Here is a 112184-nt window from a genome sequence, read left to right as displayed (position 1 = left end):
GGCTGTGCCGCGTGGCTTGAGGGATCTTAGTTCCCAGGCCAGGGATCGAACCCATGCTCCCTGCATTGGGAGCGTGGGGTCTTAACCACTGGACCACCAGGGAAGTCCCTATGTGTACTTTAACAGAATTAAAAAAAAAATTTTTGTAAAAAAAAAATTCAGTAGAAGACATAGCTATTTAACAAAATCCTGCTATCAGACATTCCATCAATCTAGTAGAATACATCATCAAATTTAAGATGTTGTCAACTGTAGAATGCACCATTATTTCATTTAATACCAAGAAAGAAAAACTGGTACCAGTTAAACTCTGATATCAACCGATTAAAAGACATCCCATTCCAAAGATGGTAATTTTTAAAGTGCATCTTAGATTCAGTAGAATATAGTAAGCAGTTTATACACTAAATGCTCACCTTTTAAAATCCACCTGCAAAGTTCAGATTGGTTTTTAACTGTAGCACACCTGTCCTTTGTTTTTTGAACAGGCTGTGTTTGCAAACCATCTCAGAAAAATAAATGGTTACTTGCCTACCTAAAAAAAAAAAAAAAAAAGGCAGGGAAGGGGTTCAGGAGTGACTGTGTGACCCATCAAATCCCTCAGCTCAAGAGCCTGCGATCCTGTGATTCTAGTCATCATCCTTAAAGTCCTCGCCCTACCCTGAAGGGCTTTCAAGGGCCCTGGCGCTCCAGCCTCCACCCACTCCGCAGTCTTGGGTGCAGTCTCACTAGTTGAAGCCGGAGGGCTCCAGCCAGGGCAGACCACTTGCAGTTCACAACTGTGCTAGGCTCACTCTCTCTTCTGGGCACTTATTTGTGCTCTTTCCTCTTCCTGGCACCACGTTCCCTTCCTCTCAGCCTGCAGACTTCCTTCAGGTCTCCCTAGCTCAGCTGCCCCTATCCCTAGCAGGCCTTCCCTGCTGTCCCTCCCCTGCCTAGGTTAGCCGCTGCTCCCTGTACCCTCTCAGTACTCTGAGCTGATTGCCATTTACTGTGAACTCTTGGGACCAGGGACTTGCCTTCCTCATTACTGTACTCCCAGGGCCTAGCGCAGGGCTGCCATCTCAGAGTTCCTTAGTGACTATCTGGTAGATGAATGTCCAATTAGGATCAAAAGCAGCAAACTCTTCTCAGGCTGTTTCCTGGTATTCATTCTAGAGACTCTGAAACTCTGGGGGTTCCACTTGCATAAGGTAAAGGGCAGAACCAGGATTTGAACCCAGACTATGGCCCCAGAGCCCACACTCTTAACCACTATGCTTTAAGCCCCTAATGCCTCAATTTGTTCATGAACAAAATGTGTACAGAGAGCCTACTATGTGCCAGGCACTGTCCTGTAGTAATAACGAAAACGGACACAGCCCCGATTCTCACAGATCTCACATTCAAGTTGGTGGTGGAGGAGAGACAGAAATAAATAAGTGTATAATTTGCCTATTTGTGATAAGAGGGAGGGAATATACAGGACAATGGGAGGAACAGGTTGGAGGGTGGGGGAAGATCAGGAGTTCAGTTCTGGACACACTTAGTTTGAAACACCTAAGAGACAACCAAGTGAAGATACAGAGTAGGAGTTGGATAAATGTCTAGAGCCCAGGGTGTAAGCCTAGGCTAGATAATACAAATTTGGACATCAGCAGCATAGATGGTATTTAAAACCATAGGACTGGGACTTCCCTGGTGGTCCAGCGGCTAAGACTCTGCATTGCCAATGCAGGGGGCCCAGGTTCAATCCCTGGTCGGGGAACTAGATTCCACATGCCACAACTTATTATCCCATGTGCTGCAACTAAGGCCCGCCACAGCCATATAAGTAAATAAATAAACAATTAAAAAAGTAAATAAATGAAAATAAAACCATAGGACTGGCTGAGATTGCTAGGGATGTGATTGTGTATAGAGAAGAGGTCCAAGTACTCGGTCCTACCATACTTAGAGGTGAAAGAAATGAAGAGAATTAGCAAAGGAGACTAACAGGGAGCAGCCAGGGAGGTAAGAGGAAAACTAAAAGAGTGTAGTACCCTGCAAGCCAGGTAATAAAGTGACTCAAGATCAACAGCGGCAAGGATGACGGAGACGTGGAGTCGGCCATTGGGTGTGTAATGTAGATGTCATTGGTGATCTCGGCAAGCAGTGTCTGTAGACAGAGGTGGAGCACGCACCTGCATGAGGAGGGTTTAAAGAGAAAAGGCAGAGAGGAGTCGGAGACAGCAATGAAGACGGCCCTTTTGGAGCTTGTCGTTATAAAGGCTGAGCAGGGAAATGGGGGACTCTGGAAGGAATTATCGGTAGGTTTAAGGCGGAATGAATAGCAGCCTGGAAATACGCTGATGCAGGGAAGACGGATGCAGGAGAGGGATGTGAGACAAGTATGGGTCCTAGGTCCTCCTCTTCATACTTCTACCCCTCCTCTTTCTCCAGCTTTGTTTCCCTGGGCTTTCTCCTGCTTTCTTCTCCTTGCCCCACTCTCTCTTCTTGTCATGAGCCACCACAGTCGACTTTATCTCTGCGAGCATGCAGTGCAGCAATTCACTCTTTCTGGAAAGTTAGCCAGGTTTTATCTTGACCTTTCTTCCTACAAAGCAGCACTCCATCAGGCCACTAAAACAGGATCTTTTCTGTCCCACATGAGGATGACCACCAGAGGCCCCAGGAGCCTCTCCTTCTGCCTGTTGTCATATACCACCGGTATGGTTTGCCTTTTCTTTGGTGTGTATCTTGTGAACCCAGCTGAACTGTAAGGACCTTAAGAACAGGGACTCCACATGATGCTTCTTTGGGTCCCTCATGATACCTAATTGGGTGTTGTGCAGAGTATTCATTTACTCAACATTTATTGAGTACCTGCCGTGTGCTGGGATCTGTGCTAGGTGATCCAGATCAACAGTCCCTATCCTCAAAGAGCTTGTGGTCCAGACAGGAGGCAGACGTGTCATCAAATAATAGCAAATAAAATGTTGAGTGCTGTACTAGGGAAATGTAGGGTGCAGTGGAGGCTTAGAGAAGGAAGAGGTTAACTACATGGGGGATGGACAGGGAAGACTTCAGGGGGTCTTCCCTGGGGGTGGCAATGAGAAAGCACTTGAAAGATGGCCAGGAGTTTCCTGATCAACTGGAGGAGAGAGGGTATCAGGCAGAGGGAGAGTGCAAAGTCACGGAGGTGTAGAACAGCACGGCATGTTTGGAAAAGGACAGGTCTTTTGATGTGATGGTACAGTGGGGAGGGGCACTGCAGGAACAGTGGTGGGAAAGGATCCTGGAGAGACAGAAAAGAATTGGATTGTGGAGGGCTGTGTGTGCCAGGCTAAGGAACTTGGCCTTAATCCCATAAAAGGGAAGGATGGGATCAGACTTTTAGAGAGAACCCCGTGGTGACTGTGGAGTAGAGGTTGACTTACTTTTGGCAGTCATGGTATTAGAAACAGTTTACTTATATTTAATTAGATGCCGATATTTAAAAATCAGGCGGTTTCACAAGAAATCCTAAATTCCAGCTTCTCTAGCCACACATTGTTCTATGATAGCCGTCAGCCAAAGCTAGGTGGGAACCTTCTGTTACGGATTGAACTGTGCCCCCCCGAAGATGTTGAAGTCCTACCTGTAACCTTGAAAGTGACCTTATTTGTAAATTGGGTCTGTGCAGATAGATGATCAAGTGAAGATGAGGTCACCAGGACAGGCCTTAATCCAGTATAACTGGTGTCCTTATATAAAGGGGAAATTTGGACACAGACAGATGCACGTAGAGGGAGACAATGTGAGGACGTGGGGAGAATGCCATCTATAAGTCAAGGAACAGCTGGGACTACTAGAAGCTAGAGGAGAGCACAGCGCATTCTCCCTCCCAGCCCTCAGGAGGAACCTGCTGTCATCTTGATTTTGGACTTCTGGCCCCCAGAAGCGTGAGATGATAAATTTCTGTTGTTTAAGCCACCCAGTTTTTGGCACTTTGTTAAGGCAGCCCCAGAAAAGCAATGCTCTCGCTTAGATGGGGCCCGCACTCTCCAGTGATTTGAGTTGGTAAATACCTATGCTGGGAATGGATTCGAGGAAGGGGACGGACTGAAGACCATTTAGTAGGTGGTCTGTGGTGATCCAGTAAAGTGGTGGGGAAGGGGGAGCGGTCGGTGAGAGCTCCGCAGCACTAGTGCTTACTGATGGATGTAGGGCTTAGCAGTAATCCCAGAAGGTCTGTAAACCAGCTCTGAGTTCCAGAGCCGCATCATCTGCTTTTCTTTCCCTCGTGTATTTTCTCTTCCACAGCATCCCACCCTTCTCCACCTGACGCCTCAGCCACCTCCACCTTCCGGGCTTGAATTCTACTCAGTGTATAACTTTCACCCTGCCTCGGAATGGGTGTGATTTCAGCAGCCTTCGTTTCAACTTCCTGTGACAGCTGTAACCTCAGTTCTCACTGAATTACTAAGACTGCTGATAAATGCCAACTGCTTGGAAGTTTTTATAAGTAACTAGGAACGTGTTTTGTGCCAGGCCATGGGAAAATGGGCTATGGAATGGCCCAGAAATTTAATGAATTAAAAGTAACGAGTCAGGAATTCCTTGACAGTCCAGTGGTTAGGACTCGGGGCTTCCACTGTGGGAGGCCCAGATTCCATCCCTGGTCAGAGAACCAAGATCCCGCACAAGCTGCGCAGAGCGGCCAAAAAAAAAAAAGTAACTCCCTGATGTTTTTAGGCCCATATGTGTCCGTTTAAGAAAAAGACTAGATCTAAGATGAAAATCGTCCTCCCAGCCCCATGTGGGAAGAACGGTTCATTTCCCTGTTCAAAGTCCCAACAGCCCAGCAGAGGGTGAGTGCTTCTACCTCACCATCCCCATGCCATCGCCACCTTTCGTGTCATATTTTGATTATTTGGAAAAGGTTGATTGGAAGGAACAATAGAAAGCGACCTGCCCACCACTCCACCCCCCCCACCCCCCGCCAAGCCTCCCCACTAAAAGAAATGTCACTGGCTAAGGAAACAGGATGCTACCTGCGAGGCGGTATCCTGAATAGGATCCTGGAACACAGAAAGGACCCCAGTGGAAAAATGGGGAATCCAGTTAAGGCTGGCCATTTGGTTAATAGTGTTGTACCAGTGTTAATGTTTTAGTTTGGATAAATGGACCATGATTATGTAAGATGTTAACGTAGCGGGGAGCTGGCTGAAGGGTCTATGGGAACTCTGTGTACTACCTTTGCAACTCTCTGGAAATCTAAAATGATTTCAAAATTAAAAGTTTAAAAACAAGTTAAATATATATATATTTAAATGTCTCTGCGATAATACTGGTCCAGAATATACCCTTAGTTATGCTGTCTGACCCTCAGCCCTAAGTGTTGTTTAATGGCCAAAAAGACATCAGCCAGATGATTTGGCATTTGCCGACAGTCTATTCATGGCACTGTAAGGATACCAAGGCAAAACCATATAGAACCCTGCCCTGAAGGAGTTTACTCTCTAGTGAGGGGGACAAACATATGTATAAATAGCTACAATACCTGGAGAGAGTGTGGGGATCAGAGAGATTGATCAAGACCTTGAAGGTGGAGAGAATTTCAATAGAGACAAAGGCCAAGGACTCAAGGCTGGGGGTTGGTGTCAGCAAAACGTATAGGTGTGTGACTTTCCAGGGAGATGGGAAGAGTCCAATAAAGCTGAAACTCGGAGGGGTGGGGGGAAGTGGGGACAGAGGTCTTAGAGACGTAGAAGGACCCAAGCTCAGTGAGGAGGACAAAACTCCTTTCTATTTTTAATATATAATTGTTTTATCATTAATAAAAGGAATATATGTTGGAAAATCCAGACTATTTTGCCCCCAGAACAAATATTTTGGTGCATTTCCTTCATTATATTTTGTTCCTTGTAGTTGAGCTCATACTATACACACAGTTGGGTAGCCTTTGTTCATTTGTTTCATTTAGCTTAATATCACGAGCCTTTCCCCATCTCATTTAAAAAGAATCTTAAAGCACGAAGGGAGGTCACTTTCCTCTTAATGCAAGAATCCTTCTTCACCATCTTGGTGGCTGGCTGACAGATCTTTGTCTGGACATCTCTCCTAGCCAGGATCTCATTCATTCTTTGAGACATCCATTCTATTGTTAGCTAAGTCCAGTGACCACAGAGTTCTTCCATGCATCTTAATTGTGCTTCCCTCCAACTATCCCTTTTTGAAGATGACAGATCTTCAAATACATCAAGAATCAAAGAATTTCAGGGTTTAACTCATCTTGAGGTAGGTTGCAGTTACCTCAAATGCCATGCCAAGGACCCTTGGACTATAATCCAAGGGAGTCATCACTTTTTTTTTTAGGTTTCAGGAATTTTTATTTTTCTCATGTAATGTGCCCCAAAGTTTAATTCATCAAATGTTTTCAAGCAGAAAAGTCGTGTGATCAGAGCTTTGCTTGATGATAGCTGTCACTTATTGAAGGTTTATTAGGCATGAGACATAATGCTAGATACTTTACACATGTTATTTTATTTAGTCCTGACAACAACCCTATGAAGTAGGGGAATTCTCCCCATTTCACAGATGAAGAAACGCAGGCCCCCAAAGAGGAAGTCACGTGCCCAAGCTCACACAGTAGTAACTGAACAGTACCTACAGCATCATTTAAAGCACAGATTCAAATTCCTGCTTGTGTAACCTTGGACAAATGTCTAAAGTTCTCCAGGCTTTCCTCCCCCCATTCGTAAAATAATAGGGTTAGGCTGATAAAACAGTTTACAGTGAGAGCTAAAAACACAGACTTGGAACCTGACTGCAAAATGTCTGTGCTTCTCTGTGTGTGGACTAGTTGGTTAAGTGACAACCTCTTTGCAGGCCTGCTGCTAACATTTGCCAGACCCAAGTCAGGAGTATAAAAGGGAAGCCCATATACCTTACGTCTAAGCATTTAAGAGTTATAAATCAAGCTAACAAACCATTTTCTAAAAATATATGCTTTATCCTTGTACTTTGACAAGTATACCTCCAAAGTAACTTAGAAAGCCAGGTTTTGAGTTGAGAATTCTTGGGTTCCTGCGAGTTCCAGGTCAGACTGTGGCCGAGCTAGATCCCTTCTCTTCCTATTTCTGGCTCCTGTGTGCACTCCCTACCCCCCAGCCCCCATGTGCAGGATTTATCCGCACCCCTTACAAGCAGCCAGCCTACAGGGGTGTACTCATTGGCAGGGAAGTTTTGCCCTTGGGAGGATAGACCCAGGGAAGGGGCTGGTGCAGTTGCTGAAAGTGGACTCTGGCCATTTGGACAGGGAATTCTGGAGTCCCGGTTCCCAGAGTATGGTCTAGAAGGGTGCCCAGGCTCAGGGTGGGCATGGCTCCTTGGCCCCAGGGGACTCCTCGCCTATGAAAATGGGCACAGCTGGAGGAGGGTCAGAGTGAAGCCCTTTAAAGTGCAGGGCCTAGGACAAGGACCCTGTTGACAAGTCTAGGAAGATACTGTCTCTTTGTGCCTTAGTTTCCTTTAGAGTGACCAACTCATCAGGGTTTGCCTCGGGCTTTCACGGTTGTAGCACTGAAAGTCCTGAATCCCAGGAAAAACCCTTAGTCCCAGGCAAACCGGGACAGTTGGCCACCCTCACTTCCCCATCTTTACAATTGGGTTAATAAATCTCATAAGGTTGTTCTGGGGATTAACATGAGTTAACAAACATGGAGTGTTTAGACCAGTGCCTGCCATGTGGTAAGCAGTCTATAAGTATGTTGGCTATTATCATTTTTTTCAAATTTCTTTATTGTAGTAAAATATATATAACATAAAATGTACCATCATAACCATTTTAAAGTATACAGTTCAGTGATATTAAGTACATTCATAATGTTATGCAACCAACACCACCATCTATCTCCATAACTCCTTTCATCTTATAAAACTGAAACTCTATCCCCACTAAACAATAGCTCCCTATTCCCCCTCCCCCCACCAGCCCCTGGCAACCACACTTCTACTTTCTAGCTCTAAGATTTTGCCTACTCTAAGTATTTCATAAAAGTGGAATTAGGGACTTCCCTGGCACACCAGTGGTTAAGCCTCCGCACTTCCACTGCAGGGGTCACGGGTTCGATCCCTGGTCGGGGAACTAAGATCTCGCCGCCACAAAATGTGGCCAAAAAAAAAAAAAAGAATAAAAAGAAAGTGGAATCAAACAGTATTTATCTTTTTTTGACTGTCTTATTTCACTTAGCATAATATCCTCAAGGATCATCCGTGTTGTAGCATATGTTAAAATTTCCTTCCTTTTAAGGCTGAATTCATGTTCCATTGTATGTCTACACCACATTTTGTTTATCTATTCATCTGTCAATGGTTATTTGAATTGCTTCCATGTTTTAGCTACTGTGAATAATGCTTCTATGAACATGTATGTACAAATATCTCTTCAAGACCCTGCTTTCAATTATTTGGTGTGTATACCCAGAACTGTACTTGCTGGATCATATGACAGTTCTATTTTCAATATTATGATGAACCTCCATACTGTTTTCCACAGTGACTGTACCATCTTACATTCTCACCAACAGTGCACAGGTTTCCAATTTCTCCACATCCTCATCAACGTTTATTATTTTCTGTTTTTTTGATAGTAGCCATCCTAATGGGTATGAGGTGATGTCTCATTGTGGTTTTGACTTGCATTTACCTCATGATTAGCGATGTTGCTTATTTGCCATTTGTACAGCTTTTTTGGAGGAATGTCTATTCAAGTACTTTGCCCATTTTCTTTCTTTTTTAAAAAAACTTTTCATTGAGGTATAATTGACATATGACATTATGTTAATTTCAGGTATACAACATCATGATTTGATATTTGTAGCAGCAAAATTGTTACCATAATAACATCTAATTAACATCTGTCACCATACATGTTACAAAAATTTTTCTTCTTGTGATGAGGACTTTTTAAGATATACTTTCTTAGCAACTTTCAAATATGCGATGCAGTATTATTAACTATAGGCACCATGTTGTACATTACATCCCCATGACTTATTTATTTTATAACTGGAAGTTTATACCTTTTGACCTCCTTCACCCATTTCACCCTCCACTCTGGCAATCACCAAGCTTTTCTCTGTATCTGTGAGCTTGTTTTTTGGTTTTGTTTTGTTTTGTTTTAGATTCTACAGATAAGTGAGATCATACAGAATTTGTCTGACTCATTTCATTTAGCATAATGCCCTCAAGGTCCATCCCTTGGCCCATTTCAAATCAGGTTGTTTTGTTTTGAGTTACAGGATATTAATCCCTTGTAAGATATATAATTTGCAAATATTTTCTCACTTTCTGTGGGTTGCCTTTTTACTCTGTTGATATTGTCTTTTGAGGCACAAAATTTTTAATTTTCCTGAAGTCCAATTTTTCTTTTGTTGCCTGGTGTCACACTAAGAAATCATTGCCAAATCCAACATCATGAAGCTTTTGCCCTATGTTTTCTTCTAAGGGTTTTATAGTTTTAGGTCTTATAATTAGATCTTTGATTCATTTTGAGTTAATTTTTGTATATGGTGTGAGGTAAGAGTCCAACTTCATTTCTTTGCATGTGGCTATCCAGTTGTCCCAGCACTACTTATTGAAAAGACTATCCTTTCCCCCATTGAATGGGTCTTAGCACCCTTGTCAAAAATCATTTAACCGTATATGCAAGAGTTTATTTCTAGGCTCTTTATTCTATTCCATTAGTCTATATATCTGCCTTTATGCCAGTACCACACTGTTTTGACTCCTGTAACTTTGTAGCAAGTTTCTAAATCAAGAAGTGTGAGTCCTCCAGGTTTGTTCTTGTAGCTACTATCATTTTAAAGGTTCCATTCTATTAGAAAATGTTAAGTTTCTATAAGTGGAAGCTTGAGTGAGAAAGAGGGAAGAGTTGAGTTTGACTGAGGTTTTAGATCTGGAGGGCAAGAGTCTAGCAAAGCCTCTAGCAGAATGGGGAAGTGAGGTATGGTTGGTGGGAAGATGTTACTTCAATGTGGGTCTTATAGAATTTGAGGACCTTATGGGGCATCCATGAGGAGATGTCCTTTAGGCAGCTGCAAATGTTTTTTAAAGTTCAGGGGAGAGATGGAAGCTCAAGAAGGCAAATAGGGAGTCATCCCCATAAAAGGAATTGTTGGAGGAAAGCATGGAGGTAGATAAGAGGGATGAAGGTTAGAACATAGAGTGAGAAGATGGCAGGGGCAGTGACATCTAGGCCCCGTTCCACCTACACATTTAATGTGTGTGCATTTTACCATATTTTGTTGACTCACATATGCCATTTATTTTTAAGATAGCATTATTTTATATGCCACTAAGAAAATATGCTGTCAGCAATTATGACCTGGTACTTATGGACTATGAGCACACTGATTTCAAAGATACACAAATGTGGGGGAAAATACATCTTAGAATGGATTAAATAAAATATAAGCCAGCCACTGTGTCAGGCATCATGGAGAGGGGAGTGGGATACAGCTATGAAGAAGACCCTGCCTTCAATAATCTTCCAATCTCATGGTGACACCTGCAGATACTTCTACCACAAGACTGATTGAGACAGTGATACAGTGCAGGCACCAGAGCTGTTCTGAGATCAGCTGCTGCTTTTCAAGTATTGAGAGGAGTTATTAATATAGACAGAACTGACAGCCATGTCTTTCCTGGGATTTCTAGTCCTCCCCCTCCTTTTCCCTAATGCCTGAAATTTCTAGGAACAAAGCCTTTCCATCCTTTTTTTTTTTTTTGCGGTACGCGGGCCTCTCACTGTTGTAGCCTCTCTCGTTGCGGAGCACAGGCTCCGGACGCGCAGGCTCAGCGGCCATGGCTCACGGGCCCAGCCGCCCCGCGGCATGTGGGATCTTCCCGGACCGGGGCACAAACCCGTGTCCCCTGCATCGGCAGGCGGACTCTCAACCACTGCGCCACCAGGGAAGCCCCATCCATTTTTTAATGAACTGAGATAATGAATTAAAACACCATTGTTTTGTGGTGGGTGTTGAATTGGTACAACTCCTATAAAAGGCAATTTGGAACTATCCAAATTACAAATGTGTTTGCCCTTTGACCTAGCAATACCACACTTTCAGATATACTTACCCACATGGAGAATGCCATATATACTAGCTTGTTTATTACAGCATTGTTTGAAATAGCAAATAGTTGGGAATAACCTAAGAGCCATGGATGGGGCACTGGTTAACTAGATTATGGAACATTCATACATTGGATCCCAGATCCAGGAAATGCTTGATGTATGAACAGGGAAAAGATCACTGATATGTACTGTTAACTGAAAGAATGCTAAGTGCAGAACAGTTACAGCAGACTACCATTTTATTACGAAGTGGGGAATAAGTATACATAGCTAAAATTTGCTTATGTACGCATGGAGAAACCCTAGGATACATAGGAGACTGATAACAAGGGTTAAAGTTGGGGAGGTGTAAGTAGAGAATCTGGCAGATGGGGATAGAGAAGGGAGGAGGACTTCCTATACTTTATTTCTAAACTATGTGACTGTGTTGATCTATTCAAAATGTTGCATTAATTGAATTTTTAAAAATACCCCATAGGAAGAGTTAAGCCAGTGACAATGATTCCCACCAAAAGGAGAAAGTCTACTAGTCATCATTCATTCAGTTATTCAGTAACCTATAGTAATCAAGAAACTTCTCTAGCAATAATGGTTAACAAGTCTCAGCACTGAGATGTGCCAGGCATTGTGCTAAGCACTTTCACATACATTATCTCATTTAATCCTCACCACCTCTATCTGGTGGAGGTGTCCAGCACCAGAAGAGGAAACTGAGGATGAGAGAAGTAGTTCTTGCCTAAAGTCAACTGCAAACATCCAGGCCCCACCATCTGGGGCCAGGCTCAGTTCTGGGCAGGCACTAAGGATACTGAGACAAGGACACAACCCCTGCCCTCGTGGACTTAGTTGTCTAGTGAGGGAGACAGACAAGTAAAATAGCTGATTCACAGACAGGTTTTGAACAGGAAAAGGAGTGTTAGAGCACGATGCCTAAGGATTAGGGGACAAAGGAAACAGTGAGGCTGGGGACAAGGAGAAAACCTCTCCCACGACACCCTTTTGCCGAGGACAGGCCCTGTAAGCAGCAGTGGAACCTGGAGGCGCCTCTGTGGCAGACAACCCTGCAGCCTCAGAACCAACAATGAACAAAGGCTGCCGGTGCTCTGTAAGAACAGAGCAGATCTGACAACAGCCCAGCTTGTTTGATCAGTGTAGACATCCCTTCTGCACTTTGAAGCCTGAAGCGCTCTCCTTTAGCTGTCTACACAGATCAAATAAGCTGGATGGCTGCCATATCTCTACTTCACTTTGTGTTAAGCCATAGTCGCAGCCAGCTCCACAGCAATTCGACCAAACCATCTGAGCAGAGGCAAAAATAATTCTCATGGGCAAAGACAGACAAGTCCAAGATGTGAACATTAACTCCTTGCTGCCACTTCAGGAGGGAGTGGATTTTGAAGTTAGTTTTAGGAAATGGCAAAGCTGTTTCCTCTCCTTACAGTCTGAAGTCCTTCCTATTCCAAGGCTCATACATGAACACTCATAAGAGTTGACAATTGGGACTTCCCTGGTGGTCCAGTGGTTAAGACTCCGAGCTTCCACTGCAGGGGGCATGGGTTTGATCCCTGGTGGGGGAACTGAGATCCCGCCTGCAATGCGATGTGGCCAAAAAAAAAAAAAAAAAAAAGAGTTGACAATAGATAGCTGTGGTCTAGTTCTTAGAAAAGCAGCCCCATCCTAAAGAATAGGATCATCCCACCGGACACATTTTTATTCACAGGATCATTCTGGGGGAAACCTTACTCCAGCCCCCTCAAGTCATCAAGCAGCAGTGGGGATCTCAGGAAATCCTTGTCATAGAGGCTGGCAGGGCCAGGCTTCTATCAACAAACCCAGGAGCCAAGTGGCATCGTTAAAAAAAGATTAAAAATCTACATGAGTTCTAACATCTTCATTCCTAGCTGTGGTTTCCATGGAAATAGACATCTGCTCCAGGGAGAAAGAAAAGGTGGGGGGAAGCGGTATAAGTGCTTTAAAATAATCAGTGTTTTGAAAGATTTATTTTTTTTTCTGTCATAACATTAATAGTCAGAAATGTGAGATTTTTGTGGCAATTTCTTGTATTAAAAAAAAGTGTATCAAATGGGTGGGACCTTCCTCTGCAAACCTACAGATCAAGTACAAAGACTTCAAGATAAAGGCTGGTTCAGGGGATAGCAGACCTCTTGGCCTTGGGTTTCTTGCTTGTGTGTGTTGCCTGCCAATCTGTCACTTTTCAGTGAGCTCTTCTCCCCACTCCTCTTCCTAACGATTTCTGAGATTTTGCTCAGAAAATCTGAAAGATGGAAACACCTGGCTGTTTGGTGGCTAAGTTTGGTCTGAGAGGGAGAAGGCTCTCAGGGTTCAGAATCTGAATTATTCCTGGTCCTGCTCACATGCTAAGGGAAAACCACTTAGACTGGGGGCGGGGGAGAGGCCGACCCCACACAAGGACGATTGTTGGAGAAATGCTGCAACAAGCATATTTCAGGCATCAGTGCATTGCTAATTGTTTGCTTTGTGTGGTGTGTCTGCTGCCTGTAGGATCCAGTTTTCCTTGTCTCAGGCACTCTGAATTGTATTTAACTCCAGCATATCCCTAGTGACTAGCTGGACATGGGGAGTCTTTAAATTAGGACTCCTGTTTCAGCAAACTGGGTCGTGTTTGTTTCTTGGTTTGGGGAGGCGGAGCAATAAAATGAAGGTGTCCTTATGCCTAGTCAGGACCTCAAAGCAGGTGCTTTGGTGGAATGACCACTACCGAGGACAGAGCCTTGGTCGGGGGAATGGGAGAAGGGGCTTGGGAACCATGTTCATTTTATTTATTTTTCCTCTGGCTTTTCTGTGGTAAGAATGAGGCTAGTCGTTCTAAGATAGCCAGGGTCAGACCAATTTCCTTTGTGTATCTGCTGTGCTTCTGATCTATCCAGGGCAGGGGGAACCGTGACCTTGTGGCTTCTTTTGTTTTGATTCTTTAAAAGGGACCCCACCGATCAGGGAGCACGTGCTTCAAGAACAAAAGCAACACTTAACTGCAGTCTGTGTAGTAGTCTAGAACTGCTATTGCGCTTCCTTCCCTATCATCCGGCAAAAGGCTTGGCAGAACAGATGGGAGCCTGCATTTAAGCCGAGTGACTTTGTTAGACCAAAGGAGATCAAATTCCAGAGCCTCTTGCTTTCCCCCCACAGGTCTCTGGTCACCAGCTCAGGGACCCTAATATGGTAGCGAGAACTCACACAGTGAGTTAAGGGCCACGCCCGTGCCCTGTTAGGGCTGAGTGGGTTAGAAATTATGATGATGTCACAATACAGGTGACAGATGGGGGCGTCGAGTGGCATTGTCCTGTCACAAGGGCTTGGGCGTCTTAGGTGGCGTTACAGGGTGGGGCACCGAAGGGGCAATGCGCTGTCCGAGTGCTGCCCTTGGGGCGACGTGGGGCAAGTAGCTCAACAGACACGGAGTCCAGGCGGCCACCGTCTGAGAGGTAGAAAGGGACCCTGCCCCGCCCTTTTCCTAAGGATGGGAGAACTGGTTCAGACCCAGGCAGGGTCACCGCATCACCCTCTTCCGCGGCCAGACGACCGTCCAAGCCCCCGGCTCACACCTGGAGACACCGCCAAGAAGCCCTCACCCCTCGCATTGTCCTTCTGTCCCGCCAGCCTGAACTACACTTCCCGAGGTGCTCCGGGGTCCCCAGGGGCGGGGCTCACTTGGGCTGTGGGGGGTGGGGAGGGGCCGGCACGTGCCGCCTCTCTCAGCCAATGAGGAGCCCTGCGGGGAGGTCACGTGCCGCTGTTTGGCGCTTTTGTGCGCGCCCGGGTCTGTGGGTGCTCAGAGTGTGGCCAGGCGGCTCGGACCGAGCAGGTGGGTGCGGGGTTCCAGGAGGAGGTGGCGGCGGCGGCTGCAGGCTGGGGGCAGCGAGAGGGACGCGGCCGGAGGGAGGGGCAGGGTCTTGGCAGCGACCCCTTGCTGGAGGGCGGCGGGCGGGGCCGCGGCCCCAGAGGGGCTGGCGGGCGGGGATCGCTCCGCTTTGTGTGTGGCTCGGGCGGAGCCTCGGCTTTGTCCCTGCTCCCCGGGGGCGCGGCCGTGGTGGGGAGGGGGCGCGGCCTGCTGGGCGAGCTCGGTGCGTTAGCCCCGGGAGGTCGTCGAGGAGACAATAGGGGGCGTAGGCCCTCGTTTGGCCCCCACCTTCCTCCTGCAGGCGCGGCCCCGCTGGGGTCCCCATTGTCTGAAGGGGCGGGGCGGCGCCCCCAGGGAGCAGCGCCCGAGAGCTTGACACCCCATGAGAGCGCTCCAGTCCTCATGGCGTGGGGCGCGGACCGCTTGGGTGGCGGCAGATTGGGAGTGAAGGAAAGAGGTGGTGAGCCGATGGTGGGGTACCCCACGTTTTTTTTTCCGGGGACTGCCCCACCCGCCCAGCTGCGGCGAGGGTGGGGGCCGCCGCAAGGTGTTTTTGGCGGGAGTTGGTGGGGGCGTCCGCACGGGGCGAGCCCGGGAAGGGCGGAGTTACCCGGATAGGACCGTTGGCCCCGCCTATCCCGCCCCTTCCCACGCGCGCGGGCTCCGGGGTGTTATGAGTTCGGGGAGATTCGAAAAGGCGCGGGGAGGAAGGGGGCGGGGCCAGGGGCCGGAGTGTAGGGCATGCTCTGATTGGTCGGGGGCGGCCTGCCGCTCTTCCTCGCTTGGGCCGGGGCCACGCCCACCCTGGATCTGGTGCTGAGTCTAATGCTCCGCCGGGGTTAGACCGTGTTGTTGACTCGGATTTTAAGTTCCAGGTGTTGAGACCCTGTATTCCTACGGTTTTGGTACTAGTCTGGGGTCTACAGGAATCATGACCTTTAAAAAAAATCAAGGGGTGTAGAATTTTTCATGAAAAATTCTACACAAGGCAGCAACTATTGTAACCTAAAACCTAGAGGTTCATAAAAACTAATTAATGTTACCAGCTGTTGGACAAGGAGCTTAAACCGCAGGAACAATGGGAGTTCGACATTATTGGTTAATATTAGCTTGGGCGTTTTGTTTTCCACATGGCAGACACAGACAAAGCAGGGTTGGGTATTTCATTTGCACAATGAGTTGTAGGCAGTGTTAAGATGGCTCCGGTCTCGCTAGGCGTTGAACCTGGAATATCTTCTCACCAGGGGGAAAATATAGGGGAGGAAAAAATCTTGTGACTTAAACTCCGTCTAATTTAAAAAATATAAGTATTTTTTGAACAGGCAAGCTCAGTTAACTTCATCTTCTGCAACCAGCGTTCTATTCAATTCACATTTTCCAGTGTTGGAGTATTTTATGGATTTTTATAATTTTCTAGTTAATGATGTCTTATTTAATTCCACAGTAGTGATTTTTCTGACATTGATTTATATGGATGTGATTTGAGGTCCCTTTGAATCGATGGCATGGAAATGCAAAGAAATTGATCGCATGCTTTTGAAAATCGTTTCCAGGGTTTTCCTTGCTAGTGGATTGTGTAGAATACACTGCCAGTCTCTTGTCTTCTGTTCACCATGGCTTCTTCTGGTAGGTAATCTATTTGGAAAATCCGAAATTGTGATGGGCTTCTAATTTTAGGAGATGGCTCAAGTCTTAAGCTTATAATTTGGCACTTGTGTTTTGGTCTTACCAAAAAAAAAATCTATTTTATAAATCAGAGAATAATTAAAAAAGAAAAAAATATTATTACTTGAATGTACTGAGAGCTCATAATTATTGTTTCATTATTAGATGATTTGGCTTGGTGTAAAGCAAAATGTGGAGTTTTGCATAAGTCTTTGTTTTGTTCAGGGAAATGATTGTCAAATACTGATATCTTAGAATGGTATTTATTAATCCAAAAATGTTGAGCTTTGTTTTTCTGGGAGGTGGTATTTAGATAATAATTTCTTGCCTGTAAACACAGCTGCTTCATCAGCCCTAATTCTATTCATTAAATTGATGTGGTTTTTAGAAAACGGTAGAACAGTTTATTAGAATAGGAAAACTCCATTTTTCTGAATATATTATAAATATGATCAAATCCAGATATCCAGGTGAAGGAACTGGAGAAGCGTGCCTCAGGCCAGGCTTTTGAGCTGATTCTCAGCCCTCGATCAAAAGAATCTGTCCCAGAATTCCCCCTTTCCCCTCCAAAGAAGAAGGATCTTTCCCTGGAGGAAATTCAGAAGAAACTAGAAGCTGCAGAAGAAAGACGCAAGGTAAACATCAATTCACAGAAAACAGGATATTTATTAATGTAATATGGCAAATCTGTGTTATTTTTATAAGAGGAGGAAAACAGAATTGTAGCCAGATGGTGATTATAACTGTGAAAATTACATATGCCAGTGGTGGGAACAAAATACCAGCCATCACTTATTGAGCTCCTATTGTGTACCATCTCCTTTACTTACATTCTCCTTTTCTACAGTGACCCTAGAGGGTAGGTGTGGTCTGAGATACTAGGTTAGAAAATGGTCTCAGGAATGTTGTCATTTTTCTGAGTCACATAGCTAGTGAGTATTGGAGCCAGAATTCAAGCCCAGGTCTGCCTGAAACCAAAGTTCATGCTTCTCATGCTTTCTTTTTGAAAAATAGATTTGTTGGTAGATGATTCTTTTTTTGTCTCTTAAGGTTTGGGGTTTTTTTGTTTTGTTTTTTGGGTTTCTGTGTATGTCTGTGGTTTTTTTGTTTTGTTTTGTTTTTTGAGAGCTGTACAATAAAAACATTTTAAATTGCTAGTTATGTGATTGTGTTGCTCAGCTGGCATACTGGTATTGTGGCAGCTATTATCTAAGTACTTCTGTTATAAAGTAGCTATCTTTAAAAAGAACTAGTCAGAAAAGTCAACAAATATTAATATGCTTGTTATAGAAAAATTGAGAACCGCAGAAGTTTATAAGTAGGAAATTAAAAGTATCCGTTATCTTACTTCGCAGAAATAACTATTGTTAACATTTTGGTGTATTTCCCTCTATTAAACGTTTCATTAAGAATTTTACAGAAATTCTCATTTAGTCCCCCTTTCCAACAACCTTGTTTGGGGTAAGTGGGTTTCATTTTAAAATTAGAGGAATGAAGGCACAAAAAGGTGAAGTAGTAACCTGCCTACGACCAACACAGTTAGTGTTTTGAAGTCTGGTACATGTAACCACACACATACACTTTGGGCCCCTTTTTAAGCTGCTGTAGCATGTGCTGTGCACCTTTTGGTGCCGCATGTTTTATGTATGTGTGCTGACCCACTGTCAACATGGAATTATTTCCCCAGGAAGAGTGGCTGTGTTTGCAATGGTGTTTCATCTCCCACCTGCTCTTCTTTTTGGTCTGAGTTGATGGAGTTCACTTAGTTTGAGTTCATGGAAGAGATGTAGCCAAAGGCTGGACAGAGACTTTTTTTAGGAATCAGTGCTGGCCCTGTAGTCATTAGTCTGCGCTTTACATAGTAACTGGCTAAATATAGTGAAACTCTTATCACGACTGGGATTTTGAAGAAGAGAATTAACAGAACTAGTGGCAGATGCTCTGAAGTTTTCATGCAAGTTGATGCTTCCAAACACATTGGAATCTGTTTGGCAATAAGCTATTCTGAGTCTGTTGAAGGAGGCACACCGTGGTAACAGAGCTCCAGTGGTCTGGAATTTAATGCAGCTCCCACAGAAAAAAGCTAATAAGCCTTTCCTTGAAACAAATCCTCTGACTTAAATAGTAATCTGGAGGCTTAGTCTTAAATTTTCTATCATTGCCATGTATTTTCTTTTTATCAATATGGTTACATTTTTTATAATGACCTAATTTTCTTTAGGTAGCCTTTGAAGTTAAAAAACCAAAATTCTTTACAATAAAGTGTCATTCCTAAGTGCATGTCACTCAAGTCATCTTGATACCATTAAGCAGTAAATCTTACGAATATTTCCTTAAGGAATAATTGGGCAAGAATCTCTGAACAAATACGGGCAGTCTTCCAAAGTAAATACAAACACTAGAAAAAGAATATAATTTTCACGGTATTTTGATATGGATAATTCAGGTCCTGACTTCAGTATTATTTAGAGATCTAATTTTCTATCTTCAATCCTCAATTAATAATTTCTTTTGTGATTTTTAACTACGCTAAGTAACATTTCAGAGCGCCTAGCCTGTTAAATCTTTTCCAGTCCCATGAAGCTGAGGTCTTGAAGCAGCTTGCTGAGAAACGAGAGCATGAGAAGGAAGTGCTTCAAAAAGCGATAGAGGAGAACAACAACTTCAGTAAAATGGCAGAGGAGAAGCTGACCCACAAAATGGAAGCCAACAAAGAGAACCGAGAGGCGCAAATGGCTGCCAAACTGGAGCGTTTGCGAGAGAAGGTTGGTGTCTCTTCCTGGCTTTGAGGGGCTTAAGAGCTTGAGGTTTGATACACCAACGAAGTGACTTGGACTCTCTGCCTTGATCACATGTGCTTGGTGTCTTTGTCATCAATTTTGGGGTTAACATGTTAAATCAGAGGCATCTTATATTAAATAAGAAGGAATATTCACCAATTCCCAGCATAATTGCACATTCTTTGGAAGAGCAGTAGAAGGCTGAATCATTAGGTTCCATGAGTGACCCAGGAAGTTCAAAGATGATGTCTTAGAACTCTAGTTATGTGATTCCCATAATATATAATTATATAATAATAGTATATTATTATATATGTTATATAACATACTTACTGATGCTGATTTGGGCCTCTTGGGGGTGTGACCTGGCAGGCTTTTTTTACTTGACTGATGGTATATACTGTTTCTTTACAGGACAAGCACATTGAAGAAGTGCGGAAGAACAAAGAATCCAAAGATCCTGCTGATGAGACTGAAGCTGACTAATTTGTTCTGAGAACTGACTTTCTCCCCCTCCCCTTCCTAAATATCCAAAGACTGTACTGGCCAGTGTCATTTTATTTTTGCCCTCCTGACAAATATTCTAGAAGCTGATGTAGGACTGTATAGGTAGATCCAGATTGTATGATGTTGTTTTAGGGGCTAAAGGGGAGAAACTAAAAGTGTTTTACTCTTTTTCTAAAGTGTTGAAGTCTTTCTAATGTAGCTATTTTTCTTGTTGCATCTTTTCTACTTCAGTACACTTGGTGTGCTGGGTTAATGGCTAGTACTGTATTGGCTCTGTGAAAACATGTTTGTGAAAAGAGTATGTAGTGGCTTCTTTCAAACCGTTAGATGCTGAATATCTGTTCACTTTTAAATCCCAATTCTGTCCCGATCTTAACAGATGCTACTGTACTTGAATGGTTAATAAAACTGCACAGTGCTGTTGGTGGCAGTGACTTCTTTCTGTCCAGGTAATAAATTGTCCAGTGATAGAGACCCTCCTAGTTTATATTTGTTCCAGATGGGGCCTTTAGGCTGGCGGAAATACCCAGCACACACATCACTGCGAGGTCCCTGCCCTGGAGTTTCTCGCTCCAGAGTCGTATGCATTGTCTTCTTCCACAATCGTCACTTTGTTGTGATGCCTCGGCTCCGATCAGCTGTTACGATAGTGTTTCAGATGTTTATTGGCAAACAAGCATTTTTTGTTTCTGTGCCCCCATTAAAAAGGCAAATGGTGTTTCTAGAGAATAGTTCAGAGAAATCTTAAGATCCTAGTTAGATATATTTGATGGTTTATTTGCTTTGTGTTACAGCTGGGGGTGGCGTGAATCCTAATGCTTTCCTGCCATAGGAGCCATTTCTCAAGAATCAAAAGAGTAGTAAAACCTTGTGGACCACTATAGCAGCCCTTATGCACTAAGAAAGGGAACCTTATTTTCTGGAGCAGCATTGACTTGGGTGGTGAAGGTTGGCAGTTGCTTCATCTTGTATCCAGAGGTTACAGTGTTCACAGTTGTCAAGGATTGCCTCTCAATTCCGGGAAAGCCTTTGGCAGCTTTCCTAGGCTATTTGGGAAATAGCCTTAATTACATATGATTATTTGCTTCTCAGACATCTGTGGAAAAGCTCTTGGAAGCCACGCTCCTTGAAAGTTTCCAGGATGACTGCTAATACTGCAGTGGGGTCTGCATGTTGCCATGCTTATGCCTCTGCAGCTCTTGATTTGGGTTTCACCAAACTTAGAATAATAGCCTACCAACCTTTCTTCTATGTTGTTAGGATTAAGTGAGTGTGTGTGTGTGTGTGTGTGTGTGTAGAGCACACTTAGAACTGTATTTAGTATATATTTAGCACTATATATAAATAACTTTTTAACCAGAGGCTACTGAGTGAGCTAAGTATATACTCTTGAGGTAGAAATGACTATGAAGCTTTTGTATGCCTTGAATTGACTTATAAATTCACAAGGTGATCAATTGTAGGGGTTCTGAAAGAAGGCTGAATTTAAAGAGTCATGACCACGTAGGGCAAACAGGAAAAGGGTCAAGTGTAGTTCGGTTAATGATGGCAGTACCTGAACACATAGGCGACGGTGAGGCTTGTGTGCATATAGTAGGTATTAGAGGTTTGCATGGGTGAGGTGGTGCCTCTGGGAGTCTTGAAAGCACCAGTTCTGAGTAGCTGGGATATAAAGATGGCGTGAAGATAGAAATTTGGAGTAATGATCCTAGGTGTCCTACGGTTAGCAGTAAGTTTTTGTTTATATGGGACATGTAGGCTAGGTAACAGAGATCAGGAAAAAGCAAGAAGAGGGTCAAGATGGGCTTGAGAGATCCCCCAGTTAGTTACAGCCAACCCCACAGTGGCCCTGACTTAGTATCAAAAAGTGGTCCTGAGCTCCCACCGTATGACAACAATTGTCACAGGGAACTGAAGGGGATGCATCTTACCAACAAAATCAGAAGCCCTGGTTTTTCTATTTTACCTCTGACCTTTGGAGACGTACTAGTCCTGGGCCTCAGTTTTCTCCAGGATAAAATGAGAGGGTTGAACTAGGTTAAGTAATTTCCACGCAAAGTCTTTGCCTATAATTTGGAGAGAAGGAGGAGTGGGTGTTCAGGAGCTTCTGGGGAATGTCTGTCTGTGCTTTCCTGGGCCCGGGGACTCTCTGTCCTGTACTTAGAGTGAGCAGGGCCAGCCTCTCCTGGCAGGACTTATGTCATAGTTTGGGCTTGTAAGGCCAGAGTGGTTTGACTGTCACCACGGAGCACACTCTGTTTCCTTTGACTTGAGTGGAAAATGAGGTGCGTCCCTTCTTCCTGAGGCTTTTGTGCTTGGACATGGTGATTGAGTGCCCTCAGCAGAAGAGAGAGGTTTGAGGGATGAAGAAAGGCCTTAAATCCACGTTTAACAAGCTGCTAGAGTGTGCCCCACATTGAGCTATGTGCTAGCGATGAAAAGATGAGATGGGGTCCCAGCGCACCTTGTGCTTATGGATGAAGCGGGCAGGAGGGTTGTGGAACACTTTGCTGAGAATACGGTCTCGACCACATGCTTGTACTTGGCCAAGTGTGTTTTGGTGGTTTGGTGGAGAGTGTAACCACAGGCGTCGGTGGTCTGGAAAGCTTAATAGAGGAGGGAAGACTTGAGCCAGTCCTTTGAGAAGTCAGGTGTTGACCCAAGCATGCACTGATGAGCACGCACTTTTTGAGAACCTGCCATGATTACTGACTCATGGCAGGCTCTCACTCCCTTTATCCTAAGCAGTGGGGCTTTAGAACACAGGAATGGTAGTGTTCAGTGAACAGAGCCATTTTGAGGGAGAGAAAATGGAGGCAGGGACAGGATGAATGGGAGAGAAGGCGATGGAGACCACAGCAGGAGGCTGTCTCAGCAGCACGGGGATGAAGTGATGAGCGTCTGAGCTGGAGGGGGCCACCCCATATAACTCTGTCCTCCCAGGTAATGGTTTGACCACCTTACTGTTAGTTTGACTTCTGAATCACTGTTGAAAGTGATTTGTTTGGGAACAACAAGAAGATAAGGCCAGGCTCCTTACAGAGGAGATTCCCCCTCTGGACGGGAGGCTGGAGGCCTGTGGCCTTCCACTCCCCTCTCTGGGGAGAAGCTCCAGTATCGCTGGGATTGGGGGGGCCTTGGTGGGGTTCTCTGCGAAGCCTAGGCTCCCTCTTACGTGGTCTCACAGCTCTCTGTACTTCATGGCAGTGGCTAATAATTATTTGCATGATCTCAATGGATTCCCAGAACAACCCTATGACATTATCATGCCCATTTCACAGGCAAGAAACGAGGCAAGTGAGACAGGTTAAGGTATTTGCCCAAAGTGACATAAATGGCTAGGTGTGGAGTCAGGAATCTAACCCAAACTTTTTTTTTGCGGTACGCGGGCCTCTCACTGCCGCGGCCTCCCCCGCTGCGGAGCACAGGCTTTGGAGGCGCAGGCCCAGCAGCCATGGCTCACGGGCCCAGCCGCTCTGCGGCACGCGGGATCCTCCCGGACCGGGACACGAACCCGCGCTCCCTGCATCTGCAGGCGGACCCCCAACCACTGCGCCACCAGGGAAGCCCTAACCCGAACTTTTAACCCCCATGTTATGCTGCAGCTCCTCATGTTTCATAAATGAATTCATTATCATGCAATTATTTATTTCAAGTGTGTCTCTCTAGTTAAAAGGAAGCGTCCCCCAGAGCAGGAGTTGTGCCTGTCACATCACTGGATCTCCAGCACTGAGCCTGGCACGTGGTGGGAGGTTAATATGGGCTGAATTATGAGTGGTTGGTGACTCCTCTGGGCACCTGCTTTGTTCTTGTCCTGTGTAGACCCCGTGGGGAGTCAATCCGATTTTCTAGAAGCAAAGACTGGCTGTGTCCTGGCTTTGCAGACTGGCCTTGGAGGTGTCCAATCCTAAACAGCATCTTCCTAGATCCAAAGGCGCCAACTGGTGGCCTGCAGCCAGAGTCGGTCAGCAGGCGTGTTGTCTTCACTCCATGCTGTGCTTTAAATTTTTGAATTAGTTGACAATTAATTACACTTGGAAATATGATTTCAGGCTTATCTTGAAAAACCAGATCTGGCTGCCCTGGGCTCACAGTCCCACGGAGCAAGCTCTGGGCAGCTGCTGCCCCCTTGAGGTGGGATGTGTGCTCTCTAGCTCTCCATTCCTCTGATCCACCCACTTCTGTCCATAAGGACCGCAGCCCCAGGTATAAATACAGGCCTAGAGTTTGCAGTTCCTGACATGGATGACAGCCACTTCATCAGTCAGCCACACGTCTTTTTTAGGTCAAAGTCCAATCAGTACAAAAGGATATGTAAAAGTGTCACTCCTTCCCAACGTCCCCCAGCTCCCCTCCTGGAGGTCCCCGAGTCTCCTTCCACAGACATGCTGCACCACTATGACCACAGTCACCGATCACTCGAGGGCACCTCTTATGGGCCAGACACCAGCTGGGCATCAGAGTCACATGGCACTTTTTCAGAATACAGAGATTCAGGACCCTCATCAGATCTTTGGAGGTAGACTTTCTAAAATTGGAGCCCAGGTGTCTAGATCTCTCAAAAGCCCACAGTATTTTCTGTTGCTCAGCCAAGCAGAGACCACTGTACTCAGATGCAACATCCCAAACATGGGCGCCTCTCTGGAGTACCCCACAGTCTGGTGGAGATGGGCCCGGAACCCCAATCATCAGCGCAGCTGCTCAGAGTTGTGCAGATAATACCCTGCGCAAGAGCGCCTAGCCAACGCCTGAAATCTGGCCAGACCCGCAAACCAAGGCCTGCCATACCCCAGAAGAGTAGGCACCACTTTCAAATTTTCCACGTCAGCCATTCAATGAGAATACAGGGAGAAGTGTGCAGTGGGGGCTGGGGGCTCCTCAGTTCCACTGTGGGCCTAGGATGACTTCCTGTAGGAGGTGATGCTTGGACCAAGTTTGCTATAGGGGTTAGATCACAAAGAAGATCACAGTTCTACCCTGTACTTCTCTGTCTCCCAGTTCACCCCACTCCATCCTCTACCTCACAATTCCCTATACTTATCAGGGGCCACAAACGGGGACACATTATTAATAATGCACATCAAGAAGACCCTGCGAGAGAGACTAGGGTGGAAGAAGGGGTCCAGACATAATTCAGATCAGTGTGCCTGGCCTGGGGCTGCTTGGGGTGACTGGCTTGGTATCCAGAAGTACCTGCTTGGGGAGCAGAAACCTTGTTCCTTCTGGAAGGTCTCCTGAGAGGCTCTGCAAAGCCAGAGTCCACCTCTCAGCAGCCTGAATCAGTACTATCAAAGAGCAGACCTGGGGCTTCCCTGGTGGCGCGGTGGTTGAGAGTCCGCCTGCCGATGCAGGGGACGCGGGTTCGTGCCCCGGTCCGGGAGGATCCCGCATGCCGTGGAGCAGCTGGGCCCGTGAGCCATGGCCACTGAGCCGCAACGGGAGAGGCCGCAGCAGTGGGAGGCCCACAAAAAAAAAAAAAAAGAGCAGTCCTGGGACTGCTGTCAGTCCACAAAATGTTACTGGTCTGCAATGAGATAAGTACAGAAATGGAAAGTAAGCATATAGAAACTCTCATAACAATCTTACAAGGTCTGTTGAAGACTATTAAAGTTGAGGCTAGCATTTTGAATCTTTTTTTTCCATCAAAATTCTTTTTATTGTAAAATATACATAGCATAAAATGTACTGTATTAATCATTTCTAAGTGTACGATGCAGTGGCATTAAGAACATTCATAATGTGTAACCGTTACCACTATCTAGTGTATTTAATTTTACAAAAGTCTAAGTTCTTAGCAGATTAAAAACCAATTTTTTTTTTTTAGTTTGAGAAGCACTGACCTAAATCTTGACCTGTGGGCTCCCCAAAGCCTTGAAGATTTGGGGGGAAACATGCTCCTGATTGATTCATTGTTTTAGTTTCATTTCCCCAAACTGCTGAGCTGAGATTTGCCCCAGAGAGTGGGGGGTGCTGAGGCCCAGGCTCCCTGGGCTAGAGGCATGGAAGGATGGGCACCACCCTGGAAGGGAGGGGAGGAGGCATCGTGCTGCCCGGGGCTGGGGCAGGACGAGGGGCTCTCCCTGGGCAGGGCTGCCCTGTGCTCCCTGTGCCCGCATGATAGGCTGTGGGGGTATCTGGCAGGCCTTCCTCCTGACTCAGCTGGGGGAGGCTTTTGTTTAGAATTCTAAGAATGTCAGCTCCAGCTGGAAGGGCCCTCAGTGACCAGTGTCTACCCTCCTTGTTTAGAGGAAGAGCTTGAGGCCAGAGAGAAAGGATGGCCCAAGGTTACAGCCAGTTAGCGTTGGTCCCAAATCCAGGCCTTTCAATTCCCAGGCAGAAGGGGTCAGGGCTTTTTGGAGCCACACAGACTGAGGTTGAAGTTCTAGCTCTGTTAGCTCTTCAGGGGCGTTGGGCATCTGTGCCCTCACCTGTGAAATGGGCATAATCCCTCTCAGGCTGGATGAGTATTGGGTCTGTGCTGGGTTCAAGGAAGTACCTCCTAGCACAGGGCCTGGGCAGGACAAGTCGGTCCCCTGCCCCTCCCTGCCCCTCCCTGTCCCTTCCTGCCCAGTGATCCTCTTCTCAGTCTGCTGTGCTCTGAGGGATCACTGTGGCTGAGGGGACAGGAAGGCAGACCCTCTCCCTCTGGACTGTGGAGAACAGGAAACGTAAGCCAGGGCACCGGCCCGTCTTTGCGGCTCCCTCCCCAGCTGGCCATCATGCCTCCACACTTGGCTCCTCTGCCAGCCCTCTGAGCATCTCAGAGACATTTTTGTTCTTTCTGGGACTCAGAACCTTTGTAAAATGAGGGTGTTGAACCAGAAGAACTCAAGTCCATTTTGGGGAGTGGGTGCTAAAGTTTGGATGCTTTACCTTTCTGTATCCTTTGTGGGAGAGTCAGACTTCCAGCGGGTCAGACTGGGCTGCCCCTGGGTTACCAGCCACGTGCCTCTCTCTGTCGTTGCCTCTTTGCACTTTCTGACTCTCTGCTGTCTCCCTTTCCTCCTCCTTTTATGGCTAAGGTGTTTTGAGCACTTACTATTTGCCACACACCATATAAGTGTTTTACATATTCCATCTTAATGAATCCTTAAAACTTTCTTGTGAATTAAATATTATTCTTATTCCATGAGAGGAAACTGAGGTTCAGAGAGGTTACAGTACTGACCCCATAGCTTGTCAGTGGCCAAGCCAGCAGGGGGCGCTCTCAACATTATTCCCCAGATGGTCGGAGTAGAGCGGACTCCATGTGGTGCCTGCCTGTGCTCACCTCCTCCCTCCCGGTTTCCCCAAATGGGCTCTCACTTCCACCCCAGGGGCACTCTGCCTGGCAGGATCACTTGGGCAGTGAGGGAGGAGGGTTTGGATGTCGGTGGAAAGTTGGTCACTTGTTGGTTTCAGTTTCTGACTTATATCTCAGGTATCACGTTCCCTACCCCCAATCTCCTTCCTCTCCTTTCTATTTAGATGTCCAAGAGCTGGAAATTTCCTTAAGGGAACACCCAAAACAACCCTCTCCACTCATTCATTTATTCACTGAATAAATACTGAATCCTCCTACATGTCCGGCGCAGTTTTAGACCCTGGGGATACCGCTGTGCACAAGGCAGACATGGTCTCTGCCCTCATGAGCTTACATCCTGGTGGAGGAGAAAGACAGTAGAAAAGCTTATGAGGAGTGCATGGAGAACACGAAAGGGGTGATGTGTTGCAATAATAGGCAGTGACCATGGCAGGGAGTGAGGGGTCTCCACAGATAGATGGGCAGGGGGCAGTGTGTTCCCAGCAGAGGAAAGAGCTAGTGCAAGACCCAAAGGCAGGAGCCAGCAGGTGTGAGGAAGGGGTACATACAAAGCCTGCTTAGCTGGATGAGGTGAGCAAGGAGGTCTGGGGCAAGGGAGGCTGTTAGGGCCCAGCCATGCAGGCCTGTGGGCCGGGCGGGGTTGCATTATATTCTGTGTGATATGAAGCCTCTAGGGGCTCTAGGGAGTGACGTGATGGGGTTACGTTTGTAAGGGATCCTTCAGCCACTGTGAGGAGGATGGATGTAAAGTGAGCAGGAGTGCAGGAGGGAGAGATGAGGGTAGTTTGGACTAAGGTGGGGTCAACAGGATGGAGAGACAGGGTCGGATTCAGGATCTATGTCACAGTGGAGCCAACAGGATGCTGATGGGCCGGCTGTGGGCTGTGGGGTGAGGGCTGACCCCTGGGTTTTTCACGTGGGCGACTGAGTGGAGGGGTCATCTACTCCTATGAAGAAGTCTGGGGACGGAACAGATGTGGCGGCTGCAGGCTGGGGAGAAGCAATGACTCCATTTAGCCATCATGGCAGACGTTGCTGGCTGCCCTCCCCATATCAACTCTCTCCTTCCTTGTAACAGAAGCCTGACAGGCTTTTCTTTAAGTATTGACCTTTTGCCCTTTTCCCATCCTCCTCCTTCCTTCCTGGAATGGAGCCATGATACTAGAGGTACAGCATCCACCTTGTGACCATGAGGATAAAAGCCACATGATAAGATGGCTGGAGCAGGAAGGTAGATGGAGCCTGAGTCCTTGGTTATACCAGTGAGCTGACATACCTGGACTGCCTGCCCCCAAGTTCCTGTTATGGGGAGCAAGTTTTTCCTTTTACTTCTTTAAGCCACCGTTTTGTGGCTTTTCATTGTATGCTGCTGAATGCAATTATAGCTAATGGAATCATGCTGAGTTTGAGATTTGGGTGGGGGGAAGCCAGAATTCAGTCATTCATTCAAGAAATGTTTATTGAGGACCTATTATGTACCAGACACCCTTCTAGGTGCTGAGAATTCAGCAGTGAATAAAACAGGCAAAAATACGTGCCCTCAAGGAGTTTACACTCTGGTGTAATCTGGAAGCCAGACCTGAGTTCTGGGCTGTACATTCTCACTTGATCCAAAGGTAGTAAGGTTTGAAGTACAGACAGGTGACGGGGCTAGAGTGTGGCACATCTGTTCTCACAACCTTCCTCACCCCCCCACTATGTTTGTAAATCAAAATGGTCAATGTATTTCTCTAGTGTTTTCTATGAGCCGAACACGGGGCTGCATTCTCTATGAGGCAGGTGTTTTATTATCACCCCCATCTTGCAGGAAGTTCAAGAAATCAGCCCCCTGGGACTTCCCTGGTGGCGCAGTGGTTAAGAATCCGCCTGCCAACGCAGGGCACATGGGTTCTATCCCTGGCCCGGGAAGATCCCACATGTCGTGGAGCATCTAAGCCCGTGCGCCACAACTACTGAAGCCCGCAAGCACGAGAGAAGCCTGCGCAACGAGAAGCCACCTCAGTGAGAAGCCCGTGTACCGCACTGAAGAGTAGCCCCCGCTCCCGGCAACTCGAGAAAGCCCGCGTGCAGCAACAAAGACCCAACGCAGCCAAAAATAAATAAAAAAAAAAAGAAATCAGCCCCAGTCACACAGCTGATAAGTGGCTGTGCTGGGATTTGAACCCAGGACTTTCTGACTTCAGAAACTCCGCTGTACTCACTGCCCCCCTGGGCAACCTCATGGCCCCTTTTCCCTACACCCCTTTTGGTCATTGTTTGGCAAACCATTTCCTGATTTCCCCTTTCTCCTTGCTTTGGGCGGGGACTGTGTCTCTTTTTCGTCTGTCTAGTCCGGGCACCCTTCATTCATTCGTCCCATTTTTCAAGAGGATTTCTTTGCAGTGAGTGCTAGGAATGCAGGACAAGTCACAGAACAACACACTCAGCCCAGGAGGAGGACAGGCAATTAATAGGAGTCAGTGTACTGGGTGTTGGTATCAGAAGAGTCAACAGAAGCACAGAAAAGGACAACCAACTCAGATCGAAATAGTGGCGACCAGTCGGGGAGGACTTCTTGGAGGAGTTCACACCTGAGCTGAGTCCCAGAGGAGAAGCAGGAGTTGAGCAGGTGAAAAAAAACAGTGGTGGGTGTTTCAGACAAAGGGAGCATTACGTGGAGGGCTGAGAGAGGCGAGGTGGCAACACGTGGGGGTGACTGGACTGTGGATGGAGGGGCAGTAGGGAGGCACGAGGCTGGGAGACCACGCAAGGCGTTGTCAGCCAGGACAAGGAGTTTGGACTTGATTTGGACTTGATTTGGTAGCCACTGGGCAGCCACCGATGGGTGGTGAGCAGGGTGGGTCCAGGTCAGATTTGTCTGGGCAACCCATAAACAAACACTTGTTGCTGGAATGAACCCGTGGAAGAAGGAATGAAAACTATGGGGCTCTGTGCAGGGAGGGGACGGTTGAATGAGCTAACAGTGGAAGGACACGTCAGGCAGCCACCTGGATGCTGGACACCACTTCTGTCACCTCCTCCTCCATGACTCCCATGACTGGACCAGCACCATCACTGTCTGGAATCTTTACGGGAGCCTCCACACTAGCCCCCCCCCCCAAATGCTGCCCCGGCCCCTCTACAGTGTGTTCTCGAAGGCAGCCCCATGACCCTCTAGAGTCAAGTTCTCCACCCCAGCGCTCTGCTCGAGGCCTTTGCTACCTCGGCTACATCAACATGGAAGCAGCAACTGCCACGTTCATGCAGCCCTTCACCCTCAACGACTCGGGCACGTGCAAAGCTGGCTTTAGCGGGAATGATGCCCCCAGAGCGTTCCATGGGACAGGACAGATATGTGAGTGATGAACTCAGAACAAGAATGGCGTCCTGACCCTGAAGGGCCCCCCCTTGACCTGGGCTGACATGGAGGAAGACCCGGCATCACGCCCTGTTCCACGGCTTCACGTTGCCCCGAGGAATACCCTGTTCCCTTCACCAAAGCTTCACCAAACTCTAAGACCAAGAGAGAGGATGACCCAGGTGGGGTGTGAGACGTCCAGTCCCCCCTGCCCCCCGCCCCACGTGTGCTGCTGCCCAGCCTCTGTTCATGCCACCGGGATGGTTGTGGACTCGGGAGCAGTGCCACCTACACGGTGCCCAACAGTGAGGGCTAGCCCTGCCCCCCACCAGCATCTGGGCTTGGCCAACAGTGACTTGAGAGATGACCTCATAGAGATCCTGACAGAAAGAGGTTATGGCTTCACTACCGCAGCTGGGAGGGAACTGGTGCTTGACGTTGGGGGGACGCAGTGCTACGTCACCCTGGACCTGGGGCAGGAGACGGCCCTGCCGTGTCCTCCTCCTCCTTCCCCTAGAAGGGCCATGAGTTTCTGATGGCCAGGAGGTCGCCCCTGGCAAAGAGAGGACCTGATGCCTGGCAGGAAGCTCTCTGATCCCATCACCTTCTTCTCTTCCCCTGCTGTCCTCAGCAGGCCAGCCAAGGCCCTGCTTCAGGGCTTTTGTACAGCAGTCCCCCCTTATCCGTGGGGGATATGTTTCAAAACCCCCAGTGGATGCCTGAAGCCGCAAATAGTACCGAACCCTATCTACATATGTGATGTTTTCCCCTTTATCCTATGTATACATACATACCTATGATAAAGTTTAATTTATAAGTTAGGCGCAGTAAGAGATTAACAACAATAATAAAATAGAACAATTATAACAATATACTGTAATAAGTTATGTGAACGTGGTCTCTCTGTGGCTCTCTCGCAAAATTTCTTATTGTACAAATTTAATGCCTTTTCCATCTAAGCATTCGCTGTGCACAGTGGCCATAACTTTTGTAATTTGAAGCGTGACGGCAAAACTAGCTCGAATTTCTTTACCTTCTTGACAATTTCATGGATAGACGATTCAGTCAACCTCAGCATAGAATTGTTTTTCTTTCCTTGTTAAGTCCACAACTTTCACCCTTTCACTTAAAGAAAAACTTTTCTCTTTGGCGCATCCGAATTGCCAGCATCACTGCTCTTGTGCTTTGAGGCCATTATTTAGTAAAATAACGGTTGCTTGAACACAAACACTGCGACTCCTGACAGGCGTCCTGATAACCCAGCTGGTTACTGAGTGAGTAGCAGGTGGGATGCACTGGACAAAGGGATGATTCTCGGCCTGGGCAGGACGGGGCTGGACCACACGAGATTTCATCATGTGACTCAGAATTGTTTACTTCTGTAAATTTCCCATTAATATTTTCTGGCTGTGGTTGTGGTGGGTAACTGAAACTGAGGTAAGGGAAACCGCGGATAACCGGAAACTATAGTACTTGCTGTTCCCCTGATAATCACACAAATGTCGCCTTATTCACAGCAAGGCCTTCTTTGGTCACCCTCCCGACCCTGCCCCCAGCATCACAGCCTTTTCCTTACCCTGCCTTGTTGTATTCACAGTATCTATGTATATTCTCTTTCCCCCATTAGGAGACAGGTGTCTGTCCAGTCCTGAGTCTGTCCTGTCCTGAGTCCCTGGCACCTGGAATAGGGCCCAGCACAGAGTAGGCGAGGTGCTTCATAACTACTTGTTGAAGGAAGATGGCTGGGCCACTGACAAAGCCTGTGTGGCCTATAACCAGGTGTTTGTCCCCCACCACCACTGCTGTGACCTCTCTCCAGCTCCAAGGCACTGTGTCTCCCACCAGCTGTCAGAGGGATAGTGGAAATTTCCATTAGAAACTGGAACAATAGCCACATTCCCTGAGCTTGGCTAGAGGGGCTGAGAGGAAATTTCCATGAGCCATGTCTGGCAGCCTGACAGAGTGGCCCAGGAGCCCAAGGAGGGGCCAGGGGAGGACCAATCTCATGGACCTCTAAACCTGCCCCAGCCCAGACTGGTGTGCAGCATCCTTTGCAGATCTGCAGATCTGGAACTCCATCTGGGCTTATCTCACACTAGGCCCAGCCTGCTGGGGCCTTGGGCAGTCTCCAACCCTGGAGCCAGAGGGACCTTTAGCCATCATCAAGTTCAATCCCCTCCTTTTCAAGATGGAGAAACTGAGGCCCAGAGAAGGGAAGCAATTTGTCCCAGGTCACACAGAAAGTTAGTGACAGACAATGGACTCAAACTCACTGCTCTGCCTGGGTTTTTGCTTCTCTTCTCTTCCATTCCTTCCCTCCCATGGTCCTCCAGCTAATCTTTCCAAGGGCCACTTCCGGCCAGCCCAGTGCCCTGGGCCCTGAGCTGCCCACCCTGGAACCTCAGGCCTTGAGGTTATGTCATTGCCACTTCCTCCTATGAGACCTCCAGTGCTCCCTGCCCCTCCACTCTATACCCTGTCCCTGCCACCAACTTTGCCACACATTTAAAAATCCTGATGCCCTGATTGTTCCCCATATCAATTAGATTAGAACGTCTGGGGGTGGGGTCCAGTCTTCAGTATTTTTTTAAAGATCCCTGGGTGATTCCATTGCAGCAAAGTTTGGAAGCCACGGTTTTGGCCTTGATTAATCTCACCTCCACCTCCTGTCCCTTTGCCCCGAGGTTGAAGATTAGCTGGTGATACAGTATATATATTTTTTCTTCCAGATCTACTTTCTGCTGCATGGGCCTGGGCCTCAAGCCAGACCTCAACTGAGCAAACCTCTCTCCCGCCTGCTCCTGCCCTTTGCCCAGCTCTGGGCTTCCAGTCTGACTAGATCGTGTGGTCTGACCGCCTCACCAGCACCAGGTGATCATTAAATATTTGCTATTAGTGATAGCGATGACCTCAGTCCGGCCAAGAGGATCTTTGATATGGAAGAAAGAAAATGGCTTTGGTGTCAGGCAAACCTGAATTCTAATTCTAGCCAGTTCTATTTGCTGTTTCTGGGTCTTAGTTTACTCAGCTATGAAGGGAGGTTGAGTGAGGGATGAAAATGCCTACCTTATAGTTTGCTGTAAAGCTCAGATATACTACCTAATGTCGTGGTCCGAGCGTGGGTTGGAAAAGAATTTCCAGACACAAGGCAGAATGTAAGGAAGATAGAGTTTATTAAAGTGAAAGTGTCGTTGCAAGAACAGAGGGCTGAATTCCTGGTAGCCAGGGAAAGTCGATAATGAGCATGGGTTGCTTATCTGTTTTTATAGCCAGGGAACCTGTTAAGTCATCTGCTGACTGGGCAGAGTATGTATACTTTCAGTGTGCTGAGCGGGAGAAAAACAGGGCAAATGTCTTTCCTTATATGGATGGGAAAGGGACAGGGCACGCTGCTTGGGAGGGCTCTGGGACATTGCAATGGTCACATTGTGACAGAGTGATAGGAGTCCTGTAGGTCTTTGTCCTGGCAGTATCGGCCCTTTGAGTTTACCTTGTTTTCTGTCCTTGGAGCACACCACGCCTAATACATGTAGTGGGCCCAGCAGCTCCCCATCCAGTTCCTGTGGGAACAGGTTGCTCTTGCCCAGATGGTGGGCAACTGTGACTGTTTCTGTGGGTGGGAGAAGTGGAGCCTTAGGAAGGAAGGTGGCTGTGACCCTGCCCAAGGGGGCTTCCTCCCAGGGCAAGGCACCTGCAGTGGAGAGGTGCATGGGGAAGGCAGAAGTGGAGGGGTGGGGGTCATAAGGGGTCAGCGGGAGAGTGCCACCACCCTGCCTGGGATGCAGCATGAAGTCCTCGGTGGGACTTTCTCTTAGGAACCCACAAAAGCGTCCCATGAGGACAGAATCTGCATGTGGGGACCTGCCATGCCTGGAAGCACCAAAGTGCAACTGCAGCCACTCCAGACAAAGAATAGCTCTCCTGCTTCTATCTGTGCCTCCGAGGGGTCAGAGAGGGGAAGCTTTAGACCGAATAGAACCTGAAAATTTTAATGGAAAACAGGACTGGACTTTCTGTAACTCAGAAAATGAGACTGCGCTTGTACACCCAAGAGGGAAGGGGTACAGGAGCATCTTGAGCAGGAACAAGGGTCTTCAGAGAAATTAAGGGGGCGCCGGCAGGAACGAACCATGGGACTGCCGGTGCCAGGCCGAGTCCAGCCTGATCAGCGACCGGCTGCCCTTGTGTTTGTATTATGAAGCCAGTCTGTGCTGGGCACGGATGGAGCTGTTGCAAATTCCTGTGCCACCTTGGCAAGGCCCTTTGTTTCTCTGAGCCTCAGTTTCTCTAGCTGTGAAATGCCTCTGTGTTTAAATGGCCCTGCCAGACTTTGCCAGTCTGTAAAAACACCTGAGGTCTCGTAGTTTTAAGCAGGAAAATTAAGTGTGTCCTAAGCCCAAAGTCTGAAACAAACTCAGGTGGGCCTCAGGAAGCCAGGCAGCAAGCTGAAAAATGATCTCCTCCGATAGTGAGGAAATAAAACAGTTTTTTAATGTGTTGTTTAGAGGTTAATTACAATGTTAAACAGTTTTATTGAGACAAAATTTACATACCATAAAATTTACCTCTGTGAAGGGTATAATTCAATGACCTTTAGTGAGTTTATAGAGGGGTACAACCCTCACCACAATCTAATTTTAGGACATTCGATCATCCTAAAGAGATCTCTCATGCCTGTTCCCACCCCCGGCCCTGGAAACCACTCATCTGTTTTCTGTCTTACAGATTTGCCTTTTCTTGCCATTTCATATAAATGGAATCGTGCAGTATGTGTTTTTTGCATCTGGCTTCTTTCACTGAGCACAGTGTTTCTGAGTCCATCCATGTTGTACCGTGTGTCAGTACTTCATTCTTTTTTATGGCCAAGCAGTATTCAATTGTATGGATAGACCACATTTTATTTATCTTTTCATCATCGATAGATGTTTGGGTTGTTTCCACTTTTGGAAAATGCTTCCTTGAACATTTTTGTATAAGTTTTTTTTTTTCTCCTTCTTCTTTTGGCCATGCCATGCAGCTTGCAGGATCTTAGTTCCCCAACCAGGGATTGAACCCACGCTCTCAGCAGTGAAGGTGTCAAGTCCTAACCACTGGACTGCCAGGGAATTCCCCTTTGTCTTTGGAAATTCCCATTTCCACATAAGTCTTCGTGTAGACATATGTTTTCAATTGTCTTGGATAGACTCCTAGGAATGAAATTGCTGGGTCATATGATAGATAACTCTTTGAGGAACTGCACATTGTTTTCCAAAGCGGCTGTATCATTTTTATATTCCCATCAGCAGTGTATGAACAGTGTTCCAGTTTCTTCACATCCTGACACTTGTTGTTTCCTTTCTTTTAAATTATAGCCATTCCAGTAGGTGTGAAGTGGTAACTCCTTGTGGTTTGGATTTGCATTCCTACAGTGACTAAAGACCCTAAGCATCTTCTCATGTGCTTATTCGCCATTCATAAATCCTCTATGGTGAAATATCTATTCAAATACTTTGCCCATTTAAAAATTGAATTAGTTATCTTTTTTATTTAGTTGTAAGCGTTCTTTGTATATCCTAGATACAAGTTCATTAGCAGATATGTGATGTTTAGGAATATTTTTCTCCCAGTCTGACTTATCTTTTTTTTTAGTTAATTTATCATAAATGTAAAGGTTTATTTCTGGACTCTCAATGTTATACCATTGATCTCTATATCTATTCTTATGTACTACAGTGTTTTGTTTATGTGGTTTGATAGTATATTTGAAATCTATTCTTATGCCAGTACCACAGTGTTTTGGTTAAGTGGTTTGATAGTATATTTTGAAATCATGAAGTATAAATCCTCCACTTTATTCTTCTTTTTCAGAACTGTTTTGCTTATTTTGTGTCCAATGCATTTTCCTATTTTAGGATCAGCTTTGGAGGCTGGATCAGGACCAGCTTGCCAATTTCTGCAAAAAAAAATGTCTGCTGGGAGTTTGATAGGGATTGAAGTGAATTGAAGATCAATTTGGGGAGAACTGCTATCTTAACAATACTGAATCTTCCATTCCATGAATGTAGTTTGTCTCTCCATATATTTATATATTTTAAAATTTCTTTCAGCAATATTTTGTAGATTTCATTGTACAAGTCTTACACTATTTTTATTTGTACAAGTCTTGCACTATTTTTATTCCTCAGTGTTTACTTCCTTTTGATGTGATTATGTGCAATGTTATTTTATTTAATTTATATTTATTTATATATTATATTGAGGTATAATTGACATCTAACATTATATTAGTTGCAGGCATACAACATAATGATTCAATATTTGCATATATTTCAAACTTATTACCATAAGTCTACTTAACATCTGTCACCATACATACATAGGTACAAAATTTTTTTCTTATGATGAGAACTTTTTAAGATTTATTCTCTTGGCAACTTCCAAATAAGCAATACATTATTATTAACTATAGTCACCATACTATACATTATATCCCCATGACTTATTTATTTTATACCTGAACATTTGTACCTTTTGACCCGCTTCACCCATTTCATCCATCCTCTACCCTCCACCTCTGGCAACCACCAATCTGTACTCTGTATCAATGAGCTCGGTTTTTTTGGTTGTTGTTGTTGTTTTAGATTCCACATAAGTGAGGTCATACAGTATGTGTCTTTCTCTGTCTGACTTATTTTACTTAGCATAACACCCTCGAGGTCCATCCATGTTGTTGCAAATGGCAAGATTTCATTCTTTTTTATGGTTAAATAATATTCCATTGTATATATGTGTGTGTGTGTATGTGTGTGTGTGTGTGTGTGTGTGTGTATATATGCCACATTTTCTTTATCTATTCATCCACTGATAAATACTTAAGTTGTTTCCATGTGCAATGTTATTTTAATGCTGAAAGAAAAAGAGAAAGCAAGGAAAATAAAAATATCCTGAGTAGGCTTTTGATAAATGATTGAGCAAATGATTGTCTGTTCTACTGATGGGATATTCTGGGATTATTAAAAGTGGTTGTTATGTGTTTCCCCCAGAAGGATCATTCTGACCATGGAGAATGTAGAGGGTAGGGACAACACTGAATTCATCTCCCTTTTCCTGGGACTGAGCAGACAGCCAGACACAGACTAGACACTCCGTGTGGTAGTCACTCATGCCGGCCACCAAATATTTGTTTCTTCTCCTGTTGCACTTCCCCACCCCTTGAAGTTAATTGTGACCCTGTGACTTGCTTTAACCAATGAAATGGGAAAAGATGTGCTATACGTCACTCCTGAGCGAAACTTTAAGAGCCAGTGTGCAACTTACTATACTTTAACCTCTGCAGAGGTGGCCGATGCACCTCAAGCCTGCTCCATCAGCCTGGCCCTGGAATGAGGATAAGGAGTAGAGACTCTGCCAATGGACATGTAGAGTAAACAAGCAATACAACCTGCTTTACACTGCTGAGATATTGTTGTTGTTACTGTGGCATAGCCTAGCTCATCCTGACTAGTATATGGATAAATGTTTGTTGAAAAAGATGAATGAAACTCAAGGGCAGAACATTAAATTCTGTCTTCTCTAAAACTATGAAAAACAATGTCTGAAAATGGGCTGTAAACTTAAGGAAATTAAAGTCAGCTAGAGTGTTAGAGGAGGGGATTTGGGGTGAACTGTTTCTCTTTTAAATGTGTTTTTTGGATTCCTGGACCTGATTCCAATGTCTGAGTTGGGGGAGGGGGGAACTTCTCACACAACACTGAGCAACTCTCATACCCATCAGGGCTTCTGAGAATTCAACTCAATTTTGACACTTTCTACCCAGAGACAATGTCAGATTCCACAGGTTTAAGAGCTCAGTCCCACAAGACTAACCCCTTCCCCCACTTCAGATGCCAGTTGCCAGCTCAGGTTATCACCTGTGCTTCTGACCAACCAGCTATAGATCGGAGGTTCCAACGACCCCCTCCTTGGATCTGATTAATTTGCTAGGGTGGATCACAGAACTCAGGGAAATACTTACTGACATTTACCAGTTTATTAAAGGATATGATAAAGGATACAGATGAACAGCTAGGTGAAGAGATACACAGAGTGAAAATTGAGAATTCTAAGCTTCTAATCATGGTTTGGTTTTTCTGGCTACAAGCCCCCATCCAGGAGCCATCCAGGAGCCCACCCAGAGTCACCTTAATCGAACAAAAGATGCTCCTGGTGCTCTCATCACTTAGGAATTTATGAGGGTTTTAGGGGCCCTGTGTCAAGAACAGGGTCAAAGACAAATATTAGAACAAGAGATGCTCTTAGTGTTCTTATAACATAGGAAATTACAAGGGTTTCAGGAGCTCGGTGCCAGAAACGGGGCCAAAGACCAGACATATATTTCTTATAATAAATCACAATATCACAGTGTGTTTTAATGGATATTCAGCCTCACTCGTAATTGGAGAAACGTGAAGTAAAAGAAAACCAAGTTTCCATGTTTCACGTAGCAGGATGGCAAAGAGGAAAAGGTTTGATAGCACACTCTGTTGGCAGGAGTGTAAATTAATACAATGTGAAGAAGCGCACTCCAGTGATATCTATCAGAATCCCCTTTGACCTGATAATTCTGCTTCTAGAACTTCATCCTTCGAACATCCTTGCACACAGGCAAATGATGTACCAAAGAAAACAGCTTTGGGGGACTTCCCTGGCGGTCCAGTGGTTAAGACTCTGTGCTGCTTCCACCGCAGGGCCCATGGGTTTGATCCCTGGTGGGGGAACTAAGATCCCACATGCCGTGCGGTGTGGCCAAAAAAAAAAAAAAGAAAACAGCTTTGTCTTTTACCCCCACTTCCTGTTTAGACACTTTCTGCAGCTGTCCCTTGGTTGAAACTGAGAGCAGATTCCATGACTTCACTGGACGCTCTCAGATTTCAAAAGTTTCCAATCACTGTAAGTCACGAAACAGTTTCAGTAGTTTGAAAGAGTGAAGAGTCGCAACTTCAGACCATTCAAAGATTTCCTCTCCCCCAGCCCAGGCTTGCTCCATGGGTGAAGACATCTTCTTTCCTTCTCCCCTTCCTCCCTCTTTTCCTCCCTCCCTCCATTCCCTTCATCTCTGTTGAGCACGTACTGTGTGTCAGGAACTGCTCCAGTCCTGGGGAAAGAGCGGTGTCCAGGAAGGACTGATGACCTCTGGGATCATCGGTATGGCAGGGGTGCTGAGTGCCCAGAAGGAAAATGAGGCTGGAAAGGGCTATCAGAGGTACCTGGTAGGATGCGGGTGCCAGTGGGTGCCGGATACCAGTTTATATAGGTGGTCAGGGAAAGCCTCTCTGCTAAGGTGACATTTAAACAGAGATGTGAAGGAAGGGGTGGCCAGAAGTTCAGCTGTTTGGAGCCAGGCCCAGTTTCGTGGCCTTGGGACCTATGCAGTTCCACAGGGCCCTGCGCTCAGAAGGGTCCCACGCTTGGTTTAACGCTCTACTGTTGCTATCTTGACATTCTTATTTTTTGAACAAAGCCCTGCATTTTCATTTTGTACAGGACCCCAGAAATTATGTAGTAGGTCCTGTCTGGGGCAAACTGAGCTCCAGGCAGAAGGAACATCAAGTGCAAAGGTGAAGAGGTGGGAATGAGTTGGCAGCTAGAGTTTGGAGTAGGAAAGGAGCCATGGTGGGGCCAGGCCTGGCTTCTTTATTTCTGCCTTTTGAGCCTGCACCCCTCCCCCCACTGCCCACAGTGGTTCTGACGCCCCTCCCCCACAGGAGGGAGGGAGCAGGGAAGGTTATAGGGTCAGGAAGGGTGTGACTTAACTGCCCTGTCTTGAGCTAGTTTTCTCGCTCTCCAGGTTTGGCAGGGGTTTAAAGCTGACCCTTTCTTCTTGAGGGTGGGGCCTCTTTCCTGGAAGTCTTGGTCTAGTGCTCTCCAAAATCAGAACCTGAGACAGAGACTTAGGTACACACAGTTTATTTGGGAGGTGATCCCAGGAAGCAGAAGGGAGGGAGTAGGCACAGTGAGACAAGGAAGGAAGTAGAGTACAAAGGCGGAGGTGTCTGCCAGCCTGCCCTGCAGACAGAATGCCTCCAGAGTTGTCCTCGCTTGGACAGGAGGCTGGGGCTTTCTCCAGCAGCTTTGACACACCAGTGGGTGAGGACTGCTCCTGGGGCAGGAGATAGATGGGTCCCCTAGGGTAAACAGCTGGAGTTTGTTCCCTGTGGACCGATACTCCAAGATGAAAATAGCAGGACAATAGAGAGAGGAGGCGGGGGCTTGCCCAGATAAAAGATAAGAGACCACGTATTTCTCATTCTTGAAGTCAAGGAGACCTTCCCAGCTAGAAAGCTCTTTGGAGGTTAAAAGGGGAATGATGTCAAGGCTACCCATAGACCTCTTCACTGGAATCCATCTTGGCTGAGAGATGCGAGTGCACACATGGAAGGATCCTGAGATATACCAAATACGGACTCAGAACCAGGCAAATCAAAATGACTGGGGCCAAGAAGGTGTGACCTGGGCCATTGTGTTTGCCACACACGGATAGCCACTGCAGGGTCTCCCACCTGCCTATCCCTTGCTTCCCTTGCTGAGAACAAAGTGTATCCACCAGCCAGTTGCTTACGATGCACCTCCCCGAATCCCAAGACATCCCAGGACACCTGCAGCCTGTTTCTGCTGAGGCCTCATGGCCACTTCTGGAGACCTCTCTGGGCTGGATCTAAGGTCGCCCCAGGCTGACTCTCCCTTGTTGCCCAGTTCTGGTCTGGGGACAGCACCGACCCATGGCCTGAGCACGCAGGAGTGAAGTTCCTTCCCACCACTGCGCTATTTTCTGCTACTACTAATCCCTTTGGGATTCTTGGGCAAGAGTCAGATATCAGGCCACGGAGTCCCAAGGGGTGCCCACCACCTCTCTGACTGGTCTCCCTGAAGCCCCCTCACCAGGCTTGAAGTGAGAGGAAAGCCACCCCGTCCTACCCAACTCTCCAGAAAAAAAACGCTCTCTCTAATCTCTAACTCCAGTCTCCACATTGCCTTCACAATAAAGCCCTCCCATCTTGGTTAGGCTGTCTGCATTCTAGCCTCTCCCTACCTTTCTAATGTCAATTGTTGCCACCAGGTCTCCTATATTTCAGGCCCAGAGCCTGATTCTTTAAACTTACCCCACCACTCACACCTCTGCATCTTTGCACATGCTGTTCCCTCTGCCTGGAAAGTTCTCTCCCCTCCTCATGGCTTGGTGAACTCCTCCTCATCCTCTAAGACTCAACCCAAGTGAAAATGAATCTCTGTAGGAAATCAGTCCCTCCTGCATTGCACTCCCAATGCACCAGGTGTGGTTGAGATTGTGGTCTTGAGTCAGATTCCCTGGGTTTGAATTCTGGCTTCACTATGTGTATGAGTCAGGAATTGCTTCAATGATGCTGTGTAACAAACCATCTCAAAATTTGGGGGCTTACCACAAGCCTTTATTTTCGTCACCTATTGGCAAAGGGAGGGAGTAAAGAGTTGAAATAGAGTGATAGTTGGCATTTATCAAGCAGTCACTCTATGCCAGGCTCTGTGAGCATGTCACATGTATTACTTCATTTACTCCTTATGCCAACCCTATATGATGGGTATTATTAACCTGTTTTAGAGTGGAGGAGATAGATGTCCAGAGAGGTTACATAACTTGCTGGTAAGTGGTAGAACTAAGATGTGAACCCAGGCAAAATACACTCATGTGTCTCACTGCTTTGCTGCCTCCAGTGAATGGAAGCACTTGTTTTGGGGAAAAGACAAGAATGTGTTCCAGACAGCTCAGGCACCCCCATTCATTCTTTCTCTTACTTTGAGTCTGCTGAAGCCCTTCCTGATGGTCTCCCAGCTCAGAGCCTGACTTCTGAGGCCTTTGACTCCTTAGGCCTGCCCAGGGATCTAGTCTCCCTGTTCCTTCAAGGGCTGAGCCTGGCACCTGGGAGGGCAGATGGATGATGCACAGTTTACCGGATAGGTTCCCCTTTCCAGAGACTGGACTCGAAGTCTTATAAGGCTCTGGGATCCTGGAACCGTGGAGTCATTGGGCCTCAACCAGGTGGGCTGAGCTGCAGGAGGGCAGGGAAGGAAGGTGCCCTTGGCTGCCCTGGGGCTGCTCTCACCCTCCCTGGGCTGGAAGGAGTTGGAGCAGCAGAGCAGGGCAGGGAATGAAGTGTCCTAGCCCCATAGCTTCATTCTTTGATACCAGTACTGTGTAGGAGATAAGAACTGGCCTTTGATTAAGGTCTGACACTAGCCAGCTGGGTGGCCTTGGACAAGTAGGATCCTCCTGAGCCTGTTTCCTCATCCACAAACAGAGATAATGACAGAACCCTATTATGGCGTACAGTGTATCTAATGGACTTTGCACACGGCAAGTGCTCCATGACGGATCACTCTTCTTACTTTTATTATTTTTATCATTCAGCTCTCAAGTATCCACAACCAAGTTTCATGGTTAAGTGGCTTTTCTCCCCCAAGCACACCTCCAGGTTCATTTCCCAGAGCCTGGATACATTGGGAGCTCCATGACCGGGAATATGTCATTTCTCTTCACTCGGCTTCAGGTTTTCTATCCATAAAATGGGGACCAACACATTCAACATGCAGGAATGCATGAGGCCAAGTGAGATTTTTTGCGATTTAAAAATATATATATATATTTTATTTATTTAGGCTGCGCCGTGTCTTAGTTGCCGCACGTGGGATCTTCCTTGTGGCATGTGGGCTTCTTAGCTGTGGCATGCAGACTCAGTTGTGGCATGCATGCGGGATTTAGTTCCCTGACCAGGGATTGAACCCAGGCTCCCTGCATTGGGAGTGCAAAATCTGACCCACTGGCCCACCAGGGAAGTCCCAAATGAGATAATTTAACAGTCCTGTGTCCCCTTGCTGAGCCTCAGTTTCCCAATTTGTAAAGGGTTAATAGGGTTATCTGGATCAAAGGAGGTAGTCATGGCAACTGTTTAGCACATGGCTCTGCAACAGCTTAATAAACTAGAGCTTAAAAACAAGTCTAGGGGCTTCCCTGGTGGCGCAGTGGTTGGGGGTCCCCCTGCCGATGCAGTGGACGCGGGTTCGTGCCTTGGTCCGGGAGGATCCCACATGCCGCAGAGCAGCTGGGCCCGTGAGCCATGGCCGCTGAGCCTGCGCGTCCGGAGCCTGTGCTCTGCAACAGGAGAGGCCACGACAGTGAGAGGCCCGCATACCGCAAAACAAACAAACAAAAAAAACAAGTCTAGGACAGAGCAGGTGTTTCAAAAATGGAAGCTGAATCCAAGACACCTTTCAAGTTTTTATTCACTATGATAGGATATATTTCATTACGTAGAATATAATCTCGATATTGTCCTTACTTTTTTCATTTCCTACAGCCTACCTGTTCTAAATGATTGGATTTCCTATGCCACTTTTCCTAAGCATAAGGGTAATGGGGATTTAAGTAATTCTTGTATGTTTGTCTGAATATGTTGAAGTAAAGACCTGTTTCATCCTATTACATTATGACTATATACATTTTGTTATAATATAATAAAGAAATGTATGTTCCTCTAGTACATTGCAGTTGACAAACAACCTTCACATCCACTGTTTTATTTACTTCTCCTAACACCTCTGTCAGGTGGTATTATTATCTCCATCTTACAGGTAAAAAAACTCAGGCCCAGACAGCAGAAGCAAGAAGAACTACAATTCTGGAACCTGTGGAAGGAAAACCACATTCACAGAAAGATAGACAAAATGAAAAGGCAGAGGACTTTGTACCAGATGAAGGAACAAGATAAAACCTCAGAAAACCAACTAAATGAAGTGGAGATAGGCAACCTTCCAGAAAAAGAATTCAGAATAATGATAGTGAAGATGATCCAGGACCTTGGAAAAAGAATGGAGGCAAAGATCAAGAAGATGCAAGAGGGCTTCCCTGGTGGTGCATGGTTGAGAATCTGCCTGCCAATGCAGGGGACATGGGTTTAAGCCCTGGTCTGGGAGGATCCCACATGCCGTGGAGCAACTGGGCCCGTGAGCCACAACTACTGAGCCTGTGAGTCTGAAGCCTGTGCTCTGCAACAAGAGAAGCTGCGATAGTGAGAGGCCCGTGCACCGCGATGAAGAGTGGCCCCCGTTTGCCGCAACTAGAGAAAGCCCTCTCACAGAAACGAAGACCCAACACAGCCAAACATAATTAATTAATTAACAACAACAACAAAAAAAGAAGATGCAAGAAATGTTTAACAAAGACCTAGAAGAAATAAAGAACAAACAGAGATGAACAATACAATAATTGAAATGAAAAATACACTAGAAGAAATCAATAGCAGAATAACCAAGGCAGAAGACAGATAAGTGACCTAGAAGACAGAATGGTGGCATTCACTGCCGTGGAACAGAATAAAGAAAAAAGAATGAAAATAAATGAAGACAGCCTAAGAGACCTCTGGGACAACATTAAATGCACCAACATTCGCATTATAGGGGTTGCAGAAGGAGAAGAGAGAGAGAAGGAACCCGAGAAAATATTTGAAGAGATTATAGTCGAAAACTTCCCTAACATGGGAAAGGAAATAGCCACCCAAGTCCAGGAAGCACAGAGAGTCCCAGGCAGGATAAACCCAAGGAGAAACATGCCAAGACACATAGTAATCAAAGTGACAAAATTAAAGACAAAGAAAAATTATTGAAAGCAACAGGGATAAATGACAAATAATATACAAGGGAACTCACATAAGGTTAACAGCTGATTTCTCAGCAGAAACTCTACAAGCCAGAAGGGAGTGACACAATATATTTAAAGTGATGAAAGGGCAGAACCTACAACCAAGATTTCTCTACCTGGCAAGGATCTCATTCAGATTCGATGGAGAATTCAAAAGATTTACAGACAAGCAAAAGCTAAGAGGGCTCCCCTGGTGGCTCAGTGGTTGAGAGTCCACCTGCCAATGCAGGGGACACGGGTTCGTGCCCCAGTCCGGGAAGATCCCACATGCCGCGGAGCAGCTGGGCCTGTGAGCCATGGCCGCTGAGCCTGAGCATCCGGAGCCTGTGCTCAGCAATGGGAGAGGCCACAACAGTGAGAGGCCCTCGTACCGCAAAAAAAAAAAAAAAAAAAGCTAAGCGAATTCGGCACCACCAAACCAGCTCTACAACAAATGCTAAAGGAACTTCTCTAAGTGGGAAACACAAGAGAAGAAAAGGACCTACAAAAACAAACCCATAACAATTAACAAAATGGTACTAGGAACATACATATCGATAATTACCTTAAACGTGAATGGATTAAATACTCCAATCAAAAGACACAGGCTCGCTGAATGGATACAAAAACAAGACCCATATATATGCTGTCTACAAGAGACCCACTTCAGACCTAGGGACACATACAGACTGGAAGTGAGGGGATGGAAAAAGATATTCCACGCAAATGGAAATCAAAAGAAAGCTGGAGTAGCAATATTCATATCAGATAAAATAGACTTTAAAATAAAGAATGTTACAAGAGACAAGGAAGGACACTACATAATGATCAAGGGATTAATCCAAGAAGATATAACAATTATAAATATATATGCACCCAACATAGGAGCACCTCAATACATAAGGCAACTGCTAACAGCTATAAAAGAGGAAATTGACAGTAACACAATAATAGTGGGGGACTTTAACACCTCACTTACACCAATGGACGGATCATCCAAACAGAAAATTAATAAGGAAAAACAGCTTTAAATGACACAATAGACCAGATAGATTTAATTGATATTTATAGGACATTCCATCCAAAAAGAGCAGATTATACTTTCTTCTCAAGTGCACACAGAACATTCTCCAGGATAGATCACATCTTGGGTCACAAATCAAGCCTCGGTAAATTTAAGAAAATTGAAATCATATCAAGCATCTTTTCCGACCACAACGCTATGAGATTAGAAATCAATTACAGGGGAAAAAAAACATGAAACCACAAACACATGGAGGCTAAACAATATGTTACTAAATAACCAAGAGATCACTGAAGAAATCAAAGAGGAAATCAAAAAATACCTAGAGACAAATTACAATGAAAACACGATGATCCAACACCTATGGGATGTAGCAAAAGCAGTTCTAAGAGGGAAGTTTATAGCAATACAAGCCTACCTAAGAAACAAGAAAAATCTCTAATAAACAATCTAACCTTACACCTAAAGGAACTAGAGAAAGAAGAACAAACAAAACCCAAAGTTAGTAGAAGGAAAGAAATCATAAAGATCTGAGCAGAAATAAATGAAATAGAAACAAAGAAAACAATAGCAAAGATCAATAAAACTAAAAGCTGGTTCTTTGAGAAGATAAACAAAATTGATAAACCTTTAGCCAGACTCATCAAGAAAAAGAGGGAGAGGACTCAAATCAATAAAATTAGAAATGAAAAAGGAGAAGTTACAATGGACACTGCAGAAATACAAAGCATCCTAAGAGACTACTACAAGCAACTCTATGTCAACAAAATGGACAACCTGGAAGAAATGGACAAATTCTTAGAAAGGTATAACCTTCCAAGACTGAACCAGGAAGAAATAGAAAATATGAACAGACCAATCACAAGTAATGAAATTGAAACTGTGATTAAAAATCTTCCAACAAACAAAAGTCCAGGACCAGATGGCTTCACAGGTGAATTCCATCAAACATTTAGAGAAGAGCTAACACCCATCCTTCTCAAACTCTTCCAAAATATTGCAGGGAAGAAACACTCCCAAACTCATTCTATGAGGCCACCATCACCCTGATATCAAAACCAGACAGATACTACAAAAAAAGAAAAATTACAGATCAATATCACTCATGAATATAGATGCAAAAATCCTCAACAAAGTACTAGCAAACAGAATCCAACAACACATTACAAGGGTCGTACACCATGATCAAGTGGGATTTATTCCAGGGATGCAAGGATTTTTCAATATACGCAAATCAATCAATGTGATATACCATATAAACAAATTGAAGAATAAAAACCATATGATCATCTCAATAGATGCAGAAAAAGCTTTTGACAAAATTCAACACCCATTTATGATAACAACTCTCCAGAAAGTGGGCATAGAGGGAACCTACCTCAACATAATAAAGGCCATATACGACAAACCCACAGCAAACATCATTCTCAATGGTGAAAAATTGAAACCATTTCCTCTAAGATAAGGAACACGACTAGGATGTCCACTCTCACCACTATTATTCAACACAGTTTTGGAAGTCCTAGCCACAGCAATCAGAGAAGAAAAAGAACTAAAAGGAATACAAATTGGAAAAGAAGAAGGAAAACTGTCACTGTTTGCAGATGACATGATACTATACATAGTGAAACCTAAAGGTGCCACCAGAAAATTTCTAGAGCTAATCAATGAATTTGGTGAAGTTGCAGGATACAAAATTAACACACAGAAATCTCTTGCATTCCTATACACTAACAACAAAAGATCAGAAAGAGAAATTAAGGAAACACTCCCATTCACCATTGCAACAAAAAGAATAAAATACCTAGGAATAAACCTACCTAAGGAGGTAAAAGACCTGTACTCAGAAAAGTATGACACTGATGAAAGAAATCAAAGATGATACAAACAGATGGAGAGATATACCATGTTCTTGGATTGGAAGAATCAATATTGTGAAAATGACTACACTACCCAAAGGAATCTACAGATTCAATGCAATCCCTATCAAATTACCAGTGCCATTTTTTACAGAACTAGAACAAAAAATCTTAAAATTCGTATGGAAACACAAAAGACCCCGAATAGCCAAAGCAGTCTTAAAGGAAAAAAATGGAGCCTGAGGAATCAGACTCCCTGACTTCAGACTATACTACAAAGCTACAGTAATCAAAACAATATATTACTGGCACAAAACAGAAATATAGATCAATGGAATAGGATAGAAAGCCCAGAGATAAACCCATGCACCTATGGTCAACTAACCTATGACAAAGGAGGCAAGGATATACAATGGAGCAAAGAGAGTCTCTTCAATAAGTGGTGCTGGGAAAACTGGACAGCTACATGTAAAAGAACACTCCCTAACACCATACATAAAAATAAACTCAAAATGGATTAGAGACCTAAATGTAAGACTGGACACTATAAAACTCTTAGAGGAAAACATAGGAAGAACACTCTTTGACATAAATCACAGCAAGATCTTTTTTGATCCACCTCCTAGAGTAATGGAAATAAAAACAAAAATAAACAAATGGGACTTAATGAAACTTAAAAGCTTTTGCAAAGCAAAGGAAACTACAAGATGAAAAGACAACCCTCAGAATGGGAGAAAATATTTGCAAACAAATCAACAGACAAAGGATTAATATCCAAAATATATAAACAGCTTATGCAGCTCAATATTAAAAAAACAATCCAATCCAAAAATGGGCAGAAGACCTAAATAGACATTTCTCCAAAGGAGACTTACAGATAGCCAAGAAACACATGAAAAGCTGCTCAACATCACTAATCATTAGAGAAATGTAAATCAAAACTACAATGAGGTATCACCTCACACCAGTTAGAATGGGCATCATCAGAAAATGTACAAACAACAAATGCTGGAGTGGGTGTGGAGAAAAGGGAACCCTCTTGCACTGTTGGTGGGAATGTAAATTGATACAGCCACTATGGAGAACAGTATGGAGATTTCTTAAAAAACTAAAAATAGAATTACCATATGACCCAGCAATCCCACTACTGGACATATACCCAGAGAAAACCATAATTCAAAAAGACACATGCACCCCAAATGTTCATTGCAGCACTATTTACAATATCCAGGTCATGGAAGCAACCTAAATGCCTGTCGACAGATGAATGGATAAAGAAGATGTGGTACACATATACAATGGAATATTACTCAGCCATAAAAAGGAACGAAATTGGATCATTTGTAGAGACATGGATGGATCTAGAGACTGTCATACAGAGTGAAGTAAGTCAGAAAGAGAAAAACAAATATCGTATATTAAGGCATATATGTGGAACCTAGAAAAATGGTACAGATGAACCAGTTTGCAGGGCAGAAATAGAGACACAGATGTAGAGAACAAACGTATGGACACCAAGGCGGGAAAGTGGTGGGGGGGTGGTGTGATGAATTGGGAGATTGGGATTGACATATATACACTAGTATGTATAAAAAAGATAGCTAATAAGAACCTGCTATATAAAAAAAATTAAATTAAATTAAAAAATAAAATAAAAATAAAAAGGAAAAAAACCCCAAAACTGAGTCCAGAGAGAACAAGGAGAAGCCTTGCCCAAAGTCACACGGTGAGTTGGGGTAACACCACCAGGACTTGGATCCTGTCATCAGGTCTGTGCCCCACAGCTGTCTCTCTGAATGGGCTCAGAGCTCCCTGAGGGCAAAGGGGTGTCCCTCCTAGACTGTCTTCTCTCAGCGGTCCATCCATCAGGCTGATGCTTCCAAGAAGGGTTGGGGTGTCTCCCCACTCTGCCTGGTCCAGGTCTTTGTACACCTGAGGAGCTGACACGCCCTGTCATTGTTGGTCCAATATTTACTGAGGGCCTACTATGTGCAGGGATTCCTCACCCTTCAGGTGCTTCCACTCCTGCAGGGAGATGTTACACTAGGAGTAGGAAGGTGTTTCAACGGAAGTCCTAACTCTGTGCCTTAGGCTGGGCATATCAGGCGAAGCTGCCCAAAGAAAGGGCTTTCGGTGGGAACTTAAATAAGTTAGGGGAGCAGAGGTGGTGTGGAGCTCCCCAGGCAGAGAGATGAAGATGGGGAAGGTCAGGTGTGTCCCGACCAGAAGCATCCTGGAGAGGTGGGCTGTGTGGGTTTAAGTGGCTTCAGGGTTGGGCCGCACGCTCTCGCTGGGAAACTCGGGTGCTCCTGCTACAACTTGCCCCCTCCCTCTCAGGTCAGCCAGTTCCAGACTGGGAAGCTTGTGGCCCAAGGCAGCCGGAAGTGGAAACTGCTCAGCTGGAGCGCTTGCTGAGCAACGACGTCTGCTCTCTGGGCCTCCGAGTTCCCATCAGCACGAAAACCACAGGAACTCCCAAGACTGTCGTCACCGGTGTGGGTGACCACTCTCGCCTCCACGTGCAACACGTGTACGCCATTGGGTAGAGGCTGCTGGCGCCCGGCCAGGCGGGCGCGATGGGCGGGCGGCGGCCTAGTCCTGGGCCCGGAGCCCCAAGCGAAGGCCCACTGCCGCCCGCCGCCGCCCCGCCCTCCCCCGGCTCGGGGCGGAGCCTCCGCCTGGCCGCCCCTTTATCTCTGCCCGCTTATAGCCGGGATGCAGAGGGCCGCCGAGGGCCGCCGGGTCGCAGTCGGGCCTCCTTTTGCAACTCGGTACCGGGATGGGGGAAAAGTGGGAGGGACGGGCGGCGGGCAGAGGGGGCTCTCCCCGCGGGGCGGAGCGCGGGGAGCTGTGTGCAGCCGAAACTCGGGGCTAGGTGAGGTGGGGGCACGTGGGGAGGGAGTGGGAGGCTGACAGCGGGGATCAGCTAGAGTGGGGGCGCCACTGAGGAGGGACTGGAGCAGGAAGGAGGAGCGGAGCTGGAGGCCGAGAGTCTCAGGGAGGAGTGGGAGGAGACTGGAGGAGAGGGGCCATCAGAGCCGGAGGGAAGCGCATCTGTGAGGGAGTGAGCAGAGGCGAGAGCTGGCCTGGGAGGGCCGTGGTGTCTTGGAAGAGAATAGGCACGGAGCACGCTCCTTCCACTGAAGGAGGAATCTAGTGAGATTCTGGGGGCAAAAAGGGGCGTGAGTACCTGGAACTGGGTGATGTGAGGGGCTTCCAGTTGGGAAACCGGAAACAGTGGTAAGAGCGCTGCTGGGGCTCAGAGGGGCTCTTGCTCCAAAGCAGCTTAGGTCCCGTGGGAGGAGGAAGCCTCCTTTGGTGTCGGGAGAGCATGAGGTTTCCTCCCACTCAGTGAGGGAAGCACTTGCCTCAAGACTATAGGCTTTGAGGACCTCTAGAGGTTTCCCTGGGGCATGCCACCGGCCCCCCCCTCCCCCTCCACTCCGCCCCAAGCCTGGTGGGAGTGAGAGGTCAGGTCTGGCCAAGGCTGGGGAGTTTAAGAGTTAGATATATTCTCAGGGCCTGGCTGGCTGCTCCTAGGTGGATGTCCCATTAGAGACGGACTCAGCCTCCCATCATGTGGTTTGTGCCACCGCTGAGCCCCTTAGTGAGAGGCTGCTTTTCCCCAGCCTCAGTTTCCCTGCCAAGAGGTCAGTGGTGAAACTGGTCAGTGGTAAAACCCAGGTCCCTTTTCTGTCCCCCTGGGCTGGAAACTAGCTAGTTCACCCAGCCTCTCTGGGCCTGCTTTCCTCCACCAGGTGCTTCCTTTTCCTCAGAACAGTTCTGAGTCTGAGAGCCTAGGAATTCTTTTAAGAGTGATTTATTTCATGCTGATCACACTTTCCAGTACAAATGGAAGCCCAAAGTGCAGTTACAAAAACAAAAGCGTTTTCTGTTCAGTTTTGGAAGACATGGAGGAAACTTTTCTTTAAACACGTTGGGTAGAACTGGGGAATTGGTTTGCATTGAGGGAGGTGACCCAGTTGCTGAGATATCAAGAAGCCAGCCAGGGATGAAAACTTTGCTTGTACAATCTGTGGCCACCCACTGGGTGCCTGGGAGTTGACCACAGCAGTTGAAGGGCAAGAGCACTGGTTTTGGAGTAAGATGTGCTCTGCCATCCTGCCTCGCTCTGGGGCAGTGACAACAGCTTAGCCACAGGTTCAAAGAGTTGCTGAGAGGGAGAGGTGAAATGTGTGTAAAAGTTCTTTGTAAACAGCAAGCTACTGTAAATTATTAATGTTAGTGCCTAGTCTTATTTTTTATTTTTTTTAATTTTTGCGGTACGCGGGCCTCTCACTGTTGTGGCCGCTCCCGTTGCGGAGCACAGGCTCCGGACGCGCAGGCTCAGCGGCCATGGCTCACGGGCCTAGCCGCTCCGCGGCATGTGGGATCTTCCCGGACCGGGGCACGAACCCGCGTCCCCTGCATCGGCAGGTGGACTCTCAACCACTGCGCCACCAGGGAAGCCCAGTGCCTAGTCTTATTAATAATATTTCAGGCTCTGCCATATTGTGTCATCCTTGTCAGGACCCCTCAAGAGGGTTTACCTCTGACAGCCCCATTGTTAACACTGGTCTGGCTTTTTTGTTATTTTTATCTAATGAGGTTAAACTTTGCCTTTCATGGCAAGATAAAGTTGTCTTTAAGGGAGTTCCTGAAACATCAGGGCCCAGAGAAGCAACAATGAATATTTTGCATGCCAGGAAGGAGGCAAAAGAGGAAGTAGAATTATAATCAAATGATACTTAAAAGAGTTAGGTGCTATTTAGTTAGGCTGTTAAGCTCCAAATGGACAGGGTATTAATACCCTTAGGGGTTACCCTTAGCTGTTAATTAGCTGGACTATTAGTTCTATGAGGGCGGTGTTTTAACTGCTTTTTTCACTGCAGAAGCTTCAGCTCTTGACACACAGTAAGCCTAAAACAAATATTGCTGGAATGTCTCAGGCGCTGAAGGGCCCTTTGAAGTCATTGGTGAATTTACTCTGTCCTTTGACATTTGGAGAAACAGGGCCAAGCGCGGAAGGGACTTGTCCAGGGTCACACTGGGATTGAGTGGCTGAGTCAGGACTAGAATCCAACAAAGATAGTGGAGCCCATGCTGTGCCAGAGCCAACACCTAGCTAGCATCTGTGACTTTGTTTTGCTTGAGGTAGCTATTATTATCCTCCGATTTCAAATGAAGAAACAGGCCCAGAGAGGTAAAGGGACTTTAGCAAAGTCACACAGCTGGTAAGTTCCAGACCTGAAATCCCATCCTCACATAAAAATGGGGACCTGGGTTCTCTTGAAATATCTGCCCGAGGTGAGAGGTAGGTGCCCTCCCTGGGGGGAGCAGCTCTCTCCAGTTCTGCGTGGTTACCACCTGGGTGGCTTCTCTCTGGGCTGGATTTTCCCGGGCCCAAGGGCATTTCATTTGTGTGGGTGAGCCCTGTCAGGGCAGGGAGCCTGTCTGCCTCGTTCACCATGTGCCCCTGCCTTGTGCCTGGCATATAGTAAACACTGAGTAAAATCTGTGGGATGGGTATAACCCAGGGCTCTCCCACTCCAAAGCCTATTCATTACCCCATCCCCACAACTTGGTCTGCTGTTTTGCCCCCAGAGGTATCAGGGGGAGACCAGGAGGAACTAGGGGTGGCAAGCCTTGGTTGAGGAAGGAGGTGAGGAGGTTGACCTTGAGTTTAGAAAAGGGGAATGTGAATTGGGAGGGCTGGGGAGTTAGGAGAAGAGAGGAGGAAGGTGCTGCTCAGATTGACAGAATTCCCACCTGGGCCCTGGAGATCCCAGTTCTGAAGTTCAGCCAACCCAGGAGCCTCCCAAACCTGCAAGACATGCCCCAACCAGGCCACAGGCCTTCTGCATTACCTGCTAGCACAGTCTACCCCCTCTACCCTCCTGCTCTGGGATGGGGCTCCTGGGGCTGCTGAGCTTGAGGCCCTTTTCTCTGGGGATTTCACTTCCCAGCCACTTCTCTTGGGTCAGTGGGCAAGTGCAAATCTTCAGAGCCCTGTGAATCCAGGGAGGTTACTCTGAATGGTCTTTGCTGAGAACACTTTAATTATTAAACTCCAACCAAATTCCCTTGGTCCCTAAATGCATCCTCAGAGAAGGGTAAAGATCTAAAGAGACAGTTAACTTTCTAAGGCCTCCAAACCCAGTGGAACCAGCTATCAAGGGCTAAAAGAGGACCGAGTTTTTTAAGAGAACCCCAAGTAAATTTTTCAAGCTGGGAATATTTTAAATACTAATACTCAGGCTGGGGATATTTCAAATACTACTACTCTTAATAATAATAATTACTACTACTATTAGTAATTAATACTAATAATAGGAATCATTTATTGAATCCCTAAACAGTGCTAAAACTGTTCTCATAAATTTAATCTTTGTAGCAATCTATGAGGTAGATAATATAATTCTTATGTGGGAGCTGAGGATCAGAGAAGGTGAGACACTTGTCTTAGGTCACACAGCTAGTATATTATGGAATCAGGAGTCAAACCTGGTTTGTCCAAATCTGAAGTCCATCTCCTTCACGAGCCTTTATAGTGTCTCTTTTCTCCTTGGTTCCTAACTTCCTTTCATTGTGATTCCCAGTGAGTAGAGGACAGAAGCCAGTCAAGTTTGCCTCACATCCATGAACCAGGCCCTGGACACCTGGTCTCAGCCTAGCTTTGCCCGCCTTGCTGTGTGATCTTGGGTAAGTCACAACATTTCAGCTAGCCCTCGGTTTCCCCAAATGTTTCATGCCAAGGTTAACCACGAGCTTCCTTCTGCAGCTGAGGCCTGGCTAGGGATGCAGAGTTTAGCCTGGATTTGACCAACGTGGGAGTGGTGATCGGGGGAGGGGAGAGGGTGGAGGTTGTCTTTAGCCCCACCCTCTGGTGACATCACACAAGACCCCTATAGTCCCTGGAAGCCCCACCCCTGTAGACCCTCACCTGTGGAAGTGACACCCAGTGCTTGGCATCTGGCGAATTTGCCCTGTTCCACAGCAGAAGTCATCAGCCCCTGGGTTCAAGAGAAATCCTTAGGTAACCAGTGCAATTAGGGAGACTTGGAGGGGGGCCATGGAGGTGTACTGGATTGGGGTGGGATGCCTGGAACAGCCAGGTTCTGGCAGCCTGGTGGGCAAACTACTCAAAGGATGCCCTGAGGGTGCCCTCTGAATACTCACCCTCATCCTTCTGGCTCTTGCTAGACTCCTGCCCCTGCTTCTTTCCCCTGGATCCAGTGCCCCTTTCCATGGAGTCAGGAGATGGGAACTAACTCTGAAAATAGAGCTAGTCAAATGGAATGGGGCCACTGGTCTAAAGGTCTAAAGGAAATAGGGCAACTTGACCTCTGTCATCCCAGTATGCAGCCTCTGGGTTCTGTGCTTAGGGCCCACTGTGTCTGGGGGAGGGGAAGGGCTGCGAGTGAGCTATTGCCCACCTGAGGAGGTAGCTGTGAGCCAGGGCTTCATTGGTGCAGAGAGAGTGGGTAGCTGGCAACTGGGTGAGTCTGAGGTCCCTGGATGCAAGTCAGTTGCCAGAAGCCTAAGGAAATAATTTATGGGAAAGGACCTGGTTGCCTGCTTTAGACCAGTGTTTTCCAAAGTAGTTCTTTGGGATGCAGTTAGGTGTGACAAGAAGCAGGGCAGCAGGAGTGGCTGAGAGTATCTGTGCTTTGCAGTCGGGGAGCTGGGTCCGGATCCTGGCTCCATTTCTCTCTCTCCCTCTCCTTCTCTCTGTATGGCCTTGGCTAAGGAGCTCCCAACCTCTCTGAATTTCACTCAACAACAAAATGGGCATAGTAATACCTACCTTACAGGCTAGTTATGAGAATTAATTGCAACAAGGCTATGAAGAGTGAGCATATAGTAAACACTTACTACATTTCAGCTAGCTTTATAATATAATCATTACTGGGAAAGGAATCCTTGGTCATGTAAGCTTGGCAAATGTAGGTTCAACAAAGTGAAGCAGCCTTCTTTGGTCAGACCTTCTCCGAGCCTTTAATATGCTGTTATTACTTGGGAAGTTCTAAGAGTGGGATGTGGAGCATCGGACTGGACTTGACAGATCACAGGGACTCAGGAACTAAGGCACCATCGAATGTCATCATTCCCTTGTCTTTGCCCTCATGGTGGAATGGAAACGTGGCTGGATTGGGCAACTCTGGGGAAGGGCTTGCTGTCTCTGGGCTCTTGTTTTCTCAATGTAAAACAAAAGAGCTGCGAGATGCTTTCAGAGGCCTTTTCTGGTCCCCTGAAGTTCTGAGTTGGGAAGACAAAGTTGTAGACAAGGGTAAAGGCCAGACTGTTGAGGCTAAAGCCCTGTCTCTTGGGGAGGAGAAGAAATCCAGTGCTGGCTCCTCAACCAGGGGAGTCCTTATGCTCTGGACAGAAGTGGCCCCACTAATGAGTTCATCAGCAAGGTCTTCTTCCTAAACCTGCCAGGCTGTCTGGGAATAGAAAGTAGTGGTGTAATGACATTTAATTCTTTCCTCCCTACCAGATGAGGAAAGGCCAGAGAGCAGAGCTGACTCCAGAATGTAATGCAGGAGGAGCTCAGGGATGCAAATCAGGCTCGGGGTGTGGAGGTGTGTGGGCTGGGGGCTTGTCTTGATGTTGCCTTTGCATAGCAAGCACATTGCATTTACTTGGACCATGTGCGAATTATTGGGTGGCTTTGGGGGTGATCACGGTGCTGCTGGTGGCGGGGAACTTGAGTGCAGATCTTCTTGCCTCTTAGAATGACTGGTGCAAAGGAAGTTGCAATAAATATCTGATGAATGATGGACAGAGTACATCTGGCTGCTGAGTCCAATAAGCTTCTTGGGGGAGAATATGAGGGAGGGGAGTTGTCTGTCTAGCTAGTTGTCTGGCTAGTTTTTCAACAGATATTTGATTTAATGAATGAAACAGTGGATAATGATAAGCCTGAATTAAGCAATTGGTACCAGGCAAAAGCAGTATATAATTATGAAATGATTAATAGTACTTGCCACCTTGTTTTGCAAAGGGCAGTTTAAGGAAGTGGTTAAGATTGCAAACTGAGTTTATATCATGCCTCTGCCACTTCCTAGGCAGGGTACTTAACTTCTCTGTGCCTCAGTTTCCTTATATGAAAAATGGGCATAATGATAATACCTATCTGATAGGGTGCTATGATGCTTAAATGAGTCAAATATGCATAAAGTGCTTAAGACACGGACACATAGCACATGCTGTGTAAGCATTTGCTATGCTTTGTTTTCCTCTCTGTTACCTCTACCATATCATGAAGTTCCTGAAGGCAGGGATCAAATTCTTTTCCACTCTCCTGCCCACCCCCACCTTTGGGACCCAGCACAGGACATGAAGCAGAGAAGGGGCTCAGTAAGTGTTTGCTAAATGAATGAATGTGTTTTAAATGCTAAATTGTATAACCCATTATAGATCTCCCACAGGGAGAAGTAAGGGGGCATTAAGGAAGTCCCCCGGAGGTGACAGCTTGTACTGGTTTTAAAGGATTTCAGTAGAGGGAAAGGAAGTTGGCACAGGGTCTGACATTTGGGTTAGGTGGGAAATGAGGGTGGGAGCAGGTCATGGGGTCTTGAATGCCAGGTGAGGGGTTAGATTGGATTTATTTGCAATTAGCAATGGTGGAAGGGCTGGAGGGGGGAACTTTTGAGTGAGGGTGTGGCTGAGGGTAAGGGCTGTTTTTATAGGATTAGTTGTTACTAGGGTCTTTTGGGAAAAAAGTGGCTTTTCGAGTTGGGCCTTGAAGGCTATGAAGTATTATCAGGATGCTATTATGTTGTTTTTTCATTCAACAAACATTGAGCACCAGCTACCTGCTAAGCACCAGGGGTTCACAAAATAATAAGACAAACTGCCTACCCTGGAGGAGCTCACATTAACAATTTAATGCCCGTGAGAAGTATTATAATGGTCAAAGGATTGTAGGCACTCAAGTTAGAGGGATCATCATCGGAGGACCTCCAGGGAAAGTGTCACAGAAGAAATGGGTTTTGAGGGATGAATAAGAGTTTGCCAGATGGGCAAGATGAGGTAAATGGCTCAGATGGAGGGAACAGCTTGTGCAGAGCTATAGACATGTGAAACAGCAGGCCCACGGTTTTGATGAGGCTGTCGCTGGATGTGAAATGCACTGTGGTTGAGTAATAAGGCTAGGAAAGGTAGTAGGGACCAGATCATGTAGGGTGATGGAGGGTCAATGGCAGACCCTGGCCACTCCGAAGGAATTAAAGGTAGAGGCAGCAGGTCTGTTAGCAAGGTCATTGTCAGGTAAACGCTGATGGCAACATGAACACAGGAGAAAACAATGAGGGTTGCTGTATAGAGCCTGGACTGGAAAGAGGTAGGATGACATAGTGAGCCTCTTTAACACATGCCTCAAACATTTACTGAACACCTACTATGTGCCAGGCACTGTTCTAGGCACTCGAGATACAATAGGGAGAAGAACAATCATGAGTCAGAGCTGAGCTCTCCCTTAGGACAACTCCCCTCCTCTTAAACTCAGTGTAGGGATAAGGGGGTGGGGAAGAGCACAGCCCCCAGCTGCTGCTCATGGGGCAGGAGGGTGAGGACACCAGCCCCCTAACCTTGCTCGGGCCTCTCTCCCAGCTCCTCGCCACGCCCACAGCCATGGCCACAATGGTGGCCCAGAAGCTCAGCCACCTCCTGCCCAGTTTGCGGCAGGTCCACCAGATGCCTCGGCCGTCTGTGCAGCCAGAGCCTGTGTTCACGGTGGACCGAGCCGAGGTGCCGCCCATCTTCTGGAAGCCATACATCTATGTGGGCTACCGGCCGCTGCATAGGACCTGGCGCTTCTACTTCCGCACACTGTTCCAGCAGCACAACGAGGCGGTGAATGTCTGGACCCACCTGCTGGCGGCCCTGGTGCTGCTGCTGCGGCTGGCCATCTTTGTGGGGACCGTGGACTTCCGGGGAGACCTGCACGCCCTGCCCCTCTTCATCATTGTTCTTGCCTCCATCACCTACCTCTCCCTCAGTGCCTTGGCTCACCTCCTGCAGGCCAAGTCCGAGTTCTGGCATTACAGCTTCTTCTTCCTGGACTACGTGGGTGTGGCTGTGTACCAGTTTGGCAGTGCCCTGGCACACTTCTACTATGCCATTGAGCCCGCCTGGCATGCCCAGGTGCAGACCTTTTACCTGCCCATGGCTGCCTTTCTCGCCTGGCTTTCCTGCGCTGGCTCCTGCTACAACAAGTACATCCAGAAGCCCGGCCTGCTGGGCCGCACTTGCCAGGAGGTGCCTTCGGCACTGGCCTACGCACTGGACATCAGCCCCGTGGTGCACCGCATCCTCGTGTCCCCCAACCCTGCCACGGACGACCCGGCTCTTCTCTACCACAAATGCCAGGTGGTCTTCTTTCTGCTGGCGGCCACTTTCTTCTCTGCCTTCGTGCCTGAGCGCTGGTTCCCTGGCAGCTGCCATGTCTTTGGGCAGGGCCACCAGCTCTTCCATGTCTTCTTGGTACTGTGCACGCTGGCTCAGCTGGAGGCCGTGGCGCTGGACTACGAGGCCCGGCGGCCCATCTATGAGCCTTTGCACACCCGCTGGCCCCACAACTTCTCCGGCCTCTTCTTGCTTACTGTAGGCAGCAGCATCCTCACTGCATTCCTTCTGAGCCAGCTGGTACGGCGCAAACTCAGTCTCGATCGGAAGACCCAGTGAAGGGGGGTGGCAGCTTTTAGGGAGGGAGGTATAGTGGGGGCCCAAGGGTCTGGGCTTGGCTCCAGATGGGAACAAGGCCTGATAAAATTGCTTCTGTCTGGCCCGCAGTGACTTCTCTGTGCACGCCTCAGCTGCCAAGGGGGGGCACTGGCCAGTCCTTGGATTTGAGGATTGGCTGGAGCTGCTGGGGTCCACTTCAGGGCCTGCCCCAGCTCCCTGCCCTGCGAGAGGGAAAGAGAGAGATGTGGGGCACCCTGGTTTGCCTCCCCCCATTGCCTCTCACTTAGGGGTGAGGATGGAGGATCAGCTGGGGCCAAGACCCTGGCCTGGGCCTTCCAGATTATCTCTGAGGGGTTGAAGTTGGGATTTAGGTCAGAGTCAAATCTGAGCTGAGAGATAGAGGAAGCGTCAGCAACTGCCCTCTACCCAGATTTCACTGGTGGTTAGGGAAAGGGCAGGCCCAAAATATGTGCAGGATCTTACCATTCTTGAACCCCAGCCTGAAGTTTTGGTGCTGCAGAGAGCCCCCAAAGATAGAAGATTGTGCCAGGCAGAAATGGATCCCATCCAGTGCCCCATGCCTCTTCAGCCACTATCCCAGACAGTGAGCCCTGACCCTCCTACCTCTGGCCTCTACGTCCCACACATCCTGTTCCCAGTGTCTTTCCTGGTTCCCTTGTTCATGATTCAGTGTTTATCCATTCAGTGTTTCTTGGGCCTCTGCTCAGAGGCAGGCCACTGACTGGGCTCCGTGGATCAATGCAGGATGGTAAAGGCTTTAATATCGGAATGAACTGTCAGGGGAAGCACTGAGGAGGGAATAATTAGTGTTGCCTGGGATCCTCAGGGTCTTGGGTTGGGGAGGGTGAATAGGAGTTTACAGATGGAGAAGAGGAAGGGCATTCCAGGTAGAGGGAAAAACCTGTCCAAAGGCCAAGAGGTATGGAAGAAGGAGTTCACTGCGGCTGGAATTAGGAGTGGTCTGGACTCTCGTGTCCTGGATACAATAAAGTGACTGTGATAAGAGCTGCCTCTTTGCTTTTTGTCTCCTATCCTAGAGAGGGAGCCCTGGTGCCCCTTGAATCTGTTCACTGTGTTGGAGGAGGTTTTCATGGGGAGGCTGGAGGTGGGCATAGGGAGGAGGGGACAGATCCTGTCTTATCTTTGCCTGGGGGTGGGGTTGGGGTCTTATTCACTATATATGTGAACTTTTTTTTTTGGTAGGAAAGGTGGGGCAGTTTTATTACTAAATAAGTTTTAGAAGTTAAAAGAATGTGTTTTAAAATACATGATTTGACAAAGATTTCACTTTTTGGTTTTTCAATCAAGGAAGATCTTATATGTTAACTTTTATGATATTGTTATATGTTAATGTTTACAGTGTTGCCTTTTCCACAGTACATAAGCAATGTATGGTAATATATGTACAGTGAAGGAAAATTAGGAAGTACAGGTAAGAAAAGCAAAAAAACCCCTGAATGAATAAGAAATGTCACTCCACTGCTAAAATATCCTGTTATACATATAGTACATCTATGGAGATTGTGGTTATGGTTGCCAGCATTTCTGCATCTCTGAGGGGCTCTCAGAATTTACAAAGTACTTTCACAAACCTTATTTGATCCTCTTTAAAATCCAAGGCCACACAGTAAGCGAGAAAAGCAATACTGAAAGCTAATTCTTGACTGCAAATTTTTAGTTTTATTCCACTTAATGTTTTCTAAATCTTCTCCCATGAGGTTTCATAGTTATACTTAGCTTTTTGTTTCTTGTTTTGAATTACAAAAGTAATCCATTTAAGGTAGCACTGAGGACCCCAGCTTGGCAGTTGGCGGATCAGCACCTCCTCTCCTCTTCCTTTTGAGATGTTCCTGAGGATTCAGCGATAAGACAAGGAAAACCCTGAGCCCTGATAGTTATCAGTAAGAAAGTGCAACTAACTCAGCAAAAAGAAAATGTGCATTCCTTGTGCAGTGTCGCGAACGCGTTCACACAGCACAGTTCTGGAATACAACTTCTGAATGAGAAAACCAGCAAGAACGTGGCCTTGGTAACATTAAGGGGTCAGGCTGGCAGGGTTTAGGGAAGGGGCGGGGCTTGGGCCGGGGCGGAGCTGACGCTGGGGGCGGTGCCTGAGCGGGGGCGGCCGCGGCGTAGCTCCGCTCCCAGCGTTGGCGCGAGATTCGAACGTCGGCGGAGTCAGTTATGGCGGTTCCCTGAGGCGGCCGGACCCCCACTCCGTTATCCCGTAGTCTTAGTCTCCTCAGCGGCCATGAGGCGCAGAGGCCCGAAGGAGGAGGAGGCCTGCGGCGTGTGGCTGGACGCGGCGGCGCTGAAGAGGCGGAAAACGCAGGTAGGGCGTTGAGGCGAGAGAGGGTGTTGGGGGAGGGGTTAGAGGCCCGGAGGTGTGAGAAGTGAGGAGTTTGGGAGGATCTGGATGTGATGTGGAGATAGACTCGGGGACCGAGAGTGAATAGCTTTGGCTATTCATGGGAGAGAGGGGCTGGAGTCTGAAGAAGGTTGAAAAATGGGGTTTGGGAAGGGTGGAGAGAAAATGGGGGCGGAAGGCAGGCAGGCTGGCGGGGGGTGGTGGGTGGGGTGTGTGTGGAGAGACCGGGGCAGCGAGGTTTCGAGGTGAGGGAAGAGGGTGGAGAGAAAATTTGCTCCGAGGAGCGTAATGCAGCAGACCCCTTAACTCGGAGTCCCTTCAAGACGGTAGCAGAGGCTGAAATACGGAGGGGTGGGTGCATGTGCAAACTTCGGAAGTTCTCGCCCCGAGGTCCGTTTCTTCCCTACTTGTCAGGTTGCCGGCCATCTACCTGCCCAGAGCATGTAACTTTAGGGGAAAAAGAAGAAGAGACGGGGAGGGGAGCTGGCCTAATATTTATTAAGCATCCGCTGGGTGCCACATACTGTATTAAGTATTTAATATGTGGAAACTGAGGTGAGGTAGTGAACCCGGGTTCACCCAACTAGGAGAACTGGAAAGCCCACCCAGGTTTGGCACATGCGCAAGATTCTCTGTTAGTCATTACAAAGAAACAAAAGTATGGGATAATAATAGTTAATGTTTATTGAGCATTTTAAGCTGGACACTGTGCTGGAATTTGTTGAGTTATCTTATTTGGTGGAATTCTATGTAGTAGTAATATAGTGATACCCATTTTACACATGAAAAACAGGCTCAAAGCAGACAGTAACGGCAGAGTTCTTGCTCTTAAGTTGCTTACAGTCTTGTGGGGAAGAAAAGATGTACAGATAATAGCAATATGTAATTTATTGATTACTTTCTATGTGTCAGGCACTTTGCTGGGACGTTACATGCCTTATCAGTGGCAGGTACTCAAAATTCAATGAAGTAGGTACTGTCATTATCTCTGTTTTATATTTTTCATATATATTTGGTCTTTGTCTTTGGTTCTTGGCTCACAGCTCCTAAAACCCTTGGAATTTCCTGTGTTATGAGTGATAATGGTGTCTTTTATATTTAATGAGGTGACTTTTGGAAAGCCCTTAGGTAACCTAAGGATGGGCTGGTTGCCAGGAAAGCCATCCACGTGATTAGAGGGTTGGAACTTTCACTCCCTCCATTCCCCTACCTCTAAGGAGAGAAGGGCTGGAGATTGAATTCAGTTGCCAATGGCCATTGCCTAAATCAATCATGTCTATGTAATAAAGCCTCCATTAAAAACCCAAATGGACAGGGTTCAGAGAGTTTCCAGGTTGGTGAACATGTGGAGGTGCAGGGAGAGTGGCGCGCCTGGAGAGGGCATGGAAGCCCCGTACCCCTTCCCACATACCTTGCCCTATGCGTCTCTTCTATCTGGCTGTTCCTGAGTTATATCCTTTTATAATAAACCGGTGATCTAGCAAGTAAAATGTTCCTGTGAGCCACTCTAGCAGTTGAACCTAAGGAGGGGGTTGTGGGGACCTCTGATCTATAGCCAGCTGGTCAGAAGTATAGTTAATAACCTGGATTTGGGATTGGCATCCTGAGTAGGAGGGGGTTGTTGGAACCCTGAATCTATAGCCAATTGGTCAGAAGCACAGATAATAGATAGATAGATAGATAAATAAATATATGGATGTATTTCCCCCACAAATGAGATTATATCAGACAGTTTGTTCTGCTACTCACCTTTCACTAAATATATGATGGAGCACTTTCCATGTGAGACATACGGGTTTTAGTATGGGTTTTTAAAAAGACCATTTTGGGACGTCCCAGGTGGTCCAGTGGCTAAGGCTCAGCGCTCCCAATGCAGAGGGCCTGGAGGTAAAAAGATTTAGGGCTTCCCTGGTGGCGCAGTGGTTGAGAGTCCACCTGCCAATGCAGGGGACACGGGTTCGTGCCCCGGTCCGGGAGGATCCCACATGCCGTGGAGTGGCTGGGCCCGTGAGCCATGGCTGCTGGGCCTGCGCGTCCGGAGCCTGTGCTCTGCAACGGGAGAGGCCACAACAGTGAGAGGCCCGCGTACCGCAAAAAAAAAAAAAGATTTACCATTTGATTTGTATATTTGCTGTCTCTTAAGTGTATTATATTTAAAATGTCATTATAACTTAGAAAATAATTTCTGTTTCTTCTTCATCTATGATGCAGTTTAGTTCCCTACCCTTGAGATATGTAGCAGAGAAGGAGAAGTGGACATAACTAAGAGGGAGACGGAAATGCAAAGATATCAGAAATCTTGGCTGAGTCATCAGTGGTTTCTCCGCCAGCCTTGGAGGAGCACTGAATGCCACTCTGACATTCTGCAACTTTATTAACTTTCAGTCCATCAGCAAATGCTATGGACTGTGCCTTCAAATGTATTTAGAATGTCATCCTTTCCTACTGTTTCTACTGCTGCCACCTGAGCCAGAGTGACCCTTTGCTCACTGTTAAGTTTAAAACCATCTAGTGGTTTCTTACCTTCTAGTAAAAACCAAAATCTTTTTAATACCCATAAGACACCATCTGGTCTTGTGTGCCCTCTTATGCCTTTTAGACCTCATCTACTCTTCGCTCTGCCTCTGCTCCAACCATACTGGCCTTGCTGTCTTTCAAGGCAAGTACATCTGTGCTTGGGACTTTTATATACTTGTGCCTGAAGTGCAAAGGGATTAGAGAGCCACATTTCTCTGCTCCTTCATTTGTTCAAATGTGAACTTAACTGAGTTTTTTCTTAACCATCCTTTCCCTTATCCTCTACTCTCCATACTTCTAACTACCTTAATCTTGCTTTGTTTTTCTCCATAGCACTTTTCACCATCAGACATATTATATGCTGCATATTTACTTTTTCATTTATTGTCTTTCTTCCCCTACTAGAATGAAAGTTCCATTAGGCAATCCTTCAGAAACTTTCTGGCATGTAATAGGTGCTCAGTAAATATTTATTGAATGAGCAAATGAGTGAATGGGTTAATCTCTCTGGTGGGCTTGGCTTTCAGAAATGCAAATGGAATGGAGCAGTGGGTGGCAGCTGGAAGGACTTTGAAGGGAATGCTAGTGAAAGCTTGAAGAGCTTTTAAAGAACTGTTTCTAGAAGTCTGATGACCTTTGAGGAGGCTGTGGGTGAGGGTTTAAAGGAAAGTGAGAAAAATCTTGGAAACTGGTTACGTGTTGACAAAGTTTAGCAACATTGTTGGCTGTAGTAAAGTGGAAGGTAGAAAATGTACCTAATGAACTGGATGATGTAGCCAAGGAGATTTCCAGGCAGAGTGTTAAATGTGCTAGCTGGGTTTTTTTTTTGGCTGGTTATAGCAGAAAGCTAGAGGAGAGAGAGAAGCTGAAGGAAGGTCTGTTAAAAAGAAGCATAGCCTAGCTGGTTTTTGAAAATTCCCAGCCTCTCCAGGCAGCACACAGTGGCATTTATTTATTTAGTTAGTTACTTATATTAAACTAAAAAAAATTGTAGTTGCTGTACAATATTATATAAGTTAAAGGTGTACAATATAGTGATTCACAGTTTTTAAAGGTTATACTTCATTTATAGTTATAAAATACTGGCTATATTCCCTTTGTTGTACAATATATCCTTGTAGCTTATTTTATTTTGTTTATTTATTTTTTAATAGATCTTTATTGGAGTATAATTGCTTCACAATACTGTGTTTGTTTCTGTTGTACACCAAAGTGAATCAGCCATATGCATACATATGTCCCCATATCCCCTCCCTCTTGAGCCTCCCTCCCATCCTCCCTACCCCACCCATCTAGGTCATTGCAAAGCACAGAGTTGATCTCCCTGTGCTATGCTGCTATTCCCACTAGCTAACTATTTTACATTCAGTAGTGTATATATGTCAATGCTACTCTCACTTTGCCCCAGCTTCCCCCTCCCACCCCATGTCCTCAGGTCTATTCTCTGTGTCTACATCTTTATTCCTGCTCTGCAACTAGGTTCATCAGTACCATTTTTTTCTTTTTTTTTTAGATTCCATATATATGTGTAAGAATACGGTATTTTTCTCTTTCTGACTTACTTCACTCTGTATGACAGACTCTAGGTCCATCCACCTCACTACAAATAACTCCATTTTGTTTCTTTTTATGGCTGAGTAATATTTCATTATATATATGTGCCACATCTTCTTTATCCATTCATCTGTCGATGGACACTTAGGTTGGTGCCATGTCCTGGCTGTTGTAAGTAGTGCTGCAGTGAACATTGTGGTACATGTCTCTCTTTTTAAAATTTATTTATTTTTGGCTGCTTTGGGTCTTTGTTGCTGTGCGTGAGCTTTCTCTAGTTGCAGTGAGCGGGGGCTACTCTTTATTGCAGTGTGTGGGCTTCTCATTGCGGTGGCTTCTCTTTGTTGTGGAGCACGAGCTTTAGGCGTGTAGGCTTCAGTAGCTGTGGCATGTGGGCTCAGTAGTTGTGGCTCACGGGCTCAAGAGCACAGGCTCAGTAGTTGTGGCACACTGATTTAGTTGCTCCGCGACATGTGGGATCTTCCTGGACTGGGGCACAAACCTGCATCCCCTGCATCGACAGGCAGACTCTCAACCACTGCGCCACCGGAGAAGCCCTGTTTCTAGATTTTTGATAATAGCCATCATGACTGGCGTGAGGTGATACCTCATTGTAGTTTTGATATGCATTTCTCTAATAATTAGTGATGTTGAGCATCTTTTCATGTGCCTCTTGGCCATCTGTATGTCTTCCTTGGTGAAATGTCTATTTAGGTCTTCTGCCCATTTTTTAATTGGATTGTTTTGTTTTTTTGATATTGAGCTCCATGAGCTGTTTGTATATTTTGGAAATTAATCCTTTGTCCATTGTTTCATTTGCAAATATTTTCTCCCATTCTGAGAGTTGTCTTTTTGTCTTGTTTATGGTTTCCTTTGCTGTGCAAAAGCTTTTAAGTTTGATTAAGTCCCATTTGTTTATTTTGGGTTTTATTTCCGTTACTCTAGAAGGTGGGTCAAAAAAGCTCTTGCTGTGGTTTATGTCAAAGAGTGTTTTTCCTGTGTTTTCCTCTAAGGGTTTTAGAGTGTCTGGTCTTACATTTAGGTCTTTAATCCATTCGGAGTTTATTTTTGTGTATGGTGTTAGATGGTGTTCTAATATCATTCTTTTACATGTAGCTGTCCAGTTTTCCCAGCACCACTTATTGAAGAGGCTGTCCTTTCTCCATTGTATGTTCTTGCCTCCTTTGTCGTAAATTAGGTGACCATATGTGCGTGGGTTTATCGCTGGGCATTCTATCCTGTACCATTGATCTATATTTCTGTTTTTGTGCCAGTACCATACTGTCTTGATTACTGTAACTTTGTGGTATAGTTTGAAGTCAGGGAGCCTGATTCCTCCAACCATGTTTTTCTTTCTCAAGATTGCTTTGGATATTTGGGGTCTTTTATGTTTCCATACGAATTGTAAAATTTTTTGTTCTAATTCTGTGAAGAATGCCATTGGTAGTTTGATGGGGATTGCATTGAATCTGTAGATTGCTTTGGGTAGCATAGTCATTTTCACAATATTGATTCTTCCAATCCAAGAACATGGTATATTTCTCCATCTGTTTACGTCATCTTTGATTTCTTTCATCAGTGTTTTATAGTTTTCTGAGTACAGGTCTTTTGCCTCCTGAGGCAGGTTTATTCCTAGGTATTTTATTCTTTTTGTTGTGATGGTAAATGGGATTGTTTCCTTAATTTCTCTTTCTGATTTTTCATTGTTGGTGTATAGGAATGCTGGTGATTTCTGTGCATTAATTTTGTATCCCGCAGCCTTACCAAATGCATTGATTAGTTCTAGTAGTTTTCTGGTGGCATATTTAGGATTTTCTGTGTATACAGTGATGCAAACAGTGACAGTTTTACTTCTTTTCCAATTTGTATTCCTTTCATTTCTTTTTCTTCTCTGATTGCTGTGGCTAGGACTTCCAAAACTATGTTGAATAAGAGTGGCGAGAGTGGACATTCTTGTCTTGTTCCTGATCTTAGTGGAGATGCTTTCAGTTTGTCACCACTGAGTATGATGCTAGCTGTGGGTTTGTCGTATATGGCCTTTATTATGTTGACGTAGGTTCCCTCTGTGCCCATTTTCTGGAGAGTTTTTATCATAAATGGGTGTTGAATTTTGTCAAAAGCTTTTTCTGCATCTGAGAGGATCATACGGTTTTTATTCAATTTGTTAATGTGGTGTATCACATTGATTGATTTGTGTATATTGAAGAATCCTTGCACACCTGGGATAAATCCCACTTGATCATGGTGTATGATCCTTTTAATGTGTTGTTCGATTTCTTTTGCTAGTATTTTGTTCAGGATTTTTGCATATGTGTTCATCAGTGATATTGGTCATTAATTTTATTTTTTTGTGATATCTTTTTCTGGTTTTGTTATCAGGGTGATGGTGGCTTCGTAGAATGATTTTGGGAGTGTTTCTACCTCTGCAATTTTTTGGAAGAGTTTGAGAAGGACTGGTGTTTGCTCTTTGAATGTTTGGTAGAATTCTCCTGTGAAGCCATCTAGTCCTGGACTTCCGTTTGTTGGAAGATTTTTAATTACGGTTTCAGTTTCATTACTTGTGATAGGTCTGTTTATATTTTCTAATTCTTCGTGGTTCAGTCTTGGAAAATTGTACCTCTCCAAGAATTTGTCCGTTTCTTCGTGGTTGTCCATTTTATTGGCATATAGTTTGTTTGTAGTAGTCTCTTATAATCCTTTGTATTTCTACAGTGTCAGTTGTGATTTCTCCTTTTTCATTTCTAATTTTATTGATTTGAGTCCTCTCCCTTTTTTTCTTGATGAGTCTGGGTAAGGGTTTATCTATTTTGTTTATCTTCTCAAGGAACCAGCTTTTAGTTTTATTGGTCTTTGCTATTGTTTTCTTTGTTTCTATTTCATTTATTTCTGCTCTGATTTTTATGATTTCTTTCCTTCTACTGACTTTGGGTTTTGTTTGTTCTTCTTTCTCTAGTTTTTTTTTTTTTGTGTGTGGTACATGGGCCTCTCACTGCTGTGGCCTCTCCTGTTGCGGAGCACAGGCTCTGGACGTGCAGGCTCAGTGGCCATGGCTCACGGGCCCAGCTGCTCTGCGGCATGTGGGATCCTCCTGGACCAGGGCACGAACCCGCGTCCCCTGCATCAGCAGGTGGACTCTCAACCACTGCGCCACCAGGGAAGCCCTCTCTAGTTGTTTTAAGTGTTGGGTTAGATAGTTTATTTGAGATTTTTCTTGTTTCTTTTCTTTTTCTTTTTTAAGGATTTTTTTTTAAACATCTTTATTGGGGTATAATTGCTTTACAATGGTGTGTTAGTTTCTGCTTTATAACAAAGTGATCAGTTATACATATACATATGTTCCCATATCTCTTCCCTCTTGCATCTCCCTCCCTCCCACCCTTCCTATCCCACCCCTCCAGGCTGTCACAAAGCACCAAGCCGAAATCCCTGTGCCGTGCGGCTGCTTCCCACTAGCTATCTACCTTACGTTTGTTAGTGTGTATATGTCCATGACTCTCTCTCGCCCTGTCACAGCTCACCCTTCCCCCTCCCCATATCCTCAAGTCTGTTCTCCAGTAGGTCTGTGTCTTTATTCCTGTCTTACCCCTAGGTTCTTCATGACATTTTTTTCCCCTTAAATTCCATATATATGTGTTAGCATACGGTATTTGTCTTTTTCTTTCTGACTTACTTCACTCTGTATGACAGACTCTAGGTCTATCCACCTCATTACAAATAGCTCAATTTCGTTTCTTTTTATAGCTGAGTAATATTCCATTGTATATATGTGCCATATCTTTATCCATTCATCCGATGATGGGCACTTAGGTTGTTTCCATCTCCGGGCTATTGTAAATAGAGCTGCAGTGAACATTTTGGTACATGACTGTTTTTGAATTTTGGTTTTCTCAGGGTATATGCCCAGTAGTGGGATTGCTGGGTCATATGGTAGTTCTATTTTTAGTTTGTTAAGGAACCTCCATACTGTTCTCCATAGTGGCTGAACCAATTCACATTCCCACCAGCAGTGCAAGAGTGTTCCCTTTTCTCCACACCCTCTCCAGCATTTATTGTTTCTAGATTTTTTGATGATGGCCATTCTGACTGGTGTGAGATGATATTTCATTGTAGTTTTGATTTGCATTTCTCTAATGATTAATGATGTTGAGCATTCTTTCATGTGTTTGTTGGCAGTCTGTATATCTTCTTTGGAGAAATGTCTATTTAGATCTTCTGCCCATTTTTGGATTGGGTTGTTTGTTTTTTTGTTATTGAGCTGCATGAGCTGCTTGTAAATTTTGGAGATTAATCCTTTGTCAGTTGCTTCATTTGCAAATATTTTCTCCCATTCTGAGGGTTGTCTTTTGGTCTTGTTTATGGTTTCCTTTGCTGTGCAAAAGCTTTGAAGTTTCATTAGGTTCCATTTGTTTATTTTTGTTTTTATTTCCATTACTCTAGGAGGTGGGTCAGAAAGGATCTTGCTGTGATTTATGTCATAGAGTGTTCTGCCTATGTTTTCCTCTAAGAGTTTGATAGTTTCTGGCCTTACCTTTAGGTCTTTAATCCATTTTGAGCTTATTTTTGTGTATGGTGTTAGGGACTGATCTAATCTCATACTTTTACATGTATCTGTCCAGTTTTCCCAGCACCACTTATTGAAGAGGCTGTCCTTTCTCCACTGTACTTTCCTGCCACCTTTATCAAAGATAAGGTGTCCATATGTGCGTGGGTTTATCTCTGGGCTTTCTATCCTGTTCCATTGATCTATCTTTCTGTTTTTGTGCCAGTACCATACTGTCTTGATTACTGTAGCTTTGTAGTATAGTCTGAAGTCAGGGAGCCTGATTCCTCCAGCTCCTTTTTTCGTTCTCAAGATTGCTTTGGCTATTCGGGGTCTTTTGTGTTTCCATACAAATTGTGAAATTTTTTGTTCTAGTTCTGTGAAAAATGCCAGTGGTAGTTTGATAGGGATTGCATTGAATCTATAGATTGCTTTGGGTAGTAGAGTCATTTTCACAATGTTGATTCTTCCAATCCAAGAACATGGTATATCTCTCCATCTATTTGTATCATCTTTAATTTCTTTCATCAGTGTCTTATAATTTTCTGCATACAGGTCTAAACCTACCTTAGGTATGTTTATTCCTAGATATTTTATTCTTTTTGTTGCAGTGGTAAATGGGAGTGTTTTCTTGATTTCAATTTCAGATTTTTCATCATTAGTATATAGTATATAGTATATATAGTATATAGTATATAGGAATGCCAGAGATTTCTGTGCATTAATTTTGTATCCTGCTACTTTACCAAATTCATTGATTAGCTCTAGTAGTTTTCTGGTAGCATCTTTAGGATTCTCTGTGTATAGTATCATGTCATCTGCAAACAGTAACAGCTTTACTTCTTTTCTGATTTGGATTCCTTTTATTTCCTTTTCTTCTCTGATTGCTGTGGCTAAAACTTGCAAAACTATGTTGAATAAGAGTGGTGAGAGTGGGCAACCTTGTCTTGTTCCTGATCTTAGTGGAAATGCTTTCAGTTTTTCACCATTGAGGATGATGTTGGCTGTGGGCTTGTCATATATGGCCTTTATTATGTTGAGGAAAGTTCCCTCTATGCCTACTTTCTGCAGGGTTTTTATCATAAATGGGTGTTGAATTTTGTCAAAAGCTTTCTCTGCATCTATTGGATGATCATATGGTTTTTCTCCTTCAATTTGTTAATATGGTTTATCACATTGATAGATTTGCGTATATTGAAGAATCCTTGCATTCCTGGAATAAACCCCACTTGATCATGGTGTATGATCCTTTTAATGTGCTGTTGGATTCTGTTTGCTAGTATTTTGTTGAGGATTTTTGCATCTGTGTTCATCAGTGATATTGGCCTGTAGTTTTCTTTCTTTGTGACATCCTTGTCTGGTTTTGGTATCAAGGTGATGGTGGCCTCGTAGAAGGAATTTGGGAGTGTTCCTCCCTCTGCTATATTTTGGAAGAGTTTGAGAAGGATAGGTGTTAGCTCTTCTCTAAATGTTTGATAGAATTTGCCTGTGAAGCCATCTGGTCCTGGGCTTTTGTTTGTTGGAAGATTTTTAATCACAGTTTCAATTTCAGTGCTTGTGATTGGTCTGTTCATATTTTCTATTTCTTCCTGATTCAGTCTTGGCAGGTTGTGCATTTCTAAGAATTTGTCCATTTCTTCCAGATTGTCCATTTTATTGGCATAGAGTTGCTTGTAGTAATCTCTCATGATCTTTTTTATTTCTGCAGTGTCAGTTGTTACTTCTCCTTTTTCATTTCTAATTCTATTGATTTGAGTCTTCTCCCTTTTTTTCTTGATGAGTCTGGCTAAAGGTTTATCTATTTTGTTTATCTTCTCAAAGAACCAGCTTTTTGTTTTATTGATCTTTGCTATTGTTTCCTTCATTTCTTTTTCATTTATTTCTGATCTGATCTTTATGATTTCTTTCCTTCTGCTAGCTTTGGGGTTTTTTTGTTCTTCTTTCCCTAATTGCTTGAGGTGCAAGGTTAGGTTGTTTATTCGAGTTGTTTCCTGCTTCTTAAGGTGGGCTTGTATTGCTATAAACTTCCCCCTTAGAACTGCTTTTGCTGCATCCCATAGATTTTGGGTCGTTGTGTCTCCATTGTCATTTGTTTCTAGGTATTTTTTTATTTCCTCTTTGATTTCTTCAGTGATCACTTCATTATTAAGTAGTGTATTGTTTAGCCTCCATGTGTTTGTATTTTTTACAGATCTTTTCCTGTAATTGATACCTAGTCTCATGGCGTGTGGTCGGAAAAGATACTTTATACAATTTCAATTTTCTTAAATTTACCAAGGCTTGATTTGTGACCCAAGATATGATCTGTCCTGGAGAATGTTCCATGAGCACTTGAGAAAAATGTGTATTCTGTTGTTTTTGGATGAAGTGTCCTATAAATATCAATTAAGTCCATCTTGTTTAATGTATCATTTAAAGCTTGTGTTTCCTTATTTATTTTCATTTTGGATGATCTGTCCATGGGTGAAAGTGGGGTGTTAAAGTCCCCTACTATGAATGTGTTACTGTCGATTTCCCCTTTTATGGCTGTTAGTATTTGCCTTATGTATTGAGGTGCTCCTATGTTGGGTGCATAAATATTTACAATTGTTATATCTTCTTCTTGGATTAATCCCTTGATCATTATGTAGTGTCCTTCTTTGTCTCTTTTAATAGTCCTTATTTTAAAGTCTATTTTGTCTGATATGAGAATTGCTACTCCAGCTTTCTTTTGGTTTCCATTTGCATGGAATATCTTTTTCCATCCCCTTACTTTCAGTCTGTATGTGTCTCTAGGTCTGAAGTGGGTCTCTTGTAGACAGCATATATAAGGGTCTTGTTTTTATATCCATTCAGCCAATCTGTGTCTTTTGGTTGGAACATTTAGTCCATTTACATTTAAGGTAATTATCAATATGTATGTTCCTATTCCCATTTTCTAAATTGTTTTGGGTTTGTTATTATAGGTCTTTTCCTTCTCTTGTGTTTCTTGTCTAGAGAAGTTCCTTTAGCATTTGTTGTAAAGCTGGTTTGGTGGTGCTGAACTCTCTCAGCTTTTGCTTGTCTGTAAAGGTTTTAATTTCTCCATCAAATCTGAATGAGATCCTTGCTGGGTAGAGTAATCTTGGTTGCAGGTTTTTCTCCTTCATCACTTTCAATATGTCCTGCCACTCCCTTCTGGCTTGTAGGGTTTCTGCTGAGAGATCAGCTGTTAACCTTATGGGGATTCCCTTGTGTGTTATTTGTTGTTTTTTCCTTGCTGCTTTTAATATGCTTTCTTTGTATTTAATTTTTGACAGTTTGATTAATATGTGTCTTGGCGTATTTCTCCTTGGATTTATCCTGTATGGGACTCTCTGTGTTTCCTGGACTTGATTAACTATTTCCTTTCCCATATTAGGGAAGTTTTCAACTATAATCTCTTCAAATATTTTCTCAGTCCCTTTCTTTTTCTCTTCTTCTTCCGGAACCCCTATAATTCGAATGTTGGTGCATTTAATGTTGTCCCAGAGGTCTCTGAGACTGTCCTCAGTTCTTTTCATTCTTTTTTCTTTATTCTGCTCTGCAGTAGTTATTTCCACTATTTTATCTTCCAGGTCACTTATCCGTTCTTCTGCCTCAGTTATTCTGCTATTGATCCCATCTAGAGTACTTTTAATTTCATTTATTGTGTTATTCATTGTTGCTTGTTTCACCTTTATTTCTTCTAGGTCCTTGTTAACTGTTTCTTGCATTTTGTCCATTCTATTTCCAAGATTTTGGATCATCCTTACTATCATTAGTCTGAATTCTTTTTCAGGTAGACTGCCTATATCCTCTTCATTTGTTAGATCTGGTGCATTTTTATCTTGCTCCTTTATCTGCTGTGTGTTTTTCTGTCTTCTCATTTTGCTTATCTTACTGTGTTTGGGGTCTCCTTTTTGCAGGCTGCAGGTTCGTAGTTCCTGCTGTTTTTGATGTCTGTCTCCAGTGGCTAAGGTTGGTTCAGTGGGTTGTGTAGGCTTCCTGGTGGAGGGGACTAGTGCCTGTGTTGTGGTGGATGAGGCTGGATCTTGTCTCTCTAGTGGGCAGGTTCACGTCTGGTGGTGTGTTTTGGGGTGTCTGTGGCCTTATTATGATTTTAGGCAGCCTCTCTGCTAATGGGTGGGGTTGTTGTGTTCCTGTTTTGGTAGTTGTTTGGCATAGGTTGTCCAGCACTGTAGCTTGCTGGTCGTTGAGTGAAGCTGGGTGCTGGTGTTAAGATGGAGGTCTCTGGGAGATTTTCGCCGTTTGATATTATGTGGAGCTGGGAGGTCTCTTGTTGACCAGTGTCCTGAAGTTGGCTCTCCCACCTCAGAGGCAGAGCCCTGACTCCTGGCTGGAGCACCAAGAGCCTTTCATCCACACGGCTCAGAATAAAAGGGAGAAAAAGTAGAGAGAATTAATAGAAGTATGAAGAAAGAAAGAAAGAAAGGAGGGAAGGAAGGAAGGAAGAAAGAAAGAAGCAAAGAAGGAAAGAAGGAAAGAAAGGAGGGAGGGAGGGAGGGAGGAAGGAAGGAAGGAGGGAAGGAAAGAAAAAAGACAGAAAGAAAGAAGATACAGTAAAATAAAATAAAGTATAATAAAGTTATTGAATTAAAAAATAATTATTTAGAAAAAAAAGGGATGGATAGAACCTTAGGACAAATGGTGGAAGCAAAGCTATACAGACAAAATCTTACACAGAAGCATACACATACACCCTCACAAAAAGAGGTAAAGGGGAAAAAAATCATAAATCTTGCTCTCAGAGACCACCTCCTCAATTTGGGATGATTTGTTGTCTAAAGGAGGGAAGGAAGGAAGGAAGAAAGGAAAGAAAGAAAGAAAGAAAGAAAGAAAGAAAGAAAGAAAGAAAGAAGGTAAAGTATAATAAAGTTATTAAAATTAATTATTAAGAAAAAAATAAAAAAAAACCGTGGACGGATAGAACCCTAGGACACATGGTGGAAGCAAAACTATACAGACAAGATCTCACACAGAAGCATACACATACACATTCACAAAAAGAGGAAAAGGGGAAAAAATCAGATCTTGCTCTCGAAGCCCACCTCCTCAATTTGGGATGATTCGTTGTCTATTCATGTATTCCACAGATGCAGGGTACATCAAGTTGATTGTGGAGCTTTAATCCGCTGTTTCTGAGGCTGCTGGGAGAGATTTCCCTTTCTCTTCTTTGTTCTCACAGCTCACAGGGGCTCAGCTTTGGATTTGGCCCTGCCTCTGCGTGTAGGTCGCTGGAGGGCGTCTGTTTTTTGCTCAGACAGGACAGGGTTAAAGGAGCCGCTGATTCGGGGGCTCTGGCGCACTCAGGCCGGGGGGGAGGGAGGGGCACTGCGTGCGGGGTGGGCCTGCGGCGGCAGAGGCCGGCGTGACGTTGCACCAGCCTGAGGCCCGCCGTGCGTTCTCCCGGGGAAGTTGTCCCTGGATCCCGGGACCCTGGCAGTGGCGGGCTGCACAGGCTCCGCGAAAGAGGGGTGTGGATAGTGACCTGTGCTCGCACACAGGCCCCTTGGTGGCGGCAGCAGCAGCCTTAGCGTCTCCCGCCCGTCCCTGGGGTCCGTGCTTTTAGCCGCGGCTCGCGCCCGTCTCTGGAGTTCCTTTAAGCAGCGCTCTTCAACCCCTCTCCTCGGGCACCAGGAAACAAAGAGGGAAGAAAAAGTCTCTTGCCTCTTTGGCAGGTGCAGACTTTTTCCCGGACTCCCTCCCAGCTAGCCGTGGTGCACTAATCCCTTCAGGCTATGTTCAAGCTGCCAACCCCAGTCCTCTCCCTGCGCTCTGACCGAAACCGAGCCTCAGCTCGCAGCCCCGCCCGCCCCGGCGGGTGAGCAGACAAGCCCCTCGGGCTGGTGAGTGCTGGTCGGCACCGATCCTCTGTGCGGGAATCTCCCCGTTTTGCCCTAAGCACACCTGTTGCTGTGCACTCCTCCGTGGCTCCGAAGCTCCCCCCTCTGCCTCCCGCAGTCTCCGCCCGCGAAGGGGCTTCCTAGTGTGTAGAAACTTTTCCTCCTTCACAGCTCCCTCCCACTGGTGCAGGTGCCGTCCCTATTCTTTTGTCTCTGTTTTTTCTTTTTTTCTTTTGCCCTACCCAGGTACGTGGGGAGTTTCTTGCCTTTTGGGAGGTCTGAGGTCTTCTGCCAGCCTTCAGTAGGTGTTCTGTAGGAGTTGTTCCACGTGTAGATGTATTTCTGGTGTATCTGTGGGGAGGAAGGTGATCTCCGCGTCTTACTCTTCCGCCATCTTCAAGGTCCCCCCTCTTGTTTCTTGAGGTGAGATTGAATTGCTATAAACTTCCCTCTTAGAACTGCTTTTGTTGCGTCCCACAGGTTTTGGGTCATCGTGTTTTCGTTGTCATTTGTTTCTGTGTATTTTTTAATTTGTTCTTTGATTTCTTCGGTGATCTCTTCGTTATTTAGTAGCGCATTGTTTAGCCTCCATGTATTTGTGTTTTTTACAGTTTTTTCTGTAATTGATTTCCAGTCTCATAGCGTTGTGGTCAGAAAAGATGCTTGATATGATTTCAATTTTCTTAAATTTTCTGAGGCTTGATTTGTGACCCAAGATGTGGTCTATCCTGGAGAATGTTCCATGTGCACTTGAGAAGAAAGTGTATTCTGCCACTTTTGGGTGGAATGTTCTATAAATATCAATTAAATCTATCTGGTCCATTGTGTCATTTAAAGCTTGTGTTTCCTTATTTATTTTCTGTTTGGATGATCTGTCCATTGGTGTAGCGGTGTGTTAAAATCCCCTACTATTTTTTCTTTTTTTTTTTTTTGCGGTACGTGGGCCTCTCACCGTTGTGGCCTCTCCTGCTGCGGAGCACAGGCTCCGGACACGCAGACCCAGCGGCCATGGCTCACGGGCCCAGCCGCTCCGTGGCATGTGGGATCCTCCTGGACCGGGGCACGAACCCGTGTCCCCTGCACCAGCAGGCGGACTCTCAACCACTGCGCCACCAGGGAAGCCCCAAATCCCCTACTATTATTGTGTTACTGTCCTTTCATGGTTGTTAGCGTTTGCCTTATGTATTGAGGTGCTCCTATGTTGGGCCCATAAACATTTATAATTGTTATATCTTCTTCTTGGATTGATCCTTTGATCATTATGTAGTGTCCTTTTTTGTCTCTTATAATAGTCTTTATTTTAGAGTCTATTTTATCGGATATGAGTATTGCTACTCCAGCTTTCTTTTGATTTCCATTTGCATGGAGTATCTTTTTCCATCCCTTCACCTTCAGTCTGTATGTGTCCCTAGATCTGAAGTGGGTCTCTTGTAGACAGTGTATATATGGGTCTTGTTTTTGTATCCATTCAGCCAGTCTGTGTCTTTTGGTTGGGGCATTTAATCCATTTACATTCAAGGTTATTTTATTTATTTTTTATTTTTTTGCGGTACGCGGGCCTCTCACTGTTGTGGCCTCTCCCGTGGCGGAGCACAGGCTCTGGATGCGCAGGCTCAGCGGCCATGGCTCACGGGCCTAGCCGCTCCACGGCATGTGGGATCTTCCCGGACCGGTGCATGAACCCGTGTCCCCTGCATTGGCAGGTGGACTCTCAACCACTGTGCCACCAGGGAAGCCCCAAGGTTATTATTGATATGTATGTTCCTATTACCGTTTTCTTAATTGTTTTGGGTTTTTGTGGGTCTTTTTCTTCGCTTCTGTTTCCCACCTAGAGAAGTTTCCTTAGCATTTGTTGTAAAGGTGGTTTGGTGGTGCTAAAATTCTCTTAGCTTTTGCTTGTGTGAAAAGCTTTTGACTTCTCCATCGAATCTGAATGAGATCCTTGCTGGGTAGAGTAATCTTGGTTGTAGGTTTTTCTCTTTCATCACTTTCAGTATATCCTGCCACTCCCTTCTGGCCTGCAGAGTTCCTGCTGAAAATTCAGCTGATAACCTTATGGGGATTCTTTTATATGTTGTTTTTTTCCCCTTGCTGCTTTTAATATTTTTTCTTTGAATTTAATTTTTGTTAGTTTGATTAATATGTGTCTCAGTGTGTTTTTCCTCGGGTTTATCCTGTATGGGACTCTCTGATTCCTGGACTTGAGTAACTATTTTCTTTCCCATTAGGGAAGTTTTTGACTATAATCTCTTCAAATATTTTCTCATACCCATTCTTTTTCTCTTCTTCTGGGACCCCTATAATTCAAATGTTGGTGCATTTGGTGTTATCCCAGAGGTCTCTGAGACTGTCTTCAATTCTTTACATTCTTTTTTCTTTATTCTGCTCCTCGGCAGTTATTTCCACCATTTTGTCTTCCAGCTCACTTATTCGTTCTTCTGCCTCAGTTAATTCTGTTATTGATTCCTTCTGGTGTATTTTTTATTTCATTTATTGTGTTGTTTATCTCTGTTTGTTTGTTCTTTAGTTCTTCTAGATCTTTGTTAAACATTTCTTGTATTTTCTCAATTCATGCCTCCATTCTATTTCTGAGATTCTGGATCATCTCTACTATCATTACTCTGCATTCTTTTTCAGGTAGATTGCCTATTTCCTCTTCATTTATTTGGTCTTGTAGGTTTTTACCTTGCCCCTTCATCTGTGACATATTTTTTTGCTGTCTCTCTTTTTTTTTTAATGAATGGGAATATGTTCCTGTCTTACTGGTTGTTTGGCCTGAGGCTTCCAACACTGGAGTTTGTAGGCTGTTGGATAGAGCTGGGTCTTGGTGCTGAGATGAGGACCGCTGTGAGACCTCACTCTGATGAATAATCTCTGGGGTCTGAGGTTCTCTGTTTGTCCAGTGGTTCTGACATGAACCACTGCAGGAGCTTCGACCTGACCCCTGGCTCGTGAACCAAGATCCCGCAAACTGTGTGGGGTGGCAAAAAAATAAAAATAAAAAAAAGAGAGAACAATAACAAAGTTAAAAATAAAATTAGACTCGGAAACTAACAGGCATGTTAGAAAGAATATAAAAATAAAAATATAGATGAATCAACAACCAGAAGGTACAACAGTACCACAATAGTAAAAAAGAAGAGGGAAAAGAGATAAAAACAAATAAAAAAGAAAGCCCAGGAAAAGGCCTTGGCTGTGGAGGGTGGGGCCTAAGCAAGGGTGAGGTTTGGGTGGTGGGCGGGGCCTATGCTTAGGACCCACAGGGCTGGAAAAGGCACTGGGGGCTGTGCGGGGTGGGCTTAGGCTCAAGGAACAGAAGGGGCACAGGCGTTCCCCCCCACCTGGTCTCAGAGGGCGGGGGACCTCACCTGGGAGCCCAGCAGGCTTCCTGGGCTCGAGTGGGTGGGGCAAACTCGAGGTCTCCTCTCCTCTCCTGCTCCTCCTGCTCCTCCTGTCTTGGAGGGCCCCTCCTACCTGCCTCTCCTGTTTTCCCCTTGGCCTTCTTCCTATGCCCCCAGGACCCACGTGGCCTGGAGAGGGCTTTGGAGGGCAGGGGACCGGCCTGGGAGCTCAGCGGGCTCCTGGGCCCAAGTGGGCAGGGCAAATGCCCTCTGCTCCTTTGTCACTCCTCCCAGAGGGCCCCTCTTGCCTACCTCTCCTGATCTCCCTGGCCTCAGGGGCGCCAATCCTGTCTGGCCTCCACTTCTCCTCCCCCATCTGTTCCCCCATGTCCTACTGGTTCACTTGGGGGTTCCTCCCATCTCATTGGGTGTCAGGGTGTCCCACCAACGGCCGGCAGCCACCCTAGTTGTGGGGAGATGCTAACTCAGTGTCTTCCCACACCTCCATCTTCACTCCGCCTTCTGTAGTTTATTTTATATCTAATAGTTTGTACCTCTTAAGCCCCTACCCCGTATTACCCATCCTCCCCCGCCATTGGTAACCACTAGTTCTGAGTCTGCTTCTTTTTTGTTACATTCACTAGTTTGTTGTATTTTTTAGATTGCACATATAAGTGATATCATACAGTATTTGTCTTTCTCTGTCTGACTTGTTTCACTTAGCATAATGCCCTCCAAGTTGTTGCTGCAAATGGCAAAATTTCATTCTTTTTTATGGCTGAGTAGTATTCCACAGTATGTATGTATGTATACATATATTGTACATACCATGTCTTTATCCATTCATCTGTCAATGGAACGGTGGGCTTTTTTTTTTTTTTTTGCAGGAAGTTTTAAAATTACTAGTTCAGTCTCTTTATCTATTCAGGTAGAGACTTGATACTCAACATTTTTAGTCATTAGGGAAATGCAAATCGAAACCAGAATGAGATACCACTTCACACATGCTAGGTTGGCTGTAATCAAAAAGACTGATAATATCAAGTGTTGACAAGCATGTGGACAAATTGGAGCTCTCATAAACTGCTGGTGCACATAAAATGGTTTAGGCAGTTTGGAAAATAGTTTGGCAATTCCTCAAAATGTTAAACATAGTTACCATATGACCCAATAGTTTTACTCCTAGGTATATACCCAGTGGACATGAAAACATATGTCCACACAGAAACTTGTACATGAATGTTCACAGTAGCATTTCTCATAGTAGCTAAAGAGTAGAAACAACCCAATTGTCCATTAATTGATGAATGGATAGATAAAATGGTGTATCTATACAGTGGAATATTATTTGTCAATAAAAGGGGAATGAAGTTACCTATACACGCTAAAACATGGATGAACCTCCAAAATGTGCTCAGTGAAAGAAGCCAGTCACAAAAGACCAATATTGTATGATATATGAAAGGTCCAGAATTGGTAAATCCTTAAGAGACAGAAAGTAAGTCAGTGGTTTCTTGGGGCTGGGGTAGGATGAGAATGGGGAATGACTGCTAATGGATACAGGGTTTCTTTTGGGGGTAATGAAAAATATTCTAAAATTAGATTGTGGTGATGTTTACATAATTCTGTGCATATACTAAAAAACACTTAACTGTATACTTAAATGGGTGAACTTTATGGTAACTGAATTATATCTCAATAAAGCTGTTACAATAGAAAGGCTTTGTGGAAGGTGGCATTTGAGGTAGACCTTAAAGCAGGGGTTAGATATTGTTGGAAAGCAGTGGAGGTGAAGTAGGTATTCTAGGGACATTATGAATGGTGGCATAGTGGCAGGAAATATAAGAGATGTTTGTGAAACAGCGGGTGAAAGTTAGAGAATTCCCAGGACCACCCTCACTTCTGGCATCCAACTCCATGTTTGCGGTTATAGGTGTTACCAAATCATGTTCGTTTGCCCAGTGCACAGCAAGCCAAACACTGAGACACCAAGGTTTGCAGCAGAGAAAATGTTTATTCAGGAGGCAGCCAAGCTAGGAGACTGGGAGAACAAATCTCATGTCCACCTCCCCGAAGATAGGGTTTAAGGATATTTATGGATAAAGAGGCAGGGTAGTTCGAGGTGTGGGGAAAGGTGATTGGAGGTAAGAGAAGTGAGGTAATCAGTGGTCTGTGCAGGTGTAGTTAAGCTTCATGGCTCTTCATAGGATGCATGTTCAGAAAATTGTGGCATGTTCTGAGGGTGGAGTTTTTGGCCCTCTGGCATCAAAAGGTCATCCATTGGACACTCACAAAGGCCCAGTTGAATGGTCAGTGGTTTCAACTGGTCTGAACTGGGCAAGAACTAGCTCCAAGTACCTGAAAAACAACTTAAGCAACTGTTAGTGTAGTGATTCATACATCAGAGGGCGTATGAATCTATCTATTTATCTATCTTGGCTACTGACTGTTAGCTATATGGGTTTTTAAATGAACTAAAAGCAAGGGATTAAAAGCAAGAGAGGCAGGTTAGGTTTGGCAGGCCTAATCAGGTTAGCCCTCTGTTTCATGGGGGAGGAAAAATAATATTCCATCTGCCCTCCTAGGTTCTTGGCTGAGACACCCCTGTAATAAAAGACAAATTAATGGGAGAAAAACAAACAAGTTTAATAACATATGTCTCCTTTATACTGGGAGATACCCAGGAAAACTGAGTAGCTACCATAAATGGCCCAAGCCATCACTTTAAATAACATCTCCCACTAAAGACAAAAGATGTTGGGGGTTGGGGAAGGCCAGTTATGGGAGGTTATTAGGAAAAGCACAGTAAACAAGGGTACGGTTGTTATACAGATTTAAGCCTTTGCCTTTTCTGTTGATAAGAGTTTCTAGAGATGTAGAGTCATCCTTCTCTTCCAGGTACAGAGAGGAGGACACCCTTACAAATGGAGATTTCCCTTATAAATGTAAATTTCTTTTACAAAAGGGTAACTTCTTGGTTTTCAGAGCTTCTCCTGTGTATGCTCTTAAAAATAATCAGCCTAGGACTTCCCTGGTGGCGTAGTGGTTAAGAATCCGCCTGCTAATGCAGGGGACACGAGTTCGAGCCCTGGTCCAAGAAGATCCCACATGCTGCGGAGCAACTAAGCCTGTGGGCCACAACTGCTGATCCTGTGCTCTAGAGCCCACAGCAACAACTACTGAGCCCGTGAGCCACAACTAATGAAGTCCGTGCATCTAGAGCCCGTGCTCTGCAACAAGAGAAGCCACCGCAATGAGGAGCCCATGCACTGCAATGAAGAGTGGCCCCCGCTTGCCACAACTAGAGAAAGCCCACGCGCAGCAACAAAGACCCAACATAGCCAAAAATAAATAAATAAATTAAAAAAAATAATCAGTCTAAAATAATCCTTATGCCAAACAGACATACTTTAGGGTGGCAAATTTTGCTTCCCCTCAGGGGTCCCGCAAACCATTGACAGGTTTGATAATACTTAGAAGGACTCACAGAACTCACTGAAAGCTGTTATACTCATGGTTACAGTTTCTTAAATTGTTATTTTTAATTGAGGTGTAGTTGATTTACAATATTATATTAGTTTCAGGTGTACAACAGTGATTCAAAATTTTTATAGATTATACTCTATTTATAGTTATTTTAAAATATTTGCTATAGGGCTTCCCTGGTGGCGCAGTGGTTGAGAGTCCGCCTGCCAATGCAGGGGACATGGGTTCGTGCCCCGGTCCGGGAAGATCCCACATGTCGCGGAGCAGCTGGGCCCGTGAGCCATGGCCACTGAGCCTGCGCGTCTGGAGCCTGTGCTCTGCAACAGGAGAGGCCACAACAGTGAGAGGCCCGCGTACCGCAAAAAAAAAAAAGAAAAAAAATTTGCTATATTCCCTGTACTGTACAATATACCCTTGTAGCTTATTTTATATGTAGTAGTTTGTATTTCTTAATCCTTTACCCCTATCTTGCCACTCCCTCCTTCCTTCTCCCCACTGGTAACCACTAGTTTGTTCTCTTTATCTGTGAATCTGTTTTGTTGTTGTTTTTATATTCACTAGTTTGTTTTACTTTTTAGATTCCACAAGTGATAGGAAGACAGTATTTGTCTTTCTCTGTCTTACTTATTTCACTAAGCATAATACCCTCCAGGTCCATTCCTGTTGCAGATGGCAAAATTTCATTCTTTTTTATGGCTGAGTAGTATTCCTGTGTGTGTGTGTGTGTGTGTGTGTGTGTGTGTGTGTGTGTATTTTGGCTGTGCCACGTGGCTTGCGGGATCTTAGTTCCCCAACCAGGGATTGAACCTGGGGCCATGACAATGAAAGCGCTGAGTCATAACAACTGGACTGCCAGGGAACTACCCCATTGTATGTATATCTATATGTATATGTGTGTGTGTGTGTATATATATATATACACCCCACATTCTTCTTTATCCATTCCTCTGTTGATGGACAGTTAAGTTGCTTCCATATCTTGGCAGTTGTAAATAATGCTGCTCTGAACATTTGGGTGCATGTATGTTTTTGAATTAGAGTTTTCATCTTTTCCAGATACATGCCCAGGATTGGGATTGCTGGATCATATGGTAGCTCTAGTTTTAGTTTTCTTAAGGAGCCTCCATACTGTTTTCCATTGTGGCTGCATCAATTTATATTTCCTCCAGCAGTGTACAGGGGTTTCCTTTTCTCCACATCCTTGCCAACATTTGTTATTTGTGGTCTTTTTTGTTTTTTAAATTAATCAATTTATTTATTCTTGGCTGCGTTGGGTCTTTGTTGCTGCGCGCAGGCTTTCTCTAGTTGTGGTAAGCAGGGGCTACTCTTTTTTTTTTTTTTTTTTTTTTTTGCAGTACGCGGGCCTCTCACTGTTGTGGCCTCTCCCGTTGTGGAGCACAGACTCTGGACGCGCAGGCTCAGCGGCCATGGCTCATGGGCCTAGCCGCTCCGCGGCATGTGGGATCTTCCTGGACCGGGGCATGAACCTGTGTCCCTGCATCGACAGGCGGACTCTCAACCACTGCGCCACCAGGGAAGCCCAGGGGCTACTCTTTGTTGCAGTGCATGGGCTTCTCATTGCTGTGGCTTCTCTTGTTGCAGAGCATGGGCTCTAGGCACGTGGGCTTCAGCAGTTGTGGCTCGTGGGCTCTAGCAGTTGTGGCTCATGGTCTCTAGAGTGCAGGCTCAGTAGTTGTGGTGCATGGGCTTAGTTGCTCCACGGCATGTGGGATCTTCCCGGACCAGGACTCGAACCTGTGTTCCCTGAATTGGCAGGCGGATTCTTAACCACTGTGCCACGAGGGAAATCCTGGATATTTTATTATTTTTGATGTGATTGTAAGTGTTTCCTTAATTTCTCTTTCTGATAGTTCATTGTTAGTGTATAGAAATGCAACAGATTTCTGTTTATTAATTTTGTATCCTACAACTTTACCCAAATTCATTGATGACCTCTTGTATTTTTATTTTTGGTAGCAATTTTAGGATTTTCTATGTAAAATATTATGATATCTACGAACAGTGACAGTTTTACTTCTTCCTTTCTAATTTGGATCCCTTTTATTTTTTTTTCTTATCTGATAGCTGTGGCTAGGATTTCCACTACTGTGTTGAATAAAAGTGGCTAGAGTGGGCATCCTTATCTTGTTCGTGATCTTAGAGAAAATGCTTTCAGCTTTTCACCATTGAGTATGATGTTGGTTATGGACTTATATATGGCCTTTATTATGTTGAGGTATGTTTCCTCTATTCACATTTTCTGGAGAGTTTTATCATAAATGGATGTTGAATTTTGTCAGTCTTTTTCTGTTTGCTTTGTGTATCCCATAACTGCTTATTGTGCATATAGATGATTTTACTTCTTTTGTCTTTTAATTTCCCTACTACTAATTTTGTGTGTAGATGACTTACTACCTTTACTGTATATTTGCCTTTATCAATAAGCTTTTTCCTTTCATAAATTTTTATGTTTCTAGTTATGGCCTTTTTTTTTTTTTTTTTTGCTTAGAGAAATCCCTTAAGCATTTCTTGTAAAGCTGGTTTGGTGGTGCTTAACTCTCAGCTTTGGCTTGCCTTAAAACTTTTGATCTCGCCATCAAATCTGAATGAGAGCCTTGCCAGGTAGAGTATTCTTGTTTGTAGGTTTTTCCCTTTCATCACTTTAAATATATCATGCCACTCCCTTCTGGCCTGTAGAGTTTCTACTGAAAAGTCAGCTGATATCCTTATGGGAGTTCCCTTGTATGTAACTTGTTGCTTTCCCCTTGCTGCTTTTAATATTCTCTCTTTATCTTTAATTTTTGCCATTTTAGTTGCAGTGTGTCTTGGTATGGTCCTCTTTGGGTTGATCCTGTTTGGGACTCTCTGTGCTTCCTGGATTTAGGTGTACTTTTCCTTTCCCAAGTTAGGGAAGTTTTCAGCTATTATGTCTTCACATATGTTCTCTGCCCCTTTCTCTCTCTCCTCCTTCTGGTACCCCTGTAATGTGAATATTAGTGTGCTTGATGTTATTCCAGAGGTCTCTTAACTCATTATTGACCAGAGGATTTTGGCAGAAACTAATGCCTATGGCTGGTGATTTGTTATGTAAGTGAATATTGAAATATCTGCGGTCAATAACATTCAGGTAACAAAGACCTATTAATGTGTCTCTGGTCAATAATGTGTTAAACTTTCCTCATTTCTTTTTATTCTCTTTTTCTGTTCAGCTTCAGTGATTTCCACTGCTCTGTCTTCCAGCTTGCTCATCCATTCCTCTATATTATTTAGTCTACTGTTGATTCCTTCTAGTTTATTTTTAAGTTCAGTTATTGTATTCTTCACCTCTATTTGGCTGTTCTTTATATTTTGTTTGTTAAAAACTTCTAACTTGCCATGCTGTTCATCCATTCTACTCCTGAGTTCTTTGGTCATCTTTATGATCATTATCTTAAACTCTTTTTTGGGTAGATTGGCTATCACCACTTCACTTAGTTCTTCTGAGATTTTATCTTGTGTCTTCATTTGGAGCATATTCCTCTGTTGCCTCATTTTACCTGACTTGCTGTTTTTATTTCTTTGTATCTGGTAGGTTGGTTATGTTTCCCTGCCTTGGAGAAGTGGCCTTTTGTAGGAGACATTCTGTGTGTCCCAGCAGTGCACTCCCTTCTGGTCCAAGTGCCCCTTGTGTGGCCTGTGAGGGTCCTTCTGTTGTGGCAGGCTGACTACTATGGGCTGTTTGGTAGGTGTGGCTGGCCCCCTCTCGATAAATCAAGAGATGAGTTGTTAGGGCAAGGAATAGTGACTTTATTTGGAAAGCCAGCAAACTGAGAAGATGGTGGACTAGTGTCCCAAAGAACCATTTTACCCAAGTTAGAATTCAGGCTTTTTTTATACTAAAGGGGGAGGGGGTGTGGTTGGTTGTTACAAACTTCTTGATGCTGGAATCCTTTGTTCTTGCAGCTGTCCATGTAGGTCAGGTCATGATGTTCCCATAAACTTCCAACTGAGACAAAGGTTATTTTCTGTTCTGCAACTTTTTTTCTTTATGTAAATGGAAAAGTGTTATATCTTTAAAGGTCAGAGCCTTGAGAATGGGCTATCCTTATATTTCCGGCTATAGGCAACATTCTTGTAGCAAAAGCAGTAGAATACAAAGGTTAAAGTAAAAGAAACAGATCTAATATGGAGTCAGATTTGTTCTTCCCTATTATAGTGCCGTGTTGGTGAAGCCAGATCCTGGGGCTTGTGCCCGCCCACTGGCGGACAGAACAAGGTCCTGATATCTGGCTGCAGGGCCCAGGGTCCCAGGCCTGATGCTGGCCTGCTGGTGGATGAGTTGGGTCCTGTCATAGCAGGCAGCAGGGCTGTGGCTGTCTTGGGGCTTGTGTCCTCCTGCTGGTGGGTAAGGCTGGTCTGGAGGCTAGAACAGGTTTGCTGGTGAGGGGGCTGGAGTGCAGTGGGTTTGGGGGCTGGTGTCTGCCCACTGATGGGTGGAGTTGGGTCCCAGCTTCTCTGACTGCAGAGCCCTAGGGGTCCTGGGTCAAGTGCCTGTGTACTGGTGTTTGGGGCTGGGTCCTGGCCCCTTTGGTGGGGAGGGCCGTGTTCAGGGGTGATTGTAGGCTTAGCAGGGGGTCTTAAGGCAGCCTGTCTGCTTGTGGGTGGGGCTGTGTCCCTACCCAGTTAGTTACTTGGCCTGAGGCATCCCAGTACTGGTGCCTATAGGCTGGTGGGCAGGGGTAGGGCTGGGTGCTGAAGCTAATAATAAGCTAAAAGGGGGATTCCAAAATAGGCTTGCCAGCCCCAGTGTCTGTGTCCCCAGGGTGATCTCTAGTTGCCTCCTGCCTCTCCAGGAGACTTTCCAAGATCAGCAGGTACGTCTGACCCAGGCTTCTTTCAAATTACTGCTTCTGCCCTGAGTCCCAGTGTGTGCACCCTTTGAGAGTGGAGTCTCTTCACGGTTACAGTTTATTACAGCAAAGAGATACAGATTAAAGATTAAAGGGGCAGATTCTAGGTGAGTTTCAAGCACATAGGACAGAATCTAGGAGGATTGCAAGCATGACATTTCCACTGTCCTTCCAGTGGCATATTGGACAGCACTCATTACTCCCAGTGTCCTCTACCAGTGACAGTACACACAGAGTATAGCCAGTCATGGAAGCTCACTGAGCCTTGGAGCTTTTACTGGGGCTTAGTCTTGTAGATATGGTTGATACTTGTGCGGCTGACCTTAGTTTCTGTTCCCTGTTCAGGTCAAGCTGATACTGTTTGGCCCAGAGCTCTTGCCATAGATCACATTGTTAGTACAGACTATCTGGTGTGGCCCAAGGCCTCAGGGTAAACAAAGACACTCCTGTCAGGACATTAGAGGTTGCTTCCTATTAGCTGAGGGCAAAGGCCAGACCTCTCTTTGGGTAAGATACTTTCCTACATGGGAGTAATTCAGTTTGGCTAATGTGTAGGGTATACGTAGAGGAGTTGAAGGTGAGATTAGGAGGGTAAACTCTTGCCATGTTGGAAATTCAGGGAAGGTGTTTGACATAATGGGAGGTGTCTCTATGAAGATAAACCCAATAGTTGTTATAGGAAAGTAAGTGGTACAGTGAAAGGTAGGCTGGAGGAATATATTGCAGAAGTTAAGGTAAGAAATAACATGGGCCCAATCCAGGATAGTAGAAGTTGAAGTGTTTTGTTTTGTTTTGTTGGATTGTTGATCTCTAAAAGTTAGTGTTATTGAACCAGGTTTGTTTGCCTGATGTGCAGCAAGCCGAATATTGAGATGCTGAGGTTTGCAGTAGAGAAAGGGTTTATTTACAAGGTAGCCAAGCAAGGAGATGAGAGAACAAATCTTATATCTGCCTCCCTGAAGGTGAGGGGCTTGGGATATTTATGAGATAAAGAGGCAGGGTAGTCTGAGGTGTTGGGGATGTTGCAGGAGAATGGGGCGTGAGAGGGTGATCATGTCCCAGGTCTTGGATGAGTTCCTGGGATAGGCCACCAAGTGAGGGTCCTTGGCTTCGCGAAGGAAAGAATTCTAGAGCGACCCATAGTGATGTGAAAGCATTTTATTTAGAGAGATACACATTGCATAGGCAGAATGCGGTCATTCTCAGAAGGCAAGAAGCGGCCCCAAGGTGTGGGGCTGGTTAGTTTTTATGGGCTGGGTAATTTCATAGGCTAATAAGTGGGAAGATTATTCCAACTATTTTGGAGAAGGGGCAGGGATTTCCAGGAATTGGGCCACCCCCCACTTCTGGCCTATTATGGTCAGCCTCAGAACTGTCATGGCGCCTGTGGATGTGTCACTTAGCCTGCTCATGTGTTACAGTGAGCATATAATGAGGCTCAAGATGTACTGCAAGTCAAATCTTCCGCCGTCCTGGGCCTAGTAGGTTCTAACCAGTTTTTGACATATCGTCAACATCTATGCCATTCTTTTAAAGGTTGTGCCCTGCCCCATTCCCTCCTGTCTCAGGGAAGGATGATTGGAGGCAAGAAAAAGGTGGAGCAATGGGTGTTCTGTGCAGGCATATCTGAGTTACATGCTTCTATCATGGGACGCATGTTCAGAAAATGGCAGTGTTAGCGTGATCTGAGGGTGGAATTTTTGGCCCTCTGACATCAAAAAGTCATCTATCTGACACTCGAGCAGGCCTAGTTGAATGGTTGGTGGTCTCGACTGGTTTGAATTGAGTAAGACTAGCTCCATGCTCCTGAAATACAACTTAAGCAACCATTAGTATAGTGAGTGACCCATAAGTCAGAGGTGTTATCTATAGGGAGTGGTTAAAGGAGTCTTGTGACATGTTGTCTAAGCTACTTGAAGCTTGGAGGGTATGCAGTTTGCAAGAAAAGTTAAAGCAAGCTTGGTCAGTAAAGGCAGGTTACATGATATTATTCATTAAGCAAGTTATAGTTTAAGAGAGCTAACTGACGACTACCCTTGGTTTCTTAAGTATATATCTAAAATATAGCTATGCTCAAGAAGGACCTAAATGTGGGCTTTCGTGAGGGGAGAGGGGTGTTACTTAAATATGTTTTTTAAAAAATTAAATTTATTTATTTTATTTTTATTTATCTTTGGCTGTGTTGGGTCTTTGTTGCTGCATGCGGTCTTTCTCTAGTTGTGGCGAGTGGGGGCTACTCTTCATTGTAGTGCGCAGGCTTCTAATTGCATTGGCTTCTCTTGTTGCGGAGCATGGGCTCTAGGTGAGTGGGCTTCAGTAGTTGTGGCGCACGGGCTTAGTTGCTCCGCGGCATGTGGGATCTTCCTGGACCAGGGCTCGAACCTGCGTCCCCTGCGTTGGCAGGCGGATTCTTAAACACTGCGCCACCAGGGAAGCCCTTAAATATGTTTTTTAAGCTGTGACTTTGGTCCAGTTATCTGCAGCCCTCAGTGTTTCTCACCTTTTAAAGGACCTTTGCATCTTCCCTTTGGTTCTGTTTACATTTAGGAACCAGAAATTGGTACCTGAGTAAGTAGAGGATGATTATAGAGAAAAAAGTTAAAAATATAACTTGAAATAGTGATTGGAAATTGGGAGAAACAGTATAGGCTGATTTGTGTGTATGTGTGTGTGTGTGTATGTGTGTGTGTGTGTATGTGTATCGTAGAGGCAGAAAAAATTTCCCTTGTTCCCTTCTGGGTTCTTTGGCTTGTCTAATAATTAAATTGATATAAGACAGATTAACAAAAGAAAAATCAAACAAAAGTTTAATAACGTATATCTCCTGCATAGATGAGAGAGACGCAGGAAAACCTAACTCTCAGAAATGGCTAAAGCTATCACCTTAAACACCATTTTCAGCTAAAGACAAAAGAAGATGTTGGGGGTGGAGAGTCAGTTATGAGAGGTTACCAGGAAAAACACAGTGAACAAGGGTAAGGTTGTTACGCAGATGTAAGTTGTTGCCTTCTCCATTGATGAGAATTTCAAGAGATTTAGAGTCATCCTCTTCCTGGTACAGAGAGGAAGACAGCCTTACAAATGGAGATTTCCCTTAATATAAATGTCTCTTACAAAAGGGTAACTTATACTCAGAGCTTTTCCTATGTCTGCTTTTTCTTAAAAATAATCAGCCTAAAATAATCCTTATGCCAAGGAGGCATATTTTGGGGTGACAAATTCTGCTCTGCTTCAGTATATCTCTATCTCTATCTGTATCTATATCTATATCATCTGTGTTACACACACACACACACACACACACACACACACACAATGCTTCTATTCACAAAGTTGACATCTAGGCTGATTCGCAGAGTTGTCCCAGAGTGGGGATGCCCCCTCCATTGTGTTTCAGTTGAGGCACCTACTTTCCCATTTAAGTGAGCCCAGTGCTCTTCTTTCTTTCATGGGACTGTCATCTCTACTATTGAGAGGGTCACATGTGGCCATTCCTATTTTGGAAGTAGTTAAAGCAGGATGTTTAAACAGATTTTCAATAGTCTTTATTAGGGCAAAACTGATGATAAATGTACTAAACATTGTACTACAATGAACTCTGACATACATGGCATCCTTTAAGTGAGAAAAATCTCATTAGCAAGAAGCACCTTTGTATGAGACTTAGTGTTGCTCATGGGTGTAGACATATCAGGTCTCTAGTTTAGGAGTTGTGATACTTAGAAGAAATTGCTTTTCTCTTATCATTGCTGAATTTTCATTAGGTTTAGATGAAAAAACAGTGCCAGGTCGTTCTAGAGAAGATTCTTGCAATAATTTTCTATTGTTAGATTACTTTGGGAGGAAAATCTTCACAGTTTTCAATGGGTGTACCTTGAGCCTGTGCTCTGCAACGGGAGAGGCCACGGCGGTGAGGGGCCCGCCTGCCGCAAAAAAAAAAAAAAAAAAGTAGAGCTTTAAGACAAACTTGCAGATAGAATGAGGGCTCTACAGAATTTAAATGCTATGGGGGCATGAAAACATTTTCTAATAGTAAGAGAGGTGATGTATATGATCCCAGATTTGCTTTGCTACTAGAGTTGTGAGTATAAGAAAGGATCACTTTTGGGGTAATCCTTGCCCCCCCCACCCCAAAGCATCATTCTCTGTAGGAACACGTCATAGGGGATCCTTGTAATATAGCAAGAGTAGCAGGAGCTCCATAGTTGTAAGAAGTCAGTTTTTCCTTCTACCACTATGAAAGAAGAAAACGACTGGGCCACGAATGTGATATACCAAAGGATTAGAGATTCTTTAGTTTTGGAGGGAACGTGCCTCTTGAAGTTAGGTTCTTCAGGGCATTCTTGAGGGTAAAAATTGTCAATATGTAGGCTGTGGCTTACCATGGGGTTTGGTCCTGTAGGAAACCGATGCCTATTAGATAGGCCTTCTTATACTATGTAATGTACATACAGGGGCTGCCTTTATTTTGAGGTAGGGATAATCAGCTGAAGGGCTTTGTACCTGGGCCCTCCTCAGTTCCAGATTACCTCCTCTCACTCACAGTCTTAACATTCTACTGAGATAAATGTAAATACTTGAAGCCATGGATTTTCTGAGAGGTCTATATCTGGGGCAGTATTACTCCTGACATCGCTCTGACCCAAGGATGGAGTCTAATCCTGATAAGTATGGCCAATTTGGTAAAAAGCTTATTCCCAGACGTTTTGCTAATTGAGGTCTTAACTGTTTTCCGATAATCTGTAGTTTTCTATAAGTTGTCATTATAGGATTTAGCATACATGTAGTAATTTAAATAACTATTACTAGTTTGTCTGTTTTCCCCCTTAAGCTGTAAGCTTTATCAGGGCAGAAACACTTGTTTTGTTCATTACTGTTTCCTAGTACCTAGCCTATAGATACTTGTTGGCATACTAACTCACATTATTTCACATATCTAGGATGTGTCTCCCATACAATTTAAAGAGCCATGTGCCTGCTTGGGTTTTCTCATAGCATGGGGGCCTGGTTCCAAGAGTGAGCATCTCAAGAAAGCAAGGCAGAGAAGTGCATGGCATTTTTATGACCCAGTCTTGGAAATCATGTAATGTTGCTTCTATCATACTTTATTGGTCAGGCAGTCACAAAGTTCTTCACCAGTTCAAGGTAAGGGAATATGACTCACCACTTGATGGGAAGAGTAGCAAGGGCAAATTATAAGAAAAGCATGTGAAATGGGAGATCTTGTATTGGTCTTTGAATTGCCTTTGAATTGGTCTTTGAAAAAGACAATCACAGTTGTTTGTAGTTTTCATCAAATTTGGAAAAATTTGGGCCATTATTTCTTTAAGTATATTTTCTGCCCACTTTCACCTTGTTTTTTGGAATTCTCATTATATGTATGCTTGATACCCCACAGACCATTAAGAATTTATTTTCAGTTTGTTTCTCTCTCTGCTTCATTTTGGATAGTTTGTATTGCTGTGACTTCAGGTCCACTGTTATTTTTTTCCTGTAGTCTCTAATCTGTTGTTAAGCCCATCTAGTGAATTTTTTGTATGTTCTTTTTCTCAGTATTTTCACGTTTTCCTTTAAATCCTTGAGCATATTTATTGTAAAGTTTGTCTGCTAATTCTGTCATCCCTGATATTTCTGTTTCCATTTAACCGATCCCCCACGCCACCCCCCAGCCCCCATTATGGATTGTTTTCCTGCTGTTTCACATATCTAGCAATTTTTTGTTGTGTGCTACATGGCTGGGTATCTGGATTTTACTGTCTTTAAAGAATGCTGAAATTTGTTTTGGCAGGTAGTTACTTGCTAATCAAGCTTGCTTTTAAGCTTTGTTAGGACAGGTTTGGAAGTTTTTGCTCTGCAGCTAGTTTGGCTCTACTGCTAAGGGGTGATCCTTCTGCTAATTCTGCTGAATGCCACTGGTATTAAAAAGGTCTTTCCACTTTGCCTAGTGGGAACTCTCCCAGCCCTGTGTGAGCTCTGGGAATTGTTCATCTTGCAGTTCCTGGCATTTCTTTGTCTGGCCTCACGGGGTTTCACCTAACACACTTGTAGGTTAGTATTCAGTAATGGACTGAAGGGATCTCTATGTAGACTTCTGGATGTATTTCTCTGCACTGCAAATCCCAGCCACCTTATCTTCCCCAAATTCCAATCTCAGTCTACTCAGTTTATCAAGACTGCAATGCTTTGCCTGAGTACTCTCTGTATACATTGCATTCTGACAAGTGCTTCCAAGCAGAAAGCTAGGGTGTCCCAGGGTTCACCTCATTTGTTTTCCTGCTCTTGGGGATCACAGTTCTGCACTGCCTGTTATCCATTGTCTAAAATCAGTTGTTTCATGTATTTTATCCAGTTTTGTATGGTGGAAGAGAATGTTCCACACCAGTACTCCAAGTCAAAGTATGAATTTTACGTCCAGAATTTCTTCCATCTTTTAACCACTTAAAGTACATTTTAGTTTCCAAATGTAAAAATGAAATGAAGTCAACTTTGGGCTAGAATTAATAATTTAGGTTCAAGTTTCAGGCCTACTTCCAACTTGGTACATGGATATTGGCAAATCTCATTTCTTCTGTGGCTTTCACAGCCAAATTGAATTGAATATAATCCTATTCTCCCTACTTCTCAAGCATTCCATAACAAGCAAATGGAAACAAAACCAAATTACATTAAATAAGGATAAGGTATAAAAGTTGACACATTCCAAACCTTTCTGGCCCATCTTCCAGTTCATACTCGAAGTATAAAGGGCGGGGAGATGAAAATGTAGTAAGACTGTTGCTGTTTCATTGCTCCTCCTCTGAATAATAGCCAACTATTATTAAATGCTGTATATGTGCCAGAACTTTGTAAGCCTTTTATGTGAATTAACTCACCAAATCCTCGTAACTGCCCTATGGGCTTGGTACTATTATTGTCCCCATTTCACACATGAGAATGAGACAGAGATCAGACAACTTCTAGAGGGTCATGCAGCTAGTAATTGGCAGTGGCAGAATTGGTACTGGTTTGAACAGAAGCTGTGTGACTCAGGAGCCATGCTGTTAACCACTGTGTGACTATTTGAAAACTATTAAACATGTATCAACTACTACTGATGTAGAATCATTAATTATCTATTATTAAAAAAAGTTATTTACTTATTCATGTATTTGGCTGCACCAGGTCTTAGTTGCATGCGGGATCTTCGTTGCTGTGTGCACAATCTTCAGTTGCGGCACGCGGGATCTTTTTTTTTAGTTGCAGCATGCAGGATCTAGTTCCCTGACCAGGGATCAAACCCGGGCTCCCTGCATTGGGCACACAGAGTCTTAACTACTGGACTGCCAGAGAGGTCCCTAGTTTCATTAATTATCTTTAAATATAAAGGAGAGAATAATATCACCTGTGGAATCCCTTCCTGTTTGTTTAGTCAGCCTGCCTGATTTCCATGGGGAAGCAGAAAGAATGGGCTATGGTTGGAATATGTGATTCTTGAGGAAAAACAAACACTATCAGTTGGCAGAAATTGGTGGAAGGCGATGTACAGCAAAGACTAGAGGATATGAGTCGAATCCAAGAGGTCTAGTGTGTTTCCAAGAGGGTAACTGGTGTTTACTGAATCCTGTCTGGCAGCTGTTTTTTTTTTTTTTTTTGGCAGCTGTTTTGATATTAATAGGTTTCTCTTATTCTTTTTCTCCCCCTTCTCAGACACATTTAATCAAGTCAAGTACCAAAATGCTAACACTCTTTCCTGGAGAGAGAAAGGCTAACATTTCTTTTACTCAAAGAAGTCGTCCACCTGCAGGCACCCGGCAGACCAGCATTGCTTCCTTCTTCACCTTGCAGCCAGGTATGGTGACTGGACTGGAAACAACCAGGGACCAAAAGGGAGTGCATTCATTTTTCCATGCTGGAATATCTATGAGAAGTGGTGCCATTAGTGCATTGTGTTGAACTTAGCTGACCTATTAGATGTTTTAAAACACAAGAAAGCATCGTCTTTTGGAAAGCAATATATACATACTTTTACAAACATACTTTTCTGGTTCTGTTTATCTCAGTCTAAACAGAACCAGAAAAATATTGGTATTCCCTGACAGAGCAGTGAGGAAAGGCATACTTGGGAGTTGGGGGTGCAGAGGGGAGCTGATGTGCCATTAGTAAGATATACGTCTTGGATTGGCCACAATTAGCAGTCTGTATAAGATTAATTGATAATTGATATGTCTATATGAAGCTTCTCAAATTAATCAAAATTCAAAAGAGCTTTTTTCTTAGAAAGCTTGGCATAAAGTTGGCTTGTGTTTCATCATCCTTTGGCAGTTCTTTGTTTGCATGTTCCTCTTCAGAAACCAGCTGCCTCAGACCAGGCTGGGGCTTACAGAGCAGGGTTCCTGCCAGTTGAAGGGTGCTGGGAAGAGAGCTCTAACTCTTGGTGCCGTTCCCAGGATTGCTTTGCATAAACCTTCAAAATGCCTTCTCCCTACCACAAACAAAAACTTAAACTCTTTTGCTTTAAGTAACAAGGGCAGATTTTTCTCAAAACCACTTTCTATTTCAAAATTCTGATATTTTCTACATAGTCTGTATTGAAGTCTTAGGCCAGTTGAGAACGCTTTTACAAAACAATTTCTGTAGTATATTTCTTGGAAAGGAAAGAAGAAATCAGTCATTCAGCCTTGTTTGTAATTAGATCTTAGCATAATTTGGTGGGGGGGGAGTAGGAATTCCACGTCATCTATTTTTAAGGCAGACAGGATCCATTCCACACCTGATAAAGTAGACAGGCTGGACAGTAATAGTTTTTTTAATTGTCCTTTCTACTGATGGACTTAGCATCTAATTGTGTCTTTACTCCCTTTCCCATGAAATTTTTGGGGAGCAGGAGACCCATATTCTTTCTCACTGTCACCAGAAGGTTTCTCAGCGTTGGCTGGTCAATGTGATCTTTGAGACTTTACAAAAATGGTGTATATTGAACATGTTTCTCAAAGGATAATATCCAGGGGTGATATTTGGCCAGGATCACTATTTAGCAGAAACTATGTTAAATAAAAAACAAAAGCAAAACTGATGTGGCCTATGTTAAACAAACCCCACTCAACTGGAAAAGTAGGCTGTGGTCTGACTGTATAACATGTTTGACTTTTATTAGGTAGGTCATGGGAAGCATCTATATATTTGAGTAGGGGAATATAAGAGCTATGTTTTAGATCATTCAGGAAAGGAAAAGAGATTGAAAGCAGGAAGATCGGCTACAAAGATCTGTGAAGAGTCCTAAGACCCCTGCACTAGTAGTTATGGTAGCTGATACTGATTTCAGAAAAAGCCACCTAAATCCTACTCAGGTGGAGTTTTCCTGCAGAATAATATTTGTTCGTCTTGTTTTACTAGGAAAGACAAATGGTGGTGACCAGAGGAGTGTTTCGTCTCATATAGAAAGTCAGACCAACAAAGAGTCTAAGGAAGATGCAACCCAGCTAGACCATCTGATCCAGGGCTTGGGGGATGATTGCATGGCACCCCCTTTAGCCACTTCAACCCCTGCAGACATCCAGGAAGCTAGACTTTCTCCTCAGTCCTTCCAGGCTTCTCACCACCATGGAATAGGAAGCCCATGCGTGACTGTGCTGTCTTTGTTCCAGCCTGATACCTTTGTCTGTGCTGGAGAGAGTAAAGCATCACTGCCCTGTTCCTTCACCCAAGACCTGGAGAGTTCTTGCTTACTGGACCAAAAGGAAGAAGAGGATTCTTCCTGGAAAAGGGAATGGCCTTATGGATCTAAGAAAAAGAACTATCAGAATGTGGAGAGACACAGTAAAACACCTGGGCACAAGGGCCATCAGCTCTTGGATAAGACTAACTTGGAAAAGGTGTCTGCCAAAAGAAACAGGCAGGCCCCCATCCTCCTTCAAACATACCAGGATTCCTGGAGTGGAGCAAACAAAGAAGCAGTGAAACAAAGCCCTTGTCCTATTCCTGTGTTTTCCTGGGACAGCGAAAAGAATGACAAGGACTCCTGGAGTCAGCTTTTCACCCAGGATTCTCAGGGCCAGAGGGTCATTGCCCACAACTCTAGAGCTCCTTTCCGAGATGTAACCAATGACCAAAATCAGGGCTTAGGACAGCTTCCTAACAAACAGCTCTTGGGCTCAGTGCCAGGATAGGACCACTCAGTTAAATCTGCAGACTGATTTGCTCTTTACCCAGGACTCTGAAGGTAATCAAGTTATCAGGCATCAAGTCTAAATGTCTTTGTGAGGGTTTGGTTCCAAAAGTACCTTGAAATGACATATAAGAAAGTATCTTCAGGGGGTGAGTATATTGGAGTAGGGGAATGTAAGATCTTTGTTTTAGAAAGGTCATTCAGGAGAATGATCTTGGGTGGGAGGGAGGCATGGGATGATGCTGTTACTATTGAGCATTTTCTTTGTGTAAATAAAGCAGGTGGCCGCTTGTTGAGACAGTATGATTGGCATCATGCCCCTCCCTGAGGAGGAGGAGGTGGCTGGTATATTCCCTGCATGAGTCTATGGTGAACACTGAGGAGGCAGGCCAGGTGCTCATCTCTCCACTGAAGAGCCTGCTACTCAGCCTGCACAGAGCCACCTCTTTGCCCTTTCAGATGCCTGACTGGGATACTGCTTTTTATGGATGTGTGGTCTTTCTTTTAATCTCTGGCTGTAATCTTACCCATGCGACCTAAGCTGTGACCATTATTCTTGACACTTTTTTGAGTGATAAGGCAAATCTCCTAGACCCAGGTGTACAGGGGCAGGGAGGATAGAGAGAGAGGTAGATGATTAGGTAGTTTTGTTATTTTATTTTGGTGGTAACTTTACAGCATTTTTAAGTTATATACTATATGTTTAAACATCTCCCTAAAAAAGGCTGACCTATATAACGATCTAAATGGGACTATATCATTCTTCTACTACAAGGTGGGAGAGAACTCCCATTGTAAAACTATGAATCCAAATAAATGTTTACAAAGCTGGCTCTGCTGGTAATTAAAACTTACCAATTTTATTTTTGAAAACGCAACTCTGCTGTCATTGCCATGGGTCTGAACACGTCTAATTTGACTTGTGTTCTACTCAAGACATCCACTAGGTGGCAGTTTCCCATGTTGCAGGTGTGGTACCTAAGAGGCTTAAAAATAAGCCTCTGGGGGGCAAGCTTGCAAGTTATAAGATGGGACCGGGTTTGAAAGGTTAGGGCAAAATCTCTCTGTAAAGAAAGAGATAAGAAGCTCCCTAGGGAAGCCTTCTCTTCTAAAGGCAAGGGGAAGCCAGGAACCTGTTTAAAGAAGTTCATATACCTTAAAATTAATAGAAATTCTATACCTGTGGGAGATACTGGGTGATCACGACTCAGAGATGGACACAGCAAATGCAATATCTCTCCAAATCCTTCCTTTAATGTCAGGTAGTGCTTCAACCCAAACACACACAGGATACATACTGTAGAGAAAAGGGACCTGAGGGCATCTGAGTCATGCATGGTGTGGTAGGTACAAACCTTGGCCCAATGCAAAGGAGCAGTCAAGGGCCTGGAAGAAGGATGGTACTCTCTTTCCCATCTCCATTTCTCTTTCCTACTGGACTTACACTAAAGTCCATGGAAGAGAAAGAGCTTTCAATTAGTGGAACCAATGAGGGCCCAGGGCCTTGGAGGGTAGATTTGGTTGTACAGTATTACAAAATATATTTAAGAAAAAACAGCCCAGGCCTCCCAGTAGCCCAAGTGTCAGCTGGTCCAGTGGCTCGACCTCAACATGTAGGTGTTGGACAGAGAAGGGGGAGAGAGTGATTGCTGGGCACTGGTGTCAGTTCATGATGGAGCAGCATAAGATTTTCCCTGCCCTGTGAACATGTACATAAACATAGCCCCCTCCCCTCAGCCCTGCTCTGCTGCAAGGAACTGGCTGAGAGTAAGTGACAGCTGGGCACAAAGTGTTCAGTGAGACCAGTTATGGGGTCTAGTGCAGTGAAGTCAGTCATTCATTTAGGACCTATTTTCACACAGGGGCAAGGAAAAACCAGAAACTTCTATCTCACCCTTTAAACTGGGACATTCCAACCTACACAATTACCTGTAACGTGTCTCAGCTCAAAACAGGCAGCTTCTGCTAAGGTTTGAAGTACAGAAAACATATAATGCAGCTCTTCTCTTAGTCCAAGCTCTAGCTTTTGGCCAGACTGTTGCAGAAGATTTCTAATTGAGAGGCAGAAACATCTGCAGTGAGGAAGGCAGCTATTGAAAGAATTCCAGGAGCATGAGACTGAGTTTGCAGAGCTGAGTGCCATCAGTTTCCTTTTCTACTGATATCTTCTTCCTTCAGCGCAAACTTCCTCCTTAGGACCTCAGAGATAAGGAGGGCTGGGTCTTCCTCCTTCAATAAACTCCGGTTCCTAGAGACACAATAATAGCTTGTATTTATTGAGTACTTACTCTGCCCTGGGCAGTGTTTTGTGTGTTGGAATACAATCTCATTTAATCCTCACAACACTCTTATGAGGTAGGAGCTACTACAATCCTTTTACAGATGAGGAAACTGAAGCACATTGAGGTTATGAATTTACCCAAAGTCATTAGTCACTCAGTAAGTGGTGAATCCACAGTTCAAAACCAAGCTTGCTGGTTACAAATCTCATCTCTTAACTAGACATGGCTTTGCTGTTTCCTAAAATGGCTACAAAATGTGGGCAAACCTGTTGGTATTGGCCTGTGGTGGCTAAGCTTCTGCTCCCACCTTCTGGCCCTATCTTTTCTTAGTAGCGTTTCCCCAGGTCAGCAGGGGAAATGACTGATGACTCTTGGCTTTTCTGACATTTATTCGTTCTGAGGAAAAGGTGTGCTGAGGATTTACTATTACCTCGTCTCCCTGTCAGGGAAACTGAGAGGTTTTTTATAAGCAATCCAGAATTTATAGTAAAATGTTCACATCATAAGGGGCCCGTGGGAACAAAACCAGTTTCAGATTAGGGTAGGTTCAAATTACCTGATAACATCAGGTATTTTCCTGGAAAATAGTTGCTTGAAATTCTAGTGAACTCTTACATACATACATCCTCATGAAAGCATTTTATTGGTCATTATGCTAGATGTAAAGGCCAAGATTGATTATTAAACCTTGAAAACAAAAAGAGGAACTGCCTTCAGTCTGTCACATTTCTGAACCCTGAAGATGGCGCTACTTTCCCGTTCTTAGTCATCAAGCCAGCTCCTTAGTCATCAACCCCCAGCTCCTTCTATCAACAAAGGAGGAAAGGGCCCAGGACACAAGTGAGAGGAAGGGCTTGGCAGTAGGGGGTCACAGATCTAATATGGTACAAGAGGCAGGTATAAGAAAGTTGGAGAGTCCAATCTATAAAACATTGACCAGAAGAAAAAGGCTCAGTGTGGCCCCAAGGCAGCAGCAGCAGCTGAATTTGGGAATGCAGGAGACCAAAGAACTGCGGGTCCGTATGGCCAGAGAAGGAAGGTAAAAGTAACTTTCCTACAGAATCGACTACCAGGACCCTTGTCTAGTTTTCAGAAGAAAATGGGGCCACAAAAGGATCCTTGTGCGAGGTGAGTCACTGTTCCTTTAAGAGGAACTTTGTCAGCTCAGGAGACAGCCCTCACCTCCCCACCCCCCAAAACAGCTTTTTAACTGCATTAACAAATACAGCTGCACATCTGGCCTCTGGATTTTGAGGTCTGGATGTCAAATATTTCAATGCCCAGGAACCTGCATTTGAATAAGCTCTTCTGGTATGTGCTGTGCGGTAGGGAAACACTGCAAGGTGGTGACTCCCTCAGGCTGGAGCTCTAGGGCTTCTCTGCTAGATGAGTTTCTCATGGTAGGTATTTCCCACATCCCCTTACACTGACATCAGAAACACCTAGAGCTCTACTCCTTGGGGGTTCTGCTTTGTTAAGTTTAAGGTGTATTTTTTTTTAAATAAATCTGAGCAATTCTGATAGGCAGCCAGGTTTAGGAACTACCTAGGAGTCTCAAAAGCCTTGTTCATAAATCTCTGAATTTGCAGGGCTGGTTTGAATAATGGACCACTGTGTTTAAAGGAAATGTTCCTTTCACCAAATAAGTCTACTTTTTTGAGATACTAAAATAACTATTACGCAATTATGTTTTGAAGGGTGGGGCATGGGGACACTTGTCACTAGCAGTATGAAAACTGAAGTGGTGAAGCCCCTCTGGGGGACAGAAGCTGGATTAGATGAGGTTTCTTGTAAAATCCCTATTAGTCTAACAACATTTGGTTGGGTTAGGTCACCCCAACCAAATGTAAAGTGTTGCTCTTTCCTCAAACTGGGGACCCAGGCACTAGCAAGCAGGCAGCAAGCTTTGTGAATGAAATAACAAATGACTACTATTGAGGACTTACTATGTAAGTACTTTCTATTAGATAATTGGCCACAGGCAACTTAAACAATAAACAGATCATCACAGCTCCTTATAATACACTTACAGATCTTGGCTCTGCTTCACCCGGTGAAAGTCCTTTAGGATACCCATCATATCTGCAAAGCTGCTGGCCTTGGACAGAGAGACGCAGTCATCTTCTTCAGACGAGCTGCAGGTAGCCTTGTGTTCTGGTTTGCAACATTCAGGGCTGGCAGAACAAAGCAGGGGGACTGATGGAAGCTCAGGGACCTCTACCTCGGTCTCCTCGGTGATGTCACTAATGACAAAGGAAGTTGTAGAGTGGAATGAGGATCCAAAACAAGGTAAGGGAGAAGAGACATTTGAACTTCCTGGAGATAAGAAATCTGGCGTTAATGAAGCCGAAGCTGAAAGAGAAAACAATAGGCATGGATGGACACTGGGGCTAAAATACAGCAGTTACATCTCCCTGCAAGCACTGCCTACCAAACATTCATTTCCTACGCTGACACCATGACATCCTGGGTTCCTCCACTACCTTCCCCTCTCAGGATCTCAAGAAGATGTAGCAGTACTGGGCTCTTCCAGTGTTCCAGGAGGGCAGAAGAAAACCACCCCATAAGGGCCTTGCCTCCTAAAAGCTCCTATTCTGCAGTGGGCTGTGGAGTGACAGCACTCTTTAGACTGAAGCAACAGTGCAGAACCAAGGCCTGAATTTGTCCTTTTCTCTAATTAGGCCAGTGCTTCTGACTGTGCTCCTTTGAATCCAGCTATCTGTGACTGAAAGAATTGTTCTGAAGCAAAAAACCAGAGTGGTGATGGTCCTCCTAGTGCCCAGATTTTAATGGATAGAATTTCCTCAATTTCTAAGTTTCTAGGGAACATTCTAGGGACAAAAAAGTAGCCAACAAATATAAATGGAAAATTCAGGTCCATTTCCTCTATAAAACTGCCATATGAGGGAATTAAATACATGAAGATTTCAAAGAGAACACCGTGATTTTTATGTGTTCTACCAACTGACAAGGTTTGGGAGCTATGACTACGAGTCAGTGAGGAGCAAAACTGAGAATGGGAGGAATATGAGGGTTAAACACTGAGCACCTTGGGAGAGATCCACCTGTTAGTATTTCCTGCATCTGGTCATCCCATTCATTTCCAGTGGTTCTGCCTTAACTGCAGACAGAAAGGTGGAGGAATGGGTGGAGGGTCTCTGCTGCAAAAGGCAAGGAAAGGGGAGATAGGTGCTTACAAAGAGGAATGTCTCTTAGTTGTAGGGAATGCTTATTTCTCATATTGAAAAGGAAAGCCATGAGCGCTCATGGAAGACATGATCTTAAAGACACTTGGAAGAGTGTTGGTTTTTGTGGCCAAGGCGGGGAATCTGCCTGGGGCCCCAGGTTAAGTGAAGATTTTGTTCCTAACCCAACCAGTCAGCCCCCAAATGGCTGACGGAAACCATCCAAAGATTGTAACAGGCTAGCCAGGCCTCATGGCAACCTCAGAGCCCTAGGCCCAAACACCCCCGAACCAAGGACCATCCTTATCCCTATCCTGTCCAAAAGCTAAGCAAAAAGGAACAGCCTGCTATATCCTAGTCCTAGCTCAGGGGCTCTTACCTGCATCAGCTGCCACTATTTTAGCAATCTGGCTGCGCAGGTGGCTCAGCTCCTCCTGCAGCTCTGTGGTGCGGCTGAGGGCTGGCAGGGCTGGCTTCTTCAAGGCCAGGAGCCTCTCCTCCGACCCACGGAGGTTGGGCACTGAGGCATTGCGCTGAATGACGATCAGAGGGCTGGGCTTCCAGGTGTGCCTCAGGGGGCGTGTATCGCTCCTGGACCAGGGAAAGACAGTGTGTCAGAGAGAGCGGGCCACTGCACTGCTTCCAAAATTCCTTCAACCACTCCTACACGAGTAATACAGCCAGGTTCTGCTCCCACTCTGAGCCCACAGCTCTCATTCCTGTTGCCCTCCACCTCTCACTCTTCCTGCTGCCTACCACCTCATCTGGGAAGAAGCTTTTCATTCCCCAGCTGGTAGGCTATTGCCTCCGCTACCTGACCCGGGCATAAGTCTCCTCTTCATCCGCAGCAATCCAGGCGATGTCAGCCAGAGTAGGGACTGGGGGCACATCCCTCAGACAGAGGTCAGAGATGTTGGGCAGGGTCTGTAGGGAAGCAAAATTCATCAACATTTACTGCCTTCATGATGAAACAACTGGAGACTGAGCAAAATACAAAGGAGGAACACCTAATGTATAGGGAAGTCTTCGTAGAGGAGGTCCCAGTTGGAAATAGCTTGAATAAGAGGCCAGAAGCAAGAGTCTGTGAAATTTCAAGTAATTCAGCATGGCTGGAATTGGATTGGTGGGGTGGGGAGTTGGGAGAGACTGGAAAGTGAATTAGGAGCTTGATTCTAAGATCAATAATGAGCCACTGGAAGATTCTGAGTAAGTAAGGATCAGATTTGAGGTTCTAAAAGATTACTCTGGCTACTGGATGGGAAGGTGCAGAGACCAGTCATGAGCGTGTTGTATCCTCCAAGCAAAGCACGGTGGCCAAGAGCGGGGATGGGACCTGTTTTTATATACAGTGTTTTACTGGAAAAATGGTCATACCCATTTGTTTAAGTATCATCTGCGGTGGCTTTTAAGCTATAACAGCAGAAGTAAGTAGTTGTAATGGAGAGCAGTATGGCTCAGAGCCTAAAATACTGGTTGGCCAAAAAGTTCTTTTTTTTTTTTTTAAATTTATTTTTTTTTGGCTGTGTTGGGTCTTTGTTGCTTTGCGTGGGCTTTCTCTAGTTGTGGTGAGTGGAGGCTACTCTTCATTGTGGTGCGCGGGTTTCTCATTGTCGTGGCTTCTCTTGTTGCAGAGCACGGGCTCTAGGCGCGCGGGCTTCAGTAGTTGTGCCACGTGGGCTCAGCAGCTGTGGCTCACAGGCTCTAGAGTGCGGGCTCAGTAGTTGTGGCGCACGGGCTTAGTTGCTCCGCAGCATGTGGGACCTTCCAGGGCCAGGGATCGAACCTGTGTCCCCTGCATTAGCAGGCAGATTCTTAACCGCTGTGCCACCAGGGAAGCCCTAGTTCGGTTTTAAGTAAAAAATAAATGACATTTTTCATTTTCACCAAGAACGTTATTGAATGTATTCACTAACCCAATGAACTTTTTGGCCAAACTAATATTTACTCTCTGGCTCTCTGCTGACCCCTGGCTAGAGCAAAGGGGTGTTCAGTGGTACTGGCCAGAGTTACTTTTTAACAGATGCCCACGGCCTAAGAGCGTCTTGCCTTCTGGTTGTGAGAATACAGGTGCAAGGACATGGACAATCTGTTACAGCAACAGGAAATCTCTCCTGGCAAGCTCCTTACAACACCTTTGTAGCTAACTGGGATCTACATGTTAAGGCAACAAACACTGTTAGAAGCAAACTTGATAATCTGACTATTTAGATTTAAATAAAAAAATAATTATACAAAAGGAATCATAATGTAACTCCTTAAATTGCTCCTTCACCCAAATGAACAACTAGGGAACAGAGAGACTGAGTGACACCATGTTAAATGAAAAATTTGGAAGGTTCAATTATGTACTTACTGATTACAACAAAGAAAGAACCATGCATTTAGAAAAAGATTGAAAAGAACTACACTAAAACATTAACAGTTATTGTGCCATGACTGTGTGATTATAGGTAATTTGTTTCCCTTTCTCCTTTTTTACTTTTCATAATTTAATATTTTTATATGGGTAAATTAAAGAATAATAAATCAGCAAGATTCCCTTCAAATATTTAAAGTAATCAATTTACAACAAATCTAGAGATAATTTCTCAAAAATCCACCTATACATGAGTTAAATTCAGATGTTTCTGTTATAGACTGTTTGGTAGGTAGATCAGGAGTTGATAGCTCTGGCTTTTTGATAGGGAACCTGGGTCTCGCAGGAGTGAAGTGATACTCCAGGGTTACAGAGGAAGACTTCCACTGACCCAGGAGCTAATGCTAAGATGGGCCATTTAGGGGAAGCCTCCATCTGCTTTCCTTGATTACCCAGAGTGCTCCTCTGCTACTGGCAATTAAATGAGTTAACATATATATAAAGTACTTAGCACAGAGCCTGGCACATTGTATGGGCTCAGTAAATGTTAGCTAGTATTACTAATACTACTCCTGCTCCGTGGGAGCCCGTGCCCTTGACCATCTCTGCCCAGCAGCATGCAGGCAAAGGACTGGAGGGGCTACAGCCGAGCGTGGGGGCAACCCTGACAGACTCACACTCCCTAGCTGTCCTTCCCTTTGCTCCTGATGCTTAAGGCAGCTAGGGCCACTTCCTGCCCTACACAGTAACTGGCAATCTGGGTCAAGGGACAACACCCCCGCAACCCACTCCTGACTAATACCAACCCTGACACCAATTCAGAGACTCCAGATCAAGCTCCTACACAGACTTTGCAGCTCAGCCATGTGACATACAAACTCAGCTCCTTCATTTTTGTTTCGCCCTGGGCCCACATCCTTTCAGGCATATATTTCTGTCTCCTTTGTGTAGGCAGAAAGCTGAAGTATCTCTTTTGTGTCCCAGCTCCCCAAATGCACACACCTTAACCATCTATCCTGGAGCTGATGCTTAACCATTAGCTCTCAGAGGGAGGCAGCTGGGACTAATAAAGTTACTTAGCTTTCCACTGCACGAGGGGTCTTACTTGGGCCAGACAAGAATCTGTGCTGCAGAGTGGGTACTAAAGGCCTCCTAGGCACAGAGGTGAGACTGAAATAGCCCAGTAAAGGAATGGTTAGACTTGGCCAGAAGGAAGAGGATGGGGCATAATGGCCTCATGGAAACACTGAAAATAGGTAGCTAGAAGAAGTGACCAGGAAAGCAACCTGCCTTGGCAACGCCAAGGAGTCTGGGGCACAGAAGCAGCACCAGCCTCCCATACACTCTGAGCCTCTACTCTGTCTGCCCTTCCAGCTCACTTACCTCAAAGGATGCCCGGGGACATGGCTTCAGGGGCAGGTTGGTCCCGATTCTTCTCACTACACTTCGAGCAGCCCCATGCGGCTTGTTTTGCCAGATTGGGATGGTCTAGAGCAGAAAGAGACAGGGACGGCCACAACCTCAGAGAACATCCAACTACTGTCCCCATCCTCTCCCCTTGTCCCCTTTAGCAGGGGCCAACCTTCACCTTGGCCAGCCACCTAAGGGGACACCTGCTGCTGTCGAGGCACAGTCAATGCTGGGAGGGTCCAGTGAAAGGGTGAGGAATTAGCCGGGTGTAGGGATCAGCCAGGCTGCCCTCCCTTCCCTCTGCACAGAATGATGGAAACACATTGACTCCTTAACTGCCCCAAGATCATAGTTGGTTCTGCCTTGGGGGAGGGGATGGAAGGGAGGACCCTTCAATTCCAGGCCTGGGTTGGGGAAGAATTAACTTGAGAATCTCAGAACTGCAGCAGGTCCAGTGTTTAACCTTCCCCACCACACCCTTGCCCTGGGAATGCCCCTTACCACACTGGCTTCCATTCCCGACATTTCGACTGGCTCCTGCACTTGAAGGACAAGGCAGCCACAGGGCAGCTCTGGAGGCTTGGGGACGCAGGAGGCGTGATGCCTTCATATCAGGCCATCTTAAGGAACCAGACTCCTCTTCCTGTGAAAGACCCCCCACAGGAGACTCAGTGGCCACCACACAAGCCCCACAAAACCAGGCCCTGCAGACCCATGACTAACGCTGAGGCTTCTCTGACATTTCACAGGGGGAGAAAACCAGCCGAAGAGGCTTCCCTCACCCAACAACAAATCCAGACCCTTAAAGGTTCTATTTCAGATTCGCTACACGAGCTTGGCCAACCCTGGGAGCCTTCCTGAGCCCTTAGGTTTCCTGAGGCAAAACTTCTAAAGAATATATACGTATAACTGAATCACTGTGCTGTACACCAGAAACATGACATTGTAAATCAACTATAATAAAAAAAAATTTTTTTTAAGTTGATAAGAGAAAACAACAAGCAAACTTCTTAAGATTAAACAGAACCCTTTGGAAGTTAAAAAAGCTCATGGGAAAGCCAGAGTTGTAGGTACCATCCAAGCCCAACATTCATTCCTGGGGATAAGATGTAAAAAGGCCAGCATGTGCCACCCAGCCTAGCGCTGCTGGGCCCCCCTAAGGGGAAGAGGTAAAACAGACAACAGTACAAAGAACAGCCAACCACCGGTAGCCAAACTGTCTACTGGGCTACAGGGGAAAAGAGCCAAGTGTTTATCCTGGCTCAGCCATCTACTGGCTTAGTAGCCACAGGCAAGTCACATGAACTTTCTGAATGTTGGTTTCTCCATCTGTAAAAAGATGACAGGAAGAGCTGCCACTCTAAGTTACCTTAAGAGTCAATCAGTGAAACGGGATTTTAAAGTACTTAATGAACTGTTAAAGCAAGACACAGATGGGTGGAGTTGCTGCTGACTGGATTCCTCACAGCTGCCCTTGCATGGTGAGCAGCTGCAGTCAATGAGCTCATTCAGTCCCTTGTTCATCAAACACCAACAATACTCACTCTGTGCCAGGCCCTGTGCTGGGCACTGTAGGGGCTATGGAAGGAGTAAGACACAGCCATGCTCTCAAGGAACTCATAATCTAGACGAGAGATAGGACCTGAATACATAATTCTAGCAGAGACTGAATATCACTGCTTAAGAAAGGCACACCAGGCAGGTGGCCAGGTGAGTTCAGCCCCCGGCCCCAAGGCCACAAGGTGACTTCAGAGCGGGTAAGAAGGGAAGGAAAACAGCAACACCACCACAGGTCTAGGAAAGGAATGTGAAGAGATATGAAGAGCAGAGTATGGTAAGGCCGCAAAGGTAGATGGTGGGGGGTGGGGTGCGGTGTTCAAGGGCTGGGAATGTCCTGGGTAAGAAGTCACTGGGGAGCCAAGGGCAGCCTCTGAAGAGGGGCTGGGCTGCGCTGACCGAAGCAGCTCTTTCTGGAAACCTCCCTTGGAGGGTCTCTCTTCTACCGCTAGGAGAGGAGGTATCACTCACTCACTTTACAATACATGAGGAAAAGAAGCTAGAGAGAGGAAGGGACTGGTTTAAGGTCACTCAGTGGTCACGGCAGTAGAAAGTCTGCAGACCCTGCTGCCTCCTGCACGGGCTCCATCTTCTCAGCAAATTCAAGCCTTTTATCAAAGTCCTTTTGTGTGCCGGGCTCTTTGCTGAATTTCAGTGGCTGCCACAAGCTCCATACAACACTGTTTCCCTGCGTTTCTCACTTTAGTCACTGCAGCCACTTCCTCTCCAAACTTACCTCCAAACTCAGCTGGGCCTAACCCTCACACGACAGCCAGGGGAATCTCTCTAGAACACAGTGCTAATCATATCCCTGCCATGCTTCAAACCCCCTATGCTTGCTAGAGCCAAGAGGATAACGTCTAGACTCCTCTGCATGGCCAGCAGGCCGTCCCCAATCAGGCCCAACCTCATCTTTCTCTGCCCTGTGTACCCAACTCCCCGCAGCCTACAAGGCCTGTCCACTCCGGTCCCTGCACACTTCACAGCCACACCTGCTTTAGCCTTGCCCTCCAGCCACGCTGGCCTTGTCCACACTATTGCCTCTGCTCGAAACACCAGCACCCCCTTCTCCAAGCTCATCCTTAATCATTTCTGGAGCTCAACTCAAGCATCGCCTCCCCTTCTCCGCCCGGCACCCCGCGTTTCCTTCGAGCAGCAGTAACTAGGTAACGGTGTGCTGTGCAGTTTGTCCGAAGGGCGGGGACTTCCCAGGCACAGCCCAGCGCTCGCTCAGTACACAGCAGGCACTCGAGCATTTGTTCAATTAAGACACGGACCAACGAGAACGCCGACTTAGCCTTGAACCCTCCACAAGCGTCTGGCTAGAAGACGCCCCCAGCTCGCTGGCTGCGCCGGCTGGTTCCCACCACCTCTGCGCGCGCACTGCCCCTTCCGACGCTGCTGCCCCAGTGTTTACACGCGGTCCCCTGCCGGAGACGCAGCGCCTCCCGAGCGGGGCCTGGCCGCATCACCCCGGTCCCCGCCGAGGTCGCCGCGCTCAGCGCAGTTCTGCGCCGGGGGAGCCGCCGCGAGGACCTTGCCCGGGACACGCCTCCCCTCCCCCGCAACAGCCCGACCCGACAGGGCCAAGGTCGGCCAAGTTTTCGCCGCAGCTCGGGCGGCCCTTGGACCCACAGGCCCGGGGCCGGGTCCCGGAAGGAGCGAGGAGGCGGCCGAAACGAGAAGCCTCTGGTGCAGCTGGCTGACTCGGGCGAGCAACTGCCCCTGGGGACTCAGTTTCCCCCCTGACATAGTGAGGCGGACGACACGGGCTCCCGCGAGAACCGGCGCGGGCACAGCAGCCGCGGGCACCGCACAGCGCCCGGCACTAGGCCGCGCGACAGCCGGGCCGGAAGGCCGCGCTCCCGCTCCGGGGCGGCGCTCGGACCTAGTCTCACCTCACACTGCGGCTCCGGACTCACTCACCTCACGGCCCCTCCTACCACAGCCGGCCGCCCAGCCTCAACCGCCCTCACTTCCGCTGACCCGCCCCCCGGAAGCGATCCCTAGCAGCTGCGCACCGAGCCGCGGCGGCGCTCGCCCTAGGAAGGCGGGCCCTGCTGGGGGCGGGGCGAGCGAGGGCTCTGCGCGGGGCGGTGGGGGGGGCGGTGCACTTGCCGATCCCGAGGGAAGAGGCACGCCCACCCGAGGCCGCGCCCCAGCCTGTCAAAGCCCTGGGGAAAAGCTGATTGCGCTTGGAGATCCCTGAGGCCTGCCTGGTCTCATCCGCCGCTGGTCTCGGCCTCCTTGGCGCTCTCCGCGCTTAGTCCCGAAGCGACTTCTGGAAGGGGTCTGAGTTGCTATCGGCCCCCCAATTGATCGGTGACTGCTGTCCCCACCCCTAGTGCAAACTTCAGAATCCTCCCTCTGGCGTTCAAGGCCCCAGACTTACTGCTTGGTTGCCTCATCTCGCCCTGGTGCCTTCACAGTTCATGCTTCCCAGCCAAGACCCTCCACAGTCTTCTCTGCAGCAAGAATGCGCCTCTTCTCTGACTCCTGCCCTCCAGTGCTTTGTAGCTTTCTTTTATTTTTGCCTTTATGTATCTCTCTCTCTCATACACACACACACACACACACACACACACACACACACACACACACACACACACACACGGTGCAGTGAGTTGGTTGATCAGATGGGTAGATTGATGGGGAAAGACACCAGAGGCATTGCGAAAGAGACCCACATTCCTTCCAGTCTCACTCACCCACTCCCTCTTCGTGCTCAAACCTCCAGGGTCCTGTCTCCACGGCATCCAGGCCTGGGTCACATGCCCTCCTCTGACTTCAGCACGTGGCTGTGCCTGGCTCCCAGGCTGCAGTTTTTCGGGCTCAAAGCTTGCAAGTCCTAGCTGCCAGGGATGGATGGGCTTCATGGCAGGGAGAACCTGTGCAGTCAC

At 45.4% G+C, this 112184-nt stretch overlaps 4 protein-coding genes and 1 non-coding gene across 10 annotated transcripts; 4 read left to right on the top strand and 1 right to left on the bottom strand.

Annotated features, from left to right (window-relative positions):
* Window positions 1-1674: 1674 nt before the first annotated feature.
* Window positions 1675-1747, top strand: TRNAG-GCC (transfer RNA glycine (anticodon GCC)). The gene has a single exon. It is a non-coding gene; the product is annotated as a tRNA-Gly (tRNA).
* Window positions 1748-14844: 13097 nt separating this feature from the next.
* Window positions 14845-20338, top strand: STMN1 (stathmin 1). Its single transcript, XM_060016808.1, has 5 exons — window positions 14845-14927; window positions 16517-16589; window positions 17091-17263; window positions 19202-19393; window positions 19823-20338. Exons 2-5 carry the CDS (start codon window positions 16577-16579, stop codon window positions 19892-19894), a joined length of 450 nt encoding a protein of 149 aa, XP_059872791.1. The 5' UTR covers window positions 14845-14927; window positions 16517-16576; the 3' UTR covers window positions 19895-20338.
* A 30422-nt stretch (window positions 20339-50760) lies between these two features.
* PAQR7 (progestin and adipoQ receptor family member 7) lies at window positions 50761-60882 on the top strand. Of its 3 annotated transcripts, none has more exons than XM_060016773.1 (3): window positions 50761-50874; window positions 54703-54805; window positions 58721-60882. In XM_060016773.1, exon 3 carries the CDS (start codon window positions 58742-58744, stop codon window positions 59792-59794), a length of 1053 nt encoding a protein of 350 aa, XP_059872756.1. In that variant the 5' UTR covers window positions 50761-50874; window positions 54703-54805; window positions 58721-58741; the 3' UTR covers window positions 59795-60882. The 3 variants fall into 3 exon arrangements, with proteins under 3 accessions (XP_059872756.1, XP_059872777.1, XP_059872766.1); XM_060016783.1 differs by lacking the exon at window positions 50761-50874 and adding an exon at window positions 50901-50978; XM_060016794.1 differs by lacking the exon at window positions 54703-54805 and having other exon boundaries at window positions 50770-50874.
* A 1184-nt stretch (window positions 60883-62066) lies between these two features.
* On the top strand, window positions 62067-99584 carry AUNIP (aurora kinase A and ninein interacting protein). Its single transcript, XM_060016705.1, has 3 exons — window positions 62067-62147; window positions 96037-96178; window positions 97723-99584. The coding sequence occupies exons 1-3, from the start codon at window positions 62067-62069 to the stop codon at window positions 98493-98495; spliced, it is 996 nt and encodes a 331-aa protein (XP_059872688.1). The 3' UTR covers window positions 98496-99584.
* A 137-nt stretch (window positions 99585-99721) lies between these two features.
* Window positions 99722-111801, bottom strand: MTFR1L (mitochondrial fission regulator 1 like). Of its 4 annotated transcripts, none has more exons than XM_060016750.1 (7): window positions 111677-111801; window positions 108229-108370; window positions 107701-107805; window positions 104776-104885; window positions 104341-104552; window positions 102807-103128; window positions 99722-100742 (listed from the first exon to the last, which is right to left on the bottom strand). In XM_060016750.1, exons 2-7 carry the CDS (start codon window positions 108250-108252, stop codon window positions 100637-100639), a joined length of 879 nt encoding a protein of 292 aa, XP_059872733.1. In that variant the 5' UTR covers window positions 108253-108370; window positions 111677-111801; the 3' UTR covers window positions 99722-100636. The 4 variants fall into 4 exon arrangements, with proteins under 4 accessions (XP_059872733.1, XP_059872714.1, XP_059872723.1 ...); XM_060016731.1 differs by lacking the exon at window positions 111677-111801 and adding an exon at window positions 111211-111288; XM_060016740.1 differs by lacking the exon at window positions 111677-111801 and adding an exon at window positions 111183-111237.
* Window positions 111802-112184: the final 383 nt, after the last annotated feature.

This window comes from Delphinus delphis, chromosome 1, assembly GCF_949987515.2.
Source record: "Delphinus delphis chromosome 1, mDelDel1.2, whole genome shotgun sequence".
NCBI lineage: Eukaryota > Metazoa > Chordata > Mammalia > Artiodactyla > Delphinidae > Delphinus > Delphinus delphis.
The sequence above is the reverse complement of the archived record's forward strand: the minus strand, read 5'-3'. Positions and strand labels throughout refer to the sequence as shown.

What these genes read in the sequence shown, in the direction of transcription:
- STMN1 (XM_060016808.1), top strand. An exon ending in CTGCAGAAGAAAGACGCAAG is followed by an intron (nt 17,264 to 19,201) that starts GTAAACATCAAT and finishes AATCTTTTCCAG; the next exon opens with TCCCATGAAGCTGAGGTCTT. An exon ending in TGGAGCGTTTGCGAGAGAAG is followed by an intron (nt 19,394 to 19,822) that starts GTTGGTGTCTCT and finishes GTTTCTTTACAG; the next exon opens with GACAAGCACATTGAAGAAGT.
- PAQR7 (XM_060016773.1), top strand. Translation starts at nt 58,742, where the DNA reads ATGGCCACAATGGTGGCCCAGAAGCTCAGCCACCTCCTGCCCAGTTTG.
- AUNIP (XM_060016705.1), top strand. Translation starts at nt 62,067, where the DNA reads ATGAGGCGCAGAGGCCCGAAGGAGGAGGAGGCCTGCGGCGTGTGGCTG. An exon ending in TGAAGAGGCGGAAAACGCAG is followed by an intron (nt 62,148 to 96,036) that starts GTAGGGCGTTGA and finishes CCCCCTTCTCAG; the next exon opens with ACACATTTAATCAAGTCAAG. An exon ending in CTTCTTCACCTTGCAGCCAG is followed by an intron (nt 96,179 to 97,722) that starts GTATGGTGACTG and finishes TTGTTTTACTAG; the next exon opens with GAAAGACAAATGGTGGTGAC.
- MTFR1L (XM_060016750.1), bottom strand. Translation starts at nt 108,252, where the DNA reads ATGTCGGGAATGGAAGCCAGTGTG. An exon ending in CGGGAATGGAAGCCAGTGTG is followed by an intron (nt 107,806 to 108,228) that starts GTAAGGGGCATT and finishes TTTCTGCTCTAG; the next exon opens with ACCATCCCAATCTGGCAAAA. An exon ending in AATAGTGGCAGCTGATGCAG is followed by an intron (nt 103,129 to 104,340) that starts GTAAGAGCCCCT and finishes TTTCTCTTTCAG; the next exon opens with CTTCGGCTTCATTAACGCCA.